This window comes from Crinia signifera, chromosome 6 (assembly GCF_055691185.1).
Source record: "Crinia signifera chromosome 6, ASM5569118v1, whole genome shotgun sequence".
In the NCBI taxonomy this organism is placed as follows: Eukaryota; Metazoa; Chordata; class Amphibia; order Anura; family Myobatrachidae; genus Crinia; species Crinia signifera.
Window position 1 is genome coordinate 90,504,850 of NC_139222.1, and position 126,741 is coordinate 90,631,590.

Consider the following 126,741-nt stretch of genomic DNA (forward strand, 5'->3'; position numbering starts at 1 on the left):
TACGTTTTAGTATCTATTGAATCGAAAAATGGTTGGTCAGTAACTGCATACATATTAAGCATCTTACCTAGCTAAAAATCACAGCAATATACAGTAAGACGCAGTTATTGAAGCTTTTGTTTTATCAGACACTGCCTATTTCAGCTATACATTCTTAAAGCACTGTCAAACGATAAATATAAGGAAAACAATCAGAAGAAATTGTTTTTCTTTAGTAAGATTTGAGACAAACTGAAGCTAAAATTGCAGTATAGAATATCTTTAATTAATTACACAGTCACAATATTTTTTTAAATCAACCGACAAAAAAAAAGTTAGACTGAAAACCAGACACTAAGCCTTTTATTTCACACCATTGTAAAATATACAATTTTACAGAATATTACATATAATAAACAAGCTCATTCTTGTGTTGCACACACTTTTCTGAAGACACCTTGACTGGCACAAAGTTACCTCTACAGTTAGCAATTCTGTAAAGTCGAAGTTTCCACACCAGAGGCACAATGCCAATGGCGGCTGCTCTTCTTGTACAAATGGGGGCTGAGTCTGCAGGGAAGGCACGGGAGGAACGCAGAGATTATTGCTCAATAGACAAATGCTCCCCAGACAAATATCAGGTGGGAGAAAAATGTAACTAAAAACATCCACAAAAATGTGCCTTGTAAAGCACTTGTGAAGATTTTACAGAACGTGAATGGAATTCAGTAAAGGAAGACTATGTACGATTTAACGCAATTTCTTAAAAATAGAGAAAATGATGACAGACTGCTACTAAACTAAAATCAATTTCAATTTTATTTGAAAGAAATTTGAGAGCAGGAAAAAAATTGTTTCAAGAGACAAACTTTGGGTCATGGATAAACGTTAGAAGAGTGGGCAGGGTGCAAGGAATGTTTCACTACGGACATCTGGTAGAGGAAATATTCCACAATGGAATCTCAGCAGTTGAGCAGCAGTCCTTCCAGGATTAATGGTTTGGCCAGCAGCACTGAAAGGATAGCAGTCACTCGGGCATATAGTTTGAGGACTGTTGTCAAATGTAAAATCACTGTAAAAATAATTAGCCATTTTCCAGACATAAAAGAAAAATAGCTATTTGCCCAGAAAACAAATTAGCTCTGAAATTTCCAAATTGAATGATTAATGATTGGATGTTTCTTCGTTTTCCAGTACAGGTAGATGGCAGTGCTTAAATAAGAATGGTGACTGTTACACAAACCCTATGAATAGCACCTGAAAGTAGATGTGTGTTATGTGGATAGTGTTGGGGTATCAATATATAATTTCATTGCTCATAAAACTCCAGATATTCGTGTGATCCCCGTGTTGTATATTATATGTAATGTTATTTTTACTTATTGCCATTTGCATTATGCCTTAACTCACATTTATACGTTTGAAGGGCAAAAATGTATGTGGCATGTTTTCCATGAGATGCACAGCACACCATACAATTAATGAATGGCAATACACATGTTAACGTACGCAAGAAAAAATGAGACTAAATAGATCATCGCATTTGCAACGCAATTTTGTGCCCTGTTTAAGTCCACATGAATCTGGTGCACAGGAAGAAGTGGTAAAAAGTACCAACAAACAGATGTTCACTCGCATTTTCTATAAACTAAACAGAGAAACTGCAATTGTCTGTTACTAAAGGACACAGAACATTCTTCCCAGTGCACCCGGTTTCTTAGGTGTGTTTGGTTTCTACAGATTCTAACGCACTACTGTTTTTTTTGTTATTCAGGGATTAATAAAGTGCATAGATGTGTACTATGTTTCACTAGGCTGAAAATACAAATGAATCTAACTAGAAAAGTATGATCGTAACATTCAAAGTGTAAATACATCCTCAACCTCTGCAGGCCAGAGAATGGCTGGTGGGATGGTAGCGTGGAATAGGAGGCCTTAACAATGGAAGAAGAGACGGACAGACACCAGATGTTTCTTCAAAATTTAAATATTACCCTTTTGTGAATCTTTACAGAGGCTTTTTACCTACGGTCTGAAATTATGGCATGATCCATACCTTTTTTACAAGCCTTTCTGGCAACCATTGTGCCACTGGCCATGCACAGCTTCTTACAATGGTAATTTATGGATAGGTCAGCCAAGGACATATTCACATCTGACACTATAGAGCAGGGGTGGGCAATAAGCGGCCCTCCAGCTTTGATGAACTACACACCCCAGCATGCCTTGCATCAGTTTCAGCATGGCTAAATAGCAAAAAGGCATGCTGGGATGTGTAGTTCATCAACAGGTGGAGGGCCACTTATTGCGCCGCACCCCTGCTATAGCGCCTTTGTAGCCATACAAAGAGCAGCTACAGTAATTTCAACAAATATATTGTAGGCTACAACAAACAGGAAATCTGAGCTGGTTTAGTGGTAAAATAAAACCCTGCACACTTTTCACATTGCACTGCTGACGTTCTGTCCTAATAGAACCAGTTCTGTCCTAATAGAACCAACCATTTGTATCAAGTGAGCACAAGTATTAACCATGTCTCAATCAGGACTTTTCTTATTGGATCAACACGAGCATCTGTACTTCTCTAAAAAGATTTTGAATGATTATAACAGACAATCTACTAATATTGTGGGTCTACCAAATTAGGAAAAATTATTTGGATATAACTAATAAATGTCAATTTGGAGGACATAAGCAAAACGCACAACAGAAAAATCTGCATGTACCACACAACACACATAAATATTGCTATAATCATACTTCAGACCGAACACTTGCATTAATTTATTCCCAAATTTAATGAACTATGCGCAGGGAATCTTGATTTACTTTTTTTTTCTCCCTTTTTTAGGGACCCCATAGTACATTCTATATCGCAAACATTCTCTTGTGGAGTTCATTTACGCCTTGGAGCTAAAAAAAAAAGGACAGGAACGTCTGCAGTTCTTAAACACACTGTCCCCCCAATAGTTATCTCATGGCTAAGTAGAAACAAGGAGTTCTAAACCCATGACTGTCACATGGTTAAATATACAAGCTTTAGAAGCTCAGAGACAACAAACACTGACCTAGAAAAAGTCATATACAATAATAAGGTATTTTAAAGATATTATATGTACAAAATGTTTACACAATAGAAAGGAGGGGAGTGGGCGACAAGCAATATGCCTGGCTGCGCTATTTATACATGGCGGCAGGGGAGAGGGGAATATTGCAATCTCAATATTGGACAATGAAAACGTAAATCCAAAGGTTTTTGTTTTTTCCCCAACAGTCATAAAGTGCGAGTCTACTGCACACCAAAATTAACATTCTTTCTTCTAAACTGTATCAGAGCCAAAAGTCACAAAGATGTCATATGAATACTACTCTGAAACCAAATAAAAAATAAAAAAAACAACAGACTTTAATCTGACGGTTTCCGTTAAAAATGTTCCAGGTGCTTTGGAATTAAGAAATAAATGTTATAGAATTCAGTAAGTAATCGGCCAAACAAGGTTCTACATAAAAATGTTACCACCCAATTCACATCTTGTGTCTTCGAGCACTAAAACAAGTAGTGTCCATTGAATTGTACATAAGAATCACCGCGGTGTTTGCTACCAGAATTCCAGGCTTCCGATTCTGATCTCATCTTGGGCCGGAAGTAAAAACCTGTTGTCCTCGGTATGGTCACAGCAAGCCACAACTTGCTGCAGAAATATATATACTTTTATAGAACTTTTCCACTATAGTGCATCTCTAGTTCAAAACGCAGGATTTTCATTTTGAGAATGGAGCGACGTCAGCAATATTTCTGCCAAAAAAAATAAAAATTTGTAAATGTTAGCAATCTTTTAACAAATTCAGAAAATCAGAATTACTTATGTAAAATTTATGAGAACTTTTTACGTGAAGTACCTACTAGTCACACCGGTTATTGTCAAGAATTTGCATCTGAAAAAGTATTTATTTTAAATAATCTGTACTAAGTAAGTATTCCCTGCTATATTGCTCTATTTACTTTGAAAAAAAAAAAAAGCTGTTGGTATGTTTTAATCCAATTTGCTCGTACAACCTAGTTTGCAGGGGGATGAAAAAAAAACGTACCACTGGCCTGGTCTCTGCCTAATATACCACAGCTTATTTTTTACTCAATACCAATTATAAATCGCTATTACTCTAGCAAAAGCAAAAGGAATAAAACACTTTAGTTTTCATGTATTTTTACAGATATAAAAAGTAGCCCTAACAAGTGAAATAGTATTTTGTAACCACATAGATAATGGTCACATTTCCCAAGTTGTATAGGTTTTGTGTACATTAGCGAGTGTAAAAAGTCAAATTTATTGAACAAATAATCTGAACAATTGCTTTAAGTCACCTGGTCAGGTCCCATTGGCATCCCCGACATAGGCAAGGCATTCATAGCCATTTGTCCCATGTGACTTCCATTACTATTTATGTGCATCATATTGTATGCGGCAGGGTTGCCCTGGTGGCTATACTGCTGCGGGAACGAGCTGCAAGAAAACAAAAATGATAAAAGTCAACTTTAGGAATACCACCATCTATAAACACAACCGAAAACAGAGTCACAGACCAGGCATGAGCAATGGTGCCTGAAACTCAACATTACCAGCTCATACAGTTTCTAGATTGCCACCACCAGTACAAGTCATTGGGCCATATTCAATGGTGAGGGGGTTAAACGGCTGGGATTGCCGAAAAGAAGCGCCGGCCACTCACCCTATCCAACGCGTCTGGGAAATCCTCACTGTCAGAGGACGGCGAGGATTCCCTCAAACAGCGAGGCTCACGGGTAATGCAGTGAGCCCGCCATGAGCCTCGCTGTTTTAACGGCCGCATATGCCGTTTCCCCCTCACTCCAAAAACCAGCGAGGGGGAAATGGCGTATGCAGGGGATTAGTTGAATACTGACCCTGCGAGCTGTGAAAGCGACCAAGCAGCACTGCTCGCTGTCACAGTTTGCAAAAATCATTGAATAAACCCCAATTGCTGGTCACCAAAATGTTAATTGTTTTCCTGTTCTTCCTATTTTTGAAGCTTCTTTGCTCCCGTTAAGCTGGTAATTTATCATCTCAAGATGAAGAGAGGCTTCATAATGTAGTAGACTGCGGGCAGAATTAGGTATGGCAGGGTTCATTTAACCCAGGTCCTGGCAGTACAGGCTGCTTTTGGGTTCTGTGTTTTGGGGGAAGGGTCTAGCATAGCAAACATCTCTCCTTTATGATGGAAAAAGGTGGAGCACAAGAGATAGAAGCAGTGCAGTGCACAGCATAGGAGAGGAACCAATCCAGCGAGTGCCACCTTGTGGGAACTAGTGAAAATGGTTGCCATTATCTGTGCTAGACCATTCGTATTTGCAAAACACATGGTTTACTTGTTAAATACAGAGGCCCACAAGATTAGTTTTATTTAGAATGAGACTTGAGAATTTGCTATGCGTTTACAGGGATGTGCCAGGGCCGCATGTTTAGGAGTCAGTGGTATCTGGCCTCAGGGGCAACAGGGTGTTTCAGAAGCACGAGAGGAAAGAACCTGAAATAACGTGTCTTAATCTAATGTTCTCATCAGTTCTAATTTACAAAGAAAGATTCTGCTCCAAAGAAAAAAAATAAACCCTTTTTTTTAAGCTCCGAAGTTAGACAGTAAGAGATTACCTGGGCCGTCCCATGTTTCCTGATGGCCAGCCTTTTATGTCCTGTGACTGGTACATTTGTGTGGTCTGAGGGTGAGGGTTTTGGGAAGGAGCCATTCGAGATGGCATCATAGCATTTGGGGGACTTGAAACCCTTCCAAAGGTGGGGTCAGCCTGCTGATTTATTCCTATTAACAAAAAACATAAAAAAATATACATTAGATTTAATTTATTGCATCCCAATAGAAAAGTACTGTATGAAGTCTGGGCTATATATATGAGAAGGATTCTCAGTATTAGAGGTCCAAACTCCTACTGGATATTGCTGCTGTTAAGCTAGACAGAAAGTTCCATCCATGTATATTTCAATCTTCCTAGAGTCATCCGACTTACCATAGTTAGGTGGGTATGAGAACTGTTGTGGAGGAGCTTGAGGCATGGGGGGACCACCAAGTGGGTTCTCCATACTCTGTGAAGCAGTCACATTTGGGGGAGGACTGAATGCTTGTGACTGTCCCTGCTGCTGTTGCTGCTGGATGATCATCGCCATTCTCTGTTGGCGTATATGGTGACTGATCAGCTCCCGGTTCCGCTGAGCAACCATTTGAGCATTCAAAAATCCCTGCTGTAATAAAGGACATTATATTAGTTCATAGTTACCATTGTCGTACCCATTTCATCACATACGTCTCTCCAGTATAGTTCAATGTGCTAAAAATTATAATCATCAACTTTTATTTATAAAAAGGCGCCACAAAGTGTCTACAGTGACGTATAATGAAAACAAAACGACAAACGGGAAGAAGTACTAAACCAGAGGTCAGAAGAAAGCAATGAGGCAGGCACATGAACTGTTGTTTTGGGCCACACACCGTTTGGTGTATGAAAAAATTATTAAGAGCAGGCATGCACAGGATCTGCTCTTTGGAATATATTATTTATACATATGAGAACTTTAATATCATAGTACAGCAGCGAGAATAATAGCGGGAATAAGACATCATAACAAATACTCTGGTGCAGATAGGAATAAGCACCATTAAGGAAACACTAACGGATCCTTACCTGTGACCCCACCGGAGTCTGCATCACTGGCCGCATAACCCCAGCACCGCCTGCGTTCATGCTCTCCACCTTCATCTCAAGTGCTTGCCGGCTTTGGTTCAAGAACTGTCAAAGTAAATGAGGGTAGAAAACCATTTCTACAAAAGTTTTTCTGACAGTGTTATTCTCTACATCTCAACTACATAGGTTATTAGTCAAGCTAACTTTTATAAAGACAAAATATGTGGCATCGGACACAGTTGTTCTATATTAGACAAAAGGCTGACCAGGATACATAGACTGGGGCTCTTCTCCTCCCCATCTTTAACTCTGGGGGGGTCACGTGATGACACCGCAATCCCACAGGTGTTCCAGGTTCAAAAGCATCACCAGTTTCATCGAATTTGGTGTTTGTACTATATAAAAGTTTTAGCGTGAAAATCACTTTACATTTTATTTGTAGAATTTAATTTTCCAAATCACACCCTACATATTTTTTGTACGTATAAACTTTCCATAATTTACTGAAAATAATAAGAGGTGAAATAGAGAAACCATAAAATATAACAGGTGGCACAGTAATTTCTTTAAAACAACCATTAGTTTAATCCTGGAAGGGTCGCATTTCTTTAGTAAAATGTCACTTTGAAGTGGGGTAAAGGAGATGCCAGGAATGTATAACTGCAACAAAAGTGAGAGGAGTGAACCGCCCAGGGGTACAGGAATATCTAACCGGGGGAAACTAATGTAGATAAAGAGAATGTAAAGCGATGACAACGGGATGAGAGCGCTTACCTGCTGACTCTGGAGCCTTTGCTGTAGTTGCATCCTCAGCTGTTTGGGGATATTTGTCCGGGGTCTCATTAGATTGGCCCTTGGGTGCATTCCTTGTAGAGGGAAGTTGGCTTGTTGTTGGCTTATCTGCCCCATCATAGAGTTAAAAGGTGCGTGCTGCCCCTGCATGTTACTGAAACCCCCTCCTTGCATTGCAGACCCCTGTCCTGGGTATGGCTGCCCATACATAGGAGGCTTCTGATCGATCATAACTGAGGAATCCTGTGGCTGGAAGGCATCTGGTTGAGGTTCTAGAGCCTGGCCCTGGATCAAAGAGAACAATACATCATATAATGATAGTCAGACAGAATGAATATATAAGCATACTATGTTATTAAACACTGACCTGGTTGACCAGCTCAGGGATACCAAGAGCCCGGTCTATCTCCTCCAGCCCGGTAGGGTCTGTGCTGCTCAGGAGTGTATGCAGTTGGTCCAGCAGAGCGATCTCATCTGTCTGTCCCTCCACAGTTGATGGAGGACAAAGGAGATCATCTAATGAAGTCCGACCAAGTTGCCTAGAATACAGAAAGATACAGTGAATGAGGAAATTAACAACATCCAAAAAATTACACAAGGTCCATTAACACAATTGTATAGATCGTACATGAATTCGAGCTGTGCAGGTTCGGATTTACTTGCTTCTCAAACCTGGATCTTATTGGCTATTCAAATTATGTGAGAGCAGATAGAAAATAAGTACCAGGTAAATCCGAGTGAAACCAAACCTGCACAGCTCTGTCATGAATGGACCTGTAGTAAATCCAATGTTTTGTAGATGACTTCAGCGGGTTAGCTATGTGAAACCTGTGCCCACCTGTTCTGAGATCCAGTAGGTCTCTGATCCATTGACATCATACTGTCTGGCCAAGATCCCGCAGGGTTAGAAGGTGCCTGTTGTCCATAAGGGTTGGACCCCATTCCCATCGCCATTTCATTGGTTCCTAGTAAAATATTTACAGTGAATGTAGCGGATAAGATCAATTACCATATTCATCCAATAGTATAAAACATCATGTTTCTTTCGATTTCCAAATGAAGCCAGTGCCTCTTAAACTCTGTCGTCAAGAGACACTAACAGTCCAGGTATGTATATCCATGTTTCAGCACTAGTGACATGGCTGGTGACAGTCATTATCCCTCTATGCTCAAGCATGGCTATCCTTAAATCTGGACCGTCATTGTGTCTTGAGGACAGAATTCTTTAAATAGTTTAAATATTATAAATTAAATTCCATTGAAATCTAATGGGGCCTACACAGGGGGCGACACTGCTGAGCCGATCTGAGCAACGTAGATCGCTCAGCGACGCACAGTGATTTGTCAGTGCTGTGTGATCTGTCAGGGCCAGTGTTCTACGGTGAGAACACTGGCCCTGACCGGCGGTCTCACTACAATTATCCACCATGCAAAACCACGTCTACATTACCTTTTCCTACTTTATTACCCACCATTTCTATTTGACACAGTATGTATTTATTTACCTACAGAGTGCTGAATTTTCATGGAGCACTTTACAATCTAGCATTTTGTTTCTGGGAATGAGATTTAGAAGATGATCCCTTACAAAATGTTTTAAATCATTTGATTCACATCAAGATTTACCTTAACTACTAAAAATGAAACCAAAACGCAGACATAAATCTATTAGAAAGGAAGCAGTACACTAGTTTTGGTATGTACAGTAACAGACTGCGGCTTCTTTAGTCCTAAGAGCCTTCTATCAGCAACACTGAGAATGTCACTATGTGGGAACTTCTCCATATATTTGTGAATATATATATATATATATATATATATATATATATATATATATATATATATATAGGTGTCGGACTCTGGCATAGCAGACACCGGAGCTTATTCTGGTTGACAAGCAAGGCTGCAAATTCACAGCCTTGCGAGTCCACCAGACGCTGCTTGCCAAATGTAAGCTGTCCCCCTCGCAAGGCACGTACGTCTGCACGACCTGCGAATGGATGTTTAAAAAACTGTGGGAAACTCCCTCATCATTCGCTGGTTGCAGACCATCAAATGTGGTGAGTGCACGCATATCTAAAGGGACTCTGAGGTCACCCAGATCTGCTGTGCACACTCGAAAGGAAGTGGGTGGGCAGCTGACATCGGGTGATGTCAGCTGCCCACCCCCTGCACCCATATCACAGGCTGATTAAATGCTGGGTGTTCCCATGGGCACGACTAACCACTGCCACCCCACGCAGACAGTGTTGGGTGTGTGTGCACGGCAAACACCCTGTTCGCCGTAGCCACATGCACCCTGCATCTGCGCACAACATCGGTCCAATGTGCGAAGTGACGGGTGATACAAATGAACCAGAATAACAACCAATAACTGTTATTATTGTGACTTTTATCTCCCATACACATTCCCCATGAAGTGTTTGAAGCCCAAATCAGGTAAATGCACAATCCAGAGATTATAACCAGGAGAAAACCTACTCATTTGAATCATTTGTTGCTGTAGCACTGGCCGGCTCCCTGGCATACTGTTGGACCGAGCTGGAAGCCCCGGCATGTTGCCACTCATTGTAGGCCTCTGCATGGGCGTGCTGTATTCAGGCCCCTGTCTTCCCACTGGCCCCGTGCTACAAGGTTCCATTCGGTTAACAGCTGTGCCCTGCATTCCCCACTCCCCTGATGGGTGCTGGCTCATACTCCTGTTAGAATTGTTCCCTGCAATGACAGCAAGACAGACAGGTGATAATTCGGTCATGACACCAGACGACAACAAGCCTCAGAGTTGAAGCAATGAAAGTAACTTTGTACCAGCTATGAGTTAGGAGTCTCGGAAAAAGAATCTGGAACACACGCTTAAGACTATATGAATCAAGGGAGGTGACATGATAACGGCACATACCTAAAAGTCCAAAATTGTCTTGTGGGTCCATAATCCTTGGACTTCCCATCATATTCTGCTTTTGCATCATTGGGAAGTTACTAACATTCCTCACTGGTGGAGTAGAGTTTCCCGGCATAGTGCTATCTAATGACATTGCCCGGTTAAATGGAGGTCGGCTCATCGGCATATTCTGCGGACTCCTCATACCTGGACATGGAAAATTAAATTAAGTTACAGACCAAAAACATGAATACTAGTGCAAAAAGCCCCCCAAAACATTTAGGCCCAAAATCCCTGGGATTCTGAAATTAGTTTGTGCATTATGCAAATCTATTGCAGGACAGCGCCGACCACCCGCTCAGACACTGCCTGGCTGCTCCTGACTCCGGCTGTGTGGCACTGCGGCTGCCCGCAGCATGAAGTCAGAGGTCACGCTGTGCATTCCACCGCTGCACTTCTCCACCCCCACCTGGCTGCCCTTCTCCTGCCCCCTGCTCCGTTTTCAGGTGTATTAGGCACTGTAGATCCCTTGGGTATAATAAGGATATTAACTAAAACTGGGGATTCAAGTAATTGTATAAAAGGTGGACTTTGGAGCAGTCAGCATAGTTGAACATATGGAATCATTGGCTTCCACTGTTAAATACAATATTTGACAGACATTTCCATATAAATTATTATATAAATATATGTGACACATTGGGAGTTATTAAGTTACACTTGAAATAAAGAGCAAAAAAAAAAAAAGACCGTACCTAGAGGAGGATTGTCCTGGAACACGGGCTGTTTAGGTCCCATGTTACTCGTACTTGAATTCATGGAATTGGTATAAAAGTCAGAGCCTGCAAGGTCACCGAGAATCGCATCTAAGTGATCTAAATCCCCTGTCACCTGAAAAAGAACAATAGCCAGTTTGAAGAACATTTACAAATAGAAAGTTACAATGAGGATAAGACATTAGAGCAATTTAAACATGCTTGGGATAGGCAAATGAATATCCTTACAAAGAACTAAATGATTAAAATAGGGTTGCGGTTACCTAAAGTTTATTTAAAAAAAAAAAAAAAAAAGAAGAAAGAAGGAGGGGCAGACTAGGTGGGCCAAGTGGTTGTTATATGCCGTCAAATTATATGGTTTAATACTAATTAACAGTTTTTTTATATAGCGCAACAAATTTCATTGCACTTACATATGGTTGTGGCAATAAGGAAGGAAGGGATGTGAACAGGAAAAAAAAGTTTTGTGATTAGATCCATATTCCAGCTACTGGAAGGGTTGCATCACATTAATGTGGTTTGGGTGCTCTGTGAGTTCATGGCTAAGGCGAGAACTCAATTATCCACGATAACTTACTGTGGAATAATTGATCCCCGGGGCTATTTAATTAGCCCTCATTGACAGCATTTATTGGGAAATTTTTCTATGCCTTCAGATAGAGGCGGGAAACAAATCCCCGAATACCAGCATGTTTATTGGTGTTTGGTCCCTGTTAATACTTGAATCAAACAACTTTTAACCGTTTCTGTGTAACTCAAATTAACACATCAATTTAACTGCCATTGGTGAAAAGGGGAGTGCAACTGAATAGCCATGTGCGTTACAGCCTGAGGCTACCTCCCCCTTTTCACCTGTGGTAAAAAGAACTTTCCCCTAAATGGGTACCTCTTCTGCAGGTTCAGTCTTTATTTTGATCTCTTTGTCCTGGCTGGAGGTGGGAACAGCAGAGCTGCTACACTGGCCTTGTTTATTGTCCATAGGCTCCACTTTGGGTTTCACGTCCTTGGTTAGTTGATCTTTCGCTTCGTCTTTGTCAAGCAAATATCGGAGGAGTGCGTTGTTCTCTTTTTTTTTAGGACTTAGTTGTTCCTGTTTCACGGTCGCTTCCGCGCAAGGCGCAGAGCTAACAGAATCCTGAAAATTGTCTTTGCCAGTGGCTTCGGCTGTGATTTTGGCAACCTCAGCAGGAGAGTTACCATTCTGCAGCAGCTTATGAAGAATGCGGTGCTTCTCCTGAAGCATGGACCCATGCAGATTGGATGTAGAGCTGACACCCGCTGAGGTTGAGGAGGACACTCCCGAAGGACTAGTAACACTGGTGGATGAATCTTTACAGGAGGAGTCCATTGATGAGTTGGTCATTGTACTGTGACTGCGATCCTCCGTAGAACATGTCAGTAACTGGAGGAGTTTCTTGTGCCCTTTACTTTCAGCTTGTGCCCTTTGACTATCCGAGCCTTCAATTAGGTTTTCTTTAACGTCCTTCTCACCAAGGTGCTCTCTCCCACTGGACTGGCAGACCGAACTCTCCACTTGCCCTTGTTCACAAAATAACCCAGATGGACTCTTACACTCCTGACTTCCCATTTTACTTTGCTGAGACATATTCATATTAGAAGCATTCTCAGCTTTTTGCCCAGGTGAAGACAAGGAAGACAGAAGAGAGCTCCCAACTCCTTCACTTATTGCATGTAGCGCACTGAGTGAGCTGCTGGAGAAGCTGCCTCCTCCGGCATTTCCAGAAGGGCCCATCGGTGAATTCATCCCTAGTGATTAGAAAACAATGATCACAAGATGTTCGAAGGAATAGGGACCAAATGTAGGATCAATTTAAGATTGAAATCAGTCAATCATTGACACCTGTCAATGTGAGGTTTAAAAAAAAATTAGATAGATATATCTATATATAATTGTATTTTTTTGCATGAAATTAGCCCGGAATATTAAGTTTCAATGTGGGAGACATTGAAACTTAATATTCCGGGCTAATTTCATGCAAAAAAATACAATTATATATAGATATATCTATCTAATTTTTTTTTAAACCTCACATTGACAGGTGTTGGAGATATTGTATATTGAATTGGTCTTAATAGAACTCAAGATAAGTACTATATGCTATAAAAATGTACACATACATACTGTACACACTCACACCTTAATGTTCTTCCCTGTGCCTCCATTGGCACCTAAAGCTTTAGGATGTCAAATATTTACACAATGCAGCTGAAGCAGGAAAGGAAAGCTCCATTCTGATCTACAGAACTGGAATAAATTGGATGAGCCCTCATGCAATGTACAGCAGATCCTGCATTCAGGAGAGCTGTGAAGGACAGCATCAGATGCCCTTCACAAAGGAGGTTCCAGTGGACTAGGCCATAAAGGAGGGAGGTGCCTCCATCAGTGTATCACTTATATAGAAAAGATGAAGAAGAAAATAAAAAACTTATTTTAAAATAAAATCCTGAACTTGATTCCAGTGGGAATCATAACAAATTATAGACTACTTTTGCAAATGCCATCCCTCATTATCATTAAAATATATATTTTTAAATACTATGGTGTTCATTTATCTAGCCAATCAGCTTTCAACTGTCACATGTTCAGCTCCTGTCATGTGTTTGAAACATAACAGCTGGGAGCTGATTGGCTGAGACAAAATTTATTATATGCAATGAGTTTATCATTCACATGGAGTTTGAACTATTGTTTATAAAAGGAGGTTTCCTAAAATAGAGTCACCTCTAAAACTGAGAGTTATTCTAGTTTGCACAAATGACAACTTGCATTTAATGTGCTGACAGACCTAATACAAAATAAAGTGGAAATACCTGGAATTGGAGAGAACTGACTAGATCCCATCTTGGGGCTCCCTCTGTTGCGAGGAGACACCATTAGGTTGGGCTGGTTGCTACTCATGCCGGGACTCCCATGTGGGGGGCTGTTGATGTTAAGCCCATAGTTGCTGTTACTGTTCGGATATGGTGACTGCTGCATCCCTGGGGCTTGTGAGGCAGGTCCCATGTTTCCAGTGCAGCCATATCTCATTCCAGACATGGCCGCCGTGTTGTTGCCGCCATCTCCCATGCTGTAGTTCCTGTTCTGGGGTGGCATAGACTGTGCAGAGGAGACATTCATGGCATTGCCTGGATTGGGGTTTGAAGGTAAAGGTGGACGAACACCTTGTGCCATAGGATTTGGATTTGGTCGGTACCCATTTTGTTCCCTGAAACAGTATCAAATGGACATATGGTTATCACATAAATACTTTAAAATGACATTTTCCGTTATCCAGACAAAAATATGTCTAGTACATAGAAATATACAGTTCACTTTAGAATTCGAGATGTGCGGCTTCAGTTTTATACAGATTTACTCGGTTCTCAAAAGCAGGATCTTATTGGCTATCCAAAACATGGCAGCCTACAGCCAATAAGATTCCACTTTGAGAACAGAGTAAATCCGAACCTGCACAGCTCTACTTTAAATATATTTATAGACATACATATGTATATATACTCATACACACAAAGACAGTGCAATCTATTTTAATATAAAAATAACCTAGTGCAATGGGCCCAGAAGAAATCTGCATTTGTTGTCCTTTACTTACCTCTGGAGGAAGTGAGTGGACACAAAGCCATGAGGATCATTTGTGACAGGATTTCGGAATAATTTACTCTTCGTCTGTGCGGTCACCATTGTGCCATCTGCCAGAGAGAACCTGTACAGCGGGGTCTCTGAGTGACCATGAACATACGCTGCAAGAACAGACCAGAGAGAATGAGAACAGCCCGTGGGTTCTGCTACCAGTTTCCATACAGAAGCTAAAACATTACATATAGAAACATTTCCAATCTATTAGCAATAACTGAATAGCTATGATCAGTAAGTACTGTGCGCATTCTACCTACTGCATCACCTACTGCAGTTATATTTAGGATTCCATCATTGAAATGACAAATAAATGGTCTGTGGAGTTGTCCCCACAAGACCGTTTTAAAAAAGCAATTAGCAAATGAACACAATAAATACACACAGGATAGGAATGGGGCTCACCTTCTTGGTAGTGGCGTTTGTACGTCCACGGCTGCCCATCGCTATGACAAAGAAACCTCTGGATACACCTGCGGATTGTGTCTTCAAACCCTGGCCTCATAGAATTCCGCAGAGAATTGGGATCAATATTCACCACTTTTCCTGTTATAACAGATATCAAAAACTGCATGAGAATGAGGACACTGCCCCAACAAAGCCTCGATCAGCTAAGTAACTGCCTGCGATCTGGCGTGGAAATCAGAGAAACAAACCCTGTTACACCCTAACTACAGACAGCTGCCTCTAGGCTTACCTGTGTCTTACTACCAGCCACTATTATTGTAGGATTGAGCTTAAAATGTTACAATATGAGCTACTGGGTTTAATAGACCAAGTGTGTACATCGGTAATCTTCCAATACTATCCCTTTTACCCAGGACACTCATGGACAACACAGGTTCTGATTAAAACCAGGTGAAATGCAGATCAGCCACCTGTGTAATTCATGTGTGTCCCGATTTAAAGGTAATCGTATGGGAAGCTTACCCATGTACACCGTGGGGGAATTTACTTAGAGGGGAGTTGTATTTCACATGAGATGTTGCTATGGGAAACCAATCAGAATCTACTTCTTCTTTACTTAGCACTCTCGTCTAGAAGATATTAGACGGGATCTGATTGGTTGCCCATAGCAACATCCCATGTGAAATACAACGCCCAACTTAGTAAATTTCACCCTGTAGGTCTATACATAGGGGATGATGCATCAAGCAGTGAAAAGAGTAGAGACGTCTCCCATAATGACCAGTTTTTATTAGACTTGGTTGCTGCGCCTGTTGCAAATTCAGAGATCATATACATTTATTGATACTTACAACCCCTATTTGCAAATACACAGTACAGATTTTTTTTTTCAAGTTTACACACAAATTATGAGGATCGGACTAGTAAACCTTTGTATTACTAGGGGAGTTGTATGATATGTTGAAATTCATAATATCGACATGTCAGAACATATTGTCCCAGGTGGCGCAGAGTTGACCGACGTGTATATTACTGCTGTAGGATCCAGCGGTGTCTTCTGGGTCCCAGCAGATATGCAATCGTTAGTCATCTAACAGAATTATGGTAAGTACTATCCTACTACTAACCCATTCCTAACACCAGGGCCGGATTTGTGCCTAGGCCCGTGAGGCACCGGCCTCAGGGCGGCACCAATTAAGGGCGGCAGGCAGGCTGAAATTCTGTTAAATAGCAGCATGACAGAGCGAGTGGGTAGCGGCGAGTGACGAGCGCCGCCGCCGCAGACATGAATTATCATATGTCGGCGGCAGCACCGCTCATCACCTGCCACTGCCCACCCACTCTGCCATGCACATTACATCACTGCTTAGTGGCTGGGTCCGAGGGTCCCCCTGCGCATCCGGAAATAGCTCAGGCTCACTGCTGCCGGCTGCCGCCCATTGGCTACTCAACACACACACACAGTCTATTGGCTGCTGTGTATCCAGCAGCTGAGCGGCGCGCAGATCCTCCCTGCGCTCAGTCAGTCACAGTGTGTGAGCCGGAGAGAGACTGACGGATACACTGTGCTAATCACTGTACTAATAAGTGCCTCCCTCCCTCCGGGTCCTCCGTACAGTGAGCAGTCCAGAGTGCTTAAAAAAATATTAAGGTGGGCTACAGTTAAATTTTAATGAAATATATAAATAACAATGTATATACATATATAATTACATTAAAATAGAGGGGGGGGGGGGCACAAAAATGTTGTGCCTATGGGCGGCCTGACCCCTAAATTCGCCCCTGCCTAACACCCTGGCCCCCCATCTGCGACTTAACCCTGACATCAACATGGTTACCTTAGACCTATTGCCTTTTGACATTTCAACAATGCCAACATAATAACGGTCGTCATTGTGACTGCAACCTTATGACTGCATTCCATTACCAGGTCCATCATGACCAAAGTGTACCTGTGCATCACACATGGCAGTTACAGCCCTAAGTTTCAATAACATCCAGATGAGAAAGCAAGCCTCCAGGAAGCTCGGTGTAAGAAAGCTATCTGACCATGCCTCTTCTAATGATGTCTACACATAAGAATTAGAGACAGACGATGGGAAAGCCACAATAGACACAGATCAATACTTCCCACACTTTGAGTAAAGCAACCCAGAAGTCTCACCTGAGAGGTCGTGTCTGGTGATAAAGCTTTCCGGGTTGGATGTGAATACTCGCTCTACATTTGTGATACGCCTGGCCACGCAAATCATGCACGATTGAAGGTCTGGTAAAACACAGAAAATATTTATGTTATTTTTTTTTTTTTTTAAACATGCCTGCAGAACATAAGCCAATATATTCTGGTCTTCCACTGAAAGTGAGGGTGAAAGTTCAATGACTTCATTACCCAGAACTCCCAGCTGCTGAAGCTATAATGCAAAATAACAAAAAACACATTGTTCAGTATCACACCCACTTCCTATAGGGCTTTATGAAAATTGAATGCATTATAAAGCATTGCTCTTTCAAGGAATAGGAGGTTTAAAAGGCTTATGCAGATAAACATAGGACACAACGCTGACCTTCCCCCTCCTCCATCATGGCACGTGGCTGGGATAGCGCAAAGCACTGCATAGTCTCATATCTCTGCCGGGGATCCATGCTGCCACTACCATCTTCTAGGTGATCCAGCGGCGTCTTAACCAGCATGCGGCAGTTGAAAGTGTGACTTTTCTGTCGGGGGGTTTCATTGGACCACGGGACACCATTAACTAAAAACAAATACAAATTTCCTAGTTACCATAAAACAGATTACATATTACCAAGCATGTTTCACACCAAGTAAGCCCATCTATCAATGAGTTTTAGCCAAAATGAATGATGATAGATGCTGCTTGAGCCAATCAGCTCCTGACATGTGCTCGAAAATGGGGGCGGATTGGCTGGGGCCCCATTTATCATACATAGCTGTTAAATTGGTCCCCAAATAAGGTGCTTTAATGCTTTCCCAAATTGATGCATCATTGTTGGTTAATGCAGAAGATGGCGCTATACAAAATAACGGGTACAATGGCATGATGCTCATGTGAGGGCTCACAGTCTGATTACCGGTATGTATCTGGGACATGTGGAGAAAATTCTGAGCGAGATGTACTAAGCCTTGAAAAGTGATAAAGTGGAGAGTGATAAACCATCAACCAATCAGCTCCTACCCATCATTTTTCAAACAGTTTCTGACATCAAGTCCATGTACCCACCTTTTGTCACCCTAAACCCTAGGATAGCCATGGTTCTGTGCATGGAGTAAGACATAAGGCCAGCAGTTATGACTACACCTGGAGTGTACATGAAAGAACACGACCTATTCTCACATATTAAGATCGACTGCAGCTTCAAAACCAATTTCCCTGTTTGCAGGTACTGTGGGACGGATATTACACAGAGAGCATACAGAGTGTAATTCCCAATTAGCCTCCAACTGCACTGGTAATCCGGCTGTAATTTATCCCACTACATGACACAGGCCTGATCATGTAGCTTAATGTTATGTGGAGGTGTTCTTCTCTTTCTGATCAACGAACGGACTACTTGGTGAGATCTCCAGAGCTCGAACATTAAAATAAACTAAGACTGATCATTCAGTTAACACCAAAATGTATACATTATTATATAAAATCCAAAGACATTTAAATTATTATTATTAAAAGAAATTACAGTGACTAATCTGCAATTGCCTGACCGCTGGGACTTAGTAGAACGGTTTGAACTTTTCTATTATAATGCAAACGTTTGCTGCAATCTCCTATTTGGCTACCAAGATTAATTTCCAGCCTTAGAAGAGCACAATGTGCATGTCATTACTAATCTTACTGGTGTTCATATGAATTCACAACGTGTATACGCAGCATACATCATACAGACCTTGTTCTGTTAACTTGGTACTATTTTTTATTAGCAAAGGATTTGTGCGTCCTAAATTTTCTATATATAAAGGTTTGCTAAATGTTTTACAGGTATAGAAACCTAAAAGGTGAGCAGCTATAAATATAACTAAATTAAGGTGTTCCAATGAACATCAATTAAATATAATTAAAACTGGAACAAATAAGGGTACTTGTTTCCTAGCACGGCACCCACGATATTCAGTCGCATGGCATTTTTTTCATCGCATGCCATATGCGATTTTAAATTGTATAAGCCCCCTAATGGGTGCTTAAAATGTTAAATGCACCCCCACTATGAACGTCAACCCGAAGCGTGGCGAGCGTAGCGAGCCCGCTAGGGGCGGCGGTACGCGTCCTCCGACCTTTTCATACCCCCACTATCCACGTCGGCGTGGAGTTGATTTTATATAGTGTGGCGAGCGCAGCGTGGTGAGTGCAGCGAGCCCCGCGAGGGGACGCGTATTACTTTACATGTATTTCGCGTCCCCTCGCCACGCTTCAGGCTCGCTGCGCTCACCACACTATCTAAAATCAACTCCACGCCGACGTGGATGGTGGGAGTATAAAAAGGTCGAGGACGCGTACTTCTGCGCTCACCACGCTTCGGGTTGACGTTCATAGTGGGGGTGGCGTGGGGGTGCATTTAACATTGTAAGCACCCATTAGGGTGCTTATACAATTTAAAATCGCATTGCATTGTATGGCATTGTATGCCATATACAATGGTATACAATTTTAAATTGTATACCATCGGGTGCCAATCGCGTTGCGTCGCATCGCATACCATTGTATGGCTTATGGTATGCGATGCGATGGGCGCCGTGCTAGGAAACAAGTACCCAAATAAGTTATTGCTAAAAAATTATATTATATATATTATCAGTATTTTATATATTAAATGCTAATAAACTTTATTAGAATTTAATATTAAAAATTAGATAAAGTATATAAAAAAATGACAAAGTCAACAGCAGTAAATAACAAAACTTGTGGATTACAGTTCAAATCAGAAAAGAAGTTTTGCTATTACAAACAAATCAAGTCTTAAAAGTGGAAGAAGAAATATAACACAGAAATATAAACACAGTGTTAGCCGCATTCTATCCTGATTTGACCCCAACACATGGGCACGTGGCATCAGGATTGAAATAGACTGTGCAGGCAAGTCTATTTCTGCTAGATCAAAAGGAGGGCATTGAGCAACTTGCCCATCGACCCCCCCCCTCGCCGCACCATCCCTCCGTGCCGGGTCCCGGCGGCCATATCGCACACCTGTAGGGTGTTACCAGCTTAATTGAATAAAAAAATCTGTCCTATGTTGTTTAGCAAGATGTCGTGCAATAGCATATCCAATGGACAGAAGTTTTATGCTTTGATGGAACAATTAAGCAGGCTACCTCATCTGGACACCTTGGATATATCATTCGATCAGCCCACAGGATTTGCCATCCTTCAGCAAAACCTGCATTTAACTGAACATGCTTTTAACTTTACCACTTCTTTAAGAGTAGTGTGAAAAGGGTTTCAACCAGGGCAGAAACCGGACAATAAAGACCGTGTCCCCACACATCACAAAAGTTTTACACACTGGTAACTGACAAGAATTAACAATGAAAATACTTACCAGTAGATTTGGGCAGGTTCTTGAGGAAGTCTTTGCGATCGTCCTCGTGTAAGATGGTGTATACACTGGTGTTGACCAGATCTTCTTGCTTGTACTGTAAGTACTGGGTGACATTCTCCGACACAAAAACAATGCTGCTGTCCCGATTCACCACAAACAGAAATCCATCCAGAGCCTGAGCACAGACACAAACATCACAAAACAGGTCACTACTTTGTAGCCTGGATCATTGCCTTAAATATTCCAGTAAGACATATTACCTCCTTCAGTCTTCTTTAAACAACTTTAAGGACAAGTAGTGTCTAATATTTATCCCACAATGATATGACAAACACAGGGGAAGAAGTTTCTCAAAACAAAAAAACGGCCTCTGCCATGTTTCCAGCACTGCCTAATGACATTTAGGAGCTGATTGGTATTTGCAACTACTTCACTATATGTACACACACTCGTACTAAGGTTACAGAAATGTGTTTTACCAACTTTTTAACCCATAAAAGTGAGCACAGATCCCCCAAAAAGTATTTTTAATATGTAACTAAATAAAATGAGAAACAGTGCTCCTGGTTGGGCATAGGCCCCTTATATGGGTCAAAACCTGAGTGTGTGCCACCATTAACCCCTTGAGTGGTATGCCCGGAAATTTGGGCTGTCATTTTATAGTGACATCGGCAGCAGGCTCGGGTATGGTCGGCGCGGCTCAGGGGGACTCGGGAGCGCTCAGGCACCCGAGTCCTCCTGAGCCACCGCGAACATCTCACAGCCTGCCTCCGACGTCACTGCTGAATGTGACAGGCAGCTTAGGCAGGGGGGACAGCGGAAGCACTGCAGGGAAACTCCGGCAAACTAACGAAGCGGAGGTGAGAGAGGGGAGAGCGGAGGTGAGGGGGGGGCTTACAACTTTATGTGGTGGGTTTTGTTGGGGCAGGACAAACCCAAAACCCACCACTCAAGTGGTTAAGAAATGTTGGATATTCTAAATCATATTCAAAAGCAGAAGTCACTCCAATATCATAATTTTTTCCCTACGGGTTAGTGCCCCCAAGATTCAGCTTGCAAAACTTTTGCTTAATACCTGCAACAAGAGGGGCCCCAGGGAATCCTTATCAATAACCCCCTGTCCTGTAGAAGATACATCTGCTTTCTGGACATCATCATCATTGGAGGAGGCCTTTCCTATGACACAGATAACATGGAATATGAATAAAAATACTGCAGGTTTAATGGGCCTGTAAAGAAGACTCTTCAGAAGAAAAGGAATGCATCTAGGAAATATAATATAATAAAGAAAGAAGCTTACCAATTTCTTTAACAAATTATTTTCCATTTGTAAAAACAGACTTAAAATAAATAAAACCAACAAAAATTTCAATTGAAGAAACAATAACGTGAATAATTAAATCTTAATGCATTTAGCACCTATTTTAAGTATATACAGAACGACTTTCCCAATGGAACTCATTTAGTTTGATGAGGCCATCTGAACTTTTTTTTTTTTTTTAAAGCCACTAGCATCCCTAAAACACCCTTTTTAAACGAGATTTTGGAATAGTATTAGACAGACAACCATAGTTGCATTGGGAAATGGGCTCCATTTTGAAGGAAACCTAGGGATATCGCAGGCCTCAAAGCAAAAAACAAAAAAAAAACATCTCTAAGTCTCATAAACCGCTAATTTTAGACTTCATTAAAACCATAGACCCGAAGCCCAGTTCTTTTAAGTGGTATGTTCAAAAGAGCCATAAATGTTAAGCTGAAGTGCGACACATTAACCCTCACTGCTGTATTCCGGAGGTATCAGGACAGGGCCCTGTCCTAGTGAGTTAACTTTATTTCGGGACATTCATTCAAAATTAAAAGATCGGAATACAGATTATTAATAACTGCAGTTTTGCAAATATAAATATATAGACTCCGTAATATGTCTAATAAGGGATTCAAATGTGACAGCACTGTAACTGTGTCAGCATGTAAGAAAGAAGTATTTAACGCCCATAACAAACTAATACATTAGTATCCACCAAAAGATTAATAAATCAGACTTTAAATCATTAGAACCGGACACTCCAGGATCCTTGCCCTTCACTGACTTTGTGAAGACCAGGATAGAACAGCGGACGATACCTTGCTCCTTAATCTGACGGATCTGCCTCACTGTCTCTTTTAAGATTGCACATTTATCGGGTTTGACATTGAAATTGTCAATGTCGCTGAGATTTGCTGAAATCAGCTCAGCCAACTCCTCAATGTATTTGCTCTCCTGCTCACGTCTCCTCTTCTCACCACCGCAGGTCAGGCTAGGAGAGAGGGAGAGAGGGTTTAGCATATGTAATTCATCAAGGAACACACAACTTCATCTTGAATGCTTTATGCATATGCAAAATGGTTGCTCTGCAAATATATGGGAACATGACAGGGAATGAAATACAGACAGCGAAGGAAGTCAGGAACAAGTTCCGTCTGACCCTCATCTCAAGCTGGTAATGTTCACAGTAACCTTATTGTGTACTTGGCAGATAGAGGTTTATGAAAAGAGTTCCTAATACAGTACATAACTTAATAAATATAAACTGCACTGGCTGCTATAGTGAAATTAGACTATATATCAGATGACTGAAATTCTGCGGCAGATCATTCTCAGTGTAAATAATCCGGTTTCTACCTTTCTATATTAACCCAATAACCAAGACAGAAAAAAACAAAATAATCCCTAGAGATAAACTGCAAAAAATCTGCCGAATTCTGCTATTATTCTGGATCCCGTTATTTAATATTCTGTCTGTTTTATAGTTACATTATAAAGACACAACAAAAGGACAAAGTGTAGAAAAGTCCCAAGGCGCTATAAGTCCTTGCTGCCGTAGACCCAAATGGAGGACCACTCGGTAATCCTCGCTGGTAGATACTAGAGAAACAAAGGAAGGTCTTGCTGGCGCTGAACTCGTGTGTCCCACGAAAAAGATGATTCTCGTGAAATGAGGAAATGAAAATATATGAAAAAAAACGTGTTAGAATTTCCAAAAAAATGTGTAATAAAATAGTGTTTATTTGGTAAACACTCAAAAACACCAGGGAAGGAATTCGTACCCCAACTCACAAGTAAGGGAGGTGGTAAAGGTGCGTAAAGGTATCTTTTTAGGGGTTCACCCGTGCAGATAATCTGAAGATGAAATACCAAGTACTGTATAAGGTAAGTCCAAACTGGGCGTACCGTACTCACTGTATAAACAGGAGCTAAACAGGAGTTTAGCTCCTGTTTATACAGTGAGTACGGTACGCCCAGTTTGGACTTACCTTATACTTGGTATTTCATCTTCAGATTATCTGCACGGGTGAACCCCTAAAAAGATACCTTTACGCACCTTTACCACCTCCCTTACTTGTGAGTTGGGGTACGAATTCCTTCCCTGGTGTTTTTGAGTGTTTACCAAATAAACACTATTTTATTACACATTTTTTTGGAAATTCTAACACTTTTTTTCATATATTTTCATTTCCTCATTTCACGAGAATCATCTTTTTCGTGGGACACACGAGTTCAGCGCCAGCAAGACCTTCCTTTGTCTCTAACATTATAAAGACACATCTACATTAAAAAGATAGGTATGTATGAAGGGGTTAATTTAAAGAAAAGTATATAAATCCTTAACTGAATAATGACTAGAACCAATTGAGAAGGGTCTACAATCTGTCATCTAAGACCATTCCTTATTGGAACATTTCCAATCTAGAAAATATTAGATCTGTCCAGAACTCCAGCAACCATCTGCAAGTACAAATGCAAAAGGTTAAATCCATTTATATGGACCTATCCACAGTTCTTTTTCGATCAAATAAAAGTTCTTAGTGAAGGGCGTCATCCTCCGGAACCTTGACTCTATACCCGTAAAGCCTTATATTAAATCGAGAAATTTCCAAACATGCCAGCAGCGGAGGGTTCCAGTGGTATCTCACCTGGGACCAGGGGTGTCACATAGCGAGGGTTTTCGCTTTCTCGAGTCTGAAGACAAAGGGTCCAAGGAGTTTTCACCTAATCCACTCATTGTGAACAAACATCAGCAGCTGGAAAACAAATGACAAAAGGTATCGCATGAGCCTCTAAAAAAAATGAATGAAATAAATCCAACTTATTCAAGATATGGCTATACAGGGTCCTAGTGTAAAGCTTTGTTATTAGATTATATCTAATGAATACAGTATTTTAGGAGGGGGAGCATTCAGCATCCCAGCGGCGGTTATACCAGCATTCACAATACCGACACCAGCATCATGACTACCCCCAGGAGACTGGCACCAGAATACCATCATCAATAAGGATGCCAAACGCAACAATGCGGGGCAGGGCAGGTTAGGGTAAGGCTGAGGGGGTGAAAGGCTAGGGATAGGCTGAAAGCGGCTATGTGTCATGAAGGGAGGGTTAGAAGAGGGGGGGAAGTGTTATGAGTAAAAGGGACAGCAAGCAACAGATAAGGCAAGTAACAAAGAATCTGATTCAGAGATTAATGCCATGCCAATGTTATATGGAGGGACTTTTTTGAAACCAGAGTATGGATTTAGTCACAATGTGTCTGACAGTGGGTGCTATGTAAGCTTCTGTATGGCGGATGCACATAGGAACCACTTGCACAGATCTCTGAATCAGCCTCAAAATTAATCATATCAAGTGTGGCCATTATACATTAGGTGTGGTTTGCACTTATTTCCAAAATAACTTTCAAGAACCTGTGTAATGGAAAGGGGTGTTAGGTATTTTGGAACCATGAGAATTTAGCTACAAGCAAATTATACCCCTTTCAGACATACTCCAAAATCCCAGGTTTTTGCACATGAATGCGCATCAACCCCTGATTTTGGTATGTCTGAAAGGGTCAACCCCGATGTTGTTTTTACCTCAGTTGAGTACCCGGGATTTACGACCCGGGTTAACCCTTTCAGACATAAAAAAAAACCCTGGTTTTTTCAGCATATTACCAAGTAGAACTGCTTCACCCGGTAAAAGTGTGAAAGGGTGCAGGCTGCACCCGGGAAAATGACCCAGCAGTCAAAATACCGGGTAATTACTGGATAGCGTGTCTGAAATGGGTATTATTAGCTAGTCCTAGTTGATTTAAAGGCAGCTTTCTGAAAAGGAATTAGGGTTTTCCATCCAAGTTACCTTCCATATTTGTACACATTTTGTCAGTGTTACAGGCTGCAAAAATTCAGTGTGCGTCATTTGTCTTTTGCCCACCAGATGGCAAAAGATTTCACAGAGCTGTAATGAACTCTGCTGATTATTTGGTTTATCTGTACACACCAGGACACTCATCCATTTCCAAGGTTATTCAAAGAACATTCTCTCGCTCAGTCTGCACCAAAAGCCCCATGTACATAGAAAGGTTTGGTTTCAGTAAAGAGTCCCTAATTCCTAAAGCAACTTGCCCTCAATAGAAGTAATTTTTAAATAGACAGAAATTTTCAAGAAAACTATTTATTAAAAACAAAACAAAAAAAAACAATGCTCTATATCAGCGGCCCCCAACAGTGCACATTTTCCAGGTCACCTGGCAGGTGCACAGATGCACTCATTAGTAAATGACACATTTTAAACAGATCACAGGTGGAGCTAATAATTTCACCTGTGATTCAGTGTGGAGACCTGGAAAACATGCACTGTTGGGGGTCCTTAAGGAACAAGTATGAGAACCACTGCTCTATATATTCAAAGTAGATCGCAATAGGGATGGCCATCGGTGCAGTCGCCATCGATGATGATTCTGCAACCATCCATCGATAGTTTTAGCTATCATTGGTCATCCATTCTCTTTGATTCACTGGTTCAAAGGCCCATCAGAATGTGGGGGAGGGGCTTCAGGGTTGTCCTAAGGGTGGAGCTATGCTCTGTGTCCTGGTACCTTGAGGGGAAAAAATTAAACATAGTTTCTGCTGTGCAATCGATGTAGGGAAACCATCTGGACATCCCTAGATTGCAGGTGAGGAATATGAACGAACCAAACCTACCGCAGGTATTGTTAAAACAATCTCAGGGAGGACAGACAAAAGAGCAGAATGTCCCTCTCTGTTGCAGGGTGCATCTTAAATTTAGAGAAGAGAAAGAGGAGCAGCAGTGTATGGAGACGAGCCGCCCACAGCAAATATTCAAAATGCCTTTAATTTTTGTAAACGTCACATCTAGCAAATTCTATATGCAGCAATTATAAAAGGTGTCAGAAAAAACCCCCTTGGGGTCAGATGGACAACAGCCGGACAGTTGCAGGCCTGTAGCGCTACCATCATGCAGGCACAAGCAGCAGTTACACAGAGGAAAGCTGTGAGCAATAAACCTGAATCCAACACAAGATAGAACAAACAGTCTGTGTGTCAGGGACAAGACTGAGAAAAGTACACAGCGAGCGAGACGGAACCAGGATGTCCTTAATACAGCTTCTAATATCATGTCTTTCCTAAAGACAATCCCTGCTAATTACAGCAGTCAGTATTACAGCTGAAACTTCATTTTACACCAACAAGAATTAAGCGAATAACATATGTAAAATAAAGGTGCGTCAAGCAGAAAAGATATGCAACAGTACAAAGTTAATACTATATGAATCAAACCAAACAATACTTTACAATGAGGAAGCCACCATACAATACTTAACATATATTAAAACAAACTCCAACCAAAAAACTTAAAAAGGCAGTATTGGGTCAAGTTTGAGGTTCTGCTACAATACATACGTGGAGTTCAGCGATGGCCCTGACTTGGCAGGTGCTCCGCAGATTCTAGTGGTACTGATCTCTACACTAAGGCAGTGTATATTAAAACAAGGAGCAGAGTTGTTGACACCTTTCCCCTGAGGGTTTCCTATTCGCTTGCCGGGTGACAGTGGGTGTTATCACCAACGCTACCACACGTTTGTGCCCAGCAGGATAGAGGAACGTAGCACCGGACTCGCCACCTTATGCAATTTCTTTGCAATGAAAACGTAACTACAGATTTCCACATAGATGTTTGTTTTCTTCGGGGAAATAAGTGTAGAGAGTAAATAAATGGTTAGAATTAGTACACGTGTGTATATTTCGAAGGCGTTTACTGGGTGGAGCCATGTTGGAGATGGTAAAAGGGTTTTCTCACTGGTGTGTTTCGGTTTCTATAACGATCCACGAGCCCCTACATACTCTAGTTTTTCAATGTCCTTCAGTGGCAGAGCAGAGAGCCAGCAGTCTGCTGCTGCCAACCCCAGAGTCTCTGCTGATGGCCATAGAGAGATAGAGAGATAGAGAGACAGACAGACAGACAGACAGACACACACACACACACACACACACACTGTGCAATCTCTCACAAGAGGGGATGTTGAAAAAAAAACCTGGAAATAAAATAAAGAATTGAAGGAGCCAATAGTAGTAGACCTAAGATCTCGGCCTATCGGAGTAATAAACGGTTTACCACAAACCCCAGGAGAATACTCGTTTTGTTTATGCAATCATTTTTTCAATGGAATTTTGGTACTGAAACCAATCCAAAGCTAAAGCACCTTGTTAAAAAACAAGTCGCTGCTAGTTGCATCCATTCTATAATTCGCTTCACCTGGGGTCAGATATGATTAAACAATGACATTTAAAGTTACAACCAGATGTTTGGATCAGGAACCTTGTGATCAAGTCCTATCTTGTCAATGTTTTCCCTGTTTTTTTTTCTTATTATTTTGATCAACAGGCAGGTGAGACTTTCAAAGTCAAGCTTTCCAGAGGGGTATGGTTCATAGGGTCGACAAGAGGAAGGTCGACCACTGAAGATAAACATGCATCAAGGTCGACATGTCTGAAGTTCGACTTGGGGTTAGTCGACATGGACAAGGTTGACAGCCAAAAAAGGTCAACATCGGGGTTTTACTTTTTTATCCCTGAATGTTGACTCAGTCGACAAGGACACAAAAAAAAGGGCAGCGCTACGCTCGGCACACTGTCTTATTCTCCCACCACACCCTATCGGATGGTAGGGCACGAAATACCGCCTGTTGGCTGAAAAAAAAAAAAAGTGAAAACCCCCATGTGGACATAATGCATGCGTCCACCCAATGACCCTGCCGACCTAACACATGTGTCGAACTAATGACCCTTTTGACCTTCATGCATGGCGACCTAGTGACTGCATCACTTTCGGATGAACCTAGTCTGAGCATGGGGCAGATGTATTATAGCGGCGCATAGGCTCAGGCTCAGAAGTGTCTGAGTGCAGAAGCCAGTCTCCGCTTTCTCTTTGTGTACTAATGTGAGCAAGCGCTGACACAGCCACTGTGTGCTGTAACACTGGTACTGGTGTATACATTACCATTAAAAACAACAGAAACAGGTGCAGTTTCTCCATCTGGACATGGCCTCTGTGGCAGCGGCTGTTTGCCCACAACACTACCACAAGAATAAGAGACGGACTTCATTTTTTTACGTCACTTCAGGCCACTTCCAGCCGCTGCCCATAGGAATGCACATTGTTTTGCCGCTCCATTACTGAAACCATCTAAGCCACAAGCAACAGCGCCATTGTGAGTGCAGACTGTAACGCATGTGCCATAGGGATTATTCACATTTTTTTTTCATATAGGCAGTAGCAAATAATTACCCACCTACACATGGCCACTGGATGAAGTTTGAGTGTGCCCCTAAATAAGGCCATTCATATAGAAACGCAACGTATATGAACTTGAAGCTCTCATGAGCAGGGCCCTCCATACACTCACATCTGAATCTCCTGTTCACACCATTGTCTGCGCGTGTTATGCTTAATGTGCGATTAGATTTGTATGATTTATAGCAGACGGCCCAACGCTGCGGAAGTCTGTGGTGTCTTACAAATTAACAGTGATGAGCAATGACGCCACATATTGCAGAACACAGAAATCAGCGCCAATATCTTCACATAATATGCAGCAGCCCAGCTCACACTACCTGCAGGACACTGACATCTGAGTGACCTTGCCTACATTCACCTGAAATCCTCTTATATTCTGGATCATCTCTGATGCAAGGCAACCCAATCTATCCACAGTTTGAGCGAAATCCGTTGGAATCCATTCCAATTTTCAAAAAGCAGGCATTCAGAAATGGAGCGTCCCAGCATTACCCGTGTAATCACATGTTGTCCGTACTCATTACATTGACGATGTCAAATTTAGAACAAGTATTATTGCTGCGGCCAAGTTATACAAAAAGAGTCTACCTAGGTTGTGTTGACCGGGAACCCAACCGAGATAGCCAGCAAGTATGTAGTTAAGTTGCTGACGGACAGAATACCCACAACCAAATGACAATGAATAGTTTTTTGTTGAAAAAACAAAAACCACCACTAGTTCATACTTTAACATCCCAGTGAGCAGCGAGGCACCACGCAGTGAAACATGGTGAGCACTGCATTATGGGCCTGATGTACTAAGCCTTAAAAATTGATCAAATGGAGAGTGATAGGAGATGATTGGTTGGAGGTTTATTATTATCCATTGTATCACTTTTCAAACTTAGTACATCTGGCCCTGTGACATATTATGATCATGTCGATATATTGAGTGTAGGCATTTCAACAGTCGGTATTATGTATGTGTCAGAATATTGATCATAGGTATTTACACCGCGCAGGTATAACCGTGTCATTCAAGTAATTGTCGGTAATTCAGTTGTATGTAAATCATACTGATCCCAGCCAGCATTGTAACCAAATGTCATCTGACTTGGGTCACGTGGGAGAGGCGGACCACCGAGGCTTAGAGATGGTCGTCTTCAAGTGCTGGCAGTGGGTAAACAAGCCTCTGTGCTGCTAGGGAACAGTGTGCAATAACCCAGGTTGGTGTAAAAGGAGAATAATGGAAGGTTAGGCATAGGAGGGGAGGTTGAAAGGCAGACGTTTACAGGATTTTGTTTCTGCTTTCCAAATATCTTGTCCTCTAATTATCACATGTATATCTTGGGACACAAAAAAAAGGTCATTACTACTCACCTGAGATCAAGGAGTCCGGGAGCTACATAAACCAAAGGGACGCTGCACCTTGCATTTTAAGAGGCGTTCTGCAAGAAAGGAACAAAACATTTAAAATCAATTGTTTGTTTATATATTGATCTTTATGCAATACATATTCTTCAACTTGGTACTAAAGTTGTCCAGCTTTTCGGTTTAACCAACTAAAATACAGAAGAGGCACCACCTGCATGTGCAGACACAATATCGTTTATCCCAGGCAAAAAGGGATCTTTCACAGGAGACAATTACACTTGTCCCGTAGAGCCCTCTACACGCAGCCAAGATAAATGCTATTTCATCTATAAACTCTGATGAGAAAACTCATCAAAATAGAAAATACAGTAGAATGTGCTAATGGTTGGATTCTGTTCATTTCTTTGTCCAACACATACAGCCCACTGGTTTGTTTCTGCATAACGTTGTTTTATAAAGAATACAAAGAGCGCGAGTTTTAGATCGCTATGTTACAGTGAACCTGGAGACCCGCGTCTGTGTGTGTGACAAGGGCAGCTCCAGAGTGTCAACCACAATCAGTGGGAAGTGTCACGGCTCGTCTCTGCGATTTGTGGCACTAGCAGTGTTTAATCCTGCATATGGTAAAGAGATTCATTAGCCATGTTAATTAGCAGGCTTTTTGGGCGCCTAAAGGGAATGGAGAAGAGACGAGGAGGGAGAGAGACTGAGAAAGGAGGAGAACGAGACAGAAATTGTACATCAGCAGCTGTGCATTTAAATTGATTTATTGAGTGCGGCTTGAAGCTCTATGCAAAGCAGGGGCTGCTCGGGCTAATTAGAAAAATAAATTGCTCTTGGAAGATATTTATAAAGCATTCACATGTAAAATCACACGCTGCAGACAGCACGGAGGTGCGGAGAGAGGACAGCAACAGACGCTCAGCTGACACGCCACAGTCATGAGGCTTGAGAGGCTGCACTTACAGCACAAGTTCATAAAGGAACCATACAAGCGCCTAAACGTACGTAGTAGGAAACACAAAAGCACAAAATGTAGTCAGCAGATTTATCTTTAACAACATGGATCTGATGCTTGTGCAAGAACTAAACAAACAAGGAGATGCAAAACGGAAACAGACCAGCCGGTATAATGCTGGAGTTCTGTTCTCAGTACGGTAAAGGGGATCACTTCTATAAACACATGAAGGACTGACATAACACAAAGTTTAACGTTATTTTACTTCTGGAAACAAACTTCCATATTCTATATAGTGCAGTATTGGAGGATAATAGAGACATCACCCACAATCTAAGATCCCATGTCATAAATCACACATGCTATCAAAGCTTCCTGTAGGAGCAGCATAAAAATGGATTGCAACCCATCCTTGCACGGCCAACCAGATGCTAATGAGGTACTTCTTGTGTCTTCCTTGATTATTAATCTGTGGTGACATGTGTGCGTCAGACTTTGGCACTGGTAATAGTGGAAGATGGACATCACACTCTATAGTGATGAGCTGAGCACAGCGCTGGCGGAACGCGGCGTAGTCTGATGCAATGCAGTATGTGGCCTCACTCCAGGAAAGGCTTACTATCTGCCCTATGGGAATAAACTGAACATCCCCACAGCAGCAACAGCTCCTGGGCCTGCGCCTTCCTGCACTGTTCTAATGCTCGTTCCCCACAGTTCTTACACTAGAACACACTGCAGCATTCAGTACTGTATGGAATCCACTGCTGTGTGACACCTTCTCGGAGCCTGCCTGTATGTTTACCTAGAGTCCATTCATCCCTATATTTTTATGATCTAGTACAGTATGAATTCTACAGCATCCGAATAGTTTACTTAAAGGCAGTGAACACAAATTGGGCAGATTTTATAATAGATAGATAGATAGATAGATAGATAGATAGATGTCAATTTGTAACAATAACTGGCAACCAGGAATGCTTAGTATGACACACACATACTTTATTTTCCCGACTCATCAACTTTACAGATATTTTTCCTTCAGTTCATAGATGTATAGAAATGATGACCCGGAATGCAGATCTCAAGGATGTCCTCATATAAACAGGAGCAAACTTCCAGAGAAGGGGGAAGGGAGCGCACAGCAATGTCACAAAGTATAAACAGATGGGATGAGACAGACACGAGTACTGCGGCCAGCTGCAGCTTATTTCATTAAAATATTAAACTACCAGGGCTGCCGATCCTGACCATTATACCTTTAAAAGCACGGGGTACAGCAGAGTCAGGTAAGTAGTGCAGCTTGACAGTGTATACTGCTAGCTTTAAAAAGTCCAAGAAGGGAGACCAAAAAAAAAAAAAAATCACTTGCTGCCCGTGGAATTACTAGGGTTTATGGCGTAAACCGTTAAAAATTATAGCAAAAAAATAAAAATATTCATAATTCTGGTACTACCTACTATTGAGTAACATCTGCAAAAACACATACTGCTGAGAAGGGATTGTCCACTCAGACAGAAATGATCTACTTTGTACTGGTCAGGTCAAGTCTAAAATGGTCATGTCTTCGGTTAACAAAACGACATGCACAAATTTGTCTAGAATATGCATAAACAAACCTTGCGTAAACAAACCTGTAAAAAATGTAACCTCATCACCACCACGATTCATCAGCAATATAATGCATAACTATCATTCTAGTCCAAAAGTAACATTCACAGGAGAAGTTCTGATTTTTGGGTGTGACTGGTTAGTAAACCAGTATGGTTCAGAGGTGTGGTAAAAATCCCAGCGATACCCCCAGTGAGGTACCGAAAAAAACAATTGCTGGTGAAAAGAGATGGTCAACATCCAAGTTTAAAACTTTGTACAGTACGGTTTGAGGTTTTATTTCTTTAATTTCCTTTCATTAACTAATACATGTAAAAAATAATGAGATTGGAGGGTTACCCAAGAGATTCATTTATACTTTGAAAAATTGAATATGCCCTTCACATAGTACTCTGTGGGGTGGTCTCGGAAGTTGGCACGCAAAGCTCCATATGCTGGCACATTTGACACCAACCCTCTGTTGACTTCCTAGGTTGACTTTCCTAAGCCAACTTCTGTGGTATAGATGCTATTAAAAAAAGATCTCCTCTAGGTTAAAAAATATTTGTGAGGGCATTTGCAGGAAGTTCACAGGGAGGTGGCGGGGTAATTGTATTAATTTAAAAAAATCCTTGAAAATGCTGTTTCTCGAAATATAAAAACCGGTAACAAAATAAATGTAAACCAAATTTCAGTAGAAACACCTGTTTACAAGTACAAATACTTTATAAAAAAAAAAATAGCAGAAAAAGTGGTGGCAATAATTAAAGAGAAACATTATGACATACAGTGTGTATATATATATATATATATATATATATATATGTATGCGCAGAGAAAGGTTCAGAGGGCGCTCTGAATAAATCAACAATTTACTTAAAAATATACAAATTTAATAAAATATTGATCAAATGATAAAAGTTCAATAGTACGATACTAATCAATCGTTCACAGGTATTGGATGTCAAGATCAACATATGGATGCATGCAGACCAACGTGTTTCGTCACATTCGTGACTTCATCGGGGGCAATAAAAACACCTTCTTAGTGGGAAATGTTGCTTATTCACAAGTATTCCCGAACTGGAGTTTATTGAAATTCAAAGAAAGAACTGTTGTACACCACTAATATAGGGTCCACTTTATAAGGGCACAGATATTCCTAAACTGGGGATTATCGAATTTTCAGAGAAAGAACTGTTGTACACCTAAAAAAAGGATCAATGATATAGGGTCCACTTCTTAGGGGCTGGATACGCTCAAATGTACTAAGAATTAATCTTAGCCAGCAACCGGACTTAATCCTTAACAAAGTGATGTGCACTGGGTGAAATCCAAACGTGTTGGGCTGCATGCATCCATATGTTGATCTGATTTATTCAGAGCGCCCCCTGAACCTTTCTCTGCATTTCTAAACCATTGGTCCTATCTAACAGGGGACCCCACAGAGGTGCTGCTCTATTTCTAGCAGTGCGCGCAAATAGGGGTACATACATACATATATATATATATATATATATACATATACATATATATATATATATATATATATATATATATATATATATATATACACATATACACACACACACACACACATACACATATATACACACACATACATACACACACACACACACAAAGAAATCCGTAAACCGCTAAAAGTTCCGTACACACGGTGCGACTGCAGCGGCACAAATCGCTGCACATGCCGCTCAGCACCCACGATCTGTGCAGAGCACGGCTTTGCCTATTGTTTTTAGCACTGTGCATCTCTGAGAGCGATAGACACAGGTGGGATCGTGCATCGCCATCACCCGGGGCCATACACAGAGCGTTCCGTGCTTCATTTCTAAGCGATCTAGTCAGTGTGTTAAGAAATGGGGTTAAAATCGCCCAGTGTGTATGCCCCAAACTAACTTCACACTTTCAATGTAATTTATATGCTTAGAAATATGGAGATTGTGATGTGGGGCAGAAAGTACAGCGTGACAATGCGAACACAGCCTGTAATTACAGCGCCTTATGAACAGGAAACTGCTTACTGCGAGGGCAACTGACTGCAAATGTAGATCTTCCACCCAATGACCTCATAAAGCTTTAAGCTTAAACTCTAATAACCGTCACCAGCATCACAGCAGCCAGTAGCACAGGTGAGCTCCACAAACTGGTTTATCATTACTACCCCAGGCCAAATAAACGTTGAGTCTTGTTTGGAGGATGTAATTAAATGTGCAAGCCTGAATAGCTACACAAATATTTTATCTTCATGTTAAAGCATGTCTTCCACACAGCACAAATTCATTATCTTCCCCTTTGGTGAGGTCATATATGTATTTTTACTACATTGCACCATCCATATGTAGTACGGGGAAACCATTGTGGCATTCTTTGTGACCAGCTTGTACATGCAAAACTAAGATTTTGCATTATGGGTCATTGCAATTATTGTGCGTGGCTACAGAGTTTTTTTTTTTGGTACTCTTTACCTAGAACGGCACCCATCGTGGTCATCGCGGGCATTGAATGCACTAAAAAAATCGGGTGCGACGCGACCGACGCGATGCCCGCGATTTCCCATAGGGAACAATGTTAAATTTCTCAATTGACCCGATTTTACTGTTCAATGCCTCAATTGACACGATTTTTCCATAGGAAACAATGTTAAATTGCCCACAGAGGCCAAATACCCACCCTGAAGTGTGAAATGGCCCCCACAATTGTTAACGCCACCCCACGATCAACGTGAACCCGAAGCGTGGCGAGCGCAGCGAGCCCACGAGGGGCGGCGGTACGCGTCCTACGACCTTTTCATACCCCCACTATCCACGTCGGCGTGGAGTTGAGAATAGAATAGTGTGGCGAGCGCAGCGAGCCACCGAGCCCGAAGCGTGGCGAGCCCCGCGAGGGGACGCGGATACCTGTGAAGCCCGCGAAGGGACGCGTTTACCTGTGAAGGTATCCGCGTCCGCTCGCCACGTTTCGGGCTCGGTGGCTCGCTACACTATTCTATTCTCAACTCCACGCCGACGTGGATAGTGGGGTATGAAAAGGTCGTAGGACGCGTACCGCTGCACTCGCCACGCTTCGGGTTGACGTTGATCGTGGGGTGGCGTTACCAATTGTGGGGGCCATTTCACACTTCAGGGTGGCTATTTGGCCTCTGTGGGCCATTTAACATTGTTTCCTATGGAAAAATCGTGTCAATTGAGGCATTGAACAGTAAAATCGGGTCAATTGCGAAATTTAACATTGTTCCCTATGGGAAATCGCGGGCATCGCGTCGCACCCGATTTTTAGTGCATTCAATGGCCGCGATTTTTTTACCTGCGATGCCCACGATCAAAATCGTGGGTGCGGTGCTAGGTAAAGAGTACCTTCTTTTTTTCTTTTAACATATACTCAGAGGTAGCGAGTTCAGGAACCGATGTGTACGCTCAGCGATTATTTACTATAACATAGTAACATACTGTAGCAGTTTAGGTTAAAAAAAAAGAAAAAAGAAGACATTCGTCTAAGTTCAAACTTTTTTTTCATTTTTATTGTGGTACCCATTAGAAATAAGGGTTCAGCTATTATCCCCATTGATATTACCTATTCTGGTTAAGCTTTGCTTCTATTGTTTATTGGATGTATTGCTGTAAGTTTTTTCTGATAAATACTTGTCTATATATTACTTGTCCAATATATATTAGACACACACACACACATTAAAAACAGACGCTGATGCTATAATTTACACACCACTGCATTCTTATTTTTTATTGGTCACAGACATGCGGCAGCTCATTATCTGTCAGCTGCCTCTACAGCTCTATAATTGTATTCTTTACCACAGTAAAAGCCCATACACACATGGTGATTTTGCCCAGCGTGTATGGACAGCGATGATGGGGGAAATAAAAAATATATATCACTGTGCTGAAAATTGCTCAGTGCACACACAATGGGGTGTATTCAATGCCGGGGTCGAACGGTGACAGCGAGCAGTGCTGTCTGCTTGAGGTCATCACTCGTCCGGTTAGTATTCACTGACCCCCCTGCATATGCCGATTCCACCTCGCTCCATTTTTGGAATGAGGGGGAATGGGCATATGCTGCCGCAGAAACAGCGAGACTCGTGGCTAAATGCAGCGGGCTCCCTGCATTAGCCATGAGCCTCGCTGTTTGGGGGAATCCTCGCTGTCCTGTGAAAGCAACGATTCCCCCGGAATACTCAATACGGTGAGCGGCCAGCAAGGGGGTTAAACAGCAAGGATCACTTGTTTTCAGCAATCCCCGCCGGCCGCATTGAATAGGGGTCATTATGTGATTTTTGCCCAGGGGTGGACGACTTTCCATAGCAGGACGTTATAGAAAGCCATCCACCCCATCGCTCATCTGCTGGGAATACCAGCAGATGGGTGGTCTGGCCAGTGATGATGAACACTAGGTAGCTTTTGAGCTGAATGCAATTCAAAACACAAATCTGAGCTGCTTTCAGCTAAAAGTCACCCTGTGTGTATGGGCCTTAACTCGGATTCCCTTAAATAAGATTTGACTTTAGGGAAAAAGACAGAAGTTACACAGTTCTAGGTCTGGCCACTTTAATCTGTTTCTCTGCAAAAAATTGCATCACTGAGAAAGATGTGTACGCTGGTGTGTTGTGCTTATGGAGGATGAAACCATTTCCCCCCCCACTATTCTGGCATCATTGCTCTTTTCTTCCCAGCCGAGCTTCTAGAACACCTTTGTTGTAACATTGAATCACTGTTGCGCCTTCTGAAACCCAATCTACCAAAATAACATCCTAGATATCAAAGAAAACAATCAACATGGCTTTATCATTGGATTTGCTTTGTAGATTTCCTTCATTCTTGGTGATGATGGCTTTCCAGTGCTCAGAATGGATTTTACCTTAAGATCGTACTGGAAGATCCAGGTTTCATCACAAGCAATAATTTTATCTAAAATATTAGAATCAGCTTGAATTTGTTCCAAATTGTCTGTACAGATTCAATTAGGATTTTCATTCTGCTTGGCAGTACAAAGCCTTGGAAACATCATAGCCCAAACTTTGCCATGTTAAGATCTGGGTGCAATCTGTGTGAGAGCAAACTACATCTATGATAGAGGGGTGAATCTTTAAAATGGTTTAGAGATAGCCAAGGTCAATGACCCCCAACTCCCTTTGTAACTTGGGCTGTATTTTTGACAATAGGAAAAAAGAGAGGTGTACCAGCGCTGGCTGTGCAAATATATAGACCAGACGGTTTCTCAAAAACTTGTTGACAATTTATTATACACAAATATAAAAACACATTAAATAAAATATATTATAGCTAGAGAGCACAGGATGTTTTGTCCAAACAATACGGAGCTCCACACATAGTGGCTTTACTGAATGAATTTATCAAATGAGGTGTATATTACCATCTGATGTGTGACTGGTTATTATACCAGAGGGGGGTGATGATGTAGTCCCGATATAAAAGTTTCCTTGTAGGAATATAGATGGTGGTCTCCCTATTTGGCGTCTTCTCCTTTAAGGCTGGAATGAATTAGGAATTTTGCAGAAATCCCATTATTTGTAATCCAATGAAATCAGGAGGTCATGGACGTCAGTGGGAGTGGGGGCATCACGTCAAGGCAGATGGATATTTTTCATTCAAAGTAGCTCAACGCGTTTCCCCGGATATTTACTGTCCGGCTTCCTCAGGAGCCGTACAGTAAGCTGAGGAAGCTGGACAGTAAACATCCGGGGAAACGCGTTGAGCTACTTTGAATGAAAAATATCCATCTGCGATGAAGTGATGCCCCCACTCCCATTGACGTCCATGACCTCCTGATTTCATTGGATTACAAATAATGGGATTTCTGTAAAATTCCTAATTCATTCCAGCCTTAAAGGAGAAGACGCCAAATAGGGAGACCACCATCCATATTCCTACAAGGGAACTTTATATCGGGACTACATCATCACCCCCCTCTGGTATAATAACCAGTCACACATCAGATGGTAATATACACCTCATTTGATAAATTCATTCAGTAAAGCCACTATTTGTGGAGCTCCGTATTGTTTGGACAAAACATCCTGTGCGCTCTAGCTATAATATATTTTATTTAATGTGTTTTTATATTTGTGTATAATAAATTGTCAAAAAGTTTTTGAGAAACCGTCTGGTCTATATATTTGCACAGCCAGCGCTGATACACCTCTCTTTTTTCCTATTATCTTACCATTTGGGCTTGACAACCCAGTACCAGCCGCTGTTGATAGCGCACCACTCAAACCCACTTCTTTGTATTTTTTACAAGTCTTGTTAGTTAAAACACCTTGTGTGCTTATGACGACGTCTCCTTGACAAAACACATTTAGGCGTGGCTGTGTGACACGAGTACGATCTACATGACCAGCGGTCTGCACTGTGAGCGGAGGAGAATGTTCCCAGTGTGCGGCGGTGTTCGTGGAGATGCCCGGCGTGGCGTGGTCTCGGAATCCCTAAGAGGAGAGGCCTGCTGTTTTCGCCATATTTGGTAGATATAAAACATGCAGTTCCAAGTCCACACCAGTGGAATTTTATGGTACGAGACCATTCTTCTGTTTTTTACTGCTATGTGTTTTTAAAGTAATTAAAATAGGATTTTGGGTACCTACCGGTAAATCCTTTTCTCGTAGTCCATATGGGATACTGGGTTGTATACTATGGGGTAGAGATCCTCCGCAGGAGAGACAGGCACATTAAAGCTTTTAGTGTGGGTGCACTGGCTCCTCCTCTCTACCCTCCCTCCACTAGTCAGTTAATGAAAAACTGTGCCGAAGGAGAGCTATGTGAGGAGGTATGTGAACAATAATTGTGGTGAGATTCTCACAGCACACCCAAACCAAAATTACAAAAGTAGGTGAGCCATAACAACACTTCTGGGATCACCAATAAACCTTAGAGAAGGTCTATATATATATATATATATAATAACAAGGCAACAAGCCTGAACAGTGTAAGGAACAGAACCATTACAGCAGAAAAAACGCACAGAGGCGGGCTCCCAGTATCCCATATGGACTACGAGAAAAGGATTTACCGGTAGGTACCCAAAATCCTATTTTCTCTACCGTCCAATGGGATACTGGGTTGTATACTATGGGGAGGTCCCAAAGCTACCAGAACGGGCGGGAACGTGCGGAGTCTGCTGTAAAACCGCTTGTCCGAACTGGGAATCCTCCCTGGCCAGGGTGTCAAATCTGTAAAACTTGACAAAAGTGTTACTCCCCGACCAAGTTGCGGCCCTGCACAGTTGCATGGCCGAGACACCTCGGGCAGCCGCCCAAGAGGTCCCAAGAGATCTGGTGGAATGGGCCTTTAATGCTTGGGGAAGGGCCAAACCAGCCGATGCATAGGACTGTTGTATAGTGCAACGAATCCAACGGGCTATGGTCCTGGTAGACGCAGGAGAACCCTTCTTTTGCGCATCCTACAAAATGAACAGGCTATCCGACTTGCGAAGTCTAGCCGTGCGTTTTACATACGCCTTAAGAGTATGCACCACATCCAAGGAAAGTGGAATATCAGGATGTACCGCGCTGGAAGGAACCACAATGGGTTGGTTCAAGTGGAAGGCGGACACAACCCTTTGGCAGGAACTGCGGCCTGGTCCTGAGTTCAGCCTTATCCTCGTGGAACACTAGGTAAGGACTCTGACAGGACAATGCCCCAAGCTCAGACACACGCCTGGCTGAGGCAAGGGCCAAAAGGACAACAGTCTTCCAAGTAAGGTGTTTGAATTTCACCTGTTCCAAGGGAACAAACCAGGCAGACTTGAGAAAGGTGAGGACCATATCCAAGTCCCAAGGCGCGGTAGCTGGCACAAAAGGAGGCTGAATCCTCAGCACCCCCTGCAGGAAGGTGTGGACCTCCGGCAACAGCGCCAGTTTCTTCTGAAAGAATACTGACAGAGCCGAGATCTGTACTTTCAAGGATCCCAACCGAAGGCCCCAATCCAAACCTGCTTGAAAGAATCTTAACAAATTGTTAAGACGAAATACCGCTGGCGGCAAGGCATTTCTTTCACACCAGGCTATATACTTCTTCCAGATTCCATGGTAGTGAGAAGCCGTGACTGGTTTCCTGGCACGCGTCATGGTTGTGATAACAGAGGGATGCAGGCCCTTAAGGCCTAATATCTGCCGCTCAACCTCCAGGCCGTCAAACGCAGCCGCGGTAAGTCCTGGAAGACAAACGGTCCCTGAAGGAGAAAATCTTCTCTTTGAGGAAGACGCCCCGGGTCCTCTACCAGCATGGCCTGAATGTCCCCGTACCAGGCCCTTCGAGGCCAGTCTGGAGCCACTAGAATGGCTTCTACTTTCTGGTGCCGGACCCTCTTTTTTTTTTTTTTTTTTTTTTTTAGCACCCTTGCCAGCAAGGGTAGCGGTGGGAACAGGTACACCAACTGGAAGTCCCATGTCCAAGTCAGGGCAACCACTACTGCTGCTCCTCGGTCCCTGGTCCGGGCACCGTACCTGTCCAGCTTGTGGTTCGACCGAGAGGTCATCAGGTCGATCTGAGGGAGCCCCCAAAGATCTACGAGGTCCTGGAACACCTGAGGGTGGAGTCCCCCCTCTCCGGGGTGGAGATCGTGACGACTGAGGCAGTCCGCCTCCCAGTTGTCGACTCCTGGAATAAATATTGCCGACAGGGCCTTTACATGGCGTTCTGCCCAGGAGAATATCCTGTTGGTTTCTCTCATACAGGGCATGCTCCTTGTCCCTCCTTGGCGGTTGATGTAAGCAACCGTAGTTGCATTGTCCGACTGGACCTGTACCGCCCTGCAGCATAGGCTCCGCCTGTAGGAGGGCATATTGAACAGCCCTCAGTTCCAGGTTGTTTATGTGCAACCTGGCTTCCATCGGAGACCAACGGCCTTGCAGGCGAACTCCCTGTATCACGGCTCCCCAACCCTGAGGCTGGCGTCCGTGGTGATCAGGACCCAGTCCTGAATCTGGAAGCAGCGACCCGCCAATAGGTTCTGCGAATCTAGTCACCACTGAAGGGAGATTCGGGTCTGTGCAGACAGGCAGATCCTTCTGTGCATCTGCTGAGGGGATCCCGACCACTTCGTGAGGATGTCCAGCTGAAAAATCCTGGAGTGGAACCTGGCATACTGGATGGCTTCGTAGGAAGCAACCATCTTGCCCAAGAGCCTCAGGCACAGGTGCACTGAGACCCAAGTACTTGATAGAACCTCTCTTACCAAGTCCTGCAAGGCTGAAGCCTTCTCGGGCGGCAGGAACACCTTCTGCTCCTCCGTGTCCAGAGTCATTCCCAGGAATACCATCTTCCGGCTCGGGATCAACGAGGATTTTGGTATATTTAAAATCCAGCCATGTTCCCTCAGCATCTGCATCGTCAGAGCTAACGCACTTCTCAGGGCCTCCTCCGAACCTGCCTTGATCAACAGGTCGTCCAGGTAGGGTATGACATTTACCCTCCAGAGCCTGAGAAGGAACATCATCTCTGCCATGAGCTTGGTAAAGACGCGCGGGGCAGTTGACAGCCCGAAAGGTAGCGCCTGGAACTGGTAATGGCTGTTTCCCACAGAAAATCTTAGGAAGACTTGATGGGGAGGCCAAATTGGGACGTGTAGATAGGCGTCCTTGACGTCCACAGCAGCCCTCTTTCCAGGGAGGCAATCACCGACCTGAGGGACCCCATTTTGAACACCTGCAGAGAGGGGTTCAGAGACTTTAAATTCAAAATGGACCTTACTGAACCATCTGGTTTGGGGACAAGGAACAGATTTGAGTAATAACCCTGACCTTGTTCCTGTCTTGGTACGGGTATTATTACCTCGGACAAGAGGAGCTTTTGAATGGCCCCCTGAAGGAGCGCCTGATCCTCCAATGAGGCTGGAAGGGCCGACTTGAAGTATCTTCGAGGAGGAGGCCCGGCAAACTCCAGCCTGTAGCCTGCTGAAATTAGATTCCTGGCCCAGGAGTCTAGGCAGGAGGCGTCCCACTCCTTGCTGAAGTGCGACAGACGGGCCCCCACCTCGAGATAGTCTCGTGGTGGGTGTACCCGTTCATGCTGCTGGCCTGGAGGCAGCAGGGGCGGTGGAACGGTCCTGATGGCCTGAGGGGTTGTGCTTTCTGAACTTCCCTCTTGTGCCTCTGCTAGCGTTAGAGGCGCCTCTGGCCTTAGGGCGGAACTTGGACCCGCGAAAGGACTGCTGGGAGGGTCCAGTGAAAAGGGCGTTTTGCTGCCGTGGGGGCTGATGGGAGGAAGGTGGATTTCCCTGCTGTAGCCTTAGAAATCCAATCATCCAGCTCACTGCCAAAGAGCCTTTCCCCGATGAAGGGTATGCTTTCCACACTCTTCTTGGAACCCACATCAGCCACCCACTGGCGCAACCACCGAGCCCGCCTAGCCGACACAGCCATAGCAAAATTCCGCGCATTTATAGCGCCCAATTCCTTTGCGCTTCGCACAATATCCGTGCGGTATCCTGAATGTGGCGCAGGTTTTCCCCAATCTGAGCCACGGACATGTCCCCCAACAAACCCTCTTGGATCTGCGTGGACCCAGTATAAATGGCCTTAGCCATCCAGCAACTTGCCAGTACCGGGCGTTGTGAAGCCCCGCTGGCCGAAACATAGACTTTAGCATTGCCTCAAGTCTCCTATCTGCACCATCCTTGAGTGTGGACACCCCAGGGACTGGTAACAGCACCTTCTTGGAAAGGCGTGAGACAGAGGAATCCACCGCTGGCGGTTCCTCCCTTTCTTCCTACCAGCAGGATCAAAAGGATATGCATTAGTGAAGCGCTTTGAAAGCTGGAATCTCTTTTCGGGGTTCTGCCAAGCACTCTTAAAAGCACTTTCTAACTCAGCCTGTTTTGGGAAGTACACCGGCTGTTTTCTCTGGGTCATGAAGAAGGAGTCTCCCTCAGAGGATTCCTCCATAGGAAGCTCTAACACCTCCCTAATGGCCTTAATCAGAGGCTCAGAGCCATGAGCCAAAGACTGCTCCTGAACAATCTCTTGTTCATTCTGCTCCTCTCCCTCATCAAGGATGTCATCATCATCATCGTCAGAATCAGGGGCCATTGCAGTAGCAGGCCGCTTAGGAGGTTGAGCAGGGGGAGGGGTGAGGGTATCAACCCTGGCAGACAACATGGCTAACTCCCTTTGTACCCTCTGCGTCTGCTGTGTATTGGCAGAGAGCTGGGAAGCAGCAGAGTCCATCAACGTTTTTATGCTGCTGGCCCAGGCAGGCTCCTGACTATCAGCCTGAGACCCATCCACAAGTTGTGGGGGCACCCCACTGACCTGAGAGGTCACTCCACTGGGTTGTGGAAGCATACACGGCTCACAGGTGACCTGTGACTGTGAAGCTGGTATAAACCTTGTGCTGCACACCATGCATGTTAGCTTTTTCACCATGATGAAGCAACAGGACACCCCCAGCAGCGTACCCACGCACACACATCAACACTCAAACTTATGTACTGTAATCTATCACAGTATAAGTGTAATTCAGCCTTGTTTAAAGACTATGTATGTGGACAAGTGGTTAACTAGCCAGTGGGGAGACTCAGAGCAATATTGAGGGGACCAGTACACCCAAAACCTTAACTCACGGATTGTAGTGAGCTGGTAGCACAAAACACACAGTGATATATATCAACACAGTGTAATAACAGAGCTAAGCAACGCTGCTGCGCTGTTAAACTTGCTGTCTCTGCTGCAAGGTCACATCCAACCACGCCGCTGAGGTGCTGTAATGGCGACCTCTGGAAGCGTGAAGAAGCAGGCAGCAGAGACAGAGCGCGCCCAGCAGAGCCTGGTCCCGCTCTGAGTGAAGCCCCGCCCCCTTTGCACGGAGCTGGCGCTTCCAGTATATTTATACTGGCATATGCATCGTTTTTCACATAAAATGCATCGTTTTCCACATAAAATGTTATAAAAACCTGCTGGGCATCCCTGGTGGTCCAGCGGCATTACCCTATGCCAGTCAGATGAGAGAGTTTCGCGCGGTCCCTGCGAGAGGGCCGCCGCTACTCCCGCCGCCATCTTGCCGCACGGAGCAGTTGGGGTGTCCCCTTGTGGGACCCCCAACCTGTACTCACCACAGACGTCTTCGGACCAGTCAGGGGGTGTGCGGCAGCTGGGGGGCCTGCTCGCTACAGCGCAATGCTGTGCGGTGACAGGCCCCAACTCAGGACAGATTGTCCTGCAGCAGGGTCGTCTCTGACCTTAAGAGGTCGTGGCCTGACCCTTCCCCTGACACCCTCGAAGTAGGACAGCTGCCTGGTCAAAGCAGCGCCCCAAAATAATAAACTAAATAAAACTTTGAAGAAAACTCTGGAGCATCCAGAAGCACTGCCTCTCCTGAGGCACATTTTTCTAAACTGACTAGTGGAGGGAGGGTAGAGAGGAGGAGCCAGTGCACCCACACTAAAAGCTTTAATGTGCCTGTCTCTCCTGCGGAGGATCTCTACCCCATAGTATACAACCCAGTATCCCATTGGACGGTAGAGAAAAGAAGTTTATTGCACTATGGAGGACCCCTCTCTCCATTTTCCAGATTGCCGATACCCACAGGACATGGGTAAATACAGTAGAAGGCGACGGTTACTGAATAAAAAAGACCAAGTGCTGATGAGCCTGGACTAAATGGTCTAGAACCATTGTTTGTGTTAAAGACTAACAGTTTTATACATATACACACACACAAACACACGTGCTTGTGTGGGTTTCCTCTGGGTACTTTGGTTTCCTCCCACAATCCAAAAATATACACATAAGTTAATTGGCTCACAACAAAATTGACCCTAGAATGTCTGTGCGTGTACATGTGATAGGGAATATAGATTGTAAGCTACACTGGAGCAGAGACTGATGTGAATGTTTAAATATACTCTGTAAAGTGCTGCAGAATATGTGTGCGCTACATAAAAAAAAAAACTTAATAACACACACACAGGGAGGCACACACACACACACACACACACACACACAGGGAGGCACGCACACACACACACGGAGGGAGGGGGAGAGAAAAAGAGAGAGAGAAAAAGAGAAAAAGAGAGAGAAAAAGAGAAAAAAAGAGAGAGAAAAAGAGAAAAAGAGAGAGAGAAAAAGAGAGAGAGAGAAAGAGAGAGAAAGTGAGAGAAAGACACCCCTTATATACACATTGTAGACTGGATCTCAGGGCGAATAAGTGCTGCAACCCAGAGCAACCAAATATATATTTTTTATTTTTTTTATTTAGCACTTAATAGAGGATAGCAGTAGCAGAACCCTTTCTGCAGTTTCACTAGTGTTCATAGTGGTCTCATTATGTGAGGGTTATGCTGTGTACACACGGTCCGATTTCCTTTCCGATGTTGGCGATATAGTCAACATCGGATCGGAAGCAGATCGCAAGGGTTTTAACACTTGCGATCCCGATCCGCGTTCACGTATCGCAAGCCAGAAAGTCTTGGCTGCCTTGACTATATAGTGCAGATCTGCACTATATAGTCAAGATTGTATGCAAATCGGATGTGCCTTGCGATCCGATCTGATCGTGGATCGCATCTTAAGGCACATCTGACCGTGTGTACACACCATTACCCTTTTAGACTCCTTACATAGTTTCTAATAATATTATAAACAACTCAAATAAGTATTTTGCGTTCACTCAAAACAGTTGCTGCATACTACACCAAAATCAAGGGCACTGCATTCCACACGGTTAAAAAAGGAAGAACAAAACAAAAAAAAAACTATGCCTCAAAGTGACCTTTGCCACATCCGCTCCAACACCCAGCTGATAAATCCCAGTCTCATACAACACCCAGGGAGGAGGCTTTATCACATGTAGATGCGTTTATCCAGCAGCTGAACACAACACAAATAAGGCATAAAGACAATGGTAAAGTGAAATTCCTGCCTGGGTGTGCCTTTATTAATGTATCATAACAGTACATATAAGGGAAAATACAAGGGTTAAATTAAGGATAAGCAGGAAGAGGAAAATAAAATGTGTCCTCAAAAACTAGGAATCCCTATGGACACTGGAAATGTGACAGGTCAGCGGGAACCCTGAATTTGCCTTCATGAGGAAAAAAAAAAATACAGAACAAAGTGTTGTTTCTTTATAATGCTGAATACGTCACAAGAATTGACATCTTTTTAGGACATCGTGCACAAATCTCCAACAGGAAACAACAAACAAAACTAAAATATGATTGGCCATTATATGTTGCCATATTTATTTATTTACAGTTTCTTATATAGCGCAGCAGATTCTGTTGCGCTTTACAATAATAGACAGTGATAAAACAAACTGGGTAACAACATACAGACTTGGAGGTAGGAGGGCCCTGCTGCAAGATTACAATCTATAGGGACATAGGAGGGAAACACAAGGACAGGCACCAGTAATAGCATAGCAGTCCCACCAAGTTACAAGTCCAGAAGGGAAGCTATATAATACAGAAGTGCCTCAGAGGGTTATGCGTGTAGAACTTAAATATGAGAGGCTTGCCTGAAGAGGTGAGTTTTCAGGGAAAACTTGAAAGTTTGGAGGCTAGTGGAGAGTGTTATTGTGCGTGGAAGGGCATTCCATAGGATGGGAGCAGCCTGATGAAAGTCCTGTAATAGTGAATGAGAGCTGGTGATCCGTGCAGAAGAGAGACGCAGATCTTGTGCAGAGCGGAGGGGCCGAGATGGGAGATATTTTGTGATAAGTAGAGAGATATATGTTGGTGCAGTATGGTAATAGCTTTATATGCTAGTAGAAGTGTTTTATATGGAATACGGTAAGATACAGGCAACCAAAGGAGGAACTGGCAGAGCGGATCAGCAGACGATGAGTGTCTTGCAAGGAAGATCAGCCTAGCAGCAGCATTTAAAATGGATTGCAGCTATACCTGCAAACGGCTGAAGACTTGTGTGTTGTCCAAATAAAACAACATTAAAAAATGAATGTAATATTAATAAATTAAAACCAAGACATGATTTGCAAGTGAAAGGTCAGGTATTTGTTGAAATAACGTATTTAATAAAATTAACACCACTGTATGGTTTTAAAGACATAAGGCCAGGAATCCATGTAGCTATAAACAAACATGTACTGCAGGCAGTGTCTAGAGGTGGGGATGAGCGCAGACCAATATTCAAATAGGGGGAGTCATACCAACTGCCACTCTAAACACTGCCACCCGGGATTCACCGCCAGTCGGTGTAGCTCCTTTATATGAATTCTGAATTGTGCGGCAGCCCACCCCTGGAGCCAACATGAACTGCAGGCATAAACTGCCTTCAACAGTGGTACCCAACTCAACTTCCTTGAATGACTAACCTACTGTAACCAGGAGAGTGCTGCGTCCAATGAAGTGTACTCTAAACAGAATTGCACCCAGGCGGAAGATCGCAAGTTCTTTCCCACCTAAAAATAATCAAAGACCAAATAAACCAAGAGGAACCATAACATAAATGTACACGTACACACGTACACACACACACACACACACACAAAAACACAAACCTGACAATAATTTGGCCGAATCGGAGTAACATTTCTTCCAAATCATTCAAATCATCCAGTGTGTACGCACTACAGACATTTATCTATATAATAAGTTGAAGAATCTGTGTGCGTGTGTGCGTGTCCGTCGCATTGCGGACACACCGTGGCACTCAGAGACACCAAATTCAGCAACAAGATACCTCTGGACCCGGTGGTGTGCACCTCGAAGCCGTTTTTGGGAAATTTCACTTAGAAATTTAAAAAACACCAAGTTTTAATTTACCTTCATTGATGTTCTGGGGAAAAGATCGATGATCTGGGAAACCGTTTGCAAAGGAACAAATCCACACCTGATTTCATTGCTGTCATTGAGTATGAATGACACATTCTAACATTATGGTGAAGGCTTTAAACAATTAGGAAATAATTGAGGATATACATAGACCACACACACACACACACAGTACACCACATACGCGCACACAGCACACAACACACACATTTATACGTAGAGCACCTCACACACTTACACATTGGACAGATACACACACAACACACCACATGCAGTACAATACAAATCCATACACACTACAACACACACCCAAAAACAGTACAATAAACACACAGAACACACACACTTAAACATTGCCAGGATACGCAAAGCACACTACACACACATATATACGTAGCACACATCACAAACTTATACATTCGGCAGATACACACAACACAACACAACACTCACAGTACAACACACACCCACATTCACTACAACACACACCCAAAAACAGTACAATACACAAAACACACACTTAAACATTGCACAGATACACACAGCACACTACACACACACAGATTTATACACAGCACACCTTACGCACTTACACATAGGGCAGATACACACAACACACACACATAACATACCTCTAACAGCACAACACACACCCACATTCACCACACACACCCAAAAAACAGTACGACACACACAAAAGCACACACTTAAACATTGCACAGATACACAAAGACACAACACACAAATACTGTATATACGTAGCACACCTCACACACTTACGCATTGGACAGATACATACAATACAACACACACAACCACATACACTACAACACACACACACACACAAACAGTACAACACACACAAACACAAAGAACACATAAAAAATTATTTGCCGTTTATTTAACCGTCTGTACCGGCAAATAAAAACTGTACCTAATGTATCGTTTCTACTTTGTTCCCCATATCCGTCTCTCCAGTCCTCCAGCCTGTCACTGCGCTCCCCGGCCAGTTGCACTGAGAAATATTTGTCCTGGCCAATGCACCCATTGATCAATACAAAGTGGGTACACTGCACTCACCCTGTTAGTCAGTTGGATATCAGGCACTGCTCTGCCTTAAGGGTTTCCCAGACTCTTTTGGTTCATAGATAATGTTTGGTCGATGGGCATGAGCGCTGCATGTATTTGTTTGAATGTTATGAGTGTAAGAAGTTGAAGAATAAGAATGAGATGAAGATTTGTCACGTTATAGTGTACAATTTACTCAATAAATCGTGAAAAAAATATGTGTACATAGAAGTACAGTACAATCAAGAAATGAAAGGTATGGATATTGTGGGCATAACTGGTGTTTGGTACACCTACAGGGGGTCCCCAGTTGATGAGAAATTCTCACTACAGTGTCACCGTAGGGGGATTTCCAATTGGGGTTCAGGTGGTCATTTAGGGACCCCTTAACAATCCCGTTGGTCTCTTCTCCTGGAGCCTACGGTCTCCCTCAGTGATTGACTATCATTAAGGGAGACTGTAAGCTCAAGGAGAAGAGACCTACAGGATTGTAAAGGGTCCCTAAAAGACCACCTGGACCCCAATTGGGAATCCCCCTATGGTGACACTGTGACCGTGACACTGTAGTGAAAATCCCATCAATTGAGGGCCCCCTGTAGGTGTAACAAACACCAATTATGCCCACAATATCCATACCCCCCACCTATAGATTTGTTTCACAACCCACCCCATCCAAACAATTATCAGTTTGAATCAGAACTTATTTTTTAATCCTACTTTCACATTTCTTGATTGTACTTCTTTGTACACTTACATTTTTTTCACGATTTATTGAGTAAATTGTACACTTTGTAACATGGCAATTCTTTTTCTCAGTCTTATTCTTCAACTTCTTAAACTCCAAACCTTATCAATGCATCCATTGATGATTGTGATGGCTGGATCAGTGGATTGGCCCGGCGGGTGTAAGGAAGAATTTGGCCCATTGCACCCATTCCCAGTGGTGCATTACAGTGGTGCGGATAGTGTGCGTCGCGTCATGACATCATGTGGCCAGGCCCGTGGACCTGCTCCCACACTCAGGGGCTGCCCCACTGTTTGGTAGAGATGCTCGGTGCATGTGCTTTACAGATCCCCAGACCTCAGAGACTGCTGCAGGCAGGTTCGGTGAGGGGAGTGGCAGTGGCAGGGAGCAGTGAATTTTTAATTAATTATGGCGCGGTAAGTAACGCCCACACCGGACCCCACGCACTCAGCGCCTGTAATTACACACCCTAGAAACTGTACCATTGAAAGTATAGAAATTGGTGTGGACATGTCCCTTTCTGATTTTGTACCGATTTCGGTGCTTATGTAATATCTGGAGTCCTGTTTTTCTTATGAGACCGCGTCCCCTCGCGGGGCTCGCTGCGCTCACCACGCTTCGGGCACGGTGGCTCGCTGCGCTCGCCACACTATATAAAATCAACTCCATGCATAGTTGGATAGTAGGGGTATGAAAAAATGGGGTGCATTTAACATGGGAGTCCAGATAATACATAAGTAACCCGATTTCTGACCCTCAGATGTTGGAGGATAGGTCATACAGTAGGTGCTAAATCTCAGGAGTGGATGTGGAATTCATCAACACATACAAGTTTTCAACTCAGGAGAGTTGTGTTTCAAACAACAACACAACACCTGATTTCATTGCCATCATTGAGTATCAATGCAAACACATTCTAACATTATGGTGGAATCTATAACAAATTACAATCTTAGGTCTTTGTCACAGCATACTGTAAGATGACATTTTTCAGCAATTTTGGAAATAAAGAAACCCCAAGGTTTTCCCGGGCAACGCCGGGCGGGTCAGCTAGTACATAATATATCATTAGCGATCAAACTACATATGCTAGATTGTTCAGTCTTTATTGCAAAGTATGTATCTACTATATTGTTTGTCTGGGAGTTCAAGAAAAATGGTTCCATTGTATAATTTTCCCCATCTTCTACTGTGTACCCAGCTTTAAAAACTACACCTGCACAACCAGAGAACACAAAACATATAACAGTACATAAGCCAGCCTCCAGACTTGGGGTCTACATAAGCTATAGAAAGAAAAAGATTAGGTGATTCCACACTGGTCTTATCATTTGGTTACACAAATTACTTAACTAAAGCAAAACAAGTTTAAGGTTTCCTATAGAAGGAAATTCCAAATATTTAGTAGGTGGTTGGTGGTGTTCCCTTGAGTCAGTATAAGAGCACGAGGTCTTAGGAAGGCAGATTACTATTTTTGGGCCACACTTACGAATATGAAAACATACACGTTAAAGTATACCTTAAAAAGTATTGCGCTAAAAATGGATTAAGTTGGGTATTACCAACAAACAGAGGGAAAAACATATGATTGGGCAAAAATATTATAAAAGGAATAACGTATATGTATCTAATGTGGCCTTAACAGGAATAAAGCAAGGTTTCCCTAAAAAGAGCAAGACCACAATGATACATAGAAATTAGGTAACTTTACAGGAACAAAAGGAATGCTATGAAGGACCCAACACAATGCTCTGTTAGAATTCTTTGACTAGTTGGTATAACTTTTTTATGTAAGCATCTTTGTTTAATATGCATGTTAAATTGTTGAACACAGAAACAATGTTAACGAATAATGGAAAGGTCACTGGATGTTTACTATTCATACATGATAAAAAAATAAAAAAAAAACCACATCAGCAGGTAAAAGCACAAAAAGATGGTATCATTTTTCACATTCATACCCCTTTTCCACTAGTAAAAATACCCCAGGATTTTGCTATTGAAAACACATCCTATTCTCCTGGGTCGATGCGATGCGATGCAATGCAATAACTGGTGCTGGAGATGCTCTCTTCTCCCAGGTCCCACTCAGGATCCACCTCTGGTGACATCACCCGCTTGGGACGCTAGTGGAAAATAGTTCACAAGCCGGGTTGCACTCCTGGGTTGGAGGTGGGTACAAAATCTCGGGTGCGACCCGGCTTGTGTAGTTGAAAAGGGGTATTACATATATGTAGAGGATCACATTATTAGGACACAAAATACAGTGACATCAGCAAGACAACAGATTATAACATAACATGAATATAAAAGATGTATAATGATTAGTATGACATGTGGTAGATGATCATGGACATAGAGATCAGAATGAAGTGGACACCTGTTTCTGCTGCCTCCCTGTGATCTAAATAGATGTGAATAGAGCAGTGGCTCCCAAACTGTGCCTAGGCTCCCTGTGTGCCTCAGGACCCTTGCAGGGGTGCCTTGGGTTGGTGGTTCAGGAGCAATGAAAAAAAAATTTGGGTCGTTGTAATAGGCAAAACCAGTGCTGGTGGTTGCCTATCATAAACTATGTCAACAAACATAAGTAAATCCTGTCCCTCTACACATAAATAAACCAAAGGATGACATATACTGTAAAACACAATTTATTTAATTGAATCTTGAGAAATTTAGGAGGGAAAAAAATTATCTTTTTATCCAAGGGACGCTGTGAAAACAATTTTTGATACTCCATGGTGCGGTGACCCACTCGAATAGAGGAAAATCAGATAGTGGTGAATCTGCTTATGGTCAATATTGGATAGCAAAAAACAAACACTAAACAACTTTGGAAAGCCCAGTGCAGGGTTCAATAACATTATAGTGACTCAACAACCTGATAAAAACCAGCAATAAAGGTAACAGTGGTAGAAATAAAAGGTATGACATAGAAGATTATTAACTGCAATTTAAACTTGATAAAAGTATTCCAATTGAAATACAAGTCAGGTGCACAATAGCATCATTTTAAAAAATCTATAGGCCCATACATCTATGCAAGCCATGTCGTATGACAATCTTCTCATGTGGGGAGTATTTTTGCTGAAAAATGCATTGTAGTTGCAACACAATGCGACTACGATTCACAAGAACACTGTACTGACTGAATTGATATATGACACTTGTAGGTCTGTGTGCAGCGGAGTCTCTGAATTGCTCTATGACGTGCTACAATGTAGAAGCCGCAGGCTTTGTTCTGTATAGCGTAGTGTTCATTCTAGCACCCACTATATTTGAAAACCCATGTACGGTAGTTCCTCTTCCCTGTCTGGGGTGTCACTGTCTGCTGTGGTGTTTCTAGGGCAGATCTAGTTTGCATATCAGTGCTGATATACAGACCACATTGTGCTAGAAGCACTACAGCAGGCAGCGACACCCCAGGCAGGGAAGAGGAACTGCATGGGTTTTCAAATATGGCGGGTGCTAGAATGAACACTAATAGCGTCACACAATATAAAAGTTTCACATATTAAAATAATTAGCACAGACTCCTCGAGCAAACTATTTGCATTGTGTTGAAACTGACGCATTCTCTGCAAAAAAAAAAAAAAAGAAGACGCCCAGCATTCGCAAGCAGATCCTGTTCAACGCTGTCACCTCGCGCTTCATGGCATATTAAGGCTAGATATAGGTCACATCTGTATGTGGATACATAAAAGTAGAAGTCTCAGGTTCAGAGGTCAGTCGAGGCACAGACAGGCCCCCTGTGAACAACATGCGTTTCACCAGATGACTTGTTCACAAAATTCCCAGCTAACTCCTATATTCCCAGCTAACTCCTATATTTATTTACAAGTAACCCCATCATCAAGCTAAGCTGCTGAAGTTGACCGATATGATAGGTCAATATGCATCCTGCATCAGCATTTACATGGGGCGGTGCTATAACTGGCCAATCTGATAAAGCTAGGTCACTTTGTAAGTTTGATAGATGGGACATTCTCCCATTCCACAGCCGGCTATCATGGTTTCCATAGCAACAGTTAAAGCCGGCCAATCTAAAGGGGGCGAGGTAGTTCCATCATGCTGTTCTATAAAATTTGATGGGCAGGAAGTTTGCATAATCAGCTTATATGAGACCTCAGTTCTTCTATTTCCCCAAATATTACATAAAGGAGTCTAAAAGTTACTCAAATGAACCCAGGTTCTGGAAAGGTTACCAGCTTAATAGTAAAATGTGAAGGGAAGCTGAAAACATCCATATTTAGTCAGAGTTTGTGTAAAATTCCCCATGCAGCAACCAGTCAGGGATTTTCATTCTTGTGGTTCAATCATAATTACTACGGGCCTGTGCCCAAAAAAAAGAAGAAAAAAAAAAATGATGAAAGACCTGGCCTCCGTGCCATTATACAAATGAATTTATATGAAATTAAAAAAATATGGACTTACACTGCATTTAAAAGCAAGTTATGACAATTGATTAAAAATTGTCCCATAGCAGACTAATGAAAATAAAGTTACAGCCCAAAAAGAACGGCTCATATGTACCAGCAGTATACAGGCGTCTGTATATAAAATACATGATCACGCATGTGTAGAAGTACTTCTCATATACATGATAAGCCAAGACCCAAATATCCAGACGACCAGTCACAGCAATCTATTATGGGATGATCTGGTGAATCTTTCTTCTGCACAGACACAGGACAGGAAAGTACTGGAATCTATAGAATCCTCATCTTCCCACCCATGAGACCCATGAATGTCAAATTACTATTAAATAAAAATAAAAGCTTCAAAAGCTAAATCGACGGATCGGGCTAAGAAATGTATACAACAGAATCATGGGCGTGGTGGGAGAATAAAATAGTGTGCCGAGCGCAGCGAGGCACCGTGCCCGAAGCATTGCGAGCGAAGCATACATTAGAGTATGCATGGTAGCATTCCTCCTTGGTTTTGTGTAAAGGTGGCCATACGCTACTCCGACTTCTTACAGTAGTGTACAGCCAGCTAATCCCCATTGATCACCCTTTTGCATGTGATATATCGCCGTAGGGTCACAAAACGTGATTCCCCAACAGAAGGCGCCGTGACGGGACAGAACATCAGAGAAGTCCACAACCCTCACACTAACCACTAGTCTCTCTCAGGCTATTTTGTGGGGTAGAGGACAACACGTGTAAGCCACGCACAGGCAAATGTTTACACCACAAATATATTCTCGGTCACTGTTAACTGAAGTAGCATTCACTACTTGAAGAAGTAAATTCAACTTTTGAGAAACACAGCAATATAGAACATTCCTAATGTCTGGGTTCCCAATACATTTTAAGATTACTACTGACAGCAAAGCAGTTTAACATAGCAGTTTGGGGGTCTATTTACTAGGCCTTGGAGATAGGATCTAATTGGCTGGTTTGAAAAATGACAGGGGCTGGTTGGTACTTTTTTTTCTAACTGCCTTGTTACAGGCTGTAACAAGGGTATGCAGTTAGTGGATAGACAATGTCGACGTGGATACCAAACAAATAAGGTCAACATACCTTTGGTCGACACTGCCAGAAGATTGACACAATCTTCTGGCAAACATGAGTTTTCATGATTTAAAAAATGTCAGTTAGGAGCTGATTGGCTGGATGTTTCTCACTCTTAAAACCTTGCGTTTATCTCTTTTTAAGGCTGAATACATCTGCCTGTAACTATGCAGTTACGAGCTGGTTGACTGGGACCTAGGGCGCCCTGCTCCAGACAAACCCATCTCACTCACTATGAAAGCATTCCACAGGCACAGGAAACACAGCTATAGGAGAAGAGGACCACAGGAAGACTAATCTAAAGGCCCCATACACTAGCCTGATTTGGGATGATTTGACCCGATCCAGACGGATACTGCGATACATCACAGTAGTGTACGGCCAGCTTTACTCAGGGTACATTGCTATACAGGAAACAGACTAAATTTTCAGTTTTCATATTAATGAACATTCAGGAATTCTCACATGATGCACCCATAGTCTGCAGACATATGCTCTCCATGTGTGAGTATACTAAACTGCTTGAATCTGTGAGGTGACTAAAAGGCCTGTTAGCGTTGATGGATGTCAGCTGTCATACGATCCAGCCAAATAGACAGTTTTTTTTCTTTTCTTCATAAACCACAGCTGAAGCACAGATAGAAGAGGGGGAAAGGCATAATTCCAGCAGTCGCACGTAATGCATTATATATGGTAAAATCTACCAGGTCACAAGTTTACAGATTTCTACTATTAAACATAGACGAGGGGCCCCAGCTACACAAAAAAGGAACAGAACTAGAGCACAGACATTACTTTTCTACTTCAGTCAGTGGTGGTTACCGTGACACTGGAGCAATCACTGTGTCTTGCTCCAGAAGATCATTAACCCGTTCTTCACCACAATAAAAGGTGCTGTGTAAGACTAAAGAACCACACACACACACATACCATTCCATATGAAGACTCCCGCCAGAGACACACAGAGGCAGATTTAATTTGCTACACAGTTCAAAGAAACCATGTGCTGTTCTGTACATCACTGCGGTCCTGGCTCTGCTTACTGCCCATCACTTGATCAGGTCCATGCAGAGCGCACTGTGGCACCAGTGAGGGTTTGTTTTACAATAGGCGAGGAATTTCATGAATTGGGGAGGGGAGCGGGTAGATGTGGCATTTACAGGTCTGTGAGAAGGCCCTCAGCTTATTCTGCCAACGAAAAAATGACAACTGATAATGGAGGTGAAAGATCAGTTCGAGTCATTAGTCAAGCATACATGATAGACCTTACATTCATATTTCTACAGTACCTAGACGTACTCTGACCAATGTAATGAACATACTCACACATAAAAGGGACATATAAAAGTAAATACTTAGGTCCTCTCAATAATACATTAACGAGTGCTGGAGTGGGCAACCTAGAGCTACTCAAATCAGTGATCTGTTATATGTCAAACAATTCCAGTATTCATGGATGTCTGTCTAGTCACAAGAACTCTGACTTGCTTGCCCCTCTGCAATGCCGTTTGTATCACACTAGGGCACAGAACAGTATTGCAGACCCAGGTTTGGGGGATTTCGGCTTGAACACCGGGAGGGATGCAAGCAAAATCCACTAGTGGGACTTAACGGCATGCTGATTTGAATTGCACTATTCATGATGCTAAAAAATGAATCTATCCCATGCAGGTAACAAATACCCAACTCGCTACTTTTTTTGCTAACAATTTTTATACATAAATAAACTTTTTTTTCCTACTACCTATGCAACTGGCCTCTAAGGTACTTGAGTAGGACCACTAGAAGGCCACTGGGCTACTTACCTTTAAGCTAAATATTATTGTGTTCTACAGAACGGCCAGTATTATGATCGGTGTGTCATTTAAGTAAATCTCGTAAAAGGTCAGGAAAAAAAAATGGCTCGTAAGTGATAAACTAGTGGCCGTCTACTTCACGAATTGATGGATCTTTTTAGGCTGTACTTTGATTTTATAGGTGATAATGCACCAGCCAATCAGCTCCTGTCCTTTTACAAACCCAGCCTGTAACTTGACAGTTGGGAGTTGATCACTGGTGAATTATCACCTTCCACCCGTCTTAATAAATCTGCCCCTTTGTGCACTCTTCCAACAAGAATGTTCTTGAGCAAGGTTCTACCAAACTATTTATTTACCTTGCATGTACCCTTTTTATCTTCATCTCCAGCCCAGGATTTGGGATCATTGTAATGCCATACAAACATAAGGCCTCAAACACTGATCACTCACTGTCTAGTGAGTAAAGTTACTCACAATGACCAACATGATTAGGAGGTCAACTTAAAGTGCATTTATCTTCTGACAAAGAACAGTATAGACATATATATGGTGCCTGCATTAGGAGGAGATGCCTGTCCTGATATGCCGTGTGGAGCATTATGGGGTTGCTTCAGGTAGGCATCTCTTTAGATATATGTGAGTAAGGAGCCATTATCATGTGGCTCTCTGCTAGTTAATCATGGACCCAGAATTGGGTAGCATGGGTGTGGGGTTTGGTTCCCCCTGGCTTGGTTTGGTTCTATGGCTCATTATTACATTCTATCTAACACTAGTCTTTTCACCAACACTATTTAAGATTTTAAATTGCATTCACTATTTTTGTATCACTTTCTGTAGAATAGCTCTTTAATATTTATTAACTCTATAGTTTTTTTCACGTGTGCTGCTCTGGGCTTTTGCTGATTTTTTGGGGTGCCACACCCCACATCTAGATAGAGCAATAGGGACCCCGAATACACAGAGAAGCCTTGACGATGGCTTAGGGGCTAATTCATAAATTTGCGCAAATATACGTAACCAAGATCTCAGCATTATACTATTATATAATGTTAAAATCTTGTTACCGATATTATTCAGTGTGCTGGGGGGAACTGTATATTTCTCTTACAGAACAATACAGCACAGGTTTGATGAATGTGTCTACACATTGAACACATTCAAACAATTGTATTACCCATGTACATTACAACAAATTGGAAATTATTGGTGGCAGACACAGGAGATACAATCCCCTTATATTTACAGCCAGTATTCCCTGCAAACATTATGTTGCAATAAAAATAAAATACTTTTACTAAGTGAATATACATGATGTTAAGTCCTCATACCCACCAGCAGCAATGATCAAACAGCCTCACTGAAGTACATGCATTGATACTGAAGGTTTAAATAGAACAGTTCCAATATAAAAGCCATAAAGAATGTTTCAAAACAGGTGGTGCTAAATAAATCGGTACCTACAGTATATTACCTATGTCATTAACAGCACAGTGGGCCTAGGGAGTAGACTCGCCTCTTGGCGGTTGCGATCCAGACCAACAGGTGCTAAACTCCCATGTGGGGGTCCTCAACCCCCTTAGGAGGGAGAATAGAACCTGTGTGTGTCAAGCTAGGCAAAACACAGAGCCCGCAAGGGGCTATTTTACACTCCCCCGCCCCAGTCGGAATACTGGTGGCCGGGGTTCCAATGTCTGTATACGGACCGCCAAGATCCCGACCGTCGGCGAGTCATACCGAACTACTCATGGCATGATGAAGACGTGAGTTTGGGTCCTAATATTAAGCAGAAAAAAATAAAAAAGGGCTCTTCCATCTTTTATGTCCAAAATATTAGCTGTATGCAATCCTTTTGCAATGCATACACTGTGTCATATGCGGTTCTAGTCACGCCTGCCAGGAGGCTTGGCAATGCGATAAATATATAGTACAGCCCATGCAATCTTCAGGCTCCAATTCTCACAGAACCACACAACGCATCAGATGTAAAAAAAAAATGCGATTTGGACACTTTTTATCCTATTTATCGTATGACCAAATCACCATGAAATCGCCCTAGTGTAAGGGTTCCTTTAAAAATTTGGCATGTGCTGCTCCCTTTCTCTGGAATTCTCTGCCATTCCTTATCAGACCCTCCACCTCCCTACAAAACTTCAAACAGGTTCTAAAGACCAACTTCTTCATCAAACCCAGTCAAATCTCTGCCTATCAAATGGCACAAATGCATCATAGCACAAACATTAGAAAACACACCACATGCTCATGTAAGGAGCATGCTGCAGAAGTTGCAGAATGGACTCCCGCAATTGTGAATCAATCCAAATCTTGCGATAAGATCTGGTGCAGTGTCAGAAAGTTGACAACACAGTTATTTGTACTTGCATGGATCTCCCAAAAAGCCAGTAACATCAAATAAATAAGGCTTTCAGAGTCACGTGGAATGTGCTCGGTACAAATTCTATAATACAATAAAGCCACTAACTGTCATTTTGTGTTATTTTTCCTGCACTCAATTTTATTTCCTAGGACCTGCCAATGTGACAACTTATGCTGCACCTGGCAATGCCTAGGAATGCCAGCAATATGTTCTGTGCCCATACAAATGGTCTTCAACAGTAAGTTCAGCTAGTCCCCCTTCCCCCTAAGAACAGATAACATAGCCAGGGTCACATACACAATAGATAGACAATTTTTGTCATAGCCATTAAGCAAAAATATTTAAATTAGTTATATAATATGGGGGAATTCAATTGTTGATCATCTCCCTGCACTGGCTGTTTCATTGCTATGTTGTACTGGTACCGGGTCACATGGACCCAGGTTACCCATTTACACTGCTCTGCGAGATGGAATGAGTCAGTGTCCAATCCTGTTGGCTTCTCAGGTTGAACTGTTGCATTGCACAACCAAGGTAATTTAAACGTAGTCATTTTACACTGTACAATATCCCGGGGAATAGTCATGGGGTCGACCCAATTAAGGTTGACAGTCAATAGGTCAACCACTATTGGTCGACATGCGTTTCACTGGGTTTTGGTGTCTATGTCGACATGGACACCGTAGCAATATGGGATGCACTCGCCACACTGTTCTATTCTCCACTTGGAGTATGAAAAAAAACACCTGTTCTGGACAAAGAACATGAAACCTTTTCCATGTCAACCTACTGTATGTGCCGACATTTTGACCATGTCGACATTTTCATGTGTCGATCAACAGTGGTCAACCTACTGACTGTAGACTGCATCCCATATTGCTGCGTGTTCATGTGCAATTACCCGGGATATTTATGGCAATATAAAGGGTATTAGTCAGTGTCTGAATATTTATGGTCCCATCTTTCTGCTTGTGTGTGAAAAGCCGCAACAAAGCAGATTCTAAAACTCAGTCACACAAAGATATAAAAGTTTTGCAGTCTCATGATGCATCCTAATACCCTATTACACCAAAATCCCTGGTCAGACCCTGGTCTTTGAACCTGGTTGTTTCCAGGGTTGGACCCAGCTTCATAGCCCATTTACAGAGCAGTGTGACCCAGGTCGGACCTGGGTCTGCACCGTTTACACTGCACCTGGGGGTCAGCCCTGCTTTTCCCTATGGATGACATTGAAAATTTCAGTTTTAGGACTGATAAACTGACAGCCAACCTTCCCTCAATGATTTAAAATAAAAATTAAAAAAAAAGACATGAGCATTGAAATATGTTGGTTGTTTTATTCTGTAAAATATTTTTCAAAAAGTTATATTCAGCGCTCAAGCACATATAGCAGTTAAAAAAAGTGCAGCATCCCCCCCTCCCTGTGTTAGGACCGTTTACACTGCACATTACCCAGGTCTGACCAATGTTCCACCCTGGTCAGAACCTGGGTAGGATTCCAGTGTCAATGGACCTGGGTTGGTTCTTTTCACACCAACGCTGATCTGGGTCCAACCTGGGTTTTTGCCTCGGTGTAAAAGGGGTATTATTTATGACAGTCCCATGTACTAAAGTGCAGTACTTGCAGACATCTGATAGAGCAACCAATAAGTTGGAGGTGGTAAATCCATTCATACAAAATTACATTAGAAACATACTGTAACTGAACATGCCATACCTCAGATTGAAGTCATCAATGAAATGGGCCGAGGGCTTTTCTATGATGCCCACCACACGACCATGATAGCGAATGAGGAAGTTCTGCCAACAAAAGCCATCGAGTATAATGTGGCTTGTACCTATAAATAGATAAAGTGTGTAAATAGAAAAAAATGCTTGGGTAGAATACTCAACTCCGATCATAGTCTCCAAAAACACATTGCTAGCACACCAGAAACAAGTCTATGGTGAGAAACAGAAAACATTGTTTTCTTATTGTTCTAGGATTGTTTGTGTTCAAAACATTGTCATTCAATTATTTCTAATGGTAGTAAATGGGCATGCACTGATGCCTAAAGGGGGGCACACAAGTGAATTGCTCCGGCATGTTATCATTGCCCCCCTTTCTTTATCATCTTTCTCAAGCTACCGACACGTATGCAGGCATAATGTAAGCAGCAGAAGTATTAATTTCTTCTGACATTTCACATTTAAACTACTGTACCACAACCTGGAAAATACTAGTCTTCTTAAAAAAAAAAAAAAAAAATGTGCTATGAGAATAGCATTCACAAGAACGAGAACATTCACAAACATAAACCAACAAGACACAGCACATTCATTTGCTATGCTGTATGGTGAAAACTTTATTGTGGACCATTAAGATTGAAGCAGTGTTATAGAATGTAAGCAAAAGTATTTTCATTATAATAAAGTTTGAGAGAAAAAAAAAAAGTGAGACTTCACATAGAATAGTAAAAATGATATACATACATATACACACATATATACATACACATTTCCTAGAAACTGTAGATAAATACACACACTTATATGCATACACCCACTCATTGTATTATCATATAATATAATTGCATATATGGGAAGCCTGGACCCTCCACATTCATAATGCCAGCAGATGCACTGCAAATCAACACCGTGTCCTTCCTATTCCAGTGCATTTCCATTTAGTAACAGCTAAGTGGTAGAGTTGTAACTGACCCACAATGCTTTGCCTTGGACCTGTATACATACCCTGCTAACAAGATCCATCAAAATGAAAAAAAAAAAAAAAAAAATACAGGAGCACATGTTGGTCACACAGGTGGGGCAAACATACACACTAACATGCATCAATAATAAAGTGGTGATCTAAAGACACATCTAGAATGACGCACAGGAAGGAGGCATGGTCATTATTGTTCTCTCACCAGCCACCATACCATCATCTCAACATTTATCTTTACAAGGGTGTGCTTTTAGTGCGGTTTAGGACAGCCTGCGCTACTGGTTTTCAAAGAATTATTATAGCAGATTAAAAAATCAGAGCGAAAAATCCATTTTAAAAATATACTGTTGCGCAGTTAAGGCCCATACACACTAGAAGATTAGCTTTCCAATCTGGCTGGTTGGAATGAAAAGCTTGAATTTATTTGGAAACAAATTACAGTCAATCATTTGCTCCCAAAGCTGGAAAATGGATAAAAAGCAGTCATCTGCATAAATAGATTGAACTAATTTGTCTGAATGACTTTTTTTGTCAATTGTCATTTGCTCCCCAAAATTTTCAGATTTGCAACCAGCCAGATTGAAAAGATAATCTTCTAATGTGTATGGGCCTTTAGCCCCATCACTCCATTGCATAAAGCAACAGAACAAAGATCCTTCTGGTACCCACACATGGTAAAAGCTGGATGTTCTGTGCAACCAGCAAATAGAAGGATATTTGGACATCACATATCCTTTGACAGAAGAGATTGTGAATCGTACTAGAACACTGCAGTAAAGAATCTGTATTATAAATAGGACGGCTGTCCATGGGAACAGATGAGCAAACCAGGAGGCTAGAGGCACACCATTATGGTGGACTCTTTATGCTGCAGATTCAGAGGGACAGGCACACAGAAGGGGGCACGGGATCTGCTATTAATCATATTCCAGTCATTGTTCATTTGATGCGGCTGGCATACATCCAAGAAGATACAGAAGCCACAGCTCTGGAGTTCACAAAGCTCTCAAACAAAAAAAAAAAGAAAAAGAAAAAAATGCCGAAGGCGCATTTACACCAGTCTAACAAATGGCCGCTTTCATTCAGTCTGAGACACGATGACTATACAGATATAGTAAAGATGTATATTGTAGCAGTGCCAGAGCTTTAAATCCGCTCGAAGATTCTGCTGAACATGGGTGATTGGTGCCCAATTAACAGCAACCTGATCACATGGCAGTGTGGCATTTAATAATTAAACTAGGAACTAAATGTATAATAAATTGGGTAGAAAATATCAAGTTACTGTGATGTATCCAGTGTTCTTGTAGATAACCCCAAGATTTCCTTTTACCATGGTACATCGCTATAGGACAACAATAATATCTCAGACAAGAAGACATCATAATTACAAAAACATTTCTGCCTAAAAAGAGGGGTGGGTTCCAATTTAATACATCGTTGGAAGCGGAGTCTGGCGCTTTCCAGTTTGATGTGCAGTACCTGGAGCAGCATGGGACTGCAGATCAAAAATGTAAAGCTTCATTACAGTGGTCACAACCCGTCGTTCGAGAGCTACCGGTAGTTCGCCTGACCAAAACAGGTGGGTCGACCACTGCTCTCTGCCCGGTCCGCCCGTTGCTGCCGCCTTGGCCCCCACTCCTTGTTCCGGAGGAGACAGGCGCTATAAGTCATATTTGACCTCTAGCATCTGGCAGGGAGCACCGTGCTAAGTGCTCCCGGCACTTCTGGGTAACACTGCAGTGCTGCGTTCCCCGTCAGACACTAGGGGGGAAATTTACTAAAGGAAATTTGTAAAAAAAAAAAAAAGGTGTATTTGTATCCAGAAATATACTTATTTGTGACATTTACTATCCTGAAAATACGGCAATTCGTATTCGTATCGATGTGCTATCAATACGAATTGCCGTATTTTCGGGATAGTAAATGTCAAAAATAAGTGTATTTCTGGATACAAATACACCTATTTTTTTTTTTTTTTAACAAATTTCCTTTAGTAAATTTCCCGCTAGATGTCAAATCTGACTTCTAGCGTGGTGGAAGACCATGGAGAACGGACATCTTAAGGCATAAGCCAGCAGGGGGATGATGGAGCCGAGCTCCAAACGCTGCAGCAGCCAGCAGCGATTCTTTTTTATGGAGGAATGTATTATGGTGCAACTGCCCACTATGCCCATGTGAAAAGACAGGAATAGTGGAGGGGGCAAGCTGTGACCTCCTTGGCAGCGAGCATTAACTACTGGCAGCAAGCATTGACCCCTGGCAATAAACAGGTAATTTACATTTTATTTTATTAGAAGCCTTACTGCGGGACATTGTTAGATGTATTGGTGAGTGTTGTTATCATGTAGCCTTACAAAAGACAATTATATGGCCCAGAATGGGTGCTGTTATCATGCAGTATAGGACTTCCGGTATCAGAGAAGCCTTGACGAGGCCCAGAAGCTTATCATATCTTTTGCAAAATATATGTAATTAAGATCTCTGAATGACCCTCTACTATGTTGGTTTTTCAAATCTTATTACTAATGCCCTTTGGTGTGCTGGGGGTTAAATCCCCCTCCCTTGCAGCACCTGGAGAGTATTACTACTTTGATTGAGCAGCTCTCACCACTGTTTGCGGGACATTGTGTGCAGAATCATGTGTCAGGGGCATTGCAGTGAGTAGCAGAATGCATTTTTGGGAGCTGTCCTGCGTCCCTCCTAGGGCCGGCAGTGTCCTGTGGTGAATAGATTGTGTGCACAGCGTCTACTCAGAGAGGCTGGGGGCATAGAGAGCAGCTCTCAGAGCGCTGGCCATGCTCCCATAGCAGGAGTACCATGGTAGTATTTTAACCCCCCCCCCCCCTAATTTTGGGCACGCGCAAATGTCCCTTCTCTGCCTCCAGTGTTAGGAGGTATGTATGCGGCATATTGGACATTGCAGTGTGTGGAATATTGTGTCTGGGGCATTGTGGTGTGTGGTATAAGTGTAAAGGGAATTTTTGGTTATTCTGCAAATTTTTTCCATTTTAGTAGCTCTTCAGGTAGTTTATTTTATTACGAGAAGCTCACGACCCAAAATTTTTTGGATATCACTGCTTTATTAAATAAAGGACTGGTGCGAGCAGAAATGTACTAGTCTGAATTAGCGGCGCACTGATTAGAATAGCTACAGGAGTTCCCTCCTGGGACTATTCACTGCAAACCATATTGAAATCAACCCCATTGTCAATCAGAATGTGGGGGCAGGGCTTCAAGGTTGTCAGGGGGAGGAGCTATGCTCAGTGTTCCGACATCGTGAAAAAATAACGAATCATCGTTTCTGCTGTGCCATTGATGTAGTGAAACCATCTTGTTCTCCCTCATTGATGGCAAAAGTATTCAACAATCAGCCATAAACGATGGAGGATTCAGAATAAATCGATGGTCTATAGCTGGGGTAGCCAACCCTAGTCCCCGAGAGCTACCAACAGTGCATGTTTTGCAGATCTCCTCACAGAATCACAAGTGAAGTAATTAACTCCACCTGTGGATCTTTTAAAACGTGACTGAATAATGAGTGCACCTGCCGGGTGACCTGGAAAACATGCACTGTTTGGGGGTACTTGAGGACCAGGGTTGGGAACTAATGCTCTAAATCTGGGGTAGCCAACCCTAGTCCTCGAGAGCTACCAACAGTGCATGTTTTGCAGATCTCCTCACAGAATACCAAGTGAAGTAATTAGCTCCACCTGTGGATCTTTTAAAATGTGTCAGTGAGTAATGAGTGCACCTGTGCAGCAGCTAGGTTGTCTGGAAAATGAGAACTGTTGGTAGCTCCCGAGGGCTAGGGTTGGCTACCACTGGTCTATAGCAATCCCTACCAAACACACGGGGCTACGGAAGCTTTGCACTGAGCGATCTAGTTAAGTACAGATCACTCAGCACACAACACTGCAAAGGCGATGTGTGCTGAGTGATTTGTTACTGCCCGTGTTTAGAGAGAACATGGGCAATGACTAGATATTTTGAGCATGCTTGAAATATCTAGCCCAGCGATAGTGATGCGCGAGGGCTGCTTATCACCGTTGCCCATACACAGGGAGCGATCAGTGTTTTATGTAATCTAATCAGATCGCTTAGAAATTGCCCTGTGTGTATGCTCCATAACAAGAGAACGGAGGGTCAAAGGAACTTGTGGAGACCTAAAAAGAAAAAATAAGAAAAAAAACAAACAAACCAAAAGGCATATGAAAATTAACACAACAGCAGGTCAGCTTTTCCCTTTAGAATCTTTATTGAAATATAGGTGGTGTTTTAAGCTACTTCCAACATGTAACAATCCCAAGCCTCTGAAGGAGTACAATACAGGGAGAGGGCACAGCATTCCGATGGAGCGCACAAGCAAGGAAAGTAAGAAAAGCAACAAAATGAGGAAAGGAGAAACTGGGCTCCACCAGCTATAGGCGGCTCCCAAGAAAATGCTACAGGGTCAAAAGTTTAGTGTGGTTTCAATTTCACCTCTCAGCAGCCAATCAGAGGGAGCTCGGGAGCTGCAGGATGCGCGCCTGCTGCCAATGAGACTTAACCCATGCTGTGCCAGACCCAGGCCTGGAAAATCACTGCCTGGCTGAAGAGTATGTGACTTCTGTGTGTATAGTAACATGCACGCTAATGGCCACGTTCAAAAGCTGCTGATTTCAGCTAAAGAAACCATTCCACTGCAAGGTAGGACGCATGAGCACGCTGCAAGAAACTGCTCTACAGCTATAGAAATACTGATATTCCTCCTTCTCTTTACTGCCTTACTTTACGGCAGTCCAAACTCAGACATTCTATTATCAGTTATTTATATAGCGCATACATATTCCAAAGTGCTTTGAATAGTTGAACATTCACATCAGTCCCATGGAGCTCACAATCTATATTCCCTATGTACACACACACACACACACACACACACTCTACGGATAAGTTTTGTTGGGAGCCAATTAAACTACCAGTATATTTTTGGTTTGTGAGAGGGAACTGGAGTACCCGGAATAAACCCACGCAAGCACAGGGAGAATATACAAACACCTCACAGTAAGGGCCACACTGGAATCTAACCCATGACCTCAGTGCTGTGAGGCAGTAATGCTAACCATTACACCATCCGCGCTGCCTGAACATAACTGCTCGCAGCCCCTTATGTAAGCTACAACTTTTGTGCAAATTCAGGACACATCTGGGTGTGAAAAGGCCCCCTTATGCACGTTCCTGTGCGTCTTGGTCTAACCAAGAGATTGATCCTCCTGCACATAGGATAAATCTCAAGTCAATCAGGTCCAACTTGTCCCTCAGATAACTTGGACAAGTGTAAGGGCCATAAGGGGTACGAGATGTGGTGCTGATTTCTTCCCATTGTCTATGGCAGTGGTCAGGGCCGGTGCTAGGGTGTCCGGCGCCCTCCTGCAAACCATAAATTTTGCGCCCTTTCACATTACCATTGCAACAAGCTGCAGCCCGATTGTGGGAGTGTATGCAACATGCGATCCTATGGAGGATCTCGGGTGCATGTACATGTATGCAACTATGCATACACCATCCCAGTGCTGTGTCCGCAAAGTGTTGCAGGCACTAAAGGTGCCCATACACGCTGCGAGAATCGCATACGTTATGGGCTAGATCGCATGGCACGGCATGCGTGCAATGTGTGTGCGATGCGATCCGAAAGCAGTACAAAAAGTATGTGCAGCACATACTTTTTGTACTGTGCGATGCGATGCCCGCGGGAGCGTGCATCGCACGCTGCTATTGCAGCGTGTATGGCCACCATACCATTATTTAAAAAAGTGTCACTGCCTCCTGCTTGGGCGGTGTGCAGGAGGCAGTGACGGTGAGGGCTAAGGCAGCTTTAGCAGAGAAAGGAGGGAGACAGCGCCTTTTCAGCATGGCGCCTCCCTGCTTTGCAGGAGCTGCTGAGTGGGTAGCGCCGGCCCTGGCAGTGGTACTCAACTGTGGATCTCAAGGCACACCAACTGTCCAGGTTTTAGAACTATCCTTGCTTTAACACAGATGGTATAATCAAGCAGACCAAGGTATAAATTAAGTCACCTGTGACTAAGCCTGATAGCCTTAAATCCTAGACTCATGCCTTGAGGACTACTGGTCTAAAAAAGGTGCCCATACACTTGTCCGATTTGGGACGACTGACCAGGGTGGTCCCGTGCGTATTGTATTGGAGTGGGGAAGTCAGATGGGCTGCACATTAAATCTATCAGATCCATCAGTGGCACATCGCATGTGCTTTTTAGCACCCGCGATGTGTCGGTTCAATATGTAGGTGTGTGCCAGCAGTGAAGAACCACTGGCACACACCATGTGCAGCAGCGGGGTCCAATTGGCGGCTGGGAGCTTATACCCGGTATTTGCCGTGCGGGAAGCGCTGAATTTTAAAGAATAATTTAGAAAAGACTGGCTGGACACGGATTGGCCAGTCTTTTCAAAATAGGTTTTCAAACTCAACAGAACTTCCCATCCCGCCGCCTGGCAAATACAGATACAAACTACGAGTCTCTGCTGTCTGGATCTCGCTGCCCACCCCTGTCACCATTGCAGTTCCCCAGGGAATATTACATGCAATAAATTTGTGTGTACATGTGGTAGGGAATATAGATTGTAAGCTCCACTGGGGCAGGGACTGATGTGAATGTTCAACTATATTCTGTAAAGCACTGCGGAATGCGCTATATAAGAAACTGTTCATAAATAAAGCGACTTATTGCATATAAAAGTGGCACATCAAGTGCCAAATCGTAAGTGAGCCTCCCGGGGGCTCTCAGGGGAAAACTGGTCCGATTTTTCCTTAGGAAAAAAAGATATACTAGTGTATGGGGCCTTAAGGCAGTGGTTCTGAAATGTAATCATCAGGACGCCAAACCATTCAACTGACCAATGCACAGGTGAATTAATTAATTAATTACAGTCACATTTGAAAAAGGGCCACAGATGGAGCTAATTATTATTTCACTTGTGATTCTGTGAGGACACCTGAAAAATATGGGTACTCTTTACCTAGAAGGGCGCCCGTCGCGGGCATCGCGGGTACATTTATGTCTGGCCGCGACGCGACCGACGCGATGCCCGCGATTTCCCATTGAAACCCATGTTAAACATGGAAATCGTGTCGGTCGCGTCGCGGCCAGCCATAAATGTACCCGCGATGCCCGCGACGCGATGCCCGCGACGCGATGCTCCCGATTTCCCATAGGAATCAATGTTAAAAGGCGCGATGGACCCGATTTTACTGTTAAATGGCTCAATGGCCCCGATTTGGCCATAGAAATCAATGTTAAATGGGCCACAGAGCCCATTAACCCTTAAATGTCCCCCCCAATTTTTAACGCCACCCCACGATCCACGCGAACCCGAAGCGTGGCGAGCGCAGCGAGCCCGCGAGGGGCGGCGGTACGCGTCCTCCGACCTTTTCATGCCCTACTATCCACTAGGGCGTGGAGTGAGAATATAATAGTGTGGCGAGCGCAGCGAGCCACCGAGCCCGAAGCGTGGCGAGCGCAGCGAGCCCCGCGAGGGGACGCGGATACCTTCACAGGTAGACGCGTCCCCTCGCGGGCTTCACAGGTGTCGGCGTCGCCACGGACACCTGTGAAGCCTGCGAGGGGACGCGTATAACTGTGAAGGTATCCGCGTCCCCTCGCTGCGCTCGCCACGCTTCGGGCTCGGTGGCTCGCCACACTATTATATTCTCACTCCACGCCCTAGTGGATAGTAGGGCATGAAAAGGTCGGAGGACGCGTACCGCCGCCCCTCGCGGGCTCGCTGCGCTCGCCACGCTTCGGGTTCGCGTGGATCGTGGGGTGGCGTTAAAAATTGGGGGGGACATTTAAGGGTTAATTGTGCTTATTTGGGCTCTGTGGCCCATTTAACATTGATTCCTAGGGCCAAATCGGGTCCATTGAGGCATTTAACAGTCAAATCGCGGTCAATCAGCCTTTTTAACATTGTTCCCTATGGGAAAATCGCGGTCATCGCGGCCATCCCGATTTACCCGCGATGACCGCGATTTTTACCCCCGACGACCGCGATTTCAATCGCTGGCGCCCTTCTAGGTAAAGAGTACCAAAATATGCACTGTGTGGGGTCCCGGGAACAGAGTTTGAGAAGCTACCTGTATGTATAGAGCAGCGTTTCTCAACCTTGGTTTTTTAAGGAACACTAAAAGATGTGTATATACTAGACCAGGCATGGCCAAACTGTGTCCCTACAGCTGTTGTGAAACTACACATCCCAGAATGCCTTGCCATAGTTTTAGTATTCCCTGATAGTAAAATGGTGGCAAGGCATGATGGGACGTGTAGTTTAATAATAGCTGGAGGGCCATAGTTTGCCCATGCCTGCACTAGATGATATCGTTAACGATGTGCATGATCATGACAATTGTTAATTTGATTTTCGTGCATATGATCTAGTGCAGCAAAGTGTCGTGACTCCATGATGCTTACTATCAGCCTAATGACTGCTCTGATCCGTCAGTCAATGACCCAAGGAGGCTAAAAATCAAGTTGAATTGTCTGTTACTTCAGACTCCTTGGATCCCTGGCTTAGAGACCTGAGGAGTCATCAGGCAAGCTTTCTGGCATCCACTGCTTTCTCGTCATCCTCCTGGTCATCAACAAAGCCTCACAGCAACTATAAGCTTTAACATTTGCATGTATATATTAAAAATCACATGCATGACAGGGACTCCGAAAAGAGCTAGTCTGCAATTGGGTAAGAAATAAAATCACTACATTAGTGGTCCCTTCACTTCTGTTTTGTGCCTCCACAATGCTGCTGTGCATGTGTTGTCTGCTGAACATTCTGCAGTAACTTTCTGGGGTCCTGTAATGGGACCCAGTCAGACAATAAAAAGTTTGAGCCTCTGGTCTAGGATGTACATACTATATAGTTAACGATGCGCATGCTCGAGGGTGGTTATCGATATCCTCCATCATCTGCACCGGCAGGACAAAGAAGGAAATCGCTACCGATAGCCATGCTGCAGAAAGCATCATGCCCCCCCCCCCCCCTTTCAGGCACCATTGTCAGTCACTGGTGGCATTGGAAAATGTGTACACACACCCCTTTACTGACATAATTGCACTTTGTACACATCTCATGGGGGGCCCAAATTTGCATGTGTTTGACCTCCAATTTTCATCCGATGCAAAGCCCACCATGGCACTAACTGTGCAGAGTTTTTATATTCTCCCTGTGCTTGCGTGGGTTTACTCCGGTTACTCCTGTTTCCTCCCACAATTCAAAAATATACTGGAAGGTCAATTAGCTGTCAACAAAATTAACCCTAGATTGGCTGTGCGCGCACGTGTACATGTGGTAGGGAATATATATTGTAACTGGAGCAGAGACTGATGTGAATGTTCAACTAAAGCCGGAGATAGTCACTGCCGCACCAAGGATCTATCGTTATCCGCAGCAAGTAATGAGACAACATGCAACATAATCGCAAGCGATCCTGCAGCCCGGGACCTTCCCAGGTGGCTCAAGGAGGATCAGCTGAGACTTCTCACCTCAGAAATGTCGAAGTAGTGGATGTGGGGCTTAACAGTCCAGGTTTGAGGACACAAATGTTTGTGCTTAGATGGTTGACTCAAAATAGCTGAGGTACTAATTAAATCACCTGTGCTAAAGTATAGCTGTAAAATAAACATATCTTTTGTGTACCTTGAGGACCAACATTAGGAAACACGGATAGAGAAAAAAAATATATAAAAAACACTCACAGCGAAATGCTAATTCAATGTGACATACTGTAGTATTTTGGAGTTTGGTACATCGGGTGAGATGTACTAAGCCTTGAAAAGTGATAAAATGGAGAGTGAAAAACCACCAACCAATCAGCTCCTACCTATCATTTTTCAAACACAGCATGGAGTATGGCAGTTAAGAGATGATTGGCTGGTGGTTTATCACTTTTCATTTTATCACTTTTGAAGCTTAGTACTTCTGGCCCATCATGAGAAACAGTTATGGGATAGGTGTCGGTAAGTAAAACAGAGTTTTGAGAAGTTTTCTAACAGTTAAAGAATGAGCTCTGCAGTATTTGCGGCTTTCTACCTACAGATCAGTTACTCATAAAACCATGTGAGGCAGATCAACTACATAATGTTTATCTCCATTAGAATACATTGTCTATACAAAGACAGTTGGGTAATGCCAGGTGGAAAGCTTGCCTTTCCCTGCTGTCTTTGTAGAGTCCATCAACAAGAGATGGGGTTGCCATCTGGTACATCTTGAGGAAGGGAAAGGGGCTTAGCAGCTTTATGATAATTCTGACTTTGAGCAAAAATCATAGACGTTGCCATGACTACACAGCCCACCAGTCAGAGCCTAAATCTAACGCTTCTTGCAGCCCTTACCATGAGAAAACCAAGAAAACAACTGCTGTGGTGCCAAACTGAGAGGAAACACGCTGATGTGTGGTGCAATGTTTTTATTTTACAGGGAACATAAGAAAGCTGTCTCCCACGGCCAGACCTAGAATCATGCTCACACTGAGGCCCTTATTCTAATCAGATCGGTACGGCCCGCGTGCGGCCGTACCGCCGATGTTTTTACTCTGCACATGCGCAGAGGTGAATCTGCGCATGTGCAGCCCCCTTCGCCGCAGACGTATTTCGTCCGCCGCAAAGGGGGCGTATAGGGGCGTGAGAGGCATCATGCCCTCATTTCCCTATGTGTACGCCCCGCGTTTCATGGGCGTTCCCATGCAAACGCGGGGCGTACGCATGGTAATGAGGCCATGACGCAACTCATGGGGGCGGAAAGCTGACGTCGCCGGATGTCAGCTTTCAGCCCCCATACAAGCTACCACACGGACGATTGTCCGTGTGGTCTCAGCTTGCGGGAGCTGCCGCGGCGTGCGGACCTGCCTTCGATGGTCGACGACCATCGAATGCAGGGGGCAGCTCCCACCATGGTGGAGGCGTAGCCTCCACCATTTTTATGCGGATCGCCAGCCGTCCGTGTACGGACGGCCGTGGCGATCCGTAGGGTGGGCGGGGATTCGTCTGGTGCGGTCGCAGCCGCATATGCGGCTCGACCGCACCAACCAGAATAAGGGCCTGAATCCAGAAGCTCCTATAGCCCAAACCTTTCAATGTCAGGCAGTATATTACAGCAGCAGATATGTCTAGTTCAGACAACAATGGTTTATTAAAAAAAAGGAAGAAAAAAAAAAAAACACCTCAGTTCAGGCCCATACACATTGGGCGACTCATGTGAAAGCCGCTCAGTTTTCTCGTCTGAGCGGGGTTCAGCATGAAAGCCGCCCAGTGTGTACAGGTCAGCAATGAGCGGTGAGTGCTTCTGCACGCTCCCGCATCATCGTTGTCGGCCGCCGCTCATCTGCTGGTGTTGCCAGCAGATGAGCAGCTTTGTGGACAGCTTTCCATAGTGCTGCGCTATGGAAGACAGTCTGCCCCCCACTGACAGCACCGGGCAGGGGGAAAGCCGCTCAGTGTGTATGCACTGAGCGGCTTTTCCACCAGCGATGACAACGATCATCGCTGTCCATACACGCTAGGCAAAATCGCCCAGTGTGTATGGACCTTAAGTACACACTAAGGGGGGGACAGCCCTTTGCAGGCTGAAACAATCTCATTAAGTGAAGTCTATACACTAGGATAAAATTAAATCATTGAGGAACGATGTGCTTCATACATCAATGATGCTTCTATTTCCTATTTCAAATGTCTAATATTGATTGGGCTAATAAAATATCTGCCTCCTCAGAGGCAAAGGAGCCAATTATCACACGGTGGGCTTTGTCTTGCCTTTTAGATTGCATACCTTACAACTGTACAGATTTAGCCGGTAGATTTGGCCAGTTGGTTGTTTTTTTTTTTGGTCTTTTAAAGGTCCTTAACGTGTACAGACTGTACCATTTTCTTCCCGGGTTTAGGCGTCTCCTCTTGCTCCAGCTTGCGATGCGATCTGGTCCTTCTGCACTCATTCCGGTGACTTGTGGTCCCGGCAGCGTGTGTCTCATCATGAAGTCACATAGCGCTCGGACCCTCCTGCACTCAGGGACTGTCTGACTGTGTAAAGGCTTCTTGAATGTCTCATGCGCATTTTCTGGATGGTGGCAAGAGCAGCAGCATCTCTGCGCTCAAAATTAAGCGTGTTTTGTGTATTTTAAATCTATAACAAAGATGTACTAAGCTTGAAAAGTGTTAAAATGGAGAGTGTTAAACTACCAGCCAACCAGCTCCTACCTGTCATTTATCAAACACAGCCTGTGACATGGTAGTTGGGAGCTGGTTGGCTGGTGGTTTATCACTCTCCATTTTAACACTAAACGGAGATTGTTTTGAGCAAAGGGGATGTGGGATCTATACCAATCCGCGCAGAGCTGCCTGTATTTCTGGTTCAAATGAAAAAAGCCCACCCGGACTTTTTGTTGCAATTTAAAGGGATAGAGATTATTTGAAGTTAGAAATATGGGCGCTATGGGGATATGTAGAGATAAAAGAAGGCTAATACTTCCCTATTCGTGGTCTCCTGATATCTTCCTATATCTTCCTGGTCCCGTATTGAAACATGAAAAGATAAAAAGAGAAAGAGGGACAGATCCCCTCGTGTAATCCTGTTTATATTGGGTGATTACAAAGATGGTGATTCAATAGCCTCCAATACTAGCTACTGGGTTGCGTATAGATTGAAATAAGTATGGGGGTTCTTATCTCCCCCTTCCAAATACACTCACACAATCGCAGAATGTTATATAGCTTATAACAATAAATCTTGTATTCAAACAGGTACTGTATCCAGATATAATATGTTGGGGGTAGGTCCCCCTTCCAATTTACTCACTCAGAGCTGGAGTTCAGATCGCATGTAGTTTAGGTCTTTCTCCTGGTGTCCTCCGTCCGTGATGAGAATATGGGTAAATTCCTTATATTTTAAAAAGATGACACTAGTGCATACTGTGGATACTAGTGGATGTGGTCATGAAGTCACTGAATGTGTAGAACTAATACTGTAATGTATTAGTTCTACACATTCAGTGACTTCATTTTGGCGGGAAAACGGGCAGACCTGCCCCTAATTATCATTATCCAGACAGCTATATAAACCATAAGGTTGCAGTGAGAGAATGCACCTTGACAAAGATCCAGTACGGGTCGAAACGCGTTGGTGGACTATTCTCTCGGAATTTTTAAACTGTTGTGGATGCCTACTGGATACTCTGGACCTACAGGACGGGAACACCTAAATCCAGGTGGTAAGGCATAAACGGGGCCCCATTTAGCCTGCCCACTACAAACAACTTCAGGATTTTTTGGTTAGTACCGGTCCAAGATAGGTAGAGTTATTCCAGAGGCTTTTTTGTTGTATGGGTTTTTATGTTAAAAGTGACACGTTTGTTTTTCAATAAAAAGGATAACTGTTTTATTACACACAGTATCCACTAGTGTCATCTTTTTAAAATATAAGGAATTTACCCATATTCTCATCACGGACGGAGGACACCAGGAGAAAGACCTAAACTACATGTGATCTGAACTCCAGCTCTGAGTGAGTAAATTGGAAGGGGGACCTACCCCCAACATATTATATCTGGATACAGTACCTGTTTGAATACAAGATTTATTGTTATAAGCTATATAACATTCTGCGATTGTGTGAGTGTATTTTGAAGGGGGAGATAAGAACCCCCATACTTATTTCAATCTATACTCAACCCAGTAGCTAGTATTGGAGGCTATTGAATCACCATCTTTGTAATCACCCAATATAAACAGGATTACACGAGGGGATCTGTCCCTCTTTCTCTTTTTATCTTTTCATGTTTCAATACGGGACCAGGAAGATATAGGAAGATATCAGGAGACCACGAATAGGGAAGTATTAGCCTTCTTTTATCTCTACATATCCCCATAGCGCCCATATTTCTAACTTCAAATAATCTCTATCCCTGGAGATTGTTTTGGCTTCTGTTCTTCTGGCTGGATGCACGGTTCTCTCCTGCTTATAAGGTGTAAGTGAGGTGTGACTAGTATACAGTATATGTGTCTGCTCCATAACAGTTCAGGTCTTCTGTTACCTCCTACACTGTCCCTGCCAGTGACATTATTGAAACCCTTAGCACCCATCTTTTATGGATCTTTAATACATCCATTCGGAAAGGGGGTGGGGTGTTGCCCCACCCCTTTTTACATGTGGTCATGCCCCTTTACCCTTGGTCACTCACCCTTTCTGAATGTGCAAAGGCTTCTGCCCTTCATATGTTGAAGGGTATGGGACTGAATCAATAAAAATTGGAATACATCGAGTAGCACCATTCACAATAAGAATGCCGGCAAGCAGGACACTTTGTAACATTCAAATCGTTTCCATAATGGCATTACTTTTAACAGCATCCTGTTACACCAGTGTTTCCCAACCTCTGTCATGAAGACACACTAAAAGCTGGGTACACACCTTAACATTTATCTGTCCAATCTGTCTGGTTGAAGCAAACATCTGGTCATTCAACTTTGCACCTGCTGAAGGGATCAGCAAGCTCGATACACGACCAGCGGGTGGACGCACTGGATTGTGATTATGCCCACAGACAGAAAGTTTTTATAGGATTGGATGACCTGCATGATTTTATATGATTGGATGACCTGCATATGTACAGACAGATCAAGCAGTGTGTTCTCCATGTATGCTGCCTGATCCCAACTGAATGCCATTCACAGACATACAGATGGAGCCCCTCTCATTTATTCCCAGCGCTCGCCAGAATATCCCCGCTGGCAAGCGCTGGCTGAGAGGGACTCCATCAGACTGGGACACGCGAGCGTCTCACATGGTCGCTAGTCCCAGTCACTCCGCGGTGGAAACCCTGCCAGTCTCCGCTTAAAGGAGGGGGTGGGCGGCAGCAAGGTGCTCCTTCGGAATGGGGTGCGCAAGCATCTCGCACGCCCACTTCCGACTGATGGCGGAGCCTGACGGCTGGCGATTCTATCGCCAGCCCTTGCAAAGCGGTCGCCGGATCCATCTGTATGGCTAGTACACACTGGCCAATGGTCCAGCTATATAACCGACCGTTCAATTGAACTGCCAATATATTGGCCACCGTGACCGCAACTCGTGTACCTTGAGGACTGCAGTTGGGAACTTACACAGTTGATTTAATTTATTACATTTATTTCTATGACATCTCTTTATGATCTATACAAGCATGTAAAAGAAAATAACAGATCTGAATAGGTTAAATATAATGCTGTAAAATGTGAGGTCTAGAGAAAAGGTCTTTCTAAAGACCGATGAAGACACTGAGCTGGCAAAGTCCAAATATCTGAACTGGTATAAAATGTGCTGAGGCTTCAGAAAGTTCGGAGCTTGCAGACAGAGCAGTCTCGCAGCCATCCTGTATTACATCATCTCAATCTGAGCTCTGTTACTGCTGGAATAACCCTGCAAATGCAACATCGCACACTGTACTTATCCATACATCACTTTTAACCACTTAACTGGCTAATGTCTTCACAAAAAACACCCAGAAATGGTCTGGGTTTTTTTTTTTTTTTTTTTTTTTTAAATGACTTAGTTGGCTTGTACTTGAAACAAAACCAAAAAAAAAAAATCTTTGACTGGCTGGGTCTCCCCCTGTCCATCCCTTCTTCCTACTAAACTCTCCTTTTCTGTACAGCTATATAGATGTTTAGTGTCCGGTTGTGTCTCTCCCAAACACTGCCATCTGTTGGCAGCAAGTGAAACTACATATCTTTCTCTCACACATGCAAAAACACAGAAGCAATCACAAGGTAGCAGACTACTATAGATTTCGAAGGAAATATTTAGCCAGACACAAATGTTTATTAGTTGATATAATTTTGTCACTATATTTGGAAATATAGTTGTGATTGCTATCGTCGCTGGACTTTTGTTTGGGTCAATTTCTGTAATGTATTTTGTTAGTCTCAATAAAATAAAATAAAATAAAAATTGTAAACATCAATGGCCAATATATCGGTCTACCAACGATCAGATCACCATGACTTAATATTTCCATGGCAGTTGCTCCTTTCTGTAGACGTTGTGTGAACACAGAGAAAGGAAAGGACCGTTTATAGAAGTTCTGCAGCTGCGGAAGCGGGTTTCACGGGGCTGCCTGATCAGTGACCGGCCATACGATAGGTATTTGGGGAGGGAACTAGGAAGCAAAGGGGCAGGAAGAGCTCTTGAATATTGGCAGCGGTTGGAAGATTAAAAATTACAGCTGCTGCACAGTGGGCGTTTTGTACTGGTCGCATCAGATGCGACTAGGTCAGGAAAAGCCCAGCCAGTTGTGGTCACATCTAAGGCAACCAGGGCATGGTCTGATAAAAAAGTGCATTACATGTAAGGAAAACCCTTAATATAGAAGATGTGTGCACGTACATAAACACTTCTCTGACCGATCTGAATTCTCTTAACGCCAATTAGTGTATTTTATCGTGCCTGATCTCCCATCAAAAGTGAGTGAATCAGGAACTTTTTTTAAAGCGCACACGACATGACCACACAGACCATGTTTAGCCGCGTAAAGCCATTAAACCTGACTAAACTCATGGGTTTGATGCGAAAATTTATGCTTCAACACAGCAGAAGAAAATGTTCGCACATTTCAACTCCCCACCCCTGGAGGCTGCAAGAAGAAATGTGTCTCCCTGTGGCAAACAAAGCAACAATTGAATTTGCTCAATTGGACACCATCTAGTTGAATGCAGCAAGGTTTTGTAAGTTTTCTACAAAGTGCAAATTGGGAGACGTGCATGAAAAGTGGATAAACCATCCCGGACCTCACAAAGTGACAATGTAGATAGGAGGACCACATAAAAGTGTCAATGGCCATAAGTACTGGAGGTTTAAAAATGGATTTAAAATGAATACTTGAGAATCCAGAAAAATGTATGAATAGTTATCTTTCATTGTATTTATGAAAGTTTGTGAAAGGTTGGAACACACACACTTATTAGGGGGTTATTTTGGTTCACTCTGACAACTTCCTTCTTAAATGGACAAAACCATGTGCAATGCAGGGGGGGGCAGATGTAAAATGTGCAGATAATTAGATTTTGGCGAGTGATTTTGTTTCTGTGCAGGGAAAATACTGACTGCTTTATTTTTACACTGCAATATAGATCTCACTTTGAAGTAAAACCCCACCCAAATCTAACTCTCTGCACAAGTAACATCTGCCCCACCTGCAGTGCACATGGATTTGTCCATCTAAGAAGGAATTTGTCAGAGAGTGAACCAAAATAACCCCCTTCGTTTTTGAGCTGGAAGTTCAAAAAGCCCTCAGCCATCAATACACCTCTATGTACTAGTTTCACATAATTTAATGTATCCGGTCAACAGTGTCTAGGTCGACAATCAACAGGTCACCCACTATTGGTCGACAGTCAATAGGTCAACAATGCAAAAAGGTTGACATGGCCTGGGTCTACACAAGCAAGAAGGTTGATATCTCAATGGTGGACACAGGAAAAGTTTGACACAGATTTTTCATGATTTTTTTTTTAAACCGACTTGTTCTTACTTCGTGATCCTAGTCGGCATAGAGGGAGAATATAATAGTGTGTCAAGCGGAACGAATACAGTAATACAGTGTTCAGGTCAACAAATGTTGACATAGAAAACAAAAGAAGTGATTGTAGACCTTTTTTGTGTGTTGACCTACCGCCTGTGGACCATTAATGTTCAACTTAGACACCGATCTAATAATCCACACCCACTTGAAAACTGCCTAGTTATTATTGTCAAAATGATGCTATTGAAGTGCAGGATTATTCCTTATGAGGGGTATAGCATGCATGGCATCCCTACATATTTACCAAAAACTAGGAGGTTTCTCTACCCTTTCACTTCTCAGTAGGCAGTGCACAAAAATATTATGATCTACAAAAGCCATGAGTGTTTGGAAATGGGATGCAAAAGTACTTTGCATTGCACGCTGGGTCAGAGAATAACTCGCAAGACTCAACTCTCTCCTAATTGGATTGAGCCCTAAATCTATTAACCACACGTTACCAAATGCAGCTTCAGTCCAGTTGTGTTAATTGCAATACTAACTCCATGCTAACACAGTGGTTAAAATAGAATACATGTCTGTAAACATTTGCATAATACCACTTTCACATCGCCGACACGTGTTAAAAACCGGTATTTTAAAACGGGTCAGAGCCTTACATTGCCGCAGATTACCGTTTTAAATACCGGTTTATACCCCTTTCACATCGCACTTTTAAAACGGTAAATTGCCGGTTTTTTTTTCCCTTTTTAAAACGTTTAAGCCTGCACTGTGAATGCATAGCATTGTACACATTCACATTGCACAAAAAACGGCAAGGAACCGTGTAGGACTCTGCTTTTTACACGGTTCGAAATGCCAGTTAACTTAAAACGGTAAATAGGCTGTGGTGCATTCACAGTGCAGGCTTAAACGTTTTAAAAAGGGGAAAAAACGGCAATATACCGTTTTAAAAGTGCGATGTGAAAGGGGTATGATATACCACCCATACCTTTCCAGGGGCAGAACTGGGATTTAGCATCACATAACGTAATTAAGGCAAGAACACCCGAGTAATCAGTGTTGATTGCGGACGGCACCATCCTGCAGAACAGAGCCACCAATACCCAATTAATTTCCCCACCTAAACATTTTTACAGCCCCCGCAATGCTGCAGCACTCGCAGGGACGGGAAAGTGGTGGTGGTGTATCACTGGGACCGTTCTCCCTGGAGTATGCAGTGTGGTGAGGATGATGGTGCCTGCCCGCTGAAGTTTCCTGATCTGCGCGGAGAGGACTCCCGGGTCAGCGGACTGCGCACGCTGAGGACAGCGGCGTGAACTTCAAACTGCAGCCTCCTCTTGGTGGTCAGTGCGCTAGGCTGACCAGCGCCACAGTGCATCTTCAGCCAGTGCCCCTGAAACGTGTGGCTGTGAAAAATTAATCTCCCTTAGGAGACCAAGACCAGGGATCCAACTCCTCTAGCACTTTTTTTTTTTTTTTTTTTTTTTAAGACGGAGGTCTAGAAAAGGTGGATAGAGGGGAGGAGCCGATCACACTTCACAAAAATGTAAATTGCCGACTCCTAATCACACTCACTCTATCTCCCAATGTAAGCAGTACTTCAGTGTTCGCTGTGAATGAAGGAGAAATAAGGATGGCAACTACTTAAAAAAAAAAAAAAAAAAAAGGTGAAGGGTTGATGGAAAAATTGCATACCCCATTTGTTAAGCTATAATTGCCTTTCTGTTCTATAGTACATAACATATTTGGAAAAATGGGCAGGCCGACTTCTACCTTCATCATTTTATCCAACATCAAGCAAATCACCTTTACATATTCACCTTGTTGGGTGTTCTAAAACAAATACAATTTTTCGAACGTAAAAAAACCAAAAAATTAGATCAATTTGAACCACTATCAGGCCATAATTATAAAATGGAACCACTCCCTTAATTGCCAAAACCAAATTGACTGTGCAACACATACTAGAGCAGTGGTTCTCAACCTCAGTCCTCAAGTACCCCAACAATGCAATTTTTCCAGGTCACCGGCAGGTGAACTCATTCACTGACACATTTTAAAAGATCACAAGTGGAGCTAATTATTTCACCTGTGATTCTGTGTGGAAACCTAAAAAAACGTGAACTGTAGGGGGTACTCGAGGACCAATGTTGATGTCAAGGTCTTGTACAGAGGTTCTCAACATGTTAGGTGATCCCATTATCCGCTATGATCATCGCGGCAGCACTTTACGGTGGCCAGATTTTGCTCAAAGATGCTTGCTGCTCCATAGGGCAGTGAGCAATTTTGTACTAATTCAGACCAAAATCTGCCCGCGAAGGGTGCAAGATCAAGTGCCGATGCCACCATTTAAGTGCCACAGCAACTGCATCCTGCACATTTAATAGGATCGACCTTACAGATAGTTTCATTCCGTTTTCACGGACAGAGAGCCAACCAATGACTACAGCATAAGCCAGCACATGCTATGCCATTTCCCAGTATATTTATCTTTCACTTTTATGAGTATTGTTATATTTGTCAGGGAGTCAGACAGTGTGTCAATTAGCATATTGTAAAGTGCTTTCAATAAACCCTTCATATAAAGATAACACTCTTATGTTACTCTAAACAACTGGTGGATAGAAACACTTATGAGGCAAGCCACTGAGCACAAAAGCCGCAAATAACCGCTTCACACTATACTACTGTTCTGTACTAAATCCAATCCATTTTTCTAGGCTTGTGTGATCTATTTTGTTACAATATACTGTGGGGAGTCAGGGGAAGTGCTACGGAAAGATAACCTTACCGGTTCAAGTTAAATACCACTGCACAGAAGTCTACATTAGTCATGTTCTAACAGGCAATAAAACTGAGTGATTGTGACCCAAACATGGAAAGTCATTGACTGTGATAATGTGACAGCAATCCAAATGTCACTGGCAGGCTACATTTAGTGGAACCACATACACAAACTGGAGCTAAGCAAGCGGATGCTATCTGCATTGTGTCACAATAGTTTGTTAAAATACTTGCCGTCATTTGTAAGGTCCATACCAAAGTCCCCAACCGCAAATTTTAAAGTTATTTACCAAGGTGTCAAATATACAGTGACCCCATTTAATAAGGGACATTTATAACATTGTACTACTGTGGAACAGGAGAAATGTACCCAAAACAATCAGATTTCAGGGTTATTCATTGTACAGTGTATATAGAAGCCAACATCTCATTGGTTACTAATCAGCATATGATTAGTTATAAAGAATATGATTATCCTTAATTATAATAAACAAACTTTTATTTTAGTGGTACCAAAAAGGGTTCTACTGGCTTAACACAGTACAAAGACAAAGGTAAGACCAGTACAATCGTATTCATGTCGGGGGGGAGTGGGCAGTGAACAGGAGTAAGCGAATTAAAACAACACGTGCAATACAGTTAAACAGTAATTCAATGTAAAGAGGAAAAAAAAGCAATCATTATAAAAAAAAAAGAAAGGAAAAAAAAAAGGTACAGCTTTAATGTTGGAGAAAAGAATGTGTACGCTGCAGTGTGATGGGCCCAGCCCAAGGTCACTTCCTGTAGATGGTTGTGCAGCGGGAAGAGGAATGCTGGTCCCCACCGCAGGGAAAAATTCAGTGATAAGGGTTCCTGCATGCACGTATACAGCTGCACTATTAGTGACTGTTCGTATTCAACAACAGCGAAACCTATATAATACATATTCAAGTCAAATACCGGTTCAATAAATATCCATCAGCGAGGAGAGTTCACAATTCACTTCAAACCCATTTCCCATTACAGAGATTGGTGTGTGAATGATGCGTAAGTACCACATGTTGACCCCTAACTTCCATAACACCAGGGTTCTACAAAAATCTAATGGCTGCTCAAATGAATTAATGGTGCACTTTAGTGCCCTAAATAGTGGCAACATGCACACCATATAAAAATCTGGCATACGCCAAAGCCACTTAATGCATTAAACATTCAAGAAGGGGACTGTGGCATAAAATTGCCAATTCAACCTCAGTGGTCACAACCCGCTCAGCTGGTTGCAGAAAAGTGAGACAACTCTAGGAAAGGCAAGGTATTCATTTTTGGTAAGATTCCCCTTTTTAATGGGATATTTTAAACTCGTGCTGGAAGGATCAAGTTTGAGGATATTAGAGATCTCGGTCTGTGCAAAATAGTGGATAGTGTACAACTGCTGTCCATGCATGATCATTAAGAAAAGAAACAAAGTAGCATACAGAACTCAATATAAATGGCACTTTGTAGTGGTCTTATCATACATTAATAGCACAGATCTCAGAAACGCATCCAACACAAGTGGTACTGTGTATATACTACAGTATAATGAAATGGTCAAACAAAAACAAAAAAAAAGTCAGTGTGCCACTTTCAGCAGCGGCTTTGGGGACAATAATCTGCCACCGCTCCTGCAGAACTGGCTGCAGTGAATTAGGGGTTAGCGATCGCATAGCTTAGCAGGATTATGAAGTATAACCAACACACTTGGCACTTAGATACCGTATTCATTGTAGCAGTGGGGAGAAGTGTTTGTTTTAGCTGTAGCTGAGTATTAACTGGTGAACAAGAGTCTGTAAGAGAAGCAGTTTGTCTAACACGAGGTCACAATCCAAGCCATCTTCAAACAATCGCCCCTTATTTCTCAGTACAAGTACTGCAAAAGCATGAGAGTGGGAAAATACAAATACAATTTATTTGAATTAGGCAGCTTTAATCGGTGTGCCAGTGCAATCAAATAGTACTAGATAACTGCATATTGGTCTAACAAAAAATACTGAGGCTCTAACTAACAGTAAATGTAGGTTATGTTTCTATAAACATCAATAATCAAGAATGTATAAATAGGATTATACCCACTTTCACATCCTGATCTTGGGTCTGATACAGCTAAAGTGAACAGTTTCATATGTGCTCAAACCACCTTCTCACCACACATTGGACCTGGATCCCAGGTCATGGTCTTCAAACTACAACCATATCTGCCCTGTATAGGTCAGATGTAGTAAGATGTACAAATAGATTGATAAACCACCAATCAGCTTCTACTTGTCATTTTGCAAACACAGTCTGTGACATGACAATTATGAGCAGATTGGCTGGTGGTTTATCACTTTTTAAGCTCATTACATCTGGCCCCATGTCACTACCTGGAGGCAGGCCTCTGCAATTTAACCATAACCTGAGTTGTGCCTTTCACACTACAGCTGATCAATGTCTGATTTAAAAAACAAACCAAAAAAAACGGTCTCAACCAGGGTTAAATTCCCAGGACACCAAACCTGGCTTGACCTTTTCACACCAAGGTGGGACCTGGGTTGTTCTAGCAATATCCCAGGTCAGAGATATTTGTGAGAATATTGAACAGAAGAAGTAAAGGGGAGAAATACAATTCCACAAACGTTGCATGCCATTGATGATCCTGGCACAGGAGATTTACATTTTTAGATACAAATGTAGGAACGGCCTTCCTCCCCATCACAATGCAAGTACAGGTTACTGAGAGTAGTAATATATTGTATTTTAGGCTTGTGCATAGTGTAACAATAGTTATACCATGCAGAGATAATTCACTAGTTCTGTATTATCTATATTGGTCTCCGCACAACATAAATCAGGTCAGATTTTCAGAAAATCTCTTCCATACAAGCAGTGCCTGCATGGTAAATTCATTAAACTCAAGATGTCAAACATGACAATGGTGTAAATGATAAAGTAACCAGCGGTCCTGGCAAAAGCTCCCAAGACACCATCTTGTTTGCTACACTGGTTCGATTATATTAACCATTAAGTTTGCATGGGCTTAGTTAAAAGAAAAAGGGATTTAAACCTTATGTAATTAACTGGGTGGAAGAAAGCAAATCATTGCTTATAATGTCCCTCAGCATTCATCCAGAAAAACAAAAACTATAGATCTGGTACAATCAATCATTGGGGGTCAATTCAATCCGGCACGCAGTAAATAACGCTGGGATTGATCCCTTTTAAAGTAAAGGGGGGGGGGGGAAATCACAGGACAATATCTAAATGTACTTTATCAGTACATATTGTGCCCCATCAGACTAGGTTTTAGTAATGTATAGCAGCTAAACTAATCTAAAGTATTGTGGATCCAAAACAGCAGACTTTCACTGCCACCTAAGAAGGAGGCGGAGCTGAAATGTGTGTTCACTGTTATTTGTGCCAAGAGAGACAATTGAATTGCCCTGTCCAATGCCCCTTATATAGCACAACCACAAAAAAACAATTGAATCGCCCCCACAGACTACACACAGTGACAGCAATGATAATGTATGTCCGTATTAGAGGATATATTGAGGGGGGGGGGGGGGGGGGATAAAGGAGGACACATTTCATACAACATACTTTATCATGCGCCAAATTCCGTAATAGGAAAATATGTGGTAACAAAATAAAATAAGGGAACTCCCACATCACTCACATTAACTATTAAATGAATCAGAGAATGAAAGAATGTTTGAATTGTCACATGTATGTGCTCAGTGAAGTGCAGATTTTTGGAGAAGATAATAAATTGTAATAGTTTCTTTAGCTGGAACTGGTTAACAGAATTCCTGCAGCAATCTTTAATGGGATGCTCCTTTCCTGAGGAAGAGCCATATTTCTGCAGAGTTACCATAGTAACTGCTTCTCCCATACCGCCTCAAGGTCAGGCCTACACCAGAGCATCATATGCTCAGATTCTGAGACAGGAGCAGCAACTGGCAGAAATACACCATCTTACCTGTGAGAATAACTTTCTGTATACGCTCCAAATAAAATAAAAAAGGAGTATCTGGTCTTATACCTGTAACTAGTCTAATTATTCACTGTGTGTGTGTGTGTGTGTGTGTGTGTGTGTGTGTGTGTGTGTGTGTGTGTGTGTGTGTGTGTGTGTGTGTGTGTGTGTGTGTGTGTGTGTGTCTCCAAGCTGTAAACAGAAGTCACAGTGGCAATGCACCATGCCACATCCCGTATGCCTAAATAAAATGTTTATTTTATCCATCTTCATCGTGCCACTAACATAATAATTTTATGCTGATTCTTCTCACAGTTCCTAGGTTGAAACTCCACCACTGTAGACCAGTTTGAATTATCTGTACTGGCCCATACTCTGTAGCAAAAAAGGTGTAGAAGTATGACCGCTAAAGGGCCTGGATTGAAGATTAGGTTCACAGCAGGAGAGGCCCAGTAAACTGGAGCAACATAAATGGGACCCCATGGAAGTTTCCCTATGGGACTCAAGCAGATAAACAAAAATGTTCCCCACACTCCAACTTACAGACTCTGAAATAAACCCGTTCCCTAACGCAATCAATATCCAAAAGCATTTTAGGTTCTGCCGCTAAGCTTCAGTAGTTCCACATATCTCTCCAGCATGCCCTCTACTCCCCTATACCAATGTGCCATACGGTTCTCAGACAACTCCCACCTTCCTGCCGGATAAATGGAGAAAATCAATTCTGGGCAATGGCACAACACTATTTTTTTCCATGGCAGCACATAAGAGTACATCAAAAGCTTACAGTGTCGAGTACACCAAACATTAAGAGAAGTCTTTTTATGCCACAGTACTCTTTCATCTGAGCTCTTTCTTTGACCCCAAGAATATAAGCTCTGAAATCTTGTGCCGACATTCCTTGATTCTCCTGGCTAGAGAATCCCAGGACCACATCTATCCGACACTGGTCACTGGTCCTATTCATTAATAAGGGGCTGCTGCACTATTGCAAATGTGTAGTCTGCGGAATATATACGTGTGGGAGTTGGGAGGGACAAGGGAGATATCCAGCGCTCAAGGCTTTATCCGGAACGTATGCTACAAAAGCAAACACTATCTTCAGATAGCGTTTGCTCCAGAGGCCAAGCTGCAAAATGAAAGACATTTTGGGAGTTTTGGCAAAAGAGTGGATGAGAGAGAATTCTTAGATGTGACTACAGAATATGAATATATATATTAGTGGGTTGTTGGTTTTGTTTATTTTTTTCATTCTAAAACCTAAAAAAAAAAAAAAAATACCAAATAAAAAAACTTATGTCCATGTTCAGTTGAATAAACTTTTAAAGTGCATTTCTCACTTGTAAAACTGAAAAAGCGTTTTTCTGAAAAAGCGGTTTTTCGCCAAAAGCAAGATGCATAAGAATACAGCATTCTTGTATATTTTCCGAAGTTAACATTTTGCAGTCCATAGTCTGGTTTAAATTAATTGTAATATTTTTTTTTATTATTTTAAAAAAATGGTCTAAATTGAATGTTGAACGATGTTAATGTTCTTATTATAAAGTGGCTCACCGCTGGATCTGCTACTAGCGCTAGGGCTGTTGAGCCTGACTAGACGTTGGACTTGAAAGGGTTAATGATGTGGGCATTGCACCATCCAGTTTGTAGCAGATAAGCTCACCCTGCTGAAGGGCTTGCTTTCACTGTAGTCCAGGTGGTCTACCTCTAATTCAGATGCCTCCTAGACATTCTGGGAGAAGAGACAGGTATGAACCAGAGCCTATTAAATGTGCCAGGGATAGCTTTTTACCTCATTGACATCACTTATCATGTTTAATGGATGGGCTCTTTTCATGGTGTGCAATCAACAGATGCTCTTTAAAATCAGGGGTGGAGGAAAAGCTGCTGGTATGAATAGGTCTTTCATTTCAAGTACTTGACCCAATTAGCGTCTTAGCTGACTGCTCTGTCACGTGCACACAAACGCTACTGAGGCACGCAGTGGTGAAACGTATCTCTCGCATACTCTACAGCACAAGGCTGACAGACCAATGACAGACACACATCTCGTCTGGAGAAAAAGTGCAGGATCCCATGTTTGCAGACATTTTGGAACATGTATTGCCTCAATATTTATATAAAAAGAGGTTTTATTAGTTCCTTCAGCTACAGCCAACACTTTGCTGCTCAGTTGTCTTGGCTCCTCCTCCCCCACCCCCCCCCCCCCCCAAAAGTAACAAAAGAAAAAAAAAACAAGCTACTTTTTTCACTTGAAAACTAAATAAAAAAAAAAGAAGATGCTTTAAAAAAGGTTTTCCTCACAGTTCAAACTATTTTTTTTTTCTGAAATGCTCGTGTGGGGCTATTTATACGGCAATGACTCATTTTATGAAACGCTGAATTTTTGCCATGTCAGATATTCAAAGCAGCAGCAACTAGCAGTGGAAAATTCCAATTATTTTATAAAATATTCTTTTCCAGTGCACGAGTAGAACTATGTAAAAGCAGACATTCCAGTGGCTTGCCGATAAAAGAACCAAATCAAGTCACATGTATTCCTATACAGAGATAAGCTGCATCCCCAAACTGTATGCGAAATATATAAACCACCACCTAATGTGTACAGATTACAGAAGTCACCAAGGAGCTCTAAGGACTTATAAACTTATAAAGGCCACAGCACTCTAAGGTGGCTTCAAAAAACTCAAAATACAAAAGCAGGTAAATGACTTAATATAATAAACATTAAAATCCTGAGATCAGGACTCACATGGGTGAATTCAATGGATTTAAATATTCAATAAAAAAATGGGTAATACAAATGGTAGAAAAATTGGTGCAACAAACACACACACACACACACACACACAAGTTGTACCTCTCCATATTGGTATCACTCATCTCTTGTACCCTTTAAGTCAGGCAAGTCCAAACTGTGGCCCTCCAGTTGTAGTGAAACTACACATTCCGGCATGCCTTGCCATAGTTTTCGCAGTCTCTAATAGCAAAACTTTGGCAAGGCATGATGGGATGTGTAGTTTCACAACAGCTGGAGGAAAGTTTGGACATGCCTGCTTTAAGTATTTCTTTTGCATGTGATCTACATATACTGTATGTCATTTGGTTTTAAATAGAAATGTTGGTAATGGAACACCTCATTTCTAGATACATAACAAGATGACTAAGATTTGCTTAAGGACATGTGTAATTGAGGCTACTTCCTGCAGTGTGCTCCACTCGTCAGCACTTCATACATACTGTAGGCTCCAGAAAATGGCTGGCAAACACAAGACACTATTCTGTCCATGAACGGTCAAGAATTTCCAAAAAAGCTTGTGCACTCCTGTCCTCTTAGATTAAGGACCATGGTCAATATCCTGCAATAGTGTAGTAAATATACAGCCAGCCAGGTGTCATTGTGAATATATTACGCTCTGTGATAATCTGTCTTTGCTCACATGGCAAATATAATCTACATAATGGAAACGATTAGGTGTGTAAGAATACTTTTCATGTTGTAAATTATTTCATAGCGCCACAGTAGCTGCTCCATGCATTTACTAAGCTTGTCAGTATATAAATATGACAAACTACTTCAGTTTGAAACACCACTTCCCTTACATCAGAGACTACAGGTGCAACATATGAAGCTGCTCAAGTGTGTGCGCGTGACTTAGCAGTAACATTAAATATACATTCAACTTTTCATATAATTTAACAATTGATGAATATGTCACTTCATAGTCTAGTAGGGAAAATGGTGTTGGGAAACACACTTGTAAAGTTATGAACAGTGTAGTTTGAATTGTCAAACAGCATAACCTGTACATAGGCTTACCATGTTACCCCTTAAAACCACTCAAGTGGGTAATATTTTTTTCCAAAAATCAGATTCTTTTTCATCAATGAATTAGGTTAACAAATTCTATATAAAATACTGTATATCCGATATGAATATATACATAACACTTTTCAACAGTCCTGCCCTCCCAAATAGGAGTAGTATCTGCAGCCGATGACCTTACAGGATTAGTATAGAACGACCAAAGGTGCAGTGCTCCAAACTTTTTAAATACAGGCACAAACATTTGGAAAGTCAGTTAGACACAAAACCTACAGAATTTATAAGTATCCTGGTTTAAAGCAGAGATTGGAACCTTGAGCCCTCCAGCTGTTGTTGAACTACATATCCAAGCATGCCCTGCAACAGTTTTAGCATGGCATCCTGGGATGTGTAGTTCAACAGCAGCTGGGAGGACCAAAGGTTCCCCATCCCTGGTTTAAAGGTATAGTATAGTGATAGATAGATAGATAGATAGATAGATAGATAGATAGATAGATAGATAGATAGATAGATAGATAGATAGATAGATAGATAAATTACTTTTGCTCTGTATTCACTATAGAAGGAGGGAAGGGACCACAGTTAAGTTGCAAGGACAATCATAAAAATAAGGTAAATGGAAGTACATTTACTAGGGAGAAAGTCCTACCAAAACTTTCAAGACTGAAAGTGGATAAATCAATGGGGCCAGACGGAGTGCATCCAAGGATACTAAAAGAACTAAAAGATGTGTTGGTAGCGCCATTAACAGATTTATTCAACCAGTCACTAGATACAGGTGCAGTTCCAGAGGACTGGAGAAGAGCAAATGTAGTTCTACTGCACAAAAGCGGAAGCAAAGAAGAAGCAAGTAACTACAGACCAGTGAGCCTTACATCAGTAGTAGGGAAATTAATGGAAACACTATTAAAAGAAAGAATAGTGGAATATCTTAAATTAAACAACTTACAGGATCCAAAACAGCATGGTTTTACTGCAGGGAGATCATGCCAAACAAGTCTCATTGACTTTTTTGACTCCGTGACCAAAATTCTAGATGAAGGGTGGGCTGTACATGTGGCATATCTAGACTTTAGTAAGGCATTTGACACTGTCCCACATCGCAGGCTACTAAATAAACTTGAAAGTGTGGGATTGGCTTATAAAACAATTAAATGGATAAGACCCTGGTTGCAGGATAGGAAACAGACAGTTGTAGTAAATGGAGTGCATGCTATGGAGGGACATGTTACCAGTGGAGTACCCCAGGGATCTGTACTTGGACCAGTGCTCTTTAATATCTTTGTTAGTGACATTGCAAATGGTATTGAAGGGAAAGTATGCCTTTTTGCAGATGACACAAAGATGCAACAGAGTAGACACACCAGGAGGGGTAAATCAAATGACTGATGATCTAAGTAAACTTGAGAATTGGTCAAGAGCATGGCAACTACAGTTTAATGCTAAAAAAAAAATGCAAAATTATGCACTTGGGACTCAAAAACCCAAAGGCTCAATATAGTATCAAGGGTACTATAATGGAAACTACTGAGGAGGAAAGAGATCTAGGAGTCACTATTTCAAGTGACTTAAAGGCAGGAAAGCAATGTAGCAAAGTAATGAGGAAGGCTAGTCAGATGCTTGGTTGCATAGGGAGAGGAATCAGTAGCAGAAAAAAAAAAAAAGACGTAATAATGCCACTTTATAGATCATTGGTACGGCCTCATCTGGAATACTGTGTCCAGTTCTGGAGACCATATCTTCAGAAGGATATAAATACATTGGAGAGTGTACAAAGAAGGGCAACTAAAATGGTGCATGGCCTACATCACAAAACTTACCTGGATAGACTAAAAGATCTTAACATGTATAGTTTGGAGCAGAGAAGGGAAAGGGGGGACATGATAGAAATCATCAAATATATCAAGGGTTTTAACATAGTACAGGAGGGAAATTTTCTTCAAAGGAAAAGAAGTAATAAAACAAGAGGACATGCACTGAAACTGGAGGGAGGTAGGTTCAGGGGAAATGTTAGAAAGAATTACTTCACAGAAAGGGTAGTGGATAAGTGGAATAGCCTCCCATCAGAGGTGGTAGAGGCTAAGACAGTAGAACAATTTAAACATGCTTGGGATAGGCATATGAATATCCTTACGAAGAAATAAGGATCAAAAGGGGTTGAGATTACCTGAAGGGTAAAAAAAGGGGCAGACTAGATGGGCTATATATATATATATATATATATATATATATATATATATATATATATATATATATATATATATATATATATATATATATATATATATATACACACACCCCTATAGCGGCCCCTTTAGCATAGTCAAGTGCAGCAACATAGCATCAATTCCACAAGTGGATGAACAATGTCTGGAGAGATTGACTCATGTTGTCTAGATAGCTTCTCACAGTTCCGATATTTATAGGTGCAGTATCACACATGCTCCTTGAATCAATTTTGGACAACTTGAAACAGGCTACACAATTTATCAACCTACTGGAATATACCATCGTTGTGGGGGTACATGAAGTCCATACAGAGCTGAAAGCGGTCACCAAGCACTGCAACATATTCATCACTGGACAATAATGTGTTTAGGTGATCCCAAACTATGTCTTGTGAACACACCAAACGCCATTATAGAAACATCACCAGCCTTCATGGTACCTTGTTGGTAACGAGTCTGCACCACATCCCAACACTACCATCAGGGTGACTCGTTGGACCGCACACATTGCCAGTTTTAATAGGGGCACTCTGGTGGATCTTCTGCTTCCATATCCCATGAAAGTTAAAGAACACTGCATTGACCTGCTGGATATGCATCTGGTACGTCCTACATAGAATGTGGATGCAATTTAAATCGGTTTTTACAATTCTGGACACAAATAATTAAGAACCCATGGTCTGTAACTGTACCGTCCATGGTGGATGGTAATGTTTTCCATGAGGTATTCTCGATACACACCTGACACCGTAGATCAATGAATGTTGAATGTCTAAACACCTTCAGAACTGGAATTTCCCATCCAGGCACCCAATATCATACACTGTTCAAATTCACATTGCCTTGCCATAAACAGAGTAATTGTTGCTCAAACTGACTTACTATATATAATATTACAACTGATGCAATTCTGGCTTTTTTCAAGGCATCACATTATATACATACACACACAAAACAACCAAGCCATTTGAGGGGACGGTTATGGTATATTAGATCTGCAATGTCTAGTTCTACAGTCATATTGTCAACCAATAATGGTCGACAGGGTCCAAAGGTCGACATGGAGGGGTTTTTTTGTGTCTATGTCGACATACACACCGTCTAAGTGTACCACGTACACTCGCCATGCTTTGCGCTCGGCACACTATTCTATTCTCCCTCCACTCCGTAGTGGATGGTAGGGTATGAAATACCGCCTATTGGCACGCCAGCTTGAAATATTGTTAAAAAAATGCATGTCAACCTTTTTCATGTGGACCTCTGGGCCCTGTCAACCTAGAGTCAATCTATCATGAGTCCGGATAGATACCGAGAGGACACGGTACACTAATTGGGGTTACACATGCTCAGATCTAGACACTGATACAAAAAAAAAAAAAACACAACACATGAAAAATTCATTTCAACCTTTTCCCGCAACCTAATGACTGTCGTACCAGAGATTGTCTCTGAGATACCACACCCAAAAAAGTAATTTGAGAAATGTTGAACTTCTTAGCTTGGAACTGAATTACCAAGTTCAGATGGGCGATTAGGACACTGTAGTTTTTTTGTTGGTTCTTATTCCTAACAATGATCTTCTGATACATTAAAAAGTGGAGCCCTTGATGGAAGTCTAAAAGTCCCATACATAAGGGCGACTTCTCCCATCAGAGAGGTTGCCCGCAATCCCCAGCCAAGCCTGCCTGGCTTACAAGCAACCCAAGAGATTGCTTGTGCAGCTGGTGCAATGCGTACAAAACCACGCATCACGTTGGACCTGCAGTCATTTAACTGTCCTTTGGGCTCTTTTCCTGCAATTGTCGCCGCAATAGAAGAAATGGAGTCCTTAAGTCACATAAACTCCAATTTATTTCACTAAGGATATGTAAACAATTTATATTCACTGTAGAAAGAAAAAAAAAAAAACTAAAAATAAAAAAACACACACAAATTGACACTGCCACCCAAATAAAATATGTATATCCAAGTGATAACATACCAAACAGGTGGCTATTATCGCTGGCAGCCCTATCCTTGGTTTCTGAGACAAGGATTCTGAGACTTGTACAAATACAAATCTAACTGTGGGGGTTATTCTTGTTCACTCGGAAAGGCACAATCACTCTCTAATGGACAAAACCATATGCACTGCACTTGGGGCTGATGTAACATGTGCAGAGAGAGTGAGATTTGAGTGTTTTATTGTTTCTGTGCAGGCTAAACACTGGCTGATTTATTTTTACACTACAATTAAGATATCAGTTTGTAAGTACAAACCGCACCCAAATCTAACTCTCTCTGCACATGTTACATCTGCCCCACCTGCAGTGCACATGGTTTTGTCCATTAGAGAGTGATTGTGCCTTTCCAAGTGAACCAGAATAACCCCCTACATGTAATGTACCGGACAGAATGGCAGTGCAATAACATCAGACATCCCCAATTCACCACCCTTAGGGGCGTGTTCAGCAATTATGGATGTGCTGAGCTTCCTCCAACCGCGGCTTTAGGAAAAAGCAACTTTTTACACTCGCTGGACACTGCTGCATTGGGACGGCACCGATCAGACTGCATTAGCAGGGCACTGTGATCAGGGCAGGCCTTAAAACAGCCTAGCATGAACACTATGCCTATACAAACAGCTTTGTATAACCCACACATGCACCAACACACCCTTGCTCTCTTGTGTCTCGGACACATAAATACCCCTTTTACACTCGCAGAGCCGGGTCATAAAAAAATATATATATATATATATACACACACACACACACACACACATATATATATATATATATATATATATACACACACACACACACACACACACACACACACGTCATTAGAAATGGACTCCACGGCTCTGAAAGATGACATCAGCATTTGTGAGCTCAAGAAAACTCCAATCTGCAGCTTTTTTAAAGTCCCATGTACCCAATCCCGGGGACCATTCACACTAACCGCATCCTGGGTCGATTCCGGAATCTACCCAGGTCAGGACCTGGGTAGAAATCCCAGGATGTTCATCCCGGGATATTCTTTCAAGACCCCTTCACACTGGGCTAAATCCCGGGTTGATGCGCGTTCAGGTGCAAAAACCCAGGATATTTTTGCAAGTGTGAAAGGGGTATTATACAGAACCTTCTATGTACTGTCAGTTGGCACTATACTGCTGTTCTCATTTTGGGACTGTCTGGTCTCTCCTATCACTGTACCAAGGGCTTACATTGTGGGCGGGATTCTCCAAACAAAAGAAAGCCATAAAAATCCCGTTCTTTTACCGCATTATCATATGCAGCAAAGCCCCGCCGCCGGGCTTCACTGCAGGGGGTTACGCCATTTCTAGATGGTGTAACCCCATGGGCTTCCCTTCCTATACCCCGCCGCCCCACCTCCTCACCTGTGTACGGCCAGCCTCCTGCTGTGCTGCCCCATACCAGTGACCTCCTCCTTCCTGCACTGCTTCCGGATGCAGGGAGTAGGAAGAGGAGCCATCGCAGCCGGGTAAGGGTTCAGGGAGGGAAGGGGGACCCGCTGCACATGGCTGGCCATTGCCTTTGCGTTAATAATTGCACCTATTACTGCATATTACCAATGCCATTGACTTACATTTAGAAACTAGCTAAGAAGCAGAGATACACAAGTGTATGTAGCCACTGATATGAAGACAAGTCGCTAAATTCCTGGCATTTCTATCACTCTTTTTGTGACACTCCCTGGAGCTGATAACTGCGAGTCATCTCAGCTACTCACTTCCTTCAAGATCTAGTCACATGTAATAATACTGTACATACAGTAATACATTGTTTAGTCATCTACTATAATTACTATACGCACAAACCAAAATAACATTTATATACATTAGCAAAAAGAATATTAGCAGGGGAGGGTGGTGGAAATGCTTATATACTATATACACAACACAAATGGTAAGATTTAGTATAATAACTGCAGTTTTGAACTACATCCCCTTCCAGGTGCTTTTGGTGTGAAGCTCACCAGTATTTTGCAAATTCATTTCCCATTCAATTAATCAAATTGAGTCAGAAGCAAGACATTATTCATTTTTGTAATGGAGAGGAAATACAGAATTAAAACCACTACTTTAGATAACTTTGGGGCAAATTTATGAAGTCAGGTGGACTGATAAAGTTGGGCTGTGACAACACACCAGCCACTCAACTCCTGTCTAATTACAGACAAGGGGGGGTGTCTAGTGTTCCTTCTAGGAACCAAATGAGGTAGGGCGCTGGAGGGGCGGACCGGGCACGCCGACGTCACTAGAAGGGGCGTGCCCGGGCTGCCGCGTCACTACAGGGGGCGTGCCCGGGCTGCCGCGTCACTACAGGGGGCGTGCCCGGGCCGCCGCGTCACTACAGGGGGCGTGCCCGAGCTGCCGCGTCACTACAGGGGGCGTGCCCGAGCCGCCGCATCACCAAAGGAGGCGTGCCCGGGCCGCCGCATCGCACATGGGGGCGTGCCCGGGCCGCCGCATCGCTGAAGGGGGCTTGCCCGGCCATGACTACGTCACTGAGCTGCCGGGACGTAGCCATGGCCGGGCAAGCCCCCTTCAGCGATGCGACGGCCCGGGCACTCCGGCGGGACATACTGCAGGCTGATTTAGCGGGGCGCTGCTAGAGGGGCAGGGCACATTTTGCCCTTTAAAAATCGGGCAGGGCGCAGCGCCCAACTAAAACAGCCTAGCGGGAACACTAGGTGTCCCTAATGTCAGGGATAGTTCTGAAGAGCCATTTTTGTCTTTTAGGGATAACTACCTACAATAGAACTCTCAATCTAAATTAAGTTTTAGAATGATTCTATTGCAAACTTATGAAAGCAGGAGCGATTCAATTGTCTTTTTGTTTTGCGATCATTAATGGCTACCCGACGGAGCAATCCAGTTATTTTGGGTGCCCATTAATAATCTCGCTTGTCACACCCAAAAGCAGCTGGTTTAACCTTGTAAGTGACTAAACCTATCTATAGTACTTGTTTTGGCACCAAAGCCACAGACTTTCAAACATTTCTGCTTGCCACCTCCGGAAGCTGCAAGCAGAGATTGGTGGGTGCCCACGGCACTTGTGCCAATCAGACCAACAAGTGAATTGCTCCATCGAGTGCCAATTATGAAACAGTGCCCAAAAATCATTTGAATTGCCTCCAAAAATAGCCACATGTAAACCGACTATTGACTTCTGTAATATATTAATAAAAGTAGTTACTTGTAGGGACAAGGTCAGTTAAAGAAGATGTTGGCCTATAATAAAGCAGGGATGGTTAGATTTGCTAATTAAATACTTTGGAAATATAAAACACCTTGCTCTCTCAGCATTGAATATGGGATTCTCTGGTCTCCTTTACACAATGTCACAAGAGGATATACTATAGACCAGTGGTTCTCAAGCTCAGTCCTCAAGGACCTCCAACAGTGCATGTTTTCCAGGTCTCCAAACACAATCAAAGGTGAAATAATTAGCTCCACCTGTGGATCTTTTAAAATGTGCCTGAATAATCTGTGCACCTGCTGGATGACCTGGAAAATGTGTACTGTGGGGGGTACTTGAGGACCAGGGTTGGGAACCACTGCTGTAGAGCAGGGGTGGGGAACCTCAGGCCCGGGGGCCGTATGCAGCCCCCGTAGCCGGTCTGAGTGGCCCTCTCACCTGCCTGGCGGCTTTGCCAGGAGTCAAGTACAGGGGAATTCTTGTGAGGAGGTCGGTAGTTCTCGCCAGATTCCTCGTAATCAACAGCAGCCGGAGACTTTAAGCCTATGCACCGGCAACCGCTGGAGCATCGGACGGCTGCAGCAGGACAATTTGTAAGAGAAATTGTTACATATGACCCCCCGAAGGATTTTTTCCCCCTACAAAACGGCCCTTGGGACAAAAAAGGTTCCCCACCCCTGCTGTAGAGCTATTCACAGTCTATGTAGATACTCTGCGGGGAGGCGGCGGTGAGCAGGGCGCGCGATTCTATCTCCAGTCGCCGGCTGAATAAGCGGCGCTACATCTGAAGATTGTGCAAATCTAATGTGTTCACTGCAGCATTCGATTCAATGTCCATCTTCTGCCTGAAGCCAGTGTTGATCTAACAGCAAATCGAATAGAAAATAGTGGAAATCGAAAAGTAGAAAAAAAAAAAAACTTCAGAGCAGGTCGAATAGTCCATATCGAATAGAAAGCGGAATCAAACCGTGTATACGCACCATAACAGCATTAACAAAATAAAAAATAAAAATCTGTCAAAGACCTTTTTTTAGCAAGTTTCTGGGAAGTCCTGGAAAGTTTCTGTTTTTGTTGACTGTATTTAACAGTCAACTGTAAATTTAGACCAGATTTAAATGCAACACATGTGAAAAGTTGAGCAGATTGAAGTCATAAAAAGTAGCTTTGATGGTGCTCATTATAATATCATTTAAAAAGCAACAAACAATATACAGTGTTTTTCCTGGGAAATACAGGGGTGTACGGCAGTGTGAACAGGCAAGACCCGGGGTTTTTCACACAAGATCCAAAAAAGCAAGCTCATTGCATTGCTCAAAGCTGTTTTTTAAACAGCCAATCAAAGCTACTTTTTCAACAGCCAATCAAAGCTGCTCTTAGATTCCACACACTTGTTGGCAGGCAGACCAGGGAAGCAGTGTGAACGGGGCAGACAGCTACGGATTATACTTACGATAATTCCTTTTCTTCGGAATACTTCATGGCAGCCCGACAATGGGTTCATCCCTCTCTCCCCTCATATTCAGACAGGTAGTTTTTTCCCTAGGACACTCCCCCTTCTTCCACCTGTATATTATTCAGCACCTTCCCCCATGCCTCCAGTCTTTTGACATGTCTCCGCCACCGATCCTAGGGAAAAACAAAAACATGGGGGGGGGGGTAATATAGGCTACCATGAAGTATTCCGAAGAAAAGGAATTATCGTAAGTATAATCCGTAGCTTTCTTCTTCTTACTTCATGGCAGCCCGACAATGGGATATACCAAAGCAGTAGGGTGGGCTACAATACCTTAGATCAAGGCCTGATGTAGAACTTTGCTCCCAAAAGATTCTTCAGACACATCCAATGCATAATGCTTCGCAAAAGGTATGTATGGACAACCACGTCGCAGCCTGGCATATGTCTTTGACCGAGACGTTAGCCTCTCTTGCCCACGAAGTTGCCATTGCTCTAGCCGAGTGTGCCTTTATACCTTCTGGAACTTGCCGGACAACTTTCCTATATGTGAAACAAATTACTTCTTTGAGCCACCTAGAGATAGTTTGTTTCGAAGGAGCGAATCATTTCTTTGCCCCTTGCGGAATCACAAACAATGACTTCGTTTTCCTGAAGCCAGCCGTTCGATCCAAATAAACTCTTATTGTCCTAACCATGTCCAATGTATGAAGATCCTCTTCTCTTCTACTGGTTGGATTTGGGAAAAAACAAGGTAAAACAATATCTTGACTCATATGAAAAGAAGAAACAAGCCTCGGCAAAAAAAGAAGGTTTGGTTCTAAAGACTACTTTGTCCGGAAATAACTTAAGATAGGGTTCGGAGCATAACAAAGCATGTAGCTCCCCCACTCGTCTTGCTGACGTGATGGCCACCAGGAATACCACTTTCCACGTGAGAAATTTCAGTTTGGACCTTTCACACGGTTCAAATGGAGCTGACATGAGACCATTTAATACTAAGTTGAGATCCCATTGAGGGACTACCGGTCTGATTTTTGGTCGGATTCTCTTCATTGCTTGACAAAATCTTTTTATTAGAGCGTGGTCGGCCAATTTCCTATCCAGTAGCGTGCTGAGTGCAGAAATTTGTACTTTCAGAGTCGCTATTGAGAGTCCTTTGTTGAACCCTTCACAGAGGAACTGCAAAATATGTGACATGTTTGCATTAGGAAATGGGAACTTATCCTTTGACCATCCCGCAAAGATCCTCCAGATTCTGTAATATATGTTTGACGACACCTTTTTTCTTGCCTGCAGAGGTATGTCGATTACAACCGGAGACAAACCCCTGTCCATTAACTGCTTCCTCTCAAACTCCACGCCGCTAAACGTAATTTCTGTGGGTCTTGACATACTACTGGTCCCTGTCTCAGTAGATCGTGCGATACTGGAAGAAACCATGGCTCTGCCACCGCCATGCTTTCCACCATCGGGAACCAGGACCTCCTGGGCCAATCTGGAAGAATGGCTATCGCCTGAAGCTCTCTCCGACCTGATTTTCCACAAGACTTTGTGAATGAGTGGGAATGGTGGAAATATGTACACGAGAGTGAACTCCCACCTCTGAGAGAGCGTCCACACCTTCTGACCCTCGCGCCGGGAACCTGGAAAAGAACCGAGGAGCCTTCGAATTTCCTGGAGTCGCCATGAGATCTATTTGAGGTTGTCCGAAACGGCGAGCTATTTGCTGGAAAACAGAGTCCTTTAGTTCCCATTCCCCTGGCAATACTTGATTTCGACTCAGGAAGTCCGCCAACTGGTTCTCTTCTCAGGGCACGTGCAGTGCTGAGACTGACAACAGATGTTTTTCTGTCCAGACCATGATAGACCAAATTTCTTCCAACAGTGGGAGGCTTCTTGTCCCTCCTTGCTTGTTGATATACGCGACTGTGGCTACATTGTCTAAGAAAACTCGCAGATGAGACCCCACTATATCCGCACTGAAAGCTTCCATGGCCATACACACTGCTCGGAGTTCTCTGTTATTTGACGACAGATCTGACTCTTGAATGGACCAAATACCTTGGGTAGTTTCGCCTAAACAATGTGCTCCCCACCCTGTGGCGCTTGCATCCGTTGTCAACACCACGTACTGCGGACTTGATAGAGACATTGTTCTGGATGCTAGGTATCTGCTTTGCCACCAACGCAGGGATAGGATCACTGGGCGAGGTAACATGATGTAGCGGACCAGTGAGACCCGACTTTTGGTATATCAAAGAAGATGCCACTGTAATGTCTTCATATGCCATCTGGCCCAGGGAACCACCTCCACTGTTGACGCCATCATCCCTAGAAGACTTATTGCTAGTCTCAACGGAACCTTCTGATTCTCTTGAATAACAGTAATAAGCTCTTGAATCTTGCTGCACCTCTGACTGGTCAAAGTAATTTGCCGTGTTTATGACGACGCCCAAATACTGAATAGTTTGCGTAGGGGACAGGTGACTCTTGCTCCAGTTGATCAACCACCCGTGATCCTGTAAAAACTGGATGACTGTTTCTGCGTCTCGAACAGCTTCTGCCTCTGACCTTGCTGAGATGAGTAAATCGTCCAGATAGGCCCATACTGCTATATCCTTTTTCCTCAGAGATTCTATCATGACCACTAGCACTTTTGTAAATACCCTCGGTGAGGACGTAAGGCCAAAGGAAGGCAGGTAAACTGAAAACGCAGAACCTGAGAAATTTTCTGTCTTATGTACATATAGGGACATGAAAATAAGCGTCCTTTAGATCTATTGAGACGAGGTAGTCGTTTCTCCTTAGACCCATTAGGATAGACCTGGTTGTCTCCATGTGAAACTTCCGTTTCCAAATTCTGGCATTAAGTCCCTTAAATCTAAAATTGTTCCGAGTCCTCCAGAACTTTTTGTTACTACAAATAGGCGAGAGTAGAACCCTAGGCCTTCCTCTGCCTCTGGAACAGTCTCTACTGCTCCTGATTCTATCAGGTCCTTTATGCTTGAGACCAGAGCCTCCGCTCCACACCTGAAACTGGGAGCTGTGAAACTAAAAAATGTTCCCATCTGGGTTTAGAAAGGAACTCTAACCGATACCCTGTGGACACTACTTCTAGTACCCAAGTGTCTCGAACCGTTTGCTTCCACACGTGAGCAAACTGTAGCAATCTTCCGGCCACCTGGATACTCTCCACGGGACATGGTTTGTCACTGTTTTTTATCGCCTCTTTTAACAGTCTGTCGGAAGAATGCCCTGGAAATCCCCGAGGTATATCGCTCCCGAAATGGCCTCCCAGGCCTATAGGATCTGGCCTGCCTGAAATTTTGTCTGGGGAAATAGTTAGAGTCCCTTCCCTTCTTATCCTGGGGAAGTCTCACTGACTTACCTCCTGACAAACTCTGTATCATCTGGTCTAGTTTACTGCCAAAGAGGAACTCCCCCTTGAACGGCAGAGTAGCCAGCTTATTTTTAGAGTGGGAGTCCGCCGCCCAGGACTTAAGCCACAGGGCCCTCCTTGCCACTACTCCGGACGTTAACGACTTAGCTGAATAATCCAGCACGTCTAATGATGCCTCACAGATGTAGTCGACTGCTAGCTGTATCTGAGCTAGACTACTAATGATCTGTTCTCTGGCCACTCGCTCCTGTAGATCCTCCTGTAGAGAGGCACACCAGATTCTGAGAGCCCTCGCTGAAGAGGCTATGGCCACACCTGACTTAATGGATATTGAGCTGGAGATATGAAGTCTTTTCAATGCACTCTCCATCCTCTTGTCCATAGCATCTTTAAGAGAGGCACCGTCCTCCAGAGGAATTGTTGTTCTAGTGGTGAACTCAGACACTGCTGCATCTATCTTGGGAATATTGCACCATTTTAGGAACTCCACATCCTCTATAGGGTACATTCTCTCTGCCCTCTTAATGGAACCAATACGCTTATCCGCATTGGCCCATTCCTTAGTGAGGATTTCTTTAACAACTTTATGAACGGGAAAACACCTTCCCTTTTTGGATCTGTCCTCGAATAATTCATATTCAGTCTTAACCGGCTGTTTATAGTTCAACGTTTTATACAAATCTTTAAGGACAATCTCCACAAATTCCAAATTAAATGAGCGCTCCTCCTCGACTAAGTCGCCGGACCTCCTATCGTCATCAGTATCCACAACAATGGGTATTACATCACACTCTTGGTCCAAACTGGTCTGTGACCTGGACCTTTTACCTTGAAATTCCTCTTTAGAAACGAAATTTTTCTTCATCCATGTCATTAACTCACTAATTTGAGACACGATACCAATACTAGCAGCAGCATCCTGCGAACACCCGACACATGGATTTTTCACCAGTGAAGACTTTATCACATCCAATGCAGGTTTTATTAACATGCTTCTTCTTAGCAAGCTTCTTCTTAGTCACCACAGGCACACTACAATTGAACAGATGACAATCACTAACTAACCTAAGCAAAACTAAAAATAAACAGTCCTCTAAGAGGACTTACCTGGGCAGCAATGCAGAAACTTTTTGAGAGGCTTCCTCTGCGTCCATAATTTCATGCAAGGTGCTGTCAGCAGAACACAGCCCTTGACCTTAGTGCACAAACTTCGGAAGCGCCTGTTACACCGACCAGGCGCATAATATAGGCTACTTCCGCCCCCCCAGCTGGAACGCACGCCAGGCCGGAACGCAGTACTTCCGGCCAGGCGTCGGGCATAGTGCGCGTCATCCACAGAGGACGCGATGGAACGCACGCCGCTGACCCGCATAGAATTTCCGCCGGAAGTCAGACAGCGTGATCCCTCCGGCGGATACTAACTGCTGCAGGGTGCCTGCCATGCCGCTACCGCGGACGCTGACCCCGGGAACCACATCTAATGGCCCTCCACCGCCGCATCCACAAGGGGATCTGTGCACCATCCGTCCATGCCACTGGCCAGGACATCCTCACGGGAACCGGCACCGCCATCCCTATGCTGCCCAGGACTGGCAGCATAACGCCTACCAGTAAGCCAAAAAAAAACTAATAAACCTATACTACCCTGTCTAGCTCTTAGGAGACAGGAAAAAGACTGGAGGCATGGGGAAAGGTGCTGGTTAATATACAGGTGGAAGAAGGGAAAAAACTACCTGTCTGAATATGAGGGGAGAGAGGGATGAACCCATTGTCGGGCTGCCATGAAGTAAGAAGAAGAAAAAGGAATTTCTCGGGTCTACACAGTGAGATTCCCTTGCTAATCGACTTAAGATTTGAGTGCTATGCAATCTTTGCTAACTCTGTACTATTTACATACAATCTACATTCGAGTTGCACTATATAGTCATTGCTGCCCTGTCTATCTGGGTTTCGATTTGTGCTGTCACAGGAGTGCGCATCAGGATCGTAAGGTAAGAAACCTGTGCGATCTGCATACGATTTTGACTATATAGTCAAAATCTTATGTCAACTCTCAGCATTAGGTGCAGTATGAATGGTCTACTCTGTAGAGCTGAGATGATCTGTGCCCCACCAAAAACCCAGGTTTTTGCAGGGGCGGCAATGAGAACGTGGTATTAATTAAATTCTCTGCCTCACACACCAGGTATTCTTATCAAAGTTATGCCCCATAAACACAGTTCCTTTTGGACCATTTTTCTATTACCATTTTTTGCTTATATAGACAATCAAACCGAACGGTTTACAGCTGCATTGGATCCCGATGTGCAGCATTGAAATCAAATAGAAAAGTAGACTATGCAGGCAGGACTATATAGTACAGATATGTACTATATAGTCTAAATCGAATGTGTACACTGAGCCATGCGATTTGATTCCAAGGCAAAAACACAGGTTTTTGCCTTGGTGTAAAAGGGGTATAAGTGTACAAGTGCTGTTTCAAACTAATAAGTTCAAGAAAAACAATGCAGGAGACTTTTCATCATGATACACCCTTGCTTTGCAATGTAATGTGCCTTCCTATTTTAGGAACAGGCTGCTGTTTTTTTAAACATGTAGCTGAAGGAACAAATGGTTACCCATATAATTCCCAACTTTAGTTTTGCTATGAACATCAATTTACATATGTAACATGTGGTTCGACCACAATAACTGTGTTACATACACACTAAGGCCCGTATTCAATCCCAAACTAAATTTTTGCCAATCGCGACTGATCAGACGTGCAGTACGCATGATTAGAGGACCAACCATTCGACTTGTGGGACCGCACATTGCACACAATCTGTCGGACAACTCCTCAAGATTGTACGCTTGGGTAAAATCTCTTTCTGGTGTATGGAGGCTCTAAGGTCGGTATTCAATTGTTTTAGTGTGCCCAATCTTCCGTGAGTGATGGGAAATTCTGGGGCAATATTCAGTTAATTTTTTTAACGGTGTTCTTTATGAGCTGCTAAACCTGACCAAACTAATGGGTGTGATGCGAAAGGTCCCATATGGGCACTGAAATGGGGGACTTTTTGAGCATTTCAGCTTGCCACCTCCAGAGGGGAGCAAGCTGAAATGTTTACATGCCCATTGGCAGAAACAATTAAATAGCATCTGGCATATAAGTGCTGGGAGGGGGGATTAAATACTGCCATTTAAAGGTGCCCATACACGTTACAATTATTGTATACAATATCGCATCTCATCGCATCTCGGTTTTGCGATGAGATCTAGTACAAAAAGTATATGCAGCACATACTTTTGTACTAGATCTCATCTCATCGCAAAACCTAGATGCGATATTGTATACTATGGGCGGGATGTTGTAACATCCGCGCCCATTATCGCCGGCTACCGCATTATTAGTAACGGCATATGCTATAACATATGCCGTTATTCATGCAAGGGACAGCTCTTGCGGTAAGAGCTGTCCCTTGCGATGCGGTGCCGGCGCTGGACTTCCGGGTCTGTGACCCGGGAGTCCATCTGCGCATGCGCAGACCCCGGCGCCGGCCGCAGGGCACGCTGGGAGGGATCCGTGACGGATCCCTCAAACAGCGCTGCGGTAAGAAGCCCATAGGCTTCTGCAGGGATTCGCCAGCTTTAGCTGGCGATTCCCTCCGCAGCGCTGACACTGCGGAGGCGCCATATAGCATATAGAGATGCGGTAGAAACCCCGAAAACGGGGTTTTTACCGCATTTCTGCTATATAGCATCCCGCCCAATATGTGTAACATTGTATAAATGTGTTCCGCAGCAGATAGAGATTTATTTAATAATTTTAGATGCAAGACAGGCATACAGAACAATTACAAGCAAACAACTCATTGGGGCCAATGCAGCCCCTATCAAGGCAGAAGGGATATCCAGTTTGCCAACGACTGAACTCTCCCAGGGACAGTTATATAAGCCTTTAAGAGTCATAAAGTGGAGAGAGATAACATAACAGCCAGCTCCTGTCATTTTTTCAAACATCCTGTAATGTGACAGTTAGGAGCTGATTTGGTTGGTGCTTTAGGTCTCTACAAGGCTTAGTATATCTGCACCCTAGTGTGTTGCCACAAGCAGATTACCAACCATCTAGTCCAGTGTTTTTCAACCACTGTGCCGTGGCACACTAGTGTGCCTTGAGCTGTTCTCAAGTGTGCCCCCACATCTAGAGATGCCCAAACCCATTTACAGCCACCACCAGTTTAAATGTTATTCACTGGTCTCTTCTTTTCATGTAACGGGCCAATGTATTTTATTTTTGTTACCTGTGGGGACCAGTGTGATTGTTTTTAATGTGGGGGCCAATAGGTTTGTTTGTCTCCTGTGGTGGCCAATGTGTTTTGCCCTGTGGGGATCTCATGGTGTGCCTTGGCAATTTTAAAGTCTTATTTAGTGTGCCGCAAGGTAAAATGGTTGAAAATCACTGATCTAGTCACATTCCACTCCACCAAGGTATACAGTCGACAATCACTAGGCCAGGGGTAGCCAACTCCAGTCCTCGAGAGCTACCAATAGATAACGGTTTGCAGGTCTCCTCACAGAATCACAAGTGAAGTATTTAGCTCCACCTGTGGATCTTTTATCACGTGTCAGTCAGTAATGAGTGCACCTGTAAATCCACAAATAATTCCTAGTGTGCGCAAGCATACATGGCCAATAAAGTTGATTCTGATTCTTCTGTGTACCTGCCAGGTGACCTGGAAAACATGAACTGTTGGTAGCTCTTGAGGACTGGAGTTGGCTACCCCTGCATTAGGTCAAACACTAATGGTTGACCATGAGTAGGCTGACACTTAAAAATTGTTGACATACTCTAGGTCAGGGGTGGGGACCCTTTTTTGTGTCAAGGGCCGTTTGTATGTGGAAAAAATCCTTCGGGGGCCATATGTAAAAATGTCTCTTACAAATTGTCCTGCTGCAGCCTTCCCACGCTTCGGCGGCTGCCGCTGAATAGGACTGACAGTCTCCAGTTGCTGTTGATTAAGAGGAATCTTGCAAGAACTACCGAACTCTCGTGAGAATTCCCCTCTACTTGAGTCCTGGCAAAGCCGCCTGGTGGGTGGGAGGGCCACTCAAACGGCTATGGGGGCCACATACGGCCCCAGGGCCTGAGGTTCCCCACCCCTGCTCTAGGTCAACATTGACATGTCGGCACATGAAGTGTTGACAACTTAAAAAAAAAATGGGGGGGGGGGGGGTTTAACAGACTTATACATACTTTACAATCCCTGTGGACATGGAGGGGGAGCATAATAGTGTGCCAAGCACAGCGAGTTATAGTGCCCAAAGCGAGGGGACACGTTACATATACAGTGTCCATGTCGACATACACACAAAAAAGCACACATATCGAAAATGTTTATGTCAACCTTTTGCTTTTACATGCGGCCACATAAGCGTAACAATCTATATGCACCTAACATGATGCCCTCTTCAGTTACCATACATGAGGCAAATACACCAAAGCGTTAACGACAGTCAACGGCCAATTGAACAACCGATGAAGATTGCCCGGTGGCTAGAATGGCATCAGCCTCATATAGAAATATGAAGCTATATAACTAATCCTTTTATAGTACATTTTATAAACAGCTGTCTCCAAAGTAATCACAGAACGGTAGTTGTGCAATACTACTGGTACTTTTTTCTTGCCAGCCAACCAATGAAATACCAGCTTACCAAATGCTGTCAAATTAACCCTCCATGCCTGACAAAGCAATGTCCAAATGAAGGCGTTTTGGCAGGGTAGTAAAGGATTTCACGAGTACAGTAGGGAGAAGATTAAGGATTTCAAAATGATAACAGACATGTACTGCAATATGATCTGGGTCTACAAGCAGATAACTATGGGCTTCTAGTAATGACTACAGTTTAGCCTCTCCAATCTTGTTGACATTCCTAAAGATGCCATCAGTAATATGACTGTGCGCCACCCGCGTGTAGCAGAATCTATCATTTGGGTCCATAACAACCCCAATTGCGCTCATTTCCATGCAGGACCTGAGGCAACCTTGAACAACATGCTACGCTGAAAGGGCTCAGCTTCCACAAACAAAGAGCACAATTGCAGTGTCCCCCACTCCAGCAGGAACATTGTTCACTTAATGAGAAAGCCAAATAGAAGCCATGCTTCCAGCCCTTGTTAGCGAGCCTGTGAGCAGCAGGAGGAACGGGAGGCATGAGGGTTAGGACCTGCTTGCCTTGTTTGCACATTGAGAAAAGAAAACAGGTTTTGTTGGCAGTGAGAGACTTTAACTCAGGGAGGAGGCAAAAACCCTTAAAGGTGATATAGGTTGAATCACAAAGTTTAACCTCTTGTTAAAGGAAATAGGTAGATCACAGAGGTAACTTCAGAGGCACTTGCTGGTACAGATCAGCAATCTCAGTCAATTAAAAAATAAAAGGAGAAGATACAAGGTGAAGCCTCCACTCCCAACTAATACAAGACAGAGCATCTTCTGCTGAGGGCTATGTAGCGGCCACCAATGTCAAAGCACTGCAGTAAAAGAACTCCACCGTGCCACCCAGCAAACCTCTGGATAATCTGGCCAGCACACACAGAGTCAGTTCATGAGGAAGGGAATATGTACTTTACATACAAAACAAATCCAGGAACAGGAGGGTTAACCTGAGCTATTATCTCAGAGAAGGCTAGCTTATTCACATGCAGGTGATACCAACCCCCAGCTCCTCAGTCTAACAAGACATGCTAAATACAGATCAGGAATAGAGACTGATAGATCCCATGTTATTCAGCAAGAAAAGGTAGACCCATGAAAATGTGACAAGTCAGACCAATGCCAGTATTAACCACTGCACAAGCCTCCATAGCATTCCAGCCATAGGATGTACAATATCTACTCCAGGGAAACATAATAAAACCTTCAAGACCACATGAAACAGGCAACAGATTATGCAGAGCAGGAATTGGATTTGTTAAATAATGAAGTGATCAGGACATTCAATCCAGCAATGAAATGGGGTTAAAAAGGCAATTTGTAAATAGATCAAGTCATGTAATTTAGCTATGGGCTGCATGAATAATGAACAGAGAAGCAATGTAATCCAGGAAAGGAAAATAATATTGTACATCTGTATGGCAAATGGAGAGAAAAGCAGTACATGATTGAAAGGGAGGGGGGGCTCCATTAACGATGTAGAGAGTCCATCAGACTGTGACAAGTTTTATATTGCAAGTCAACTTTTATAATGCACTAATGTAATAACGAAGCTAATCCAGCAACATGGTCTGCAAGCAGCCAGCTCCCCAGTCATATGCAGGCAGTGAGGGGCGGAGGGAGCTGCAACTTGCTCAAGTGCACAGCAGGTTTCTACAGCTCAGGGTGACAGCTTTCCCCAAAAATCCGTAAAGTTTGCAGCTAGCCAGTTTACACCCCTATGAGGGCTAAGAACAGGGGTGGCACATTGCAGTTCAAGGCATGCTAAGAAGAGAAAAGCCCCAGGGAGGGTAAAAGAGATGTACTCACGCAGCTGCCTCTCTCCTTTTTTTTTTTGCTCCTTTATTCCCCTACCGAACACTCCGCCATTTTCCTCGCTGTTTATTTAAATGGCAAACACTCCCCGGGCAGAGAGAGTTCCGTCCTCCCGCGGGGGCTCTTGGGAGTTGTAGTTCCCGCAGCATCAGCGCCAGCCCAAGCCGCCAGGGGTGAGGACTACATCCCCCGACAAGCCGTGCGGCGCCGCCTGCAACAACAGGGGACAATGAGGCTTAGTGCTTTGCACTGGGGGGTTTATTTTTAGTAGGTCGCTAGATATAGAAGGAGGGGGTGTTGTGGAGGGCAGGAGAGGATTCTGCTACCCTCAGGTGAACTCCTGTGTTTATAGCACAGTGAGGGAGCTGGGCATGGGAGTCTGCTGCTGGCAGCATGATTTGCAAAAGCAGCCAGAGCTGGTAATGAGGAGGAGGTGGAGAATTAGTGTAGGGGGATGGGAGGAGGGTTATTACCATACCAGCTGACTTCAGGTCACAAGGGACACAACCAGGGCTGCTCCTCTATGTCCAATTTCTAATTCTGCAGCTATCATGATCCTAGTCATGCTTGTAATGATTGTAAATAGAACACCTTTTGTCATCTGGGGGTTCACTCATTGCAATCAGTGCTGATATGGAACTATGCTATTATTTCCTAAGAGGTTCTGAAGCAGCTATAGTATTAGGTAGTTCTCTACATGACATCTCATTCCGTGTACATTGGCTTGAATAAATCCTTATGGTGATGTGACTTTATGAACCAGGCTAATAGGGATTGAGGTTGCTTGTCTGTGAGCACCCCCTGGATGTCAAAATCCAATACAGGTTTCTGCTGGGTTCCTCTCCATACCAGACAAAACACTATCGACTACATACATACTATATATATATATATATATATACAGTGGTCGAAGTGGGGCGGTATACGGGGGTATGGCATACCCCCACTTTAATCTGAAGATAAAAAAAAAAAGTTTTTTTCCCCCCTCAGGATGCTCTCTGATCACTCAGCAGCACATATTGTGCTTTTGTAATACCCCTGTACAACGGGGCAGTCTGGCAGGGGACGTTGATGGACAGGGGGGTGTCCAAAGGTGCGCACTATATTCACTCTTTACTTTTCCATACCCCCACTTCAAAATTTCCATACCCCCACTTCAAAATTTCCACTTCGACCACTGTATATATATATATATATATATATATATATATATATATATATAACTATATATGTGTATATATATATATATACACACACACACATACATAGACAGATTTTTTGATTGAAAAAGCAGGTCTTTATTGTACATAAAGAATGCAAAAAACAGACGATAACAAATATCACACATATACCGTGTCGCAGCACAGCCAAAACACAGTACACATGCAGACAGTATAGTACATATTATAAAATACAGTACAAGATAAACTCACACTATAGACTATACTATGCACTATGCATTCTAACGGTAACATTTACACAACAGTATACAAGACTATGGGTGTGGAGGGTAGGGGCTGGGGGAGGAGGAATCACATGCCCGAAGCTTTATTGACCAGACAGACATATATAAGGGGAGGGCAATAAATAGAAATACATCAACAAAACAACAGACATTGTGAAGTGAGGGGGAAGGGGCCACGGTCCCAAAGTCTTATAAAACAGTCCAAACAAGGGGAAAGGACCAGAAGAAAAGGGGTTTAGTCCTCTTCTTCCTCAGGGCTATCCCAAATGGAATAGTCTCTGAGCAGGCTGTGAACCAGCCTGCGGCAGTCCTGAACGGACATTCTCTCCCTTCTCAATATGAGTCGATTTCTGGCAAACCACAAAGCGTCCTTAACACAGTTTATAAGGCGCCAGGCTTCCTGGGTCGCCCCATATGTGTGGGTGCCCGGGAATAGTCCATACAGTACCGAAAGGTATGAAAGACAGTTCCTGGGCACGGAGTCCTTGAATTCAGTCTCTAGGGCATCCAACAACAACTGTGCGTAGGTGCAGTCCCAGAAGATGTGCATGGAGGTTTCTTCATGCACAAAGCACCAGGGACAATGTCTATACCTACACAAGTTTCGGGAGTGCATGAATGACCGGTGAGGCAAGCCCCCCTGAATGGCCATCCATGACATGTCTTTGTGTCTATTTGTGAGCCTTTTGGAGGCCACATACTCCCAGACAAACTTGGCAGTTGCTGAAGGGAGCCCTGAAATCGGTTCCATTACGTCTTTGGCTCTGATGAGCTTGTGGACAGTTTTAGGTTTCCACAAGTCGGGTTTCAATCCCTCCAGTTGGTGCTCCCTCACAAACTTGGACACATCCAGGTAGAACCATGGAGTAGTCCAGTTGTAAGGGATGGAGCTGTCCCACTTGTCCCATTTATGGGTCCTCCACATTGGTAGGAGGAAGAAGCGGGACATGGAGTTCCCCGCAGAGCCGGCACAATTGTCAATCAAAGTTCTGCGGATACAGTTACATGCAAAGAAGGCTCTCAGCATAGTTGGAATGTCTGGAATGCCTTTGCCACCTTTGAGGGGATCTTTGTACATAACAATCCGCTTGACTCTGTCCATTTTGGAGCCCCAGATGAAGTGGAAAACAGCCCGTGTGATGGCCTTGCAGATCGCCGCCAGAGGTGGCCAGGCCTGGGCGGTGTACTGAAGAACAGGAAGAATCTCATTCCGCAGCACAAGTGTTTTCCCTTCGATGGTAAGGTCTCTGAGACTCCACAATCCAAGTTTTTGACGCATTGTCGCAAGTCTTTCATCCCAGCACTTCAGGGCCGCTCCATCTCCTCCGAACCAGACACCAAGGATCTTGATGAGGTCTGGCTTTACCGTGAATGGAAATGGAGTGGAGGACGACAGGTGCCACTTTCCGAAGAGCATAGCCTCTGACTTCCCAAGGTTGACCCTTGCTCCTGAAGCACAACCGAAGTCTTCGCAGGTCTGGACGAGGGCCGTCACCGATCTCTGGTCTGCACAGAACACAGTGACGTCATCCATGTACAGCGAACACTTGGCCTCTGGGTGGTCTGGACCCGGTGCGGTGATCCCTCTGATCTCTTGATTTTGCCTGATGGATACAGCGAAGAGCTCTATAACACAAACAAAAAGAAGAGGTGAAAGAGGGCAGCCTTGTCTGACTCCAGACATAACTGAAAAGGGGTCAGTCTTTTCGAGATCTTGAAAAAGGAACAGCTGTTCCGAAACGCGTTGATCGCCGCCCCCCTGTCGTTTCACTAGGACAGCGCACCAGCAGCGAGGATACCTGCTAATCTCCAAGGATTTCTCCGTTCGCAGCATCACGTCTGCAGCGTCTGTCTGCTGGGTCATCTGACAAATCCTGGAGTTCCTCGTCTGCAAGTGCCTTTTTCTGTTTATCGTCTGTATATATCCCCGTGTGGTGCTTTTACCGTGTATGAATAAACCTGTTCCCCCTGACTGAGAGTCATCGTGTCGGTGGATTTAAAGGACCTGCTACATGAACGCGAGACTGAACCATTAAGTAAGTGTCAGCGTTCCCCTTACATTTGTATGCAGTAGAAGCCGGTAAAAGATACCTATATGTACACGCGGGTCAGAACTTATAAGTAAGTGTCTGTCCGCCTGCGAGTTTTGAGAATCACCTTCATTTGATTGATTGCTGACCGACACCCAAGTAGAAAGTCAGAGAACTCCTACATATTTCAGTGTCAAACACAGCGCCAGTGTTTTCCTAATGTTTTGTATTCTGTGCCTTATCGTTTGAGGAGGTTGATGGTCTCCTAGGAATTCACAGGCTGCCCACCCCTTTTTGCGCCAGTTCATAATACTGTGTTTTTTGTGACAAGAATCTAAAATCTGTGATACAGTACTTCATACTCAACTTCTCTCTGAGTACGGACCTTTGGAGCTTTCGGCAGCAAAGAATGAAAACACCAACGGTTTTAACAAGGAAATGTGGAAAGAGTTTGGAATCTTCAGGAACAATAATGGCAGCTTCAGGTTATAGGCTACTGGATTGATAACTTGTACAACTGGAAATGGACCAATATAACGTGGAGCAAACTTCATAGATGGTACTCTGAGTCTTATATTTCGGGTGGATGACCACACCCGGTCTCCTACCTTCAGGGCTGGTACAGCCCATTGTTTCCTATCAGCAATTTTTTTTATAGTTGCTTGAAGCCTTTAATAATGATTTTCGGATAGCCTTCCAAGTTTTACAAAATTGCTGATGTTAGATTCACTGTAGTGTAGAACTCAGTGGTTGAAATTCTGGGACTCTGGAATGGAACCCATAGTTGGTGAGGAATGGCGTAGATGAAGATGAGGTGTGATATTGATTGTTGTGGCAGAATTCGGCCCAAGGCAGAAAATCCACCCAATTATACTGAGATGATGAAATATAAAATCAAAGAAAGGATTCCAAGTCTTGATTTACTCTTTCAGTCTGGCCGTTTGAGGATGATATGCTGTGCTAAAGTTAAGTTAAACTTTAAGTGCTGCACACAAACTTCGCCAGAACTTGGCCACAAACTCTACACCTCGATCAGAGATGATTTGTAACGGAACTTCATGTAGCCTAAAAATCTCCTTGATGAACAAAGAGGCCAATTTAGGTGCTGATGGAAGACCAGAAAGAGGAATAAAATGTGCCATCTTCGAAAATCGGTCCACAACCACCCAGATGGTATTACAATCAGCAGACACAGGTAAATCAGTAATAAAGTCCATGGATACATGTGTCCATGGTCTGTGAAGAGTAGACAGTTGGATGAGCTGACCCATTGGAGCTTGACAACAAACAGGAAGCAATATACTCTTTGAAATCATTTTTTTTTTTAAAGAAGTCCACCAATAGGACCTGGACAGGAATTCACAAGTCTTCTGTATCCCGGAATGGCCTGAATTGTGAGCCCACTGAAGTAACTTTTTTCGTAGAGCAGGTTTAACAAAAGATTTTCAAGGAGGAGGTGTAGGATTCGTATCCATCACTGCAAAAGCTATTGGGTCAATGAAGGTATGTCTTTCTGTCACACTGGACTCTTTATCCATCTCCCATCTCTGGATAATGTGTCTGCTTTACTATGATTAACCCCTGGGCCGTGGCTCCCCGGTGAGCCACAGTGCTGTGACAGGGGTGCCGCGGGCAGTGTCGCTGTAGAGGCAGCCTGGCTGCCGCATGTAATTCATTTGTTGCTCACAGTGAGCAGGTACTCTAGTCAGTGAAGTGCCGGGATGGGGCTGACTGTTAGAGCGGAGTGGCACTTTGGGGTATGTGTGGTGGTGTGCGGGAGTAGGAGTCATCGCCGGGAGGGGGCTGGTGTTTTCTGCGGGATGATGAGATCGGAGTCAGCCGGGGGGTGCAAGTGCGGTAGTCAGCGATGGGAGGGGGCTGGCGGAATAAGAGGGAAGTCAACTGCCGGGGGTGTAATGCGGTTGTGGGAGTGTGCCCCATTACACAGCATTGTCCTGTGGATGGCTGCTGCACACCCTACATTTGCATGTGGCAAAAGGGAGTGCGGAAGTGACTGGTGATCGCTGCTGTATCCGTGTGGACCGGGGTCCAGGCTGTCGGCCGGGATCTGCTACAGGGTGAAAGGAGTGTGCAAGGCACTGGGTACAGCTGGTCCCTGTTCCTTCTACAGCTAACACAGGCCAGGGATGGAGCAGACACCCGTCCATTAAAGGAAAGCTGCGGGCGCAAACAAAGAAGAGCAAGGCCACAATTAGACGAATCCCAGGAACCCAAGGTCATCCCCGCAAGCACACCTCTTCAAGCACAGCATCGAAAGGTTAGTGTCGACCACTGTGGGGGACTCAAACCTTCAGGGCCATCAGGACCCCCCCCCCCCCCAAACACACACATATACACACACAGCCTATAACCCAAACTATGACCACCACAGCCCCTAAACCACTAACCATACTACCCACACACACACACACACACACACACACACACACAGCCTAACCATATCCCCCCACAGCCTATAATCCTAAACATTCACACCCATACACCCTGCATTAATAGTGCAATGTGCAAATTCTGACAATACTTGCTGGGATCCTACCCAGTACACAGCTAAACACTGCCTGGTGGCTTCCTGGCTGCAAAGCCAGGAGCAGACTGTCCGTGTTTCAGGTCGCAGCAGCTGGTGTGCGGCCTGGACACACCTGTGTTTTGGACATCACTGCATGTTTTACTTAATGTATTATTGTTTTCTCTCTGAAGTTTTAGGGTGCTGCGATTTAAAAAAGTTTGCGAACCACTGCCCTGGGCTAAAGGATAATTTGAAATTAAATCTTGAGAAGAATAACGCCCATCTCGCCTATTCCAGTGTTCCAATTTAATGCCAATAAAGGCACATCTACAGGGTAAGACCTTTATTTTTATACCTCAATCATATTTTTATGTTCAGCTGTTCTTCAAAATAAATTGATCTGATAAATCTCCGATTGGGAGTGAAACGCGTCAGGATTTTACTTTTAGGATTCAAAGCACTAATCTAGCACCCCTGTGGATGGGTCCTGGACAAAAAAAAGAGCCGGAAATACCACCAGCAGCACTTAAAGCTCCTCAGAGAATCTGAGTATAATTACCATCACAGCCGCAAAGCACAGTGAAGCCCAGCGGCAGCAGCAATTCCGTACACACAACCTCAATCCAGGGTGAGGTAAATAATCTCCAAGTAGCCCGTACACTCCCAGAGTGTTGCTGCACTATGGACAATGGGGGTCATTCTGAATTAATCACTTCACCCGTGCATTTGCATGTTATCGGCTTGTGCTTTTGCACATCTGATTACCTATTGTATGGGCCCTACACACGTAGCGACCCGCTGAGCATTCTGAGTTGCTCAGCATGATCACTTGGCACACGTCAATGAGCGATCTGTCAGGGCCAGTGTTCTCTGCTGAGTCGTGTAGGGCCCAATCATCTCCTTCTGCCTAACAAGATACATCTTTTTGTCTTCCTTATTTTGCAACTGCTTATATTTCCTTAAAGCCATCTTGTTATGCGTTATGAGAATGGACAAGATATATTAAGAGTGCAGAATATATTCTCCCAAACATCGCAATGAAACTAATCGCATATGTAATAATATATGCGATTAGTATTGCAAAGCACAGCTCTTCCAAAAGAGTTGCCCTTTGTGAAGCTAGCTCCAGGTAAGAGGGTATCCGTGAGTGGCGTATGCCTCCTAGCCCCAGCAGCCCACTGCTGGTGCTATCTGCAGTGATTTCCGGTCTCCTTCTTCTCCTCCTTGCACCTGGCAGGTGATGGGCTGTGTTGCCATGGAGAAGGAGGTTACTGGATCAGGAGGAGTGCACCAGGAGGCTGCCAGTGAGGTGCTGAGTGGCTGGGGAGTGGGATGCGGAAAGAAACCCATAGGCTTCTGTAGGGTAATCCAAAAATTGGTGTTCTGCAGTTTTCCTTTAACACATCTTGCCTAATAGCACATACATTTATATATCTAATTTGAGTCAACTCTCCTGGACACATCCCAAGACCTTTGTATTTCTATTATCATGTACAGATGTAGCCATGTTTATCACACTAGTGCCAGCACACGTGGCGTGCCACAGGTGTGACTTAATACGCTGGGCTCTGACTATCCCACAGCCTGTGATTTATTATGGTGTTGTGTGTAACCTCAGAATGACCATTACATTTACCACCATTTTATATTCTATTATGCCTCTCCAAGCCGGATGATTATAGATCTACCTGGACCCAATCTAGCCACCTCACTCCAATGCCTTGTTGTCCCCCCCCCCCCCCCCCCCCCACCACCCATGCTACAGTACCTCTGAGTCCCATCAAATCAATAGTTTTTTTCACTCAAAATCTGTGAAAAACAAACACAGAAATATATTCTTATCTCTGACCCCCCCCCCTAGACTTGGTGCCAATCTTGGACAACCCAACATTTTGAAGACTCAATTCCCCCCTCAACGCTTTGCCAAGGTCTAATCTTCCTTAAGGATATTGCCCTCTCAGAGGATCTTTCTCCTTTGCAGAAGTTCAAGAGAAATACCTGATCTCGTATAGCGAATTCTTCCAGTTCCTTGAATATGCAATTTGTTGGAAAAACCTTGTGCCGCTATCCCCATCCGGGCATTGCTCTGGAATCCTTCTGGCTTAAATACCTGCTATCTTCTACCTACAGCTTTTTGCAGGCAACCAAAGGTACTGAAAAAGATTAGTAACTGGCAAGACGCACATAGTTCTTGACCCATCCTAGATCCAATGTGCTCATCTCTTGGTTTTGAATACACATTTGCAAAAACTCATACTGTATGTGTTCCTTTGATGGTATTGGCTCTGTACCCAATACAACTTGGAAGCATCCCATTTATGGTGTCACACTGGAACTCACTCAGGTTATCGCATGAGTAACAACATGTCAGGAACTCTCGCTACTACACAAATGAAACAATGTATCTGCAATTCACAATTACAAACAAGTCGCAGAGTGTCAGGAACTCGTAAATTGCACGGTTAATAAAGGAACTCAAGATTACATGGCAGAGTGCAAGAAATCAGGATAACATATGGTAACAGAGTGTCAAGAATTTAGGATTGCTCCCTGGTAGCAGAGTTTTATAAGCACGTGGATAAGATTATCCATAACTCATTGTTGCAGAGATAGCAGACGCTCAGAATAGCAAGACATGGAACTTCAGAAATGTGACCGCATAGACACAACAATGTTCTGGCCCTGGTTCTAGGGAGAGACAGTTTTGAAAGAAAAGCAACATGCACAGTTCATTAACTACTGAGAAATTCAGCAATGTCCATTAGCTGCCGCTTTGTCAAAATAGTAAAAATACAGAATACAGCATCCCCTCAGGTTAGAGTATGATTCACCTACGAAATCCACAGCAAAGAGATGCAAGCCCTGAGAGATCCCAGAAGTGAAAGAGCTCCTGGATGGTTTTAGGTCTTTGCTACATATTTTTACCCTGGATGTGACAATGTAGTATTGGCAGATCAAAATGTATTTAAAAAAAGGGAACTAATTGAAATTATTTGGCCATTTTTGATTATAGCCTTATTCTCATATGAAAGTATATGACAGATACTTTATACCTAAATTTGTCATCCTTGCAGCCCAGTTATAGATTCAACAAGAACAGAGAGGCTTAAAAAGTACAGATTATTTTTAAAAGCCCTGCTCTTAGGGCCTTATTTTGGTTCACTCTTAGAGGCAAAATCCTTCTTAGATGGGTAAAACCAGGTGCACTGCAGGGGGGGCAAATGTAACATGTGCAGAGAGAATTAGATTTGGGTGAGTATTTTGTTTCTGTGCAGGGAAAATACTGGCTGCTTTATTTCTACACTGCAATATATATCTCACTTTGAAGAAAAACCCCACCCAAATCTAATTCTATCTGCACATGTTATATCTGCCCCACCTGCAGTGCACATGGTTTTACCCATCTAAGAAGGATTTTGCCTCTAAGAGTGAACCAAAATAAGGCCCTTAGTGTCACCAATTTGAACCAGCAGCTTATTTTCCTATCTGAGATTGTACCTCAAACGTAGGAATTGATGTAGGTATTTTGGGTTGTACAGAGGTGTTCATTTTACAGTTATCACTGATTATTTTTCAAATGGGATTGCATTCCTTCCCGAGATTTGTCACTAGCCAAGCATCTCAAAGTAGATTCCTGCATTGCTGGTTCAAAACCAGAAAGTGTTGGGTTAGCTCCACCCCTGCATCACCACAGATGAGCATATGTCGTCCTTTATAATAGAAACCCTTTATTGACCTTCTGTCAGGCAGAACTTAACCAAAGTATTGTGACTCCTGATTATCTGATTATGGACCTTATTCAGGTTGGATGGGCGGCCACGTGTGCGGACAGACCGTCTGAACGGATTGCTCACTCTTTCGGTGAGCGTGAGTCAGCCTACAGAACAGCCGCGCACGGTTGGTGGGAAAAGCCAGCAAAGGGGAGTGGCATGCATATGAGAGTACGCTACCGTGCTTGGATGGATCTCATCCTTTTCGGTCAGAAACTGAGCGTGTTTCTCCGATCATAGAAGGAAGCGTACGTCCGATCACGGTGGCGTACGCTTCACATGTATGGTCCAGCAATTATTCCCTTTGAAGTTACGTTCTAATAATTACACAATTATGCCAAGTTTGATTGATTGATTGATTGCTTTATATTACCTCATTTGTCTCCCTTAATTATTCTACAATTGAACCCTCATAACATGTATATTTCTTGTGTTGTAATGTGGCACTTTACTCACTATCTATGTGTCCCCCAATGTTTTATTTTTACATTTATTTTGGTGTTTGTATGCATGCTGTAAATAATGTTAATAAATATTATGTTCCTATTTATTTACATGTCTCGCTACCCTAATGATATGTGTGATGTTTAACTCCATCAACAACTAACATTCATGCATGTACATTTATTTAAATTTAAGCCTAAAACCCACACATGCACACAACATTCATTCCTTACCCTTCACCTTAAATTACATATATAAGTTACATTAGACATGTGTACATGTACCTATGTCCACCTGCCCTCAGAAAGACCCTAAAGCCCTGCAGGGGCAGATCCAGGATAAAATGACAGGGGGGGCACCATGATAAAAGAGGGTTTGGGTGGGGGAGGGACGTGGTTAGTGGTGCCAGTGTACATGCTAAGAGAGTGGCAGAGAGAGGGTGGGAATGGGATTAAAAATAGGCCCTGGCATTTAAAGTACGCAGGCCCACCATGGCGACAAAAGTGAAGGATGTAGTTGTGCGCGCACCGAAGGCGTGCTCTGGAAAAGGGGGTGTGGCCACTCAACAGGGGCGTGTCCTTGAGTGTAGTGTACAACACCATATACAACTTCTACACATTATGCAACAAAATACTAGACCCCATTATACTTGCCCCTTACAAATGATGCCAAATGGAATGTGCCAAAATTCACATAATGACACATGGATTGTGTCCAAATTCACATAATGCCACATGAATTGAGGCAAAATTCACATAATGCCACGCGGATTGAGTCAAAATTCACATAATGCCACACTGATTGTGTCAAAATTCACATAATGCCACACGGATTGTGTCAAAATTCACATAATGCCACACGGATTGTGTCAAAATTCACATAATGCCATACGGATTGAGCCAAAATTCACATAATGCCAAATAGATTGAGCCAATATTCACATAATGCCTCAAGGATTGAGCCAAATTCATAAAATGCAATACGGATTGAGACAAAATTCCCATAATGCCACATGGATTGAGCCAAAATTCACATAATGCCACACGGATTGAGGCAAAATTCACATAATGCCACATGTATTGAGCCAAAATTCACATAATGCCACACGGATTGAGCCAGAATTTACATAATGCCACAAAGATTAAGCCAAAATTCACAATACGCTTAAACAGGGACATTGTCCACCAAAGGCACGCATTAAACATTTACACTATAATGTCCATTACACGTTAAGTTACACGCCATTATGTCCATTATGTATTATGCCAAACACCATAATGCCTATTAAAAATTATGCTACATAAGTGCTGCTTATCTAAATGCTTATTGCCAAGGGGGAATACATGCTCGCGGTGAATGGGGGACAGCCGCCGCCAGGCAAAAGTGATAGCCACTGACATTAGCAGAGCCTGGCTGTATTCAGAGCACTGCAGGTCCCGGCTATTTGAAATAATACCCCTTTCACACCAGAAAATGCATTGCCGGGTTGTCCCCTTTTACACCAGCCTAGTCCCTGCATTTTCTGGTGTAAGGGGGAGAGAACCCCCCCCCCCCCCCTTTAACCAGTTATCTCATTTAACCGGCTATATCTTTGGAACCAACTGACCCTTTTACATGAGACAAGTATCATATTGAAGAACTTTTGAGTGGGCTTTGAATGATTTTGGTCCAGTGAAACTGGAACATTTGGTTCCAGAGTAATCTGCCCTCAAAGAACATGAACAGCCATGAAATTACATTAAAAATAAACAAAACAAAAAAAAACAGTTTACACGCAATATCTCTGGAACCGATTGACCAATATGGACCAGCCTGCTATCATATTGAAGGCCCAGCGATTTGGAATTGAATGAGATCAACCAAAATCTTCTGTGATGCCAGGGGGTAACTGGCAGCTATCGGAACTGGGTGGGGGTCGGAATTAACGGGTCCCATATTATCCTATGGAGAAAAACGTTACAGCTTTGCCAGGCGATATCTCCGGTTCCCAGGGGGCTAGAGACATGGGGCTGGGCTCGTTGGAAAGTCCTGGTCCTCAGCATGTGCCCCTCCTGAATCTGCCACTGGTGGTGGGTACGGAGGGGTCAGTGATGTAGTGGCGGGTACGGAGGGGTTAGTGATGTAGTGGCGGGTACAGAGGGGTTAGTGATGTAGTGGTGGGTACAGAGGGGTCAATGATGTAGTGGTGGGTACGGAGGGGTCAGTAATGTAGTGGTGGGTACAGAGGGCTCAGTAATGTAGTGGTGGGTAGAGGAATCTGTCACAGGCACAAAGAAGTGCAGATGCGACTTCAGCGAAGATGCAAGGAAGGTTGCAATTGGGATCAATTCAAAAACAGGCCTTATGAGGTGTAATTTCAGCCAACAGACCCCACCTGCTAAAAAGACCCCGCCCCATTAGGGCTGCTACCATACTTTTCCTGGGCTGATTTTCAATCCCAATCCGCCCCTGATAGCCCTTGTGGATTATTGGATAGCACCCCTTAAAGTGCCCATACACCTACTGTGTGCAGCAGGGCCGTTTCTAGAGGCGGACAAGCCGTGCAGCAGCCCGGGGCACCGCACGGCTTGTCCGCCTCTGTTAACAGCCGCCCGGCAGCTCCCCCCAGCGCCGCTGCCTCCCTTTCTCCCCCGCCGGCGCCGCCAGTTTATTTCCCTGGGGAAGGGAGGGGAGCGCATCGCGCGTCTCTCCTTCCCCTCGCTCACTGGGCTGTCAGCCAATCAGAGGAGCTTGCGGGCCAGCAGCCAATCAGGAGCCAGCCCGCAAGGTATGAATGGCTGACAGCTTCAGGTACACAGTGAAGGGGAAGGAGAGACGCGCGATGCGCGCCCCTCCCCAGCACCAGCATCCAGGGCCACAGTGAGTTGTGCTGCTTCTGGCACTGTGGGGGCATATCTGTGGCACTGTGGGGGCATATGTTTGGCACTGTGGGGGCATATATGTGGCACTGTGGGGCCATATATGTGGCACTGTGGGGACATATATGTGGCACTGTGGGGCATATCTGTGGCACTGTGGGGGCATATATGTGGCACTGTGGGGGCATATGTTTGGCACTGTGGGGGCATATGTTTGGCACTGTGGGGGCATATGTGTGGCACTGTTGGGGCATATGTGTGGCACTGTTGGGGCATATGTGTGGCACTGTGGGGGCATATCTGCCACTGTGTGGGCATATTTGTAAACGACATCAGTTGTACGGCAGCGGCGCATGGGGCATAATGTGTAATAGGCATTACAGTGTGGGGAGTATTGTGTAATTGCCGTCACAGTGTGGGGTCTAATGGGCATCATTGTGTGGGACATAATGTGTAATTGTCATCATGGTGTGCGGCATTATATGTAATTGTCATCACAGTGTGCGGCGTAATGTGTCTGTCATCAGAGTGTGCAGCGTAATGTGTAATTGTCATACCCGTACCCACCTTTTGTATGTGTATACCGGTACTAGAGCCTACCATATACTAAACGATTCATTCATTTCATGTAATTTTCTGAACGTATTTTATGTACCAGTGTTTATGAGTGAATTTTATTTAAATCTTATTGCATGTTTTTTAACCATTATTTACACATACCCTCCAACTGTACCGATTTAGCCGGTACAGTACCGTTTTTTAACGGTCTGTACCGGCTAAATCAGAATGTACCGATTGTACCGTTTTTTAAAGGTTTAGGTTTTTTAAAGGTTTGGGTTTAAAGGGCTACTACTTTCCTAAAAGATCGGCACGATGTGGAAGGAAATAATAATTAATTCTACTCAATCTGGCCCCTCTCCGGCAGGTTAGGGCTCTCTCCGTTCCCAGTGATGCATTGCGGCGGGTCCCGGCAGCGTGCATCGCATCATGACGTCACGCAGCCCGCGGACCCTCCCGCACTGGAGAGAGAAGCCAAAGGCAGATGAACTTCGTTATACACTGAAAACGAAGTATACATGTTTGGAGGTGAGGGAGCACGTTAATTTGTATATTTGCAAGGGGAGTGATGTGATATATATATATAGCACAGTACACATTCGGAAAGGGGTGTGTGGCCCCCTTTACCAGTGGACACGCCCCCTTTGCCATTGGTCACGCCCCCTTTCCGAATGTGTACCGATTTCCAAACTTCATATGTTGGAGGGTATGTTTACAACCCACTGTTTCTTTAACAGAAAAGGACTTACCCGTGTATTCTTTTAAATAAATATCATTGTTTTTTACATTGCTATTAGTAGTGATCGCCTTGTTATTTTAGAATAGTGATAACACTTAAAATCACCCTGATAGGTATACCCATAGTGCAGAGTGACACCGCAGGTTGTAACCCCCCCCCCCCCCTCCAACCTGTTCATACATACTGAAACGGAGTCTTGAAGTCAGCCAGCCACAGAACCTGTGTAGTTAATATGTGTCCGGAATTAAAGGGATGAGGTGGTAACCCTACAACAAGAGGGGAAGGGGAGGGGGCCTTTCACGATTTTTGCTATGGGGCCCACAAGGTTCTAGTTACGCCCCTGAAAGATGCTCTTATTCTTTGCCAAAACAGGGGGAAAGAGGCCCATACAGTATCTGCCATTGATCCTATGATGGCTGACAAGCACCAAATTTGAGCTACTGTATATGAAACACCATTTATAGCCTTATGTGTCAAACACAGCTTCATGCTCAGTAGTTGTCAGGACACAACAACTTCCGTCAGAAACCAAATGCCCACCTGACATTCACTGGTGAAGCTGATACATATCACATTGATTTAGAGTTTAGTAGGAGGTTGTTTTTTTTTAATACTAAAGCTGTGACTGCTAGGTGTGTGCTGTGGCTTAAGGTGCCCATACACTAGTAAGATTTATCTTCAGATCTGGCTGGTTGGAACAAAAACATGGTTATGGATGATTGACAGTTTGTTAGTTTCCCAGCATTTCCAAGCAAATGGTCAACTGTCATTTGCTCTCATCCATAACCATGTTTTGCTCCAACCAGCCAGATCTGAAGATAAATCTGCATGTGTGTATGGCCACATTTACTGTATCAGTGCAAGGCTGCATCCATGGATTGTGACATCACAGATCACTGGCTGCCCTCTCAGGCCCCTGGTCAGTTAGGACAGTAAGGCAGTTAGCGCTGGACAGCGGAGGGGACCCTCCCTTATTGTCTGCCAAAAATGGATAAAAAATGCCTAACCTTGTTTATCGGACTTCTACAGTTTGTGAATTTGGTCTTGTTGGTGCTAACGTGAGTTAAATAAACCTAATGATTCACTACCTTTACCTTACTACTTTATAATATAACATGTTAGATTATCCCTGTGTCATACTATATGTATTTACAGTAGATGATCATTCCTTGTGTGGT

At 43.4% G+C, this 126,741-nt stretch overlaps 2 protein-coding genes across 5 annotated transcripts in view; one reads left to right on the plus strand and one right to left on the minus strand.

Moving 5' to 3' along the window:
* Positions 1-314: 314 nt before the first annotated feature.
* Positions 315-111,568, minus strand: NCOA3 (nuclear receptor coactivator 3). 3 transcript variants are annotated; one of them, XM_083146426.1, is made up of 24 exons: positions 111,167-111,568; positions 62,265-62,385; positions 30,721-30,788; positions 24,702-24,809; positions 22,872-23,044; positions 21,823-21,923; positions 20,748-20,922; positions 17,762-17,950; positions 17,362-17,463; positions 15,195-15,335; positions 14,749-14,896; positions 13,967-14,361; positions 12,021-12,901; positions 11,114-11,249; positions 10,377-10,565; positions 9,959-10,192; positions 8,316-8,442; positions 7,845-8,016; positions 7,460-7,762; positions 6,686-6,790; positions 6,014-6,245; positions 5,643-5,808; positions 4,343-4,481; positions 315-3,775 (listed from the first exon to the last, which is right to left on the minus strand). In XM_083146426.1, exons 4-24 carry the CDS (start codon positions 24,788-24,790, stop codon positions 3,764-3,766), a joined length of 4,209 nt encoding a protein of 1,402 aa, XP_083002552.1. In that variant the 5' UTR covers positions 24,791-24,809; positions 30,721-30,788; positions 62,265-62,385; positions 111,167-111,568; the 3' UTR covers positions 315-3,763. The 3 variants fall into 3 exon arrangements, with proteins under 3 accessions (XP_083002552.1, XP_083002554.1, XP_083002553.1); XM_083146428.1 differs by lacking the exon at positions 62,265-62,385; XM_083146427.1 differs by lacking the exons at positions 62,265-62,385; positions 111,167-111,568 and adding an exon at positions 48,586-48,649.
* Positions 111,569-118,511: 6,943 nt separating this feature from the next.
* LOC146007014 (uncharacterized) overlaps positions 118,512-126,741 on the plus strand; it is a 21,335-nt gene continuing 13,105 nt past the window's right edge. The window contains exon 1 of one of the 2 annotated variants that reach the window (XM_083145418.1): positions 118,512-118,552. In XM_083145418.1, the coding sequence (XP_083001544.1) occupies positions 118,527-118,552 (26 nt within the window). In that variant the 5' untranslated portion in view covers positions 118,512-118,526. Of the gene's footprint in view, positions 118,553-126,473; positions 126,622-126,741 lie in introns of those variants that run through there. The other variant, XM_083145417.1, reaches the window with a different exon arrangement.

Bases quoted from the DNA above. Each gene is read 5' to 3' on its own strand.
- NCOA3 (XM_083146428.1), bottom strand. From the start codon at position 24,790: ATGAGTGGATTAGGTGAAAACTCCTTGGACCCTTTGTCTTCAGACTCG. The intron at 15,336-17,361 runs GTGAGACTTCTG...CTGTTATAACAG, and splicing joins CACCAGACACGACCTCTCAG to GAAAAGTGGTGAATATTGAT. The intron at 7,763-7,844 runs GTCAGTGTTTAA...TCTTTGATCCAG, and splicing joins TCCCTGAGCTGGTCAACCAG to GGCCAGGCTCTAGAACCTCA.